General features: G+C 38.6%; 7 protein-coding genes and 1 non-coding gene across 11 annotated transcripts; 4 read left to right on the forward strand and 4 right to left on the reverse strand.

The window, feature by feature from the left end:
• Window positions 1-9,864: 9,864 nt before the first annotated feature.
• LOC129777780 (protein hairless) lies at window positions 9,865-53,306 on the reverse strand. Of its 2 annotated transcripts, none has more exons than XM_055784274.1 (5): window positions 52,974-53,306; window positions 50,659-52,259; window positions 18,120-18,266; window positions 15,558-18,059; window positions 9,865-15,021 (listed from the first exon to the last, which is right to left on the reverse strand). In XM_055784274.1, exons 2-5 carry the CDS (start codon window positions 51,251-51,253, stop codon window positions 14,993-14,995), a joined length of 3,273 nt encoding a protein of 1,090 aa, XP_055640249.1. In that variant the 5' UTR covers window positions 51,254-52,259; window positions 52,974-53,306; the 3' UTR covers window positions 9,865-14,992. The 2 variants fall into 2 exon arrangements, with proteins under 2 accessions (XP_055640249.1, XP_055640242.1); XM_055784267.1 differs by having other exon boundaries at window positions 50,659-52,591.
• A 7,118-nt stretch (window positions 53,307-60,424) lies between these two features.
• Window positions 60,425-60,560, reverse strand: LOC129763747 (U4 spliceosomal RNA). The gene has a single exon (XR_008741025.1). It is a non-coding gene; the product is annotated as a U4 spliceosomal RNA (small nuclear RNA).
• Window positions 60,561-64,825: 4,265 nt separating this feature from the next.
• LOC129777772 (titin-like) lies at window positions 64,826-79,489 on the reverse strand. The gene is made up of 5 exons (XM_055784256.1): window positions 79,066-79,489; window positions 76,458-78,948; window positions 66,093-67,726; window positions 65,821-66,036; window positions 64,826-65,737 (listed from the first exon to the last, which is right to left on the reverse strand). The coding sequence occupies exons 1-5, from the start codon at window positions 79,076-79,078 to the stop codon at window positions 65,376-65,378; spliced, it is 4,716 nt and encodes a 1,571-aa protein (XP_055640231.1). The 5' UTR covers window positions 79,079-79,489; the 3' UTR covers window positions 64,826-65,375.
• A 13,284-nt stretch (window positions 79,490-92,773) lies between these two features.
• Window positions 92,774-95,271, forward strand: LOC129777833 (succinate--CoA ligase [GDP-forming] subunit beta, mitochondrial). Its single transcript, XM_055784361.1, has 4 exons — window positions 92,774-93,022; window positions 93,087-93,222; window positions 93,302-93,401; window positions 93,473-95,271. Exons 1-4 carry the CDS (start codon window positions 92,960-92,962, stop codon window positions 94,437-94,439), a joined length of 1,266 nt encoding a protein of 421 aa, XP_055640336.1. The 5' UTR covers window positions 92,774-92,959; the 3' UTR covers window positions 94,440-95,271.
• On the reverse strand, window positions 94,631-96,802 carry LOC129777845 (rRNA 2'-O-methyltransferase fibrillarin-like). The gene is made up of 3 exons (XM_055784392.1): window positions 96,620-96,802; window positions 96,028-96,422; window positions 94,631-95,565 (listed from the first exon to the last, which is right to left on the reverse strand). The coding sequence occupies exons 2-3, from the start codon at window positions 96,413-96,415 to the stop codon at window positions 95,432-95,434; spliced, it is 522 nt and encodes a 173-aa protein (XP_055640367.1). The 5' UTR covers window positions 96,416-96,422; window positions 96,620-96,802; the 3' UTR covers window positions 94,631-95,431.
• A 12,371-nt stretch (window positions 96,803-109,173) lies between these two features.
• Window positions 109,174-111,452, forward strand: LOC129777817 (synaptic vesicle glycoprotein 2B-like). Of its 2 annotated transcripts, XM_055784337.1 has the most exons (7): window positions 109,174-109,307; window positions 109,374-109,433; window positions 109,495-109,656; window positions 109,791-109,953; window positions 110,006-110,114; window positions 110,205-110,992; window positions 111,058-111,452. In XM_055784337.1, exons 1-7 carry the CDS (start codon window positions 109,280-109,282, stop codon window positions 111,266-111,268), a joined length of 1,521 nt encoding a protein of 506 aa, XP_055640312.1. In that variant the 5' UTR covers window positions 109,174-109,279; the 3' UTR covers window positions 111,269-111,452. The 2 variants fall into 2 exon arrangements, with proteins under 2 accessions (XP_055640312.1, XP_055640303.1); XM_055784328.1 differs by having other exon boundaries at window positions 109,181-109,307; window positions 110,006-110,992.
• Window positions 111,453-120,642: 9,190 nt separating this feature from the next.
• On the forward strand, window positions 120,643-123,860 carry LOC129777810 (probable ATP-dependent RNA helicase DDX43). The gene is made up of 3 exons (XM_055784315.1): window positions 120,643-120,801; window positions 120,864-121,100; window positions 121,364-123,860. The coding sequence occupies exons 2-3, from the start codon at window positions 120,872-120,874 to the stop codon at window positions 123,376-123,378; spliced, it is 2,244 nt and encodes a 747-aa protein (XP_055640290.1). The 5' UTR covers window positions 120,643-120,801; window positions 120,864-120,871; the 3' UTR covers window positions 123,379-123,860.
• Window positions 123,861-124,060: 200 nt separating this feature from the next.
• LOC129777834 (probable RNA 2'-phosphotransferase) lies at window positions 124,061-125,038 on the forward strand. 2 transcript variants are annotated; one of them, XM_055784377.1, is made up of 2 exons: window positions 124,061-124,146; window positions 124,347-125,038. In XM_055784377.1, exon 2 carries the CDS (start codon window positions 124,371-124,373, stop codon window positions 124,941-124,943), a length of 573 nt encoding a protein of 190 aa, XP_055640352.1. In that variant the 5' UTR covers window positions 124,061-124,146; window positions 124,347-124,370; the 3' UTR covers window positions 124,944-125,038. The 2 variants fall into 2 exon arrangements, with proteins under 2 accessions (XP_055640352.1, XP_055640357.1); XM_055784382.1 differs by having other exon boundaries at window positions 124,083-124,146; window positions 124,344-125,038.
• Window positions 125,039-144,179: the final 19,141 nt, after the last annotated feature.

Consider the following 144,179-nt stretch of genomic DNA (forward strand, 5'->3'; position numbering starts at 1 on the left):
CTGTCTCTTTCACACTTCAAGGAAAAAATTCCCCTTCTGCTTTCTTCCGTACTGTTTTCATATACCGCTCCCCTAACCAACTTAGTGACGAAACGGCCTCACCTAGTACCATAGACCCGTCTTGCTGTGAATGAGTGTTGTTGAACGAATTTCGATGCGATCTTGCCCATACCTGCATAATACTAGTTTCCCTGGTTTTGTAGCGGGATTGTTCTCAAGAATGTCGACATACGCAAAATAAAAATACACATTAGCTTCATTGCTCACCTGTTTATGCCAGGTACTAAATACTAAATACAGCAAACATTCACTAACTGGGCGAAAAGGGAAGACCAGTTAGGCTGAGGACATAGTAAACGCGGTGCGGTGCGATGCGATGCGATGCGGAGCTCACCGCGTGCTATGACATAATGACCGCTTTAGATCGCGCGTTTTTGATGTTTCATTCCACTCCATTCTACATGTAAACAATCCAACACAAGGATGTCAGATATGATAACATGTCTTCATTTTGAATTGTGAGATCGTTGTTATCTGTGAACATGATAAATGGAAAGCCCTTAACGTAACGTTTTCATTATATGCATTATGTATATTACAATAAAGTTATACAACTCATCGAACAAACGAAAATAATAATTTAACAACTCAATCTTTATTTTTGTTCGATAAGTTCGATTGTGAAGATATTTATGAAAATCGTCTGGCAACCACCACTTGCGTTCACTCGCGGCAAAACAATCCACACACAGTTTCGCCATATTGAAATCGCGTTTACTATGTCAGGTCCGGGCGGTTTGCATTTGATTTCCACAGTCGTAAACAAAAGAGTTGTCCCGCAAACGATTCCGCGCCCGCGCCCGCATCGCATCGCATTCACTATGTCCTCAGCCTTATCGACATTCGCGTTTTAACCTAAGACAAGACGGGCCTGATCACGAACGTCACTTCATGGTGAAAACGAAGTGAATTGTATGCAACGTTATTACGGCTGCCACCGTGTGTGTAGAATTCGGAAGAGTTTATCCGTCGTGACAACTTTGATGAACTCGGTGTTATTATGAATATCACGATACTGTCACGTCACGGGGAAAAACAAGTATATTTGTCACTTGTGTTTTAGATGGTGAAAGCTAGTCACGCGGAATGGAGTAAGTTTAATTTCGGATTTATTTAACTTTTTTGCTAACCTTTTGAATCTTGTCTTGCTTTTTAATAAAGAAAAGAGGCCACCCCAGTAAACATTAAATCGCATAACAAGCGTATATATAACATCATATGCCCTAAATTTTGGTTGGCATATAATGCACCTAACTGGCATATGCATGCAAAAGTGGAGGCCATATACATACATGGCAAATGTTTACCGAATTAGTTTGGATGAATATGCAACTTTGACTGGCTATAATAGCGATTATGTTGAAATTGAATTGCGATCTAATATGAATATATTCATGAATTGTCAACGCACCTAATATGACTTTTGCCATACTCATATACGATTTATTACAGACATAGAAAAAAGACAAATGGAGCAAAATATTTTCGTAAAATTTGTATTATAGCCTCACGAATCGCCAATTTTAAAAATGAGTATTTATATTAGTAGAAATAAAAATTATTAAATTTACTTGTGTTGGGAGTGGATAATAAATGTTCAAAATGGCACAGATTGATGTTTGGAGAAAACTGATCCGATGTGGGTTCGAACTCCTGTCGTCTGGATTATCATCATCCAGCTATCTCGCGCGGCTATCTAAAATTTAATTCAACAGCGGTTAAAACTCATATATATGATTCGATATGATATAACCTAATACATTCTATGCAGTAGGATCAGTCATTCCTGGTTTCCGAGCCATATAAGAGCCACTTTTTTTAAATTTAATTATTTTATTCTTTCGTATGTGTTCAGAAATTGCTGTTATGAAATGATACTTGTCAATGTTAGAGCATTTCATTGACATTTCAATATGATGTAATATGTTCTTTATTAGGAGCTAATATGATTTACTGTTTCATGATTTTCTTCAGCATGCAACACGATTCACTGCAGTACTGAATCGATTTAAATTATACGCTTATATGACACACAAACTGCATCAGCGTAATATACGCATATGATGCGGATTAAATATATTTTATGACAATGTACATCATAAAACTGATGTTTATTATACCGAATTGCGACTTAATTTGATAATGATATATAAAATCGAGTTTTTACATTTTATGCGATTTCAAATATGAACGATACATACTTTGATTGATATTATATGCGATTATGATTTATTCTGATTTCTTATAAGACTTAGCACGTGCAAAATCGCGTTGATCATGAAATTGGATAAACAAAAGGATTCCAATGGAAGTTTCGCATTGAGTGCAACAACAGGTATGAAATATAATTTAAAGAAATTATTTTTCTGTAATTTAATCAATGTTTTTGTCATGCGAAAATAATGTCAATTTTCATAACATTTCAAATTACATTCGAATGCCCCTCACAGCAAATCTTCCGTTTGAATATGGCGTCGATTGTTCACGAAATTCTGCTTATTAACTGGTCCAAGGACCAGTTAACGTTCGCCCAGTTAAAAAGCAGACCAGTTAGCGAACGATTACTGTACTGAGAAAGGGCCCAACAAACATTAAATCGCATAACAAGCGTATATATAACATCATATGCCCTAAAATTTGGTTGGCATATAATGCGCCTAACTGGCATATGCATGCAAAAGTGGAGGCCATATACATACATGGCAAATGCTTACCGAATTTGTTTGGATGAATATGCAACTTTGACCGGCTATAATAGCGATTATGTTGAAATTGAATTGCGATCTAATATGAATATATTCATGAATTGTCAAAGTACCAAATACGACTCTTGCCATACTTATATACAATTTATTACAGACATAGAAAAAAAACAAATGGCGCAAAATATTTTCGTGAAATGTTTATTACAACCTCACGAATCGACATTTTTATATACGAGTATTTATGTTCGTAGAAATAATAATTGTTTGATTGACTTGTGTTGGGAGTGGAATATGAATGTTTGAAATGCCACAGATTGATGTTTGGTGAAAACTGCTCCGATGTGGGTTCGAACTCCGGTCGTCTGGATTATCATCCACCAGCTATCTCGCGCGGCTATCTGAAATTTAATTCAACAGCGGTTAAAACTTTCGAGTACATCAGCATTTCATTGACATTTCAATATGATGTAATATGTTCTTTATTAGGATCTAATATGATTTATTGTTTCATGATTTTCTTCAGCATGCAACACGATTTACTACAGTACTGAATCGATTTAAATTATACGCTTATATGACACACAAACTGCATCAGCGTAATATACGCATATGATGCGGATTAAATATATTTTACGACAATGTACATCATAAAACTGATGTTTATTATACCGAATTGCGACTTAATTTGATAATGGTATATAAAATCGAGTTTTTACATTTCATGCTATTTCAAATATACATGATACATACTTTGATTGATATTATATGCGATTAAGATTTATTCGGATTTCTTGTAAGACTTGGCACGTGCAAAATTATACGATTTAATGTTTGCTGGGGGAGGTGGAAGTAATTCGGACATAGCATAAAAAACTTTAATTGTATCTTTGGAAACGTATATTTGCCAAAACTTAAATACAGTTTCTCACAATTCAATATACGTGTTTTCAAAGTAATCGGCCAAATGTTTTACAATAAAAGTGTTTCACAATGTTTCTACTGAAATTTAACTGTAAAACGGAAACTCCCAGCCCCGACTTTTTGAAGTCGGACTACGTCTAACCGGAAGATACCCCCTAAATGAAAATGTAGGAAAAAATGAAAGATTTCGATTGCTTATAACTCAAACATTTTCTCCGAGCGGCGGACTTCTGGACAGTCCATTCAATATGCTGGAATTTTCTATGGCTCTTCTTTCATCGATCAACTCTTCACCCGGAAGCGATATGATCAAATCCGTTCTTCTAAAAAATCTTCCCTATGTCGCGAAAAGACGCTTGTTAGACTTTCAATTCCTTACTACAAAACAGCATTTTTCCAACCGAATGGAGGGTTCCCGGAATAAATCTCTGCAGAAAACGACTGCAACAGAAACAAAACGTTAGAAAAGGTGTAGTAGGCTAGATATATTGTGGCGGAGTATTGTTTTTCGAAACAAAAATGAACCGGGCAAGCGTAACGCCCCAGACAAACGTATGCTAAAGGATCGAATCCTGTCCTGAAATTCCGTCAGATAATCTGCACAGATGTGGACTTCCTGGAATTTAGATTAATTTCTTGTACAATTTGATGTCAGAAAAGCGAAAAGCCTTTTGGGCGGAAACCTTATCCAATCATTGACCTTCAAATACCTTGGGGTCTGGTTTGACCCCAAGTTTGGTTTGGCGTCAATAGTCTATATAGGGTAGATAGGGGCAATATGGTCCCCCTAAGAACGAAACGTCCTAAATCATGTAGGGACATCTATAAATTATGCTACATATTAGAATCTCACGATTTGAAACCTTATTGATCGATGTAGATTGTATGAATACGTTTCAAAACATATTTATTTGGAAAATTTACACTTTTAAAAATGTGTTCCATTTCCTTCGATCGAAAACACTACGGGGCAAAATGGGCCACCATGCGGGGCAATATGACCATGTTTATTGGTTGAACAATTTAAGCATGTTTTCGTAGTGGAATAACGTAACAAGTTCATAAAACGAAAGCTTATTCTATTTTGCAACTTTCACGTGTATTTAATTGGATTTCATTCAGTTTGCATGTACAAAAAATAACAATGTGATCAAAGTGATGGGACTTCAATTTTACGTCACTCATATCAGGAACAGGGAATATCTGTACATCGATAGCATTGGTTCCGTTTATCGCCACCCGTAGAGGAACTGAATTATGTCCCACAGTAGCAACATAAGGTGTATTGTGAAATATTCCATAATGGATATTCCTTGCTCAGCACCCAGCGCTCATCTGGCTTTTTCTCCGCTTTGCTAGGATTTTGGAATTATTGGTCTGCACCTGTTGAATAATGATAATAATTTTTAGTTTACTCCTATGGAAAAAAGATAGTTACTGGAATCACTAATGTTTTATCGACGTTGAATTTTCCGGTGGAGTGTTGTGTTTCTGCTGTTCGTCCTCCAGTAAATCGTAGAATTTCCCGACTGCAAAGCGATTGAATCATTTAGTCCTAGCGATGGAGGTTGCTTTTTATGTCCGAAGTGAGATTTGTGGGTGACACTTTCGAAAACCAGACACAATGCACAAAGGATGCTTGTCACACTATCGTACTTCTTTTCCCTGCTTCGGTGGCTGCGTTCAAGCTGGTCTGTGACCACTTTTTACAAACGGATGTTCTGATATAATTCTGCACCATGATTCCATATCTTACTATTTCCAACTATGTTTACAAATTTTGACAGCAGTTTTTACAGGTTATGTTGAAAAAATACCTGGTTATAATGCCCCAAGCAGGTATGCCCATTCCGCCCCGTACATTTACACTCAATAAAAATGAACCGATCTTTTACACGGAACGGCAAAGCAGCGCAATAAATCAGTGAACATGTTCAGATATAATACCAGTACGAATTGATATAAAGAGCAGAGTCATAAATTTCAGCATAGAGCGTACAGAGCTTATTTTGTTAACTGCTTTTTGACGTAGAACTACGTCTTTCATTAAGGGTGGCAAATCAGAAAACAGGTCACGTTTTTATGAAATAAAGTTAACGCTAATAACTATTCTTGCCGTGAACGGATTTTAGCGATTTACATAGCAAACGAATCGAAAGTTACCTAAGATTTGTTTAATATGCAATATATTAGAATCTCCTGGTTTGTAAATGGTTAAAATACATGAACACTTTAAGCGTTTCCATTTTCCCATACATTTGTTCTGTCCATTTGTGTGCTTTCCCGAACAGAGCTATCAATAACGAGCAACTTATCGACGAGCAGCGAAGGGGAAATCGTAGGATTTAGAGTCTCCATGAACAAAGGAGAAGAAGAACAATGGAGGGGAATACTTGCCTAGAGTATAAACAGTGGATCTCGCTGAGGCAAACTTTCATTCGGCATTGGACTGTTGAGCAATCCAGTTCACTTTGCTTTCGCTGCGCTTCGATCTAAGATTGGACCCCACCAGTAGTAATCCAACTTGGATATCGTCGTGTGGTTTTTTCAGTTCGTTTTTGGCGTTATTCGTATCGTGTGTTTTTCTTTCCGCGTCATAAATTGGACGCTTCGCGTAGTGTGTGATGATCAAGAAGAAGAGGAAGGCAGGCTCGAGTACTGCAAAAAGCGAACGCATTACCAGGGGCAATCAAATTTCGAGGCAAGCGTCATCTAATGATGCACGCGATGTTGGTGCAGTGAAAAGCGCTCGCTCTGAACCGATCCTTCGCGAGTGTGACACCGCATCGAACAACAGCGAAGTAGGCGACCAAAATCAAGCTCCCCCCGCTGGTGGTGAAGGCAGTCGCTCTTGACAAACTCATCAGCGAATTCGCATCGATGGGTGTTACAGCAGAGTACAAACTGTGTGGCATAATTCAGTCTTTTTCAAAGCAGTTAACATTGTTTGTTTTTCGTCATCATAAGGGCTTCGTTGGTGCCTTTGACATTGCATGAATGCATTGAACTGACGTTATGGCGAAGGTTGAGCGCCAAAAAATCATTTAGGGAATACCAAGCATCTTGAATTGTCGTACTGGAATATTATAAGTTATTTGGGCTCGCGTGCCACTCGCAAAACTGCCTTCAACTAGGATTGCGCTAATCTTGATCATAATAAAGCAATGCTACTGTTGATATCAACAAAAAGAGTTTCTTCCGCTTGTTTAGACACCAAGAAAGTAAATGTCGTTCTGGAATATTGTATGTGATTAGGTTTCGCTTGCCAGTAGAAAAACTTCCTCCACTAAGGGTGGCAGCTGCGCTTAACTCGAGCATGAGAAAATAATGCAACTTTTTTCGAGACCAGTAATATAAACAGAATCGTTTCTTTTGAGAATAACGCAAAATGATGAGAAGTGTTTACATTCCTAGTAGTTTTAAGCCATCAATGTATGACTCTGTATGCATGCCATGGCGAACGCTTGTTTGGCGCTTGGTTTACGTTGGTCCCAGGCCACCGGAATAGTGTACGGCGTAAATTATCAATGCATTGACATGAAATTAATTGCGACATATGATCAGGTAGTGTATTGTTCTGCGAGGGCAAGAATGAATCATCAATCAATTATCGTCAATTCTACAATGAAAAAACATTCCAGAGATTATTCTACTAAGCAGTTGTTTCTAAAATTTCACAGCAGTATTGAATAATATCCGTAGGTATAAACAAGCGACTTATATAAAATAACAGCGTAGTTCTACGTCAACAATGCGGTCGTATCTTGGACACAACCTCCTATAATTTTTATTTATTAGAATTAGTTCGATTTTTATTATTTAGAATTAGTTCGATCTTCCAAACTAGGAATGAGTGCATTAGCCCTGCGTGACATAAAATTCTTGTACTTGAACCGATTAATTTATTATGGATCTACAAAAAATACATGGTGAGACAGCTATGCCTAGAATATCAACATGAGACAATTGAGCTTGATGTGGTTTTTCCAAAATGTGGGAACAAACAGTAAGTTTTTTTTTGGTGTTTTCTGGAAGATTATGCATATAAAAATCATTTTATGAAAAAAAGTGAAAATTGTCAAAAAAATAACATGGGACAACTATGCATAGAACGGCAGTCTATTTCGTCAGATATTTATTTTCCATCGTTTACTCCAGACCGTGCTCACTTCACCATCAGCAGTTCCTCAATTGAATACGACTTGACGATGGAACAAGCAACTCTTGACATTCCAGATCAGCTTCGTCCAATTTTCATTCCCCAAATTATTAATCGAAAGTAAGGTAAATGATTTTGGTTTGTCCAGTCGAAAATATGATCATGGTTTGTCCACGTTTTGAAATGCTCTAGTTCAACGCAAGTGTATCAAATTAGGTATTGGAATATTTCAAAACATATAAATATTATTGTCTTCGTCATGATTTACAGTAGTTTTATGGTATATTTTTACGGATTCACATGTTTTAAAGGATTATAAAATCCACTTTCTTTTGGTGTCAATGCGTCCCTCACTTGAGCTAACTTTTATTCAATCACCAGATGATCATTTGGCACGTATTCAAACATTTTCTGGGTTATAACACTTGCAAATATTGTAAACATCATGGTTGCGCATCATTTGTATTAGATTTAGTTGGCTAAACCATGTAATTAATGCATTTCGATAACCTCAATTCTGATCATGAGTTGTCCGATTCACTAATGTTGTTTTGTCCACATGATTTCTATGGCAACCGCTTGGTGTGATGCAGTTTATTTATGGTGTCCTTCGCGCATAGCAGAAATAAAGTTTCTCTGTGTTAAGTGTATTGAGGTGAACACTTTTAAAATGCCCAAGAAAATGTAATATTTCGAAGAAAGCCTAAATTATGATTGGATCGATATGATGACAGTGAACTCAAGCAATGAAAAATGCAACATTCACTTTACATTCCATTCAAATAGTGATTTCTAAAACTGAACAAACCATGATCATTTTTCGGACAAACCATGATCAGAACTGGACAAACCATGATCATAATTTCTCTTTGAGGAAAATCAATGAAAATTTTTGCGCCTTCCATAAACTGCTGGAACCATGTTCCGTTTATGTTGCTGAGCTGGCAGCAATCGACTTCGCATTGGATATGATCTCCAACAAGCCTGTAGACCATTACCTTATGTTCTCGGATAGTCTCAGTTCGCTCTCGAGTCGATGGGAATCAGTAGGCACCCATCTCATATCCTCACGAAAGTAAGCAGATGAGTTCATTGATCGAAGGATCTTATAAGATAACCTTTGTATGGGTCCCATCTCATTGCTCAATTCCTGGCAATGAGAAGGCGAACACTTGCAAAGGTGGGTGCCCAGGAAAGCGAATTGTTTGATAGACAGATTTGTACGGATAATTACGCAGCCAGAGAGTATCTTTTGGATACCCTTGCTATATGCAGTCGATCTATGTGTTTGTAAAACAGTCTAACATGAAAATGTTATGCTTTTGTGTTCTTTTCCGTTATTGGTTTGTTTGTCTTGTCCCCTCATCTCACCGTCACCCACCTTCGACAGCCGGTCGAACACCAGATGTTATCCCTGGTCATTATGCAAAATGCTACAGTGCGTGCGGCAACCCTCGGTTGAGCCAACGATACCCCTTAACCTTATCCCCAACAGGACAGAAGTCTTACAAAACTTGTTGTTTCTAGCCTTTCCGCTCATCCTGAGTAGTCTCAAGTCTCAAAAATGCAGAATAGATTTCATTTATTTTTGAATATACATATGAATGTAATTTCCAATAAATGTCCATTTAACGTATCTGTTCTTGAATGGCATTAACGTTCCCAGTGGAAATTTTGCCGTCTCAACGTAGGTATTAACTTGCGTCATTTATTGATACCTAGTTGAGATTTCGTAAGCCAAATAACACGCCTTCAATATATTCTGAGTGGCAACCCCAGAATACGCGTGATCACAGTGCAAACGGAAGAAAAATCCCCCGGCCAGAACGGAAATCGAACCCGAACACCCGGCTAGATAATGTGTGACGCTAACCACTCGACAACGGGTGCACATAACGTATCTACGTGGATCTTATTTGAACCCCCTTCCCCCCAAATCTGATGTGGTATATGGACCCCTTATGGGTAATCCTATGAAGGAAATTTCTTTTTATCGCTCCTTGTACACCCGCCAAATAATAATTTGAATCGGTTTTATTCTTCCATCATATTTGTGTTGTTATAATAATAGTAATTAGTCGATACGAATAATAAAATATATTTATATGAAAAGAAATACTGTACAGCTACTATTTTATAGAGAACTAATCATTTTCCCACTTCGTTAGATTTTCTGAATTTCGTTATTCTCATGTTGTTTACACGTTTTTTTTTCATTGTTTAAAAAATATTTATGCGAAGATCGAAGATTCGCTGCAAGAATCAAATTATTCTTTCTTAAAAAAAAGAGCAAACGCGTTTTTACACCACATTTTGCTTACATCTTTAGTATATTTCGTATAAAATATGCTTCGTTCCGGCGCCCGCGTTAAGCAAGGTGGAAAGTTATATAAAATAACTAATGATACAATAACTTAAAATGCATACAGACAAAAAACCTAATGAAATCCTACAGTTTGCTTTTGTTGCCATTGTTCGATTCTTCAGTTTCAATTTTTCACATTAAACAACTATAAAAATATTGTTTTTCTTTATCCCGATTCCCTCTAATATGTTTTGTCCCATATATTGTTCGATTCATGTCTTTTACGTTTGTGTGTGGATGTATATATGTGGATCTCCCAAAATGCATAAGTTTCCGAACGGCTTGTTGTATTCTATTGTGTGCCGCGTACTGTTACGGAAAATACGATAGAGTAGCAGTAGGAACACTAGGATTGTGGATATAAAGGGATATGTTCACGCTTGCAGGCCTGTAAATAGTATAGTATGTAGGAAGTAATGTGTATTTGCGTTGTGTAGGTGCTACAATTTATTGTTTACGAATGAGGAGCATTTACAGATTATAGAACAGATGTGTTGGTTTATCTTTAGCCAGATAGATTCGGAACGACTTTTGCATTTTGTTTTTTTTTCTTCCATGAAAGAAGACTAACAAAATTGTAATACACTAAATCTACAAACGGGGTCGATCGTTTCTTTCGTTCACTAGGGATAGAGAACGATACCGTTAAACCGTTTCTTACTTAAATCAACTCTAGGCGTGATTACACATGCGCGAGTCCATCATTGAAACATATAAAGACATTCGCGCGAAGCTTTCCGTTCCAATAATATTGATTTATATTACCATACTTTATACAAAGAAATCTTTCCGTTTTGTAGTTCAGTTTACACTTAAGATTTAACAACAGTTTATCCGTCGCCACGCGCATCTCAACCGATATTTAGATTTGGTTTGCCCCTAAAATAAAACCATCCTCGGGTAATATTTATACGTATTTAAATAGTTATCTACCAGCAAAAAGCAAGCAAAAATACGTGTTGAAAAACGGTACGAAATAATATACAAGAACCTGTGGCACCCAAGGTTCGCGCACACACCTTGGGGAGGCGAGAACGAGGAAAATTGTAGTAGTAGTAGTTAACATAATATTTGCAACTTCCGAATTTTAGGTTTCATATAGTTTTTTTGTGTTTTCGTTTTGTTTAATTTTTTTTGATTCGATAGCGAAAATAAATTAAATAAATTAGCTCAGAAACAAACAATTTTATACAGATTTTGATCTCGACGAGAAAAAATATAGTCCTTTGTTTTCGCAATTGTAAAATCTATCTACAAATTTCTTGTTTTGTTTCTTCTGTTCAGTAGATGTTTACAGTTAACAAATATACCTGATGGTGTGTTTTTTGTCGTTTTTGAATTTACTTCCGCTTGTGGAAACTAGTAGTATCTACAGGCTAATGGATTTACGTGTTCTAAGGGGGGAATTGTATATCATAAATGCTTGTTTTCAGCCATCTTTCTGTTTCTGGTATGTGAAGAAATTTACAACAAAGAATTGGAATGTTTTCGTGTGCGCAGTATTGTGTTGTCGAGAAACGAAATCATGGACTAGTTCTTCTTGTGAAGCCCTTGTGTTGTTTGTTATTATATCTTTCGAATTTGTCTGTTTTAAATTTGATAGAAAAAGAGTGTATGTTTTGTGTTGACTGTTGCCACCTTTTTGTTGAACTATATAGCCACCGAGCTTAATAAAAGACAGCAGCGATAAACCATTCAATCCCGGTGTTGTCTCACACAAAAAAAAACGACAATGGGCTTTAGAGGCGAATGAACTGCAAAGTTTAAAGCCTCTTAATAACAAAGAAAGAAAGAAAGAACGACAATGGTTTTGATTTTTTTAGGATAAAAATTTGCCATAGATTTTGGTTCAGTGAAAGACCGACACAATTTTGTTTATTCGTCGGTCGCTCCAGTGCCAATTGAGAATGATGACTTCCGGCTTCTCTGAATATTTTTCTCATCTTTCTCTCAAGATCTTCACGTTCAGTGTTGATCTATTCGACTACATCAAAACTGTGGTTCGGCAGAAAACCACGTGTTGGTCACACTTACGCGTTTGCGTTCAGAAGTCCGCAGCACACAAAATAATACTGAGCATTTACTTCTTCTTCTTTCTTTGTTTTTAAGAGGCTTTAAACTTTGCAGTTCATTCGCCTCTATTGAGCATTTACTGATTCAAGCAAAAAAACTGTGCGTAAATGTAAGCAAAAGTAGTGTCGCGTATGAGACCCCAGCAGGATTTACACACTTTAATTGGCGCTGAAAAGTTATTCACAATTTTGCAGAATTTATAAGCATTGGGAATGTTAACCAAAAATGTGCACAAGTTTTCAACCGATTTGGATGTGAACAAAATAAATAATCGATTATGATGAGCCATTCTACAGATAATCTAACCGAAACAGTTACGATTGGCCTTCGATTTACTGATGTTGGATATCATACGATTATGGATATAGTCATGGAAAAATCGATAGCGACACCGCTGTTATTGGCACTGTAAATATCTGAAATGAGAATAAAAAAACTTAACAGCAGTGTTGCAAGCGATTTTTTGCATCAAATAAGTTTCTTGGAAATCAAACAATTAATCAATGAATCAATACGGATTAAATATTACAATGCCAGGTTAAACAACGTCTGTATATTATCAAAATGGGTATTTCCATTCATGTTGTTTTGGTTCTTATTCCGTAAATGATTCATTATAGACTTATTAACAACAAAAAGATCAAATCTTTCAATCATAAATGTTGAACACTGTCTTCTAATTTCTCGCTTCAAACTGTCAACATAAAAGGTGCGCAACATTTCACCAGATATCATTTAGCGGTTCTATATATCTACTATTATGGATCGAAACTCCTTGTGGTCTCAAAATGAGTTTGCAGTTTTCGCTAGTCGAAAATTCTCATAAGACATTTTTATTCTCTATGAACACACGCACAATAAGGTTTGCCGTAAAATATCCTACAAAAGTTTTGTAGTCGAAATTCTTTGTTGGCTATTGTTTTGGATTGTTTTTTTTAAAGGGTCAAATATTTGTGTTTTTTCATGCTTTGTGTTTTTTGTTTTGCATTGAATCTTCAAATATCAATATTTTATCTGGGTGTGTGTAATTGTAATACTTTTAGTCAGTTCGAATCTTGTTACTTTTGGTTTGTTTGTTGTTTCTTTGCAAGGCACTCACGTTTTTTGTTGTTCATTTTTTGTATTGTTTGATTGGATCGTTTACTGCGAATTAAAAGTCTACATTACATTTTGACGATACTCTAATTGAATATTGTTCTGCCAAATTTTGGTTTCTTCTTATGCTTTGTATCCGTCCTTGCTGGCCTACAGATGTATAAAAATAGCACAAATATCTCTTCCCTTTTTCTCTTTCTCGCGTTTTCAATTTGTTTCTTGTTGTTTTTCATCGTTTGATTGGTTCGTTTCTGGTTTTTGATAAGCTGAGTTGTTTTGTTTGTAAATGTTTTTGCATCGATATAAATATTGAATCTCTCTAATTTCTTTGCTCTCCCTCTTTTAGTATCTTAACGTTGTTGACGTTTTGTGTGTGTGTTTGTGTATATATAATTATATTTATTTGGTTGTCCCGAACAAGTTTCTACTCACACAAAATATGCACGCCTTCAGGCGCTTGCTCTCTCGCTTATTAGTTTACACGACTTTCTAAAAGTAATAGTTTCAGTCTATAATAGGTTATACACATTTTATGTCCATTGAACGACAATCGTCTAACACAAATTCTACAATTTGTGAGAATGAGATTCAGATTAGGGTTTCTCTGTTTCCTGGACACGGAGTTTCAGCAACACTGGGTTTTTGGGCTTGGAAGAAATGGGGATTTCCAGGCGGGGTTGTGGTAAGGGATGAAACATTTTACACATTGATAGATGCAATTAGCGTTTAGTATTCTGTAGGTTGTTTTCATAAGGAACATCCAGTAGCATCCATCCCGAGGTTAGTCTAGGATGAAAAGGAGGTAAAGCTACCACATTTTTTGTCTGTTTCATGACTCATCCGTGTTTTGTGTTGTCTCTTAGAACTGCAGGGGCACGAATCTTGTAATTGACTCGTTTTTTTCCTGTTCATTTTTTTACAATACTTGTACTACCAAACTCTTTCAAAAAGTGGAAATTGTCGGTACTAAAATGTACCGAGCGAATCCTTGCAAAAAACGTTCGTAAATGTTGTCGTTTCAGTTGCTTTCTTCCGTTTTCCTTGTATATATAATAATTCTGTACGTGTATATTTAGATGCGTGTATATTTGTTACACATATATATATAGTATTTCCTCTTCTATAATTCTTACAACTCTTAGCAAAAATAGGTTTCCTCTTTTATTTTGTTTGTTCTCTCGGAAAATAGTAAAAACCTTAGGTTTTATCAATTATAAGTTTTGTTGTTTTGTAGTCTGGACCCTCTTCCACTCTGTTGATACTGTTTCTTGTTGTTTTTTTTTCTTTCCCTTTTCTCATATATATTATAGTTTACGCTTAAAACGATATATTTATGCGGAATCACACCAACACTAAAAAGCATACGGCTAGTTTTCGTTTTCTCCTTGGTAATATACACATAATAACACGACTTCAATAAAAATCCCTTCAATCTTACGTTTTCAAGGTGAATCAGCCGGGAATCATCACACTTACACCTACACTTACATAGACACGATGACATTGTTTGTTTGTACGCTAGGCGTGGTAGTTATTCATGCCATAATCTTCCTTTCTCCATCCCTTGCACTCAGTTCCCAGTCTTTCGCGCTGAAGGATCATCCGCCTTCTCGTTCAATGCTTCGACAGATTCAGGGGGACATCTGAAATTAGAACATTCTTTTCTTTGAACAGTTCTTATCAGCAATTACGACCGTGAGGGGATAGACTTTTGTCACTTATGTTTTTCAATATTTTGAAACAGATCTGGTTTATGGAATTATATAATGTCTTCTCGTTTTCATGAACAATATATTGGCAGAATAACGCTTGAATCTTCTTCTTGTTCATCTTAGTTGACACTTACGTTTCTAGCGGAACATCACCGTCTCAACATAGTAATGTTTGCGATGTTTGCAATCTGTATTTGATGAGATATTAGGCGCAGAAATCACGCCTTGATCATATGGTAAATTCCAGTGCAAGTCGGAAGAACTTTTGATAACCAAAAAAGCCGACAAAAAACGGGTATTAAATGTTGTAACTCAGTTGTTGTTAGTTCATTGTAAACGCCCAGATTCACTCAAGTGATTCAGAACATCAAAGAAACAATCAAGGATTTAGATCGGCCTAATTTATCCGATTTTCAAAAGTGTCAAAGCATCCTCGCACGACGGCACCACAGAAAGCGGAAACCTACCTGTCCCTAAATCATCCTTGGTCGGTGGCCCGGTGGACGGTCCGGAGGACGAAGTCACTGGCGGTGTTCTCGTGGCCGGATCGTGATTAGACGGGATGCTCCACGGGGCCGATAGACCAGAATGATGCAAATGTTGATGATGGGGATTTTGCTGGTGGTGGTGATGGGCGTGATAGGGAGAAGCGAGCGCCGACGCACTGTAGTTCAGTGCAGCAACGGCTGTCGTCGGTACGGAGGAAGAACTACTACTGCTGGTGGTGATTGTGGCGGAATGTGATCGATTGGAATCTCGTTGTTGTGCGTCACGGATACTGTTGTTGCTGCTGTGAGTGCTGGACGCGGCAGAGCTAACGGTTACTGATTGGGCTGGTGGAGGAGCACCAAGCGGTGGAGAAACAGTGGAGGCAGCAGCTGCAGCGGCTGCTGCTGCTGCTGCATGTGGCGTCATGCCTTGATAGTGCATCCACAGAGGATTCCGGTAGGCTGCCGCAACCGCTGCCTGGTTATACATGTGCTGGTAGTACGATGTGAGCGGCGAGGCCGGCAGGAATGGTACAGCACTTGCTGATTGCTGAGCTGCGATCAGCGAGGCGGCGATTTGCGGTGGGTACATGTAGAACGGGTTGGGAACGGGATGATGGGGAGTCGGTGAGGCGATAACCGTACTGGGACGAATCACTGGACTAGCTTGGGACAACGAAGACGAAGAGAGATGCGGATGACCATCAACCACATCCGAGGCGGACGCACGTTCGGCGTAATCTAATTCCTTTTTGAGGTGCGCTGCGCGATTCACATCGGAAGATGTCGAAGACGCATTCGAATTGGAACGTTCTCGCTTCGATGCGGTATCGATGGTGGAAGGTGAAGAAGATGGTGAACCAAATTGTTGTCGCAGAGCAGCCGTCTTCTTTGGAACTGTCCGAATACTCGGGGTAGTTGAGTTATTGGATGAGGTGGTGGAGGGAGTTGTTGCCGGCACACGAACTGGTTCCACGCTTGGAGACGCACGAGGCGACGATGAAGAATCTTTTCCATTACTCCGTATGCTACCAATTGGTGGATAACTCGGTTGTTGCAATGGTGGCGGAGAGCGAGCAAAGTTCAGTGGCGACTGCCTCGAGTAGTGCTGCGGAGAGTTCGCTGTGACAGGGTTGGTTGATGATGGCGGAGAACCGCTGGACGCTAGATAGGCAGCGCGATACTTTGCGTTTCCACTGTATGGCGAGCTTGCTGAATCATTGGTACTGGGAGATGGCGAACATCGTGATACAGTGGAATAGCTACTAGGCGATGAAACAGTCGGGTTGACGCTATAAGGATGCTGCCGATAGCGTGTAAAACTATGAGTTTGATGTTCTGGGCTAGGACTGAGATCAGGAGATCGTATCATGCCGTAACTCGTCCCAAAATCGGTGGCAGATCCAGGGGAAGCTACCGCTGCGGCACTCTGTGAACCGTAGCTTGGCGATTTTTTCTTCCCGTAGTATCTCTGACTTAGATGCGCATCGGAGGGAGACTTCGGTGAGGTTATCATATCCTTTCCGAGATACTGATAATGAGAAGGCTGATGGTGTTGTTGCTGTGGTTGCTGTTGGTAGGGATGATGACTAGTTGTGGAGTTAGTTTCCTGCTTGAATCTACTGTTGTTTTCGCTGGACGAATTGTGTCCAAGTAGCGAGGTTATACTGTAGCTACTGAGAGGCCGTGAAACGGGTGTCGTAGGGATCGATGGAGTGCGGGACTCTGCGATTGACGATACCACCGGCGATCCGTTGGTCAACTTGCCGTTGCTATTATTACTATTATTACTACTACCGACGCTGTTGCAGCTTCCAACTCCGTTGCTAGTGGCGGGTGCAAGTGGCGTTGCGGTCGTTGCCGTGATCACAGTACTATTACTAGCATGTTTTGGACGAGATCTTTTCATAGTACTGCTATCCTCGAGCGATACCTTCTCCAGTTCTCTGAGTATTCTTTTTCGAGGCGAAACGTGTTGCTGGTGGGACGATCCAAACACGTTCCTTATCCCTGGCGTCGACAAGCGAGGAGTACAATTGACACTATTCGCTACACGTACGGTCAACTGTTGCAATATTGCAGTCAGCTCTTTCCTGCGCTTCTGTCCCCCTTCACTTCGTTTCCGTTTCTTACGCTCTTTCGATCCATTCTCCATGCTTTTGCCCTCATCGTCATCACTGCCAGACTCAGGAGATCTACCGTTCACTTTCAGATCCATCGAATCGCTGTCCGCATCCGTCGGCAGCTCACTCCTATCGTTAATAATCTCATACTCGAGTGCCATCGAGGACGCATCGTAAGGCCGCCTTCGTTTCAAACGTAATCGTTTCAGCGACTGCGGTGGAAGCTTCAGCCGAACACAGATCGGCCGGTGGAAGTACAGGGACATTTCCTTCGAAATATTTGACCTGGGATTGGATTGCTTCCAGCAGTGATCCCTTTGCCATGGCGACGACTGGATCGAGCTGTTATCGTCGGAAACTAAAAGTGTAGAAAATAGATTAACATTGGTTGGGCGCTTGCGTTTAGGTCTAGACTTACAGCTGAGTGAAGTTGAACTCTCATGTTTGTGGAAATTGGCACTGGTCGAGCTCACTGTTGGGGGCCAGTAGGTTTTGCGAGGCACCGAAATCCAGCTAGTTTTTTCGCCTTCTCGCGCGCGGGCTAACTCAAGGATGAATTTTCCATCTGGAAGAAAACAGAAAAAAAAGAAACAGGAGAGAGATTAGCTTCAGCTACAATTGGTGATATTCTATCTGTTTCGTCTATTCATGTCAGTCGTCGCTAGTAACTGATCGCGCTTCACCGCAGGTGCCTCGTACACTTCGAATTACATCAGCAGTGAATTTGGTTTGTTTTTGCACCTGCGTGCAGTATGATATAAGCAATGATACATCTAAATCGTCATTTTATAACCAAACAATTGTCTCCTTGATTATTTATAATTTATTCAACTAATGTTTTCTGAGTTCTATGTCAAAAAATCTGGTTAACGCGTAATTCGTGTCATCGGTTCGGAATCTGCAACCTGCCACCGCCAACAATAATCATATGCATCGGAAACTGAGTAAACATTCTCACAGCGAGCAAACTTTTCCCAGCATTCACCAGAAGCGAAGTCGTAAAAAGTAAGCGGCAGTGGAGTGCTGGCGGCACGTGTCACCGTTTTAATATGTTAATTCCGCCGTAGTGTCGGTGCACTCTCTCTGTTTGCCTCACTATCTCTCTCTCTCCATACGAATCCCCCTTTTGTTTCCTAACTATATGCGCTTTCCATACAGTCTCGGGTTCGGTGTTTTACCCGATCCTATGGGTGTATGTGGCAATGAGTGCAACCTTTCCGCCCAATGTTTCCACACAATACCACTTTGGTTCAGTGATTTTCAGGGCGAGGGCACCCTTCCTAGAGGTGGACACTGCTCAAGTTAGCCAGGAAAAAATGCCTCAGCATTTTTCTGTTCGGTAATGAATGGAATTATTATACAGCGTGTGCACATATTATGTTGGGAAGCGGTGTTCCGGTGGAACGCTTTATGTTTTCTGTACAGCGCGCGCGATGGAAATTGGATAGCATGACAATGAGGCAGACAACGGAGATACTCATTGCTACAACAGTCGTATGTTGAATTCGCTTCCTCTCGTAAATCGTCAGAAACAATAGCCAGAGCATGAGGAGTAAGTGTTTGGTAACATAAAATAAACCAAGTGGGGAAGATGATAGTCTCTCGGAAACAAATAATCCCCAGTGTGGGTTAGAAAAACGGTATAATTTGCCTCTAAATTTCGGTTTGATTTCCGATGTGGCACGATCTGTGTACTAAAACATCCTCATTCAGCTCTTTCCTTCGTTCTCTGGACTTAGTACAGTGACGTCTCGATTATATCACTGTGCGTTTATATCACATCTCGTTTATATTACTCTCAAATTTATCACTGAAAATGTTTCGCTTATTAATTTTTTGCCACACAAGAAATAAAGTGAAAAGTTCAATTCTTCGTTAACCTATTGAACAAAATATAAGAATTAAGCAGAAAAAAATATTTCAAAGCATTCCAGCTAAGTGTAGTGATGAGCCGTATTGACGGTGCTTAGGAAAATTTTCCTTACTGCGTAAATTGTAGCGTGTACCAAATCGTCTTACTTTCATAAGTGAAGAATCCACAAACATCGGTTATCCTGAGCGACTTTTCTGCCGTTTCCTAAGTTCGACTCATGTACGAGAAAGTAGTGAAGTGTTTTATTTTGTCAATCGTTTAAGGTTTTACTGATCGGATAGCTTCTATTGAGCTGAGGCTATCTGAATGGATAAAACAGTGAATAATCGACAAGGATTCAATTTTCTCCAAAGCGTGATAGATTGCAGCCATTTCCGCAACGTACACCGAGTTGAGATTTCTCAATCTATAAAAGACACTGAAGTTTTCATTAAATATGCCAAAATCAGTGGAGCCATTAATGTAGGATCCATCAGTAAAAAACATTCTATCAGAACTTACTTTGCGAAATTTCGACGAAAACATTCGTGGGGCAGGCACAAAACGTGTATGTTCGGGAAGATCACGTATTTCTTGATGCATGGTTGGATCGAAATTTGCAGCGGAATCACAGAAGTATGATAGAAAGTCTTGGTTTATGCTGCATGCTAAGGTTGCAATCGTTGTGAAAGGAACCCAACATATAAGGTGGTGAGCCTTGACTCTGGATTCAATTGAAAAAGTTCTTCGAAATTATCAATTACCAATGGATTCATAATCTTACAGTGAATGAGATATCTGTATGAAAGTTCTATAAATCGAAGAGGCAGAGGAAGTCTTCTTCTTCTTCTTCAATGGCACTAACGTTCCTAGAGGAACTTCGCCGTCTCAACGTAGTATTACTTGCGTCATTTTTATTTGTACTTAGTTGAGATTTCTATGCCAAATAACACGCCTTGAATGCATTCTGAGTGGCAAGCTCTAGAATACGCGTGATCACAGTGCAAGTCGGAGGAAATTTCTTTGACGAAAAATTCCCCCGACCAGAACGGGAATCGAACCCGAACACCCGGCATGTTAGTTATGACGCTAACCACTCGGCCAAGGGAGCACTAAGGAAGTACTCCAGCCAGTACTTCAAGACTCATCGTTTGGGTCGATTGCATGCAACCCAAAGCAATACGCAAGCAACGATATTGTATCCGCTCCATTTTTGGGCACCCTACCATGTTCCCGTTATTGTCTTGGGGAAATTGATTCTCTGTAGACATTTCTGTCTCAGATACGCAATATGTCTCCCCCAGGTACATTTAGAACCGAAGAGGATACCAAGATATTTGAAATGCATAGAATAGGTTATTGTTTTGCCGAACAAATGAAGCGAAAATTTTGCGAGGTTTGCGCTTTTTAAAAAAAACTACAATCTCTGTTTTCTCCGTAGAGAATTCGATACCCAGCTTGCTAGCTCATGTGGACAAAAGGTATCCTGCAATAGTATTTGCAGATCAGCGGAGGGGGATTCCCTAATGGAAACCACTTCACCATCTGCAAGTTGTCGTAGCGTACAATGTCCCAAAAGACAATTGTCGCTAGACAATCATTCGTTCCTTTACCTCTTCTGAGCCCAAACTACGTATCTGAAAACAAATTGTTCGTTTCAACGCATTTGTCCAGCAATTTACGAATACAGGATAGCATTGCGATTGGCCTATATGAATTATGGTCGCAGGCTAGCTTGTTAGGTTTTCGTATGGCTATATAAAAAAAAACTTCAACTTGTCTCCAGTCGCGCGGAACAATGTTTAGCTCTAGAAATTTGTTGAGCAAGTTCAACATTTATCTTCTGAGAATTGGGAATTTTAAAGTCTGCATTCTAAAGCAATGTAAATTCGGAAATAGTCCACCGTCCCGTGTTTTCTGAACAGTCGATTTTTCATGATAAACTTTGGAGTACTCTTTATCGCACCACGACGTCGAAATTGAGTGGTAGTAACCAGGGTTATCATAATAAAATCTTTTTTTCTTCAAATGGTCGCTATTTTGCCAAAAAAAATGTTTGACTTGTCCGAAGTTCATGCGTTAGCGGCATCTTTACTGGTCCAGAATCTGTTCGATCAGGCTGAAATCGTGTACGCCATGGCACAACTTTTCCCCCTCACTTCATCAGCTTGTAACTAATCTATCTTATTATGAATATTTGTTTCCGTTCAATTTGTTTTATTGTTAAAAGATAGTTGAACAAATAATGATATAATATATAGTAAAAATATTCTTTGTTTTATTTTTCCGGAGCTCAAAAAAGCGTTCGAAATTCATCTCTCTACACTAGAATACCCCCTTAAGGAAAGGATTAATGGAAAACTCCATTTATTGCGGCACTGTGTAGTTGTGAAAAGCATCATTCTGCATGTTTAAACAGAAAGATAAAAGGCGGAAGACGCCAAACTCATTGTTTTTGTGATACATGCGAAAGCCGAGACTGTATTTTGGGGACTATTTCGATAGATGTCACACGAAGAAGAATTGTAGTAAATATTTTCTTAACATAAACATTGATACATTGTTTAGTAAATGCTTATCAGATGATAACGAAAAATAAAGGAATTTCGTTCATCTTTCATAATCTCACAAATTATGCATATACTGCATATAATCACACAAATTTATATATCTGCTTTTTCAAGAAAAAATAATTGCGACCAGTACGACGCACACGTCGAAGTTTAATACGACCGCAAAGGGCTTAATTTATAAGTTCATTTTTGAAGCGTAATCTTAGCTTTAGTATCATTGATTGGCATAGTTATTATGAATTTGTTGATGTTGATAGTATCCACGTAAAAATCGCATTCACTGTGCTTTAGTAGGAAAAAGATAAACAGAGTTATTTATTTATTGTAAAGCTAACCGACGACGCAGACTTTTGCATGTTTTCGCCTTAGATTGAACACGAGAAAGCAATACTACACGCTACATACGAGTGCCAAAATGACTCTCATTCGGATTGATTCGAATGCTATATGAATAAAATTGGTGAGTTGGGAAAAATGTTATAAAGATTAAGCCATAACTGATATTGGATCGTTATTTTGAAAAATCTGTAAATCTGTATGAAAACCAAAAAAATCTGTAATCTGTATCCACATATTCTTGGTTCCAAAAAGTCTGAAAAAATGTATAAATGAAAGTTACTCCCAGCTCAGAATCTGAATTCTAATCATGCATTGTTTTACAGAGTCGGTGGTGATGAGTATTAGTGCTGAATAATTTTATTTGCTCTATCCTGATATTGAATCCGATATATTTCGTTTCGGGGTTTCTTGCAAACCGTAACAGCTTTGGAATGGCGATTGTCAATCCGGCAAACCAAAATATCCAGCGGCGATAATAACCAGACCACTCTGTTTGGGATTACATTAGCATACAATGGGAAATATGAGACTTGAATCGCGACGGACGCAAATAAGTACATATGCCTCCGGAGTATAGTGGTTTACCCCCACGTTTGGCGTCGTTGTTTGTGTGTGTGTGTGTGTGTGTATGTGTGTGTGTGTGTAACATAACGAGATGGCCTGACAGACACTAAAAACAACAACAATAAGAGCAACACCACAAAAACAAGCGGCAACAGTGCCGCCCTCTCAAAAAGGGATTGATAGGGCACGCGGTGTAGATTATGGGGTTGTTATTGCCTATTTGGTGGAATATTTTACCGCCGCTACTTCCTTCACGTAGGATTGCTCGGAGGATTTGAGAGACGCAAGGAACGAAGGAGGGTTGGTTTGGCGCGGGCTACGACTATTACCCATTGCGCGCTAACACTCTCTTTTTATTGACCGCGCGCACGTTCCAACATTATATCGTGTGCTGTTGTTGATGGTGTTTGGCTGCTGCTCCGTTTTTCGGTTCGGTTGGCTGATTTGTGAGGTGTGGAAGAGAGCACTGCCGGATGACGGCGCGCGATGATGGTTTGGTGCGGTTTTCTTCGCGCGATCAAAAAGTACACAACTGCTGCTGTGGTTGTGAGTATTAGTGTGAATGAGCCTTTCTGCCCTTCCGTGGACCCACTGGTACATGATTGAGGTAGGTGCACCACCGACCAGAGTCGTACGTTGGTGATAAAAAAAAGCGAAACAAAAGAAGCACGAGGCAACAGAGTGTATACACTCTGCGACCAAATATGGTGATTGGGGAGATGGTGATAAAAACATGGTGGAATAGAGAAAATAAAAACACACAGAAAGATAATAAAAAATGTCAGCAAATGTTTGGAGAAGAAAATGTAGATTAGACAGCGATACGCGGATTGCAAGATTTCGCGTGGTGCTCTCGGAGTGGGTAACGCTGTCGTGTCAGAATCAGAGCGAATGTAAATGATTAGTTTACCTGTCATGAGTCGCAAGGTGACAATAATGATAGAATATCATGAATAACGAAACAGACCTGCTTTAATAGATGCAAAACAATCGACATGTTTGGTGTGCTCTAGACGATTGTCTAGACCCGAAGACAAAGAATTTACTTAGTTAAAGGAATGCAACAGCACCGTTACGGCGGAATCGAAGATTTGCATTCAATAGCGTGCGATCTCTATTCCAGATCGGTATGAGAAAAATTCCGTGAATATTCCCACATCGTCAATTACAAAACTCCCACCAGCTCCAGCAGACACACACGCACCAGAGTTGGTCTTCTTTTCCCTCAGCCCCCTATAACACAATTGGTCAGCAAAGATGCCAGTTTTTTTGTCTGAATTCAATAAACCTTTTGCAACTCTACGAACATGTACGGGTTCTAAATTTTGTTTTGCAATACATCAAATAAAAAGTCACATTTCGCGTAAATAATCAAACGAACTAAGTACTTTCATGTGGATTATTATACTGGCAATTTTAAGTCCATTGTTGTGTTCAGGCGTCAAAATTTCAAAAAACAAAACAAAATTCCAGTGTTTCATAACTATAGAACCAGATGGAAAAACTCTCACTCCTGTACAAAATTAACGTCAATTTCACATGGATTACAATAAGTTTTTAATTTGTAAGTCATCTTTAGTTCCCAATCAGTTCAAATAACCCTTTCGGGGTGGTTTCGACCAAACTACAACATGTTGTGGTATCTCGTTCTAGGTAGAGGATACTGCTCGTTTGAGCTCTTCAAATCACTCATACTGCTTGTATGCTGCATCTATTATTCGTGCGATCACTCCTCATAAGTTCTTGATAGTGTTTTGATTTAGTAAGCCGATCAGCCCATAATGTGAAGCCCCTAACTTTAAATTTCGCAACGTGACATGTGTTCAACCGACTCCATACATACTGAGCCACGCATCGAACGCATACTTTTCAAAAAAAGGTTGGAATTGGCGCCTACAATAGTTGTGTATTTCAATGAAGTAAGATTAGCATTCCTGAAAGCAGTTCAAATGAAAATCATTGAATTGTGTTTTTTGTATGATTTGCAAGTGTAACTTGAACGCCTATCAGAAAATTGGATTCTATACGCACATACTTACAAAATGAAAAGGGTACAGAGTTTTTCTTTGAATGTACACTGAACATAAATTAGTCAAATTAAAATTGACCAAAATTTGATTGTTCTACCCTTTGGAGCTTGGGTACACAACGATGATCCTTTGCTAAACGGTCTAGAAATTTTCGAATCATTCTGAAGTTTAGATCAAACGACTTCTTCAATCAACTACGATCGACTCTCTGGGGACATGTTCCATTATGGAGGACAACCCAACATTCCCCCAGAAAATTCAGAGACATCATGTACAATCCTTTGTCATGTATGTAAAATATTTCAGTTTTCCAAAATCGTTCTGAGGTTCAGAACAAATGGTCAATTGGATCAATATCGGATCAACAACGGGTTCATAGACTTTAGGAACGACCAGGTGCTTCAAATTATTAAAAAATGTGTATTTGGATCAGATGATCTTTTGAACGAAGAACGTTTGAATTAACAACATGATATGTCCAAATATATTCATACAGTTCAGTGACATTATGTATAATACGAGAAAAGATCTGGCATCTCTGCTGGCCAGTTTGACATGATCCTAATCCCTTCTTCAGAAATATGCCTTCCGCAGCGCTCTATAGTTCTTTCTCTTCAAAACCACAAAGTTAAGTTCAGTTTCCCGTTCGTCGCAGCACTATTACGACCCAACAGCTCCTTTGTCCCTGGGGGGTTTCACGTCTGTGCCTGTGCTTGTGCCAATCGCTCAAGAGTGTCACTTCCGTTCGCTCCCTCCTCTGGCAGAGAAAATCACCTGGTTGTCAATCCCTTAAGCGGTGCGCTCGCGCCGTACCGTGGTACTACACATATCACCACACAGCGCGCTCATTGTGTAGTCAGTCTCTGTTCCTCGCTGCTGTCTTCTGCTTCTTTCCCCAGCTGTAAAACTGTTCACCAAAAGCCACAAGCAAATCGGCTCCGTTGTTGCTGCTATATGAAAGCCAGCCTCAACGAGCAAATAGCACGCGCCAAGGGTAATGAAAACATCAACATTTTTACTTTTAACTTGCCACTTCCCCCAACCACCTAACCTTACCCCGAAACAACACAACCTCTACCCAACCAGTCGTCGTCACCACATACACATGAACCCCCGCGAGAACCCGCCTGTCAAACGTTACTTTTCAGTCTCTTTCTCTATGTTATGTGTGGCATACGCTGCCACTTCCTACGCTCCGTTTCGGTGACAGTGGAAGCTCTTGTCCGTATTTCGTTTTCCTCGCCATCACATTAATGGCGAATCTTCCCTAGATGACGTTTCCTTTCGCAGTTCTATTCTTCCCCTACGTTGCAACGTTTCGTCATTTTCGACCAGAACTCATTTGTCACGCTGTTATGCCGCTCATTACTCCCTCCTATGATATTCTCGTACATAATGTCTCTGAACTCCACTCTGCTCATATTTGTTCATTCCACCTCCTCTTCTTCGGCCTTTTCCTATGTAAATCATCCCCTCGTCAACACACCGCTGAGCCGATAAAATAGTTAGCGCGAGTGTGATCTAAAAAACAGCATAGATATGCACTCGCGTGCTTCCCCTCTACCTACCCACCCCATAACCACACACCCGTCATCGCACTTTACATAACATTTCCTACTGCAACTCTACACTGCTGTTGCTGTTTCTCCACCTCTACACCGCACATATAATCACATTTAGTGTGTACTTGATAATTTTCAATTTATTTTTTTTCTCCATTTTCCTGCAAAGCTTATTATTTTTCATCTTCATTTTTCCAAGTTGCTGTAATTATTGTTGGTGTTTTTAACTGCGCTCTCGCTTCGGAAACCCTACCCTATTGACATACACACTCACGCATTGGTGATTACCCTGGGGGCGCGCAAATGTGTTGGTGGTGAAAAGAGAAAAAAAATAATGAACGAACCAGTCGAAAAGACTCCCCAAATCCACTTTAAATCTGGTGCAGTTTGAGTACCTTGTTTCATTTTAGCTGGTTTCCTCCAGCTGTGTGCGCCAGGTTTACCATATCTACATTTCTTCAGATTTTAAGACTTCTTGGGACCAAGAATCTGTAGTTACAGATTACAGATTTCTTAGGTTTCATACAGAATGTTTTTTTTAATAACCTTTGAATAATAGTTATGACTTGATGTCAATAATTCGTTTAATTTATGTAGCGTGATGTTGTGCTTTCTCATGTTAGATATCTATAAAATGCAAAAGCAAGTCGTATGTGAGTTTCAAAAGTACGCTCAGACCGTCGTGAAAATCCTCTTGGCTTTGGAAGTTCTTGTTTCAAATATTGAAATTACCTAATCAAAAAAATCCAAAACCCCATTTCCATGTAATTTCATATGGTTCAACATTTTTATAAATCAAGTTATCTTAATGACTCAACGAAAAAAAAAGTATGGGTGGATTATACCAAAGATATAACCGCAAGATTGACGTAGGTCTACTTAATCATTTGAGTGCATTTATTAAATTATTAAATTATTGATTAAACCAGTAATCGAGTGAAACAATTTCCGAATTCAATTGCAAACAAAACCAATTAAGGACAATTCATGCATTGTGATAAATTACGTTCTTCGTTGCAAGTCTGACGTATGGCATGATGCCTTGTTCATTTCTTTCATTTATTGTGGACTTCCAAAATATGTGAACGTAAGAATGGCTAAACGATCAATGTATTTTACAGTTCCCTCTGAAGTTATTGCATCTCCCAAGTGTACGCACTTCTCGAACTGCAAATTTGCTTAACTTGATGAACTTCAGCCACTCAGTTTTGGTTTTGACATGTAAGTTGAACGCATCTTGTTCAATCGACAGTATCGACATTATCGCAGCAAATAGTTATCAACATTTTGCCGAACGGTATACATAGAAGTTTAGTGAGCTGAAGACATGAAGGGATATCTTCCAATGCAGTCTTGAATAACCGAACCAAAGCACTGTGTTTATACCGCTTTTGAAGTTCGCGCACATTCCGGAGTGCACGAAATCCGCACTTTGCATCTATTTCGCAATGCCGTTTTCTCCAGGCTTATTGGTTTTGAGATCTATGTCGGGGAAACTCATTCCTGTCTGCAAAAATGCATGCGGGCACAAAAGCACACTCAATTTGCATCTATTTTGCAATGCCGATTTCCCCAGGCTAATTGGTTTTAAAATCTGTGTCAGGGAAATACGGAGATTCCAGTGATCGTACATCAACCGCTGCGCAATCATAACTGAGTGGATTTCCGAGCTATTGAAACAAGTTTTCGGGTCAAAAAATTAACAATCATATAACTATTGGACCTTTTATCGTTCGAATGAAGTGATTATCATACCACTCCGTTCAGCCGGCAAAGATGTATTAACGTTCAATATCTTGCACTCCAAGCGTCACCTTCTCGTTTTCGAAACTGTGAACCCCGGTACAGAAATGAAAGATGTAGTCCAAAGTCAAAGATCAAAATATATTAGTAAGACAGTAGTGAGTAGACAGAGAAATAGCACTTTTAATTTAATATTTTAATTTGTATTTAAAAATCTTTAAATTCTGTATCTTTGCTGACACCTGTAATTCTGTACCTGAAATTTGGCGAAAAATCTGTAAAATACAGAATATTCAGTATATGTGGCAATCCTGCACCCTAGTGTATATACTTGCAGGCTCTACGTGGATACCATCAACATCTCGTCGAATCAATAATCACTATGCTAAATGATGATACTAGAGTTAAGATTATCCTTCATAATTCGACTAATACATTGAATACACATATCAATACAGACTTTTCAAGAAAAAAAAACTTAGATGAAAAGATTTTTTCAAACAAAAAAAACAGATTGTGTTATGGCAACCCTAGTGTGCGCCGTGTTCGCCAGTCTTTGGAAGTTAGCTATAATGAGAGCCTAGTTAATTGAAATTGATAAAAAAAGAAAAATAAGCGTGCCGAGCCGAGGGAAGGTTTATTAAGTTAAGAAAGATGTGATAACAATCTGAAAACTATAATGGAGCCTCTCTGTAGTATTATGAAATCAGACTGGACAACCAGACCCAAACAGGATATCGTCAATATGAAGACAGTTGTTTTTCGTAACTATCAATGCTGTGGTGAAAATTGAATTCACGATCAATGAATCCATCTGGTTCTCAAATTGTAACCTTCAAACGATATGTTTTAATATTAAAGGCCGAAGATAAAAATTGAATACGAAAAAATCCGAACAGATTAAAAACGCTGCCACGATATTTTTTTAGTATTTTTTTCCAAATCTTTACTGAAACATGCAGAATGTATAGAATTACTGTAGACATTGGTTGTCAGGATAACTTCAATTGTTTACATAACGTTTTCACCGGAGCAAGCCAGCCCTGTATCCTTGAAACTTAAATAAATACCTCTACACTCTAAAACTAGCAAAACTTATGAAATTTAAGAAATTCAGGGTGTGTGATGTTCTGCAACGGTTCGGGGAAACTCTGATCATGGCCCGGAAACTCGACAGTGGCAGATCGGCAGAGCCAGCGGATCCAAGAACACACGCGAAGACAGTGGGTCTTTTCAAGCGGAGCCCGAAGCTGTCATCAAGGGAAGCAGCAAAAAATGCGAATGTTTTGCAGTCCTACGTCTAAAAAGCGAAGTAATCGCTTTCCGAACAGGAATGGGAAGCAGAAATTGGAAGCATAAAACGCATTCCAGGAAACCGTAAAATTTTTTAACAGAATATGATTGCGTGGAGAACGAAACTAGCTGCCTGACAGTTTTCGATAAAATGCCAGGTCAGTAATGCCCCGGCAGAATGTAAAATCAAGAAGAAGTCAAGACTTCCAAAAAAAAGTCCCTTGACTGGCAAGCAACCTGCCGTTGTAAACTGAAAAGCGAAACTTTCGTTACTTCTGGAACCATGAATCGGCAAATTATTATTTGATTATTTGGTCAATAGGTAGCATTGTACCCCAATTACAAGATACTCCGGTAGAGACTACTGCCTTTCCTGTAGCAGCATGAGGTGCATGGCAATTGACTTTGCAAACTGCTACTACTCAAAATCCAAACAGTGATACATGGAAAATGGCGTTCCAGTTGTTCTTGCGAATAAATCCGGTCCTACTTGAATCTGCACATTTCGTCCACCTATCAGACTTAAATTGAAGAGTCCTTTCCAATAAAACTTTTTTTTTTGTTTCAACGAAAACCATTCATCGACCCATTTTTCGACATCTTCATATTCGCCAAAGTGCTGCTCTGAAAGTGCATGTCCTTCTGAAGCAAAAAGGTGATAATCTGACGGGATTATGTTTGGGGAATACGGAGGGTGCGAAAACGATTCCCAGTCAAGGGTACTACTGCGTCTTTCACGAATTTAGCGGTGTTCACTGATGCGTTGTCATGCTGTAGTATCACTTTATCGTGTCTTCGGACCCATTCCGGTTTTTTTTTTCAACAATTCATCACGGTCTTTCACATCTGTTAAACGAAACAAAAGAGACGAAACTGAATCACGACACCTTTTGCGACTGTTTCAAAGAAGTGGCAAATGAAAATGATAGTCAGCGTGGCGGTCAAAAAAGAAATCCTGTTGCTAATAGAATCGACTATTATGTCAAAACGTTTCCTATCAAACGCAATCGCTATCATTATATTATTGCAAAGGTTGGTTGATCAATTTTGAGTACTGCTAATAAATTAATAACAAAAGTAATTCTGTCAATAAATTAATGTAATGAGTTAACACTTTGACGGTCATGGTGTTTTGGCCAAAAAGTTCGTAAAAACCTGGAGGGCCCAAATGGTTGATTCTTATACTAGATGGTGCCAGGAACCCATCTAGCATAAAATTTCATCTCCATCTTCCATCTAATCTTTATAAAACAGTTTATTTTTTCGAAAATACATTTTTTATAACATTATTTCAAACTCGTAAAATGTCTTCTATTAAAACAATCCAGATATAAAAACTTTTCGGAGCATTTCGGGCAGTGATAAATTGTAATTGGTAGAATAATACAAGTAGTGATGCAAAACTATGATATCGAAGTGTCCTACTATGTATTGAGGCCAGTAGAAAACGTAAATCACATTAGTTTTAACTTAAAACTTATAATGTAGCGCACACGTTTGAAACTTTGGAAGATTTCGCGTGTGCAGTGCTGCACTCATGGCCCCAGCGGAATAATTTTTGAGTGCAGTACGGCACTCATGGCCGTCTAAGTGTTAATACAAATTTAATTTACAACAAAAATTGTTGCATTCCAAAAATCAAACGACTTCAAGGTATTTTATGTTATGTAACATCCAAAATTAATTTTGACTGTAAACTATTGTTTTTTTTTAAATATCCGGTATCCGGTCGGAAAGTAGATTACTATGCAGTATACGGCTAGATAGTAAATATTGGCCGGACATACCAGATACCTAATAGTTACCGGATTCCGTTTCATCCCTTATTGAAATCCACGAAAACTATTGTTTCTACCATCAATACAGTATTAAGAATTTTCATACTATTTTAATAATCAAAAAAGTTTAATATTACTTCTACAAAATGTGTACATAATATAACCATTTGAACGATTGATTGACTTCTCATCGGAACATTTATGAATGACCACCACCACCACCAAATCATCTTCCGATGATTTACCATAAATCCTTGGATTTACCAATCTTAGCTTAACCGGAGTCGACATATACCGCTGCTTCTGCTGATAGTAGAGCAACACAATTTCCACTGCACACTTTGCACCACTTGCCTTGGGACACCTCCCGCTCCTCCGCGTCTCCCCGCCCCTTCCCCAATCTATACGCATTCCTCCACTAGCGCGTGCTCATGTGGCAGCAGCAAATGCGAACCAAACCCAATACGGTAGATTGGATGATGGAGAACCGGCGACACCGGAGAAAATCGTCTGACGTGTGCGCAGCAGCAGCAGCCCCAACCAGCAGCAAAACCAGTGGAAACCACCACCAACCAGGCGATAACAACGAGTGATGTGGTTTCAGAGAGAGAGGCGAGAGGCTGTGCGGCAGAGGCAATCGTGCAGAGGCCCCCGGGAAGTGTTGGAACAAAAAGTGTATGGATATACGAGTTGGAAAAAAAAAGCAGAGCAGAAGGAAATCGTGGTCGAGAGGTTGGTCGGTTGGTTGGTGGATGGAGGCAAACGAAGAAAAAAACGAATGCGCGAGGGCAAAACAAGTGTAGCAATAATGGAAGAAAATAATTATTTAGAGCATGACTGAATAAAAAGACAACGGACTTTCGCTGGTGTTGCGGCTGCTGCTGTAGTTTGAACTCGACTCCGGCAACCAAGCTGGGGATTTAGTTGTGTAGAGAAGCGTGGTGATGTAGAGGAGGCTGTACCGTGTGTTCTGTGAACCAAAACATTTAGCTCTCGTGCCCGGCGTGGCGCGTATATCCACGTATATCTATCTATTATGTAGGCTCATTTCGCTACCAACGTTTTTTTCTGCTGTTTCGGCGCGATCTCTTGGTTGGTCGAGTTTTCCTTATTATTTTGTTACCGACTACCACACCGCGGTATCCACACAAATGATTCAGTCTTGTTGTTTCATCGGGTCACGTTTAGATCAGGTACGGCATAATGGGATGAATTAGTCTGTGCCGTCAGAAGTGTATTAGCAGCAATATTCCGAGGAAAAATATAAGCATAGAGCGTTTCTATAAGTCAAGTCAAGTCAAGTCAATTGACCATTACCAGTCAAAATTAATTTTGGATGTTATGTAACATAAACTATCTCGAAGTTAAGTCGTTCACTCATCTGGCAGAGAATATTGATCTATATAACCGAAATTCATATTATTTCTCGGCTCACTTGTAGTGAACGTGTTCTCAGTAATATATTTATTATTTCTTCCATTATTTACATGGTTGGTTGACTGCCTTGCTAGCTCTCAGCCTGGACCACTGTGCCCGATATCTATGACCGCGAAACTCTTTTCTGCTCTTGTGCTCTTTTCTATAGTTTCGCCACGGTGGTACGCCTGTAGCATGAAAAGTGTAGTGTAGTTATGCCCCTTTTTCTATACTATCCCATAATGACTAATAATAACAATAATCATACACACTACAGCAAACATAATAATATGATCTTCTTCCACCCCGCGTTTCAGTCGAAGCGTATATGCGTACATGCCAAGCGGTAGTGGCCACGGATTTCTTCTCCGCGGATCACACCACCTTGTGCCAAGTTGTTCTCCACGCTCGTGCTCCCATATTTTTATTTTATTGCGCTCGACAGCAACAAGAAAAAAAGCCCCATCGTGTGTGCCTTGTGCCTCCGTCAGTAAATTTCCCCGCGTGTGCATCGACTCAACGATGCATGATGTTCAAAATTAGACTACCTCAAAATGAGGCTCTCCCGCACGATGGAACCAACAGATTCTCTACCTATTTTCGTGGCCACTCTCTATTGTTTACGCCATCCGCCGCATGATCTTGATGTGTGCCCATTGCATGCATATATGTGGAGGGCATATTGTTCCTCCCGGACTCGACCCCACCCATCCGTAACATAATCAAAGAAAGTCATCCAGCTGGAAAAGTGTGTATTGTTCTTAGGCTTCTCTGCATGCCACTCGCGCGCCGGTTCTCACATATTAATGATGCCTCGCACCTCTGGCTTTGAACAATACTGTTTCCAGAGCTGGTGTTTACCTGTCACCCGCTGCCACCAGCCTCACTCCTCCGGTGGGAGCAACGATTGGAAACGATTACCATCTGTGGCGTAATGATTCCATTGTTGCGTTGGTTCCGACTCTCCAAACTGAACTTTATGGTGCTTCGGTTCAAGGGATTCTAATCCTACCTAGTCGTTAGAAGCTGATATCAATTCTCTCCCGCACACTAAGAGACGACAGTAATGTTAGCAGCTATAGTCCAATTCTACCATTTTTCATCCGCCAACTGTGAGAGTCCCGAAACAAAATAATAAGCACCAATTGGAAGTACATTGCTTATCTCTTAAGTTAATACTGATTTCATTTCTCATCGGCGATCATCAGCTGTATATTTGATAGTCTCTGCTCTCTGAATTTGCTGTACCGCTCGAAGCATCACACAAAGCTTATCAGTGCCAGCCTTATTTTATCGCCGATGTGAATCTTTTTCGGTAATGTCGCTGCTCCACCAACACGATCCCTACAAATTTACATTATACATATTCATGCTATACACCATAATGGTTCATATGTGTGTTTGTCGGTACGTCGTCTGCGAGAACTTTCCGAGTTTCGAAAAAAAACCAAACGGCCAGATTCCGCGCGTGTTCGTTGTATGCTTCGCTGCTCGCGCTTAATAAGACGTGGGAGGATCAACAATTTTCACTCATTTAGAGCAATCTCGGGAGCGATTTGGTGGCTGGAGAATGGTTATAATGCCTGATGCTGCCGCTGCTGCCGCTGCTGCCGCTGCTGCCGTTTTATTTATTTTGTTGCTTCGTCGGGCGGCAGATACCGCTATCATATTATAACTAATACACTTTCCCTCCTACTCTCGTAATCGTCACCATCGTTGGTCGTGTGGTTGCACGCGGTCGTACGGTATGAGGACGACGGGATGCAGCACTAGGTGCGGTGTGGAGTGGTGATAATGGTGTGAAATTGAAGCAGAGTTGGCCCGGCGTGGTTTTTACTAAGTCCGGTTGAAGATAATCGTTCAGTGGCTCGCGTGCGTGTGCATTTTGAGTCGCGAGCGCTGCGTCGTTGCGCTTTATGACGGATCTCCAGTTGTCGCAAGCAGCGAATCGGTGCGACGGGTTTGCTTGCACCTTCGGGATGTGAAAATGATAAATATTAATAGGTTGAACAGTTCCAGAGATGTACAACCCCGGGAATTATGCGATAAATTATACCACGGTAAAATAAGAAATAGTGCTTTTGTTGTTTTTTTTTCATTTATTCAAAATGATACTCTACATCCTATTATCAGGGGTGACATTGCGCATTTCGAAACGAGTAACTCGTTTCGAGATAATTCAAACTCGAATCAAATTGATCTTAGTCAAGGCGTTGTACTATAGGAGGACCGCAATGTCAAAATTGCTGTTCGGCCATTGCTCGTGAAAAAACAAATTTGTTTACAAAACAAGTCGTATCTTTTGGTGACAAATGTATTCGTTGCCAAATAGCTGCTCGCGCTTTATTGTCGAATCATAACAGTGCAGAAGGATGTTTTAGTATATCGTTTCGCCTTTCTTTCCAAGCAAAATGTATTTCTGTTTGGCTCCCATCGGCGGGGAAAAGAGTACTATCAGCTTACGGCGTTGGTGACAAAAAATAACGCTGATTGTGGCTCCACTGATTTCGCTCAGGGAGGAGGAGAATGCTGTGCATATATCGGGAAGGAGATCCGGAAAGGGCCGTTACAAGTAATTGGCTAGAGCAAAAGGAGGTTGTGCACTATATTCCACGAATATATATTTTTTTTCCTTCAATTATTTTCCTTAGCTGACATTGAAATCATAACCACACACCCAAACAAAAAGTAAATAATTCTGAAAGTTACGTCTCGCTACTCGTCTCACGTCATGTCCTGAAAGTGTCAAGAACGAAACACCTATAGTCCAGCATCTTGATCTTAGTATTACAGGGAAACTTCGATATAACGTACCCTCGATATAACGTCACTCGATATAACGTACATTTTACCTCGATATAACGTACACATTTCCAAAGTGTAAAGGATTTTTTTTCAGTATTTTTTTCTGATAGAACAATGAATTACCTGTATTGTGATGCTAAAACAAGCTTCAATAAATCCCGAAATACAGCTGGTTTTGTGATTCCGGATTCTAAATGAATCAAGCTTTAATTAACAGTACGAAGGAAAACATCATGAGAAAGGCTGGCTGCGTCTTCTGATTAAAGTTATTCATTAAGTTTACTAAAACAGCAACACAATAATGTATTATAGACTACGTTTGTGAGCACTTTATTATGCTTCGATATAACGTACAATTTTGAAAGTGAAATGTACGTTATATCGAAGTTTACCTGTATGCATCTTTTTCGAGTTATTATTTTCAGTGTACTAGATTTCGAGCAAAATTTGTCTGGAAGAGAAATGTCAAATTTTAGGGTTTGTAAACAAAGAAAACTTCAAGGCTATTGCAAATATCAATGCCGAAAAACAAATTTAATTTGATATTATATTAGAATTGTGATTAAAGAAAAAGATCGCGAAATGTTTTTTGACGATAGCGATAGTGAAGAAGAGAGTACGCTTATTTCAAAGAGACGGGCGTTGTGGGATAAAAGTGACTCTCTTTCGCTAAGTGAAAATGAGTGAGTTTGTCTTATATACGTTTCCGATATAAATGATAATAATTATTCATTTGTTTTAAGGTTTCGGCAGTATATCAGACTTAGTCGAGAAGCATTTATATGTGGGATACAACCGTGTTCCAAACAACAGCGGTCGTTTTGAATCTTCTGGTATCTGTTCGTACCAAATTGATGTAATGAAGGGAAAAATGTTTTACTTGGTATGACTCAACCAACAGTTTCATCAGTGTTCAATGAAATGATGATACCTCTGGGAAGAAGCTTATGCGAAAAATGGATCAAATTGAACACAACACCGTTTAATGAAACAAAGCAATATTTCTTCGACAAACTTAAGATACACGGTGTGCTGATGGTACTCATATACCCGTTCTAAGACCTACGGAAAATGAACAAATGTATTGCAAATGTGAAGCTTATTGTATTTTTTGTGATTCCATAGTGCTTAAATAGAAGTATTGTATTTATACTCACATACTTGTACAAATAGAAGTCAAAACCAAAGGAAATGCAATTGAAAGTTTCTTTGATGTGAGGTTTAGTATTAAAATCAACGTTTCACTAGCATTTTCCCATACAACGATCAACCATTTTTTGTCGAAACATTTGTTCTCGTTTCGAGTTAAAAAAAGCTCGAACACAATGTCAATGTCAATAATGTCAAACTTTGTTCGAAACTCTACTACTACCTTATTCGTTTCGCTCGTTTAAAGCTCGCTTCGAGATTCATAATAGCAAAAGTGGGCGAAACGAACAAAAATAACTCGTTTCGAAATGCGAAAGATCGATCATGCTTAGTGCCCGTGATAACAACACCGACTAATTTCGTCGATCGATTGCATGTGTGTGGCTTTGAAATCGACGAACGACAAAATCGAGAACGATGTGACGCGTAGAAACTCGGTCTTCGCAGCACTTTTCTACCGCGATCTACCGCAGAGTAAAAATCTGGCGTCTTTTGTTTACGTGCCGTTCAGATGTTCATCGTAGCACTGCCCCAACTTCTGCCTTGCCCCTACATATTTGGCCCGCGACGGCTATAAGTCTTGGTACAAGATATTAAGCTTCCTGAAGAATGTCCGCGATTTTTGAGAATGATACTGCTGTTTTATCTCTTCATAGTCCTCTTTTAATTTTTCTTAAATAAAATGGGTGTGCTGCCTTTTGCTTCGTTCGGTATTGTTTTGTCCAGCTTCATCAATATGACGACTGTCGCACAAAAAATGGCCTGATCCTGTCCGACCTGAACGTTTAGATTAGTGATGATAATTTTGGTGAGAATTAAAAAAAAAGTTCATTCATGGGGACCACTGCTGTGGAACACTACTATCGATAACTGAAAACTAAGGAAATGGATATGTTTATGAGAAGTAAATGTATGTAATATTTGTCCGAAAATAGCATATATAACTAATAAGAGAACATATTTCTGAGTGTTTTGCTGGTGCTTCTATTAATAAATTATTGTCATACAAATTTATATAAGAGTACAAACACATACAGATTGACACGGGGGCGCGCAGCCTGTAATTTGTAGTCTTTTGACCGCACACGGGATAGGAATAGATATACGAAATACCGGGAGGTTCAGTGTACTACTGTTCTCGACGCCAGTATACTGCCGAGCCGATCGTTATCTCCTTCAACACAGGTAACACACGGGCGGCGGCTCTGCTAACTTTTCCCAATGAATCATCGGACATTGAAGATTTGAATTCAAGCCGCTTCGCCTTCGGGTACTGCATGTTGACCCAGCGAACCAATTCTCCTGCGGTTATGTGGTTCGCCTCAATTGCGATTATACCGTTGTTCGGTAGTTTGTGTCGCATTCCTTGTTTAGTCTAATCAATCGCAGAAAATTACCAGGGACTATGCGGAGAAGTTTGCAGAGGGCCTGATTCTCGAATACACTTCCCGGTGGAAACCAAATAAACGGCACGCCACTGAACTACTTTCAATTTTTTCAAAACACTTTTCAAATAAAAAATCATTAATGAAAGTTAACTTTTTCGTATCAAACTGGTATTCAATGTGAGTAGAAAACTTTGTTTTCTTCATGTGATATAATAATCTCATATAAAAATTTCATCTGAAGATAATTTGGTATTATAATGATAAGTTTAGTGGGAAACAAATCTCGTATCCAGATGTCGACACCGTACCGTTGTCATCGCGGATACGTTTCATTCCGTTTCCACCGTGAAGTGTATTCGAAGTGTATTTGAGAATCAGACCCAGAATAGATCGTGCTGACTGAGCACAGCCTCGGTACGTGGATTACCGAGAACATACGGTTTAGAAACTCGCTATCACATCGCGGGGAAAGTATACACGGAATAATACAAAATCTGTATGATCATGCTACCTGACTTTCTAGTCGTTACCTTTCAAGGTAACGGCTTTGGGATTAGGGTAGATATATTTATTTCCAGTTAGATAAGTAGTTTAAGTTGGGACAATGTAAATAATTTGGGGATGGTATCTTATAAGTTAGATTTAGGTATAAAAAAAAGGTAACAAAAAACTAGAAAAGTTTAGGCATGATTATACAATAGGAATATGAAACAAACGGATAATGTGTATGATGAAAATCTTTACAGAACTTGACATTGCAATTTAAAGATATAGAACCCTAGGTTGATCACTTGAAATGTAGTATTATATTATAATGTAAACCAAATTAAGAAATAAAAAGAATTTAAGTGAAAAAAAGCGCGGGGAAAGTAAAATTCTTAGATGTTGCAGGCAGGGCAGAGAGACTTGTTTCGCGTTGTTTAATTCCAGTATACTGTGAATGTATAGATCCTCCAAGAATAGTTCTTTCAGCAGTGGAAAATTCAGCAAGGCGGCCAGTGGTTGGTGCACTGCTATATGTTTAATTACCAGTGTCCTCAGTTGTCTACAGTGGATCTGCAGTGAGTTCAGTAGTCTGCCGTGTGCATTGTGCAGCGTAACTTTCTTTAGGTGAGTCAAATTCTAAAATGCTTCTGGCCATCCAGGTTCAGTGAATGATTCATCTTCCATATTGATCTCCAGCTCCTGCAAGCTATTCAACACACCACCAAAACTGATGAAGAATGACGGGCTTGTAGTAATCCAGTGGCGAGTCCCATCGATTTTGGCCCATATGATAGAGCACACTAGGTTTAGCTCCATCAGTGTTGTGAAGAGATCTTTCCAATAATAATTTCCATATAAAGCAGATGACACTATCACACCGTTGTACAGCCGCTGCATCGTTAGATCTCTACCAACGTTGATCAGATCTGATCGTCCCGATTCATTTGCTTGGAAAAGATTGACGGCGCATCTGGTGATCACAAGCTCAGATAACGATTGGAACCACGACTTGCAGACCTCCGAGGCGGAGAGTATGTCTCGTTTGTTTTTAAGACGGTCGAAAACACTCTCGGCAATATGAGGGATATTTTCAAAAAGTTTACCCCAAACCATTGTTACACGCTACGACTAAAATTTCACTATATTTTTGGTCGACGTCCGACAGAGTACTGTGTATAGAGACTTGAACCTGCTCGTTACCTACTCGAGATATGAAAATAAGAAAATAGTAAAAATAGAAAACATATGCCTTGTTTATAAACCTTCTCAGGTCGGAAGACCCGCCTGAACAGATAGTAGTTGTAAATGAATACACCCCATGAGCCCAACATAAAGAACATTCTTTCTATAGCAAGCTTTTACAGCAGACGGTATTAAAAATGTGAGTGTCTTCATAACGCGAACAAAAGTGAATCTATCGAGGCAGTTGAATAGCACGCTAAATAAACTTGGTTCAAGTTTAAGAAAATTGCTCCCAGCTCATTAGTATATATGATTGATCACTTTTGCAGACTGCTATGGGCCTCTATGTATAAGTTTGTGATTGGTGTCAGCAGTTACGATACAGTACAGTTTTCACGTTTTTTCTTTCTGATAGAACATCATCCAGACAGAAATCAACAGAGATTCGCGAAATTTGACTACAATCAACGATCCCTATCTTACTTCCGTCATAAAATAATATTTACACTCTAATCTCTATATAAGTGAAACCATCTTCTTGCTTTATGGTCAATTTTTCATATTCTGTAATTGCCGTTTCATCATGCACATGAGGTTCAATGGGTTGCTCGTCAGAGATAACTTTGGATTATTTTTCTCCGCTGCGTGGAACCACATGAACTTGCCCACCTTTCCCAACGAATGTTGCGCCCTATTCCAGAAGACTAGACGAGAGGACGAGCGCTTGTCTCGTTTTTTCTCATATTCCAAAAGCCGAGCTCCACTGAATACAGACGAGTAGCTCGTCTAACTCGACCGTTCGCCGAGCTCACTGATGAATCAGTCGAGTCGTCGTCTAGTTTGTGTTGATTTTTTTTTTCATTTTGTTGATCTGAAGCATCGGTATGCCTTCGTTCCACTCTCATCTTCAGAAATCACGTCCACACTAGTATTGCGAAAGCAATGTACGATTTCAACTGCAACCTGCAAATGGGCATTTTCCAAACATTGGGCAAATGTAAACATTGAACTTCATAACCAGGGATGCAATGTGGTTGTTTCAAATATGTTAACAAGACACGAAAAGTGTCTGCACCATATTTGACCAAAAGGAATAATTCATAACTTGTTTCTGAACAATTGTTGATAAAACAGTGTTTTTCCTCTGATGATATTTTTATATAATGTATTTCAATCATCATATCTATTTGTTCCGAAGTTTTTTGCTACGGATGTGAAAAAAAACTATTCCTTTATCGTATAGCTATTAAAACCCGTTTCATGCCAAGCGTTCGAAAAATCAAACAGCAGCTTCGATAATATTTCATGGCTTTGGAAAGCAGCCATATGGTAGGGTAGCGGACCCAAATATGGAACGCGTCTATATCTCGAAAAGTAAGCACCGCATTCTACCGGCGATGGTTGGAAGTTGTTCCTCTAGTGAAATAACCACGCCTGACGGGGTCTGGTGGTGGTCCGATAATTTTTGTGGTTGTTATCAACGAAAACGTGATTTGTGATGATTTTTCGTTATAAAAATTTCGGGTCGAAAAAGTTTCGAAAGTTCATGTTGTTCGGAATCGTTGGAAAGATCAAAGTGAGTACTTTTAGAACATATTCTTGGATTTAATGTCAACTCATTTTAAAATGATGTTAAAGTCATTTCAACAAAAAAAAAGTCCAAGTTGCCTAATATAGAACTGTTTTGTTTACAGCAGAAAACGAGATGGCTGGTAATTCTAACGCAAAGAAACGAAAAACTTATGCTGAAAGTGACATGGAAAATGCACTAAAAATGTGTGAGAAGAATAATGGTGGTTTAACAATAGCGACTAGAACTTTCAACGTGCCTAAAACCACTCTGTATAGATTACATGTGCAGGGTGTGTACGGGCGTCGACCAGAAGCAAGATGGCTTTCTTTGTGAATTTTGTTGATTGTAATCACTTGTTATTTCCTTAATAAACCTTTTCCTGAGTATTTCAATGATTTTTAATGTAAACAAAACGTTCCATATTTGGCGACCTTTTTTGTAATTTTGAAAGTGAGGTATTTACAATAAAAAAAATGTTGGGAAAACTATTAAAGATAGGATAGATAGGACTTTTATCTACAGATCAAGGGTTTGGACGGGACTTAATTACGAGCTGAGTAATACACAGAATAAAGATCGAGTGTTCCCTATTTGGGTTCGCTACCCTAAAGTTTTGACATCAAATTATAGCTTAGTCTATTAGCTACCACCCACTGTCAATTTCATTAAAATTTGTATCACTTTACTGGTCATAAAAATCAGTTTAAAGCAACTATGTGCGGAAAGTACATAACCTGACAAAAAACAAAGCCTTACAAAATTTAAAAATATTTAATCTTTTCTACGACATTACTTTGATAAAAGTTCATACATTGTGATGTAGCAAAAAAATCATTGGATTGAACCTCCTACAGGAACAAGAATTTACACCCAAACTAGCGTTGGCAGAAAACATGCCATCTTTGGCAGAAAAGATGGCATTTCCTGGTCATGAGAGTCAAATGCGCAAATAATGAGCTATTTTGAAGCTTAAAAATTGGTTTGTATGTATGCGAGCAGACATCTCTTTCTGTTTTCTTTTCTCTTTTCATTTGGGATTGTGCAAAAAAAAAGTCCATACGACGTCAATGGGGATCGAACCAAGGCCGGCTGGAATGCGAAGTTACTTTACACGACCACGCTATCCATATAGCTGCCAGCGCTATTATAAGGAGCGTGATAATATTACACCTCATCATAAAATGAAGTTGGAAGGTGTTTTCTAAGCCGATAAAGAAGAACATGAACGAGATTATATCTTTCTCTGTCTGGGTCGTGTATTTGGCAAACTATACGAAAAGCTTTCATTTAAATGTGTCTCCTGTTTCGCTCTCTCATATTGGCTCTAGCATATATATTATACAAAAGATATACATTTATTGGGAAGTAGAACATTTTATGTTATCTTTCAGCTCATTTAATGTAATAAATCAGGATGCCAGAAAATGTGATAAAAATTAACTTTGGGTGTAGGTTTTAGCCAATGTTTTTGTTTGGCGCTTTTTTGATTTTTTGTCATTTTCCGGAAAGCGGAAAAATAGAAAAAAAAATTCTTGAAGATTGGGGTTCCTGTAACCCAAATAATCAGAATTACAACAATGGCTTTTGTTAATAAAATAATGTTTACAGCTTGATCGTTAATGGGTTAAGGAAAATACATGCATATAGATTTAAAACTTTTCTTTATAAATTTATAAATAAGGTGAATATACATGGGCACCAATAATTCCACAATAACGAAACGTCGAGGTGATGCATCCATTTGCTGGAAGAAAAAAATATCAATGAAACAAGAAGATATATGAAACTTTTTCCTCTCTCTCATGATTTTAGGATTTTGGCACTGTAAAAAAGGTCTTGATTGATCAACTTTAAAAATGTTTGTTCTATGTTTGCTGTTTTTCTCAAAATCTAAACATGTTCTCACATTTGACATTACTGATCGTATCGAGAAAAAGTGTCAGAAGTCTTTCAAAACTCGACAGTGACTGGAGCTAGGACAAGACGAGACGAATTGTTCGTCTCGTCATATAGAACAGGGCCTATTGATTGCAGTTTCAATGTCATATTAATTTGAAGTAGCAATCAGTTAGATATGTACATTGATGATATGTCTGGAGATATGAAAATAGAAAAAGAAAAAAAATTAAGTGAAAGCCAGCAGAACAATTGATCCTGATTGCACCCAAAATGTTATTTCACATTTTCATATGGTCAATTTTAGTTTCATATATGATGATCACATGCGATCTTTACTTCGAAGAATATTATTGAATATTGGCTTGAATTAAGTTGGATGAAACTAACCTCACATGAATGTTTGAAAATAAGGATATATCTCAAACTTACAAATTCATCCTACTTCTCAACTGGCGTTCTTTTTACCAAGGTAACCAATGAAAAAAAATAATTTTGATTTCTATCTGGATGATGTTCTATCAGAAATTATGAACAGGAAAACTGTACTGTACCCTAACTGCTGACACCCAATCACAAACGTAGACGTTTGCTAGAGGCCCATAATAGTTTGTAAAGGTGATAAGTCCTATAAACTAATGAGCTGGGAACAATTTTCTTAAACTGGAGCCAAATTATTCAGCATGCTATTCAACTCGATAGATTCACTTTTGTTCGCGTTATGAAGATACTTACATTTTCAATGCCGTGGTTATTCATCCGCGCGAATCGAGACGAATGATTCGAACAAGAGTTTTTACCAAATCGATTATTTCTGAAACTAAATATGACTTTATTTTATATGCTCGCGCAATTCAAGTGAATCGATACCACTCGATATTGTATAATTTATGAAAAACGAGTACAGTTCAATTCGTATATGAACAAACACAGGTATGAAAACTAGCCGGCAAAACATATACTAGTCAGATCCGATCGGAAAACGAGTACTGAAACAGATTACGAAAAGTAATGCGCGGGCGAGACAACGCTATTTGTAAAATGCGATCCACATTTACGGTTCTGAAATTTACTACCATGGCCGCTCTTTCTACTGGGTGAACTCGGCATTTTTTTGCAGTTTGAATAAATAATAATTCAAAGGGATGAATCCGACAAATAATATTAATGGCAAAAAATTCAAACTTTAGCTCAGGAGAGCGATAGCGAATCCTCAAATCGTTATTTTTATAGATTTCAAACAAACCCCGCACCTCTATCGGATGGCAGCTATGCCAGATTTGAAGACATGGAGCAATTCCATGACAAATCAGCCGAAAAACAGCAAATTTTGACGCAACCCTCTTTGATTTTATTGAAACTAGGTACATATGATGGACACTACCCAAAATCACAATTTTCATCATCATATAACCAATTTAAATTAGGAGTGATTTTCTAACCCTTTAAAGGGCCGTAAGAACTAGGCATGTAATCAACGCGAACTACAATACAACGACATGTTTACATGCTAAAATACACAAAACATTTTTTTAATGCGCAAAACAGTTGAAAACTTTGAAATAAAATGGTGGCAAAATAGTTGCCACTGCCCGTCTAGTGTAATATGTTGGAGGCAATCTACCTGCTACTGCTCGCCTAGCCGTAAAAACTTGATGGTAAACATGACTTTTTTATATTTGAATTGTTGAAGTTAGTTTCAACAAAAACAACTAATAAAACTCATGATCACACTCGGCAGATCCTAAACAGTTCATATGTATTGAAAGCATCAACAAATTTACTGTTTTTTAATGACTTTTCGGGGAATATGCTCTTGCTGCTCTAAATTGGGAGCTGTTAACACGAAAATGGATCTAAAATTAATAGTTTTCGACTTCTAACACAGAAAGTTAGAAATGATTATTTATTGTTGAAGAAGAGAAAAAAAATAAAATAATTGGTGGCAATATAGTTGCCACTGCCCCTAAAAGGGTTAAAAGGGCGTTCTAGAAATCATTTACATTTTTTTAAAAAATCGTAACTCAAAATTTAGATGTCTGATAAAATACAATGTTTGACGAAGTTCTCGGAAAATTAACGAACTATCTAGGGAAAATTACATTTGAAACACCTTTAAAAAATCTCACTCGAAATTTTTTATTTTTATTAAAGCTTTAGGCTATGACTTTAGCCTGACGGGACCGAGAGTTCAATATTTCGCCAATTTTTGTCTTATGACTATGTTAGTAATATGTAACCGATTACTCGCGGTTAGCTCGTGGTTAGAATTACATTATATTTTCTCATCTTGGGATGTTGCAGCCTCCAATGTCCTGTACGTGTGGCCGACACGGGATACTTCCTATTGGGGTGCCACTGACTATTAATCAGCGACACCCCCTAAGCTGTACCTCATATCAATCGTGTTGCATCTCTATTGACTCGAGGAACATTAATTTATTAACAGTATTACTCTCATTATTAATTTATTAACAGTACTCAAGCCAACCAATCTTTGCTTCGTACAGACCAGCTTCAAATAACAGTCTTTCGCTGTAAACAATACTGCAAGGAAATGAAAGATAAACTCTAGCAAACCTTGCCAGCTGAGGGTACTGCTTAGAGTTCAACACGTTGAGCCCCGAATTATTCTTGCTATGCTTTCCATTCAGCCCCATTTGGAGCGTTTTCACGATATCAGTGTCGGTCCCCGCTCCCAAAGATAGTTATTCTATGAAAAGAAAATGGTCCGAAATTCGACTAGAAAGTAGTCACATATCGTGAAACATCCGTAAACAAACTATGTTTTTTTTATTTCCCCATTTCGTAACTGTCAGTCCCAGCGATCAACGTTTTTCTAGGAAAAAGCTCAACGTTCCCGACACGGGGCTCAACGTGTAAATGACTACCAAATATAATGATAGTGATTGCGACGGATTCGGAAAGTTTTGACGTCAATTTCGCTAGCAACGGGATTTTTTTTAAACGACGCTGATTATTATTTTCATTTGCCATTTCTTTGAAACAAACCCAAAAGGTTCCGTGAGTTTTGCGTGTAAGATTTGATTCAGTTTCGTCTCTTTTGCTTCGTTTAACATATTTTAAAGACCGCGATAAGCTGTTAGTCTCAGAAAATTCGTCAAAAGATATTTTATACACCTACTTCAATAAGATTTCTACTGGGCTGTTTCCATTTTAGGAGTTCCTAAGTAGTCTGACATGAACCTCGGGTCCAAAAAGGTTGCAATTGGGTCATTTATTCCTAAGAATTCGAAATGATGTAGCGTTTCAAAAAAGCTCTCCATCAGTTCGATGTTCTATGTGCAGTCTCGTTCTTTCAAATGCTTTTTATGCAGCAATATGCGAAATTACCTCCAACATACAGAAAAGGTCGGAACTTGTAATTTGTGTTACAGCAAACCTGTTTTTGTACGGTTACTTTTTCTGCGATTTCTCAATTGTGTGACTGTTTAGGTGCGATTTTGTTATTTGTGCAATTAGTTTGCGTGATATAAGACCCGATGTCCTAATAAAATCACACAAAAAAAGTCGCACAAACGAGGAATCATGCCAAAAGGAGCCGCACAAAAACAGGTTTGCCAGTATTTTTTTTCGATTTGTAGTGAAGTAAGCGTACCCTCTCTCAGATTATCATTCCTGAAGACAGTTCTTAGTTTTTTAATATTGAATGCGAATAATTGATTGATGTTCTTTGCATGTTTACTAGTACAGTAGGATGGGAAACCGATTGCTCACGGACGACTCGAAGTTGGTAGGGTGACAATTTTTTATCGTGGAGAGGAAGGGACATAAGGAGGATGTGAACAATACACGGAGATCGACAGTTTCGAGGAAAAGATAGATTTGGGACATGTAATCAAGGTCTAACCGAGCCAACACAAGATACATCTCGCACGACCAAACAACATGCTCGATGTCGTGATAACCTTCACCACAAACGCAGAGATTGTTGCGAGTGAAACCACAGGCCCAATTCAGCATCGTTCCACTTGCGTTGCCAGTTAGCGATGGTATTTTTACGGACTAAAGAATAAAATTCATTGAAGCTGATTCAACGCTGATAAATGTCGCCTTCAATCTACTCTTACTCTTTCAGTATTAAAATTATTTCAATATATCCACAAAAATCTCATCATTGTAGTAGAAAATCCTTATTAGAAAACAATATATTCAAGATTCTTTCGGCCTTTATTAGGACATTGATTCTAAACGGAAAATTTAATCATCGTTCATGATTTGAATTGAAAGATATGTTTATTCCCCCTAAAACGTAGTCCTTCATTTGCTTCATGCACACATGCAGTTTTCACCGGTTTCATATTCGCAAATAAAGAGCTGAAAATCCGGCTGCCGCTTATTCGGCCGGTCAAACCATTATTCGTTTCATCACTATTAATATTAAAAACTTGTATATCTCAAAACAAATCAGGGGCAGTTTTGTTCTACATTTGTGTACCATTTGCAAGAGAACTGTTACTTTATTGCAGAGAATTACATACTAGATAAGTTAAATTTTCATTTTCATTAATCCACAATTTTTGTTTTGAAATTTCACTCATTGGAACACGAAGCTCAATGCCGTCAATATAAATTAAGCTTGAGCTTGCGCTTGGGTAGACTGTACACTTCGTAGTTTCTCTCTGCGATTGCCAAGAACTAGCAACATTGTACAGAGAACACACTGAATGACGCTTGAGAGCAGCTTGCATTCATCAAGGCCTAATATTCGCGATAAAAATGACCGCTTCCATAAAATCAATCCCATCAACACTAATTGACCAAGGGGATCTACGTAGCCTCATTGGGTGCGTGTCAGCTACTAAGCGAACAATCATGAGCTCATAACTCAGGGCCCAGCCTCTCACTCCACATACGATGTGTTGCATCGGTAATTGGTGCTATTTATTACACAACAATGAAAGCCTCATATCAACAGTCTCGCTGTGTATATAATCCAACTGTGAACATACGAACAATAGGAATATTCTTACGCCGAAAAAAGCGACATGAATTGTGTATCGATAGAATAGGAATACTCTTACGCCTGAATGGCTACTGTGTAATATACAATCTAGAACTCTTATACAATGGGAGCGACCGTTCTCCAGAAAACAATGTCCTAAAATCGAAAGTTACTACAGTTGAACCCCAATTATCCGCGAGCGGATGATCCACGCTGCGGATCATTCGCGATAGTGAGTTCCAAAGTAAATCTTTAGGCCTTCCCTTTGTCAGCGAGGGATGAGCTCATGCACTTCTGATTTGATCATGGCTTTCACATTATCTGACCACTGGTGTATACGACATTGTTGATGGATAGTTTAATGATTTCTGTATCGATAAAACAAAATTTTCATCTGAAATATCTTTTTTTTGTGTTTGAAACTCATTTTCAGTCGTTTATTGCGTTATCCGCGATTTTCGTTATTTGCGGTGAGCTAGCCAGACTACTTCGCGGATAATCATGGTTTTACTGTAATGATATTCGTTACCCCTAGTCAGTGGCGTCGAGTGAAGCTTTCGCACCAGGGGCGGAAGAGTTGATTTGCCGAAATCAATAATTTTTATTCAATTTCATCATATGAATTCGGTCCATTCTGATTAATCCAACTATTCTACATTCTTGAAGTGTCTAAAAGTGTCGTCTTCTACTCGATTCGTCAACTGTGGGCTTGCTGGCTTACAGCTCAGTGGCGCCTCAATGGAATCTCGGCTTAACGGGAGTGACGCGTGAAGTTTTGGTCAGATTTGGCAAGCTATCACTGCAGTCCACAGGTGCTTCAGAGGTACCGTGACAATTAGGTCGATCACATTGGATAAGATCTCAATCTTTCCCGTTGGTCCTCAATACCGCCCAATATATTGGAAAATTGTCAAGCAGAAATTGAAGAAGGGTGCCGAAGTAACTCAGGATGATGCAGAAATTAAAAAATCGTGGAATAAAAAGGTCGCTGAGGATGACCAACAAAGAGTCCAAACTTTGACATGGGATATCCGAAGAAAAGTGAAAGAAAATTCGTCAAAGCTGCAACAGAATATTCCTTTCAGTACTTTTTTTTTGTAAAGAACGATACATTATATCCATTTTGATGTATAAACATGTTTGTACCTTTACCCATTCCGAAGGTACAACTGAATTTGTGATTCCGGATTCAAGCCTTAATAGTTTTCTTTTTTTTTGTAAATGAATTTTAATGTCTAGTGAATTTGCGTGTGAATTAATACGGAACCTCTATGAGTAATAGATAACGGTACCCGGTATAAACAAAATATTATTAGCGTGGGAAGATAAGATTATCTATTTCAAGGGAAGTTAATTCCGACCAGTACGGCACCTATATCAACAGTTAATACTGGGCAAAGGGTTAATGGAAGTTTTTCATATCAGCAACCATTGAGAGGGACCGTGTGCTCCAAACTCAAACTATCGATCTAGTCTGCCAAAACCACAGATCTGCTTTCAGATCGAGAATCCTAAAATTGAGATTCCCAGTTTATCACAATTTTGTCATTATCTTCGAACTACTGTTCAACTACTATGGCTGCGCCCTTGGAGTCGTTATCATGTTTGAAAATCCAGCCTATCGGCATATTATCTTCAATATTAGACAACATACTTTTAGGATGCTACCGCATATAATGTGCCAATAATCCCAACGATTCAACGAAACGGACCACGCTGCTCTTGCTGCTCTAAAACGAATCCCAGGATCATCACGTTAACTTCACCGTGTAGAAGTTTTTTGGTCACAACCAGAATTCAAGCGTTTTCCTATTGGTCGACGTGAACGCCTAATTCAAGGATTCAAGCGACTGAGTGAACAGAATTTGTTTCCCCAGTGAATTCATGGGTTTCTCCCCAAAGGCGCCGGTCAGACTGCATGCATCAACCACTTTCTGACCACAACGATACAACGAAATAAATGCTTCAATGAATGATCGGAAAGCGAAGCTGCGGAATATTTCCAAGATCTGGTACCAACTATCGAGACTTCTACCGTGTACCACTTGTTCCGGTCAATAACTCATGGTAGTCCATCTCAGTAACATTTCACTTTTTTCGGGAAATCTTGGATCTCATCAGAAGACGAGTATTTTTGCAATCCGGAATGCGTATGTCAGAACATGGAAGAAAAAAGTGGTAGCTAACGATGTACAATCTGAAAAAAAACATATCAAATCTCCACGTTGAGGCTTTCGATCAATGTTGAATTTAAATCAATAAGGGTGGATTCTGATTCAAAACATTCCTCAGAATATTTTGTTGAAACAATCGTTATCAGTCGTAGTCTGGGGTCCATATAAACGAAAAATGATGAACTTACCTTTGAAAAACTGCAACCTGCCGCCGGAAACGTTGCCACCCACAACACCGGTCGGCGCGGGAAGCGTTCCATTGCCGTTGATTTTACTGCAGCTGGTACTGCTGGCATGTTTTCCCTCGATACTTCCGACAGTTGTTAGCCCTATCGGACCAGTGGTACCATTCGTTCCAGCACCGGAGTTGGTCGTAGCTCTCGCGGAGGTAGCAGCTTTCTCCCGTACCGTACCAAAGCTGTTGTGCAATTGTTGTTGCTGCTGCTGCAGTTGCTGCGGGCCATCAGCGGTTGGCGATGAGGCGGCGGACGATGACGAAGCTGGCGAGGATTGGGGTGATACCCCCACCGGGTGCTGGTGATGGTGATGGGAATGATGATGCGGAGGAGAGAGCAGTATGGTTGCTGTACCATTGACGGTGGTGGCTGCGGTAGAACCACTGGTGGCCACTTCATCGGTCATTGTGGCACATTTTGTTAGGATTTTGCTGATAATCTCCTGCTGGTGTGAGCTGCTGCCGTTGCTGGAGCTGCTAGCGCTGCTGGAGCTCGTGGGATAGCTGTTCGGGATCTCCTTACCACTGGTAGGATTGATAATATACATGATCCCGGGACCTGACCGGATTTGAGATTCGATCGAGGCTTGCTACTCCGCAAAACACGATTTCTGCTGGCGGGGTCGTTTTGATCGTTCCAAGCAGCCAAGATATGTGTGGTGGAGCGCAAAAGCTGAGAATGTGTGGGATTCCAGTCTCTCGTTTTCTTCTCTCCTCGCTCTTCAATACCTTTGATTTGTTGTGCTCCAACGGAAGACCATAGCCGTGTGTGTTTTCTGGCCGTGAGCGAGTGTTGGTGTCGCTCGCCTTTTTTCCTCTTTTCCACCGTGGAATGTCCGATTCAAGTGTTGTTCGTTGCTTTTCTTGTTATTGTTGTTCGTTTTGCTTCTTTGCATTCATCGTGGCCCGCCTTCACTGCGGCACTACTTCTCGCTGCAAGAGGACATTATCAATTAATTGATTATTTTGGCTGCTACTTGATTTCCCCCTTTTCGGTACCGCCCAGTAAAGTTTGACAACGATCCTGCTGGGGAATCGAAATGATCAATTTTTGCATCGGCACCTATTCGCCGGGAACACTACGTTGTACAAAAGTGCGAATGCGTGAGTTGTTCCCCATGGTTCTACATGGTGTTAATGGTGAGGATAGTTTCACATTTGCGTGTTTTTGGTATGTGTACTCTGTTCGATTGACGAATGACGTTTTCCACGGGTTTTTCTTCCCACCGAGTAGAGTGGTATCCGCTTCACACTTCCAGCCACTTTCCTCCACACAGCACACAGTTCTCACAGCCGAGGACTTCCCCCATCTATCAATGCTCGAAGGGGATAGAAACATAGGCCTACTCCAACGTTGTTGTCGCCGTCGTAGCGCCGCCAAAGGAAAAATCGATTCTTCCCAACAAGTAAACCCTATGTCACAGCACACATACACCAATGCATACACACAAGCAATCTGTCAACTTTTCTTCGCTGGCTGCCAGTGACTACTCTTTGACTGATTTTCACACTCAGTTTTTCAGCGATTCATCACCATTCCATTCAGCTCACTATCTATCAAAATAAACTTAGTACTCCGTTTTGATCGCCATTTAAACACTACTGGAACAATTTCATTCAGAATATGCCCTAAGGTTTCCTTCTGCCGTTTCACAGCCACGGTTATTCAAGATGAACAATTTCGTATCCCTTACGTATTGAAACACAATATTTGGGTGCACTAATATTTCCAAAATTTGTCACTTGGTCGGATCGGGGCATGGAACGATACACCCTAATGGATGAATCACGGCAGCAATGGTCTGATGTTTCTCACTTCTTAGTTGCAGCAAAATATATTATTTTGAATTATTTTCCGTATATGGCCCCAATTGACTATATTTATTCTGTAGTCAAAAAATCATTAATCACTCGAATAGGACACATTTGTGGAAGATTTGCACTCGCAGTCAATTGGCACATACGTCGGAAACGGGAGGTTCTGAATTTGCGCGAGCAGTCCGCTATAGAGAATCCACCTGCTGATGAAAGCTGATCCAATTTAACACCCACAATCTTCCGGTCATTGGTATCACATCCAGCAGTAACGAGCTGCCACCAGCAGAAAAACTGTGCTACTCCCGTATCCCATCCCGAGGCCCTTTCCGTGGCAAGCGAGTACTTATTCCCTAGGGGAAAAAATACTGCTCGGTTCTTAAATCGAGGCTCGAATCTCTCGAAATCCTCACTCACTCTTGTCGTTTTTCTTCTTCTCCGAACATACACTACCTTCTTATTTTCTTTTTTTTTCGCTCGGAGTCTTCTCCTTCTGTTGCTGCTCGGGATTTTTAGGATCAAATATACTGCTCGGAAACTGCTCACCACAATAAATTATCACAAAATTCCATCGAAACTACACATTATCCGCAATGATACGCCACCAAACATCCGAAAACTAGACCGATTTTGACGAAAAAATGTCTTTTTCTTATGCCACAGTATGTTGAGAGCTATGTGAGCTCGCCAGCTTTTCTTCTTCTCCGTCGTCGTCGCTGTCGAGTTTCATTCGCCTCCTGTGTGCGCCTTCTTCTTTGCTGTCGACACACAACACAGAAAAATGTACCCATCAAGAGAGGCAGCGACCAGACAGTTTCATATTCCAGCCGTTCCCGAACAGCATCGGCCACCAGCGCTTATAGGCGGCATTCGTGGGAAAAAGTGAGAGGCTCGATTGCGACACGAGCAGAACAGCAGTATTCACCCAGGCAAATCGATTCATCCGCAACCACTCGGTTGTCGCTGTGGAAAACGATCCCACTGAAAACGGAGTGAAGGCGAAATCGCTGCCATTTTATGTTTGCTCCTTTGTTATGACTTTTCGCGGTCATTCGGGGCGAGAGTGAGAGCCGGTGCGTGACTTATTATTTATGGTAATAAGATCACTGTAGTTTAAAACCTATTAATGGTCCACATTCCCTGATATGCTGTGTTATTTTATTTGATTATTCGTGAATTTCGGGCTATCAAAAATGTTGATAGGAATATTCTACTCTGATGGACGATTGTTTGGCAGAAAATTGATAAAATTGAATGTACCATATTTGGCCATAGTTGCTATTTCACAAGGTCGGGGTTCTGCCAAATGAACAAAACGCCATTTTTTTCGTGATTGAGTTTCTTGTACCACTGGATGCGGAAAATAACAATCTATCAACTGTAACATGACCAGGTCATTCGGACAATTGACAGCAGCTCCAATACAAAAATTCTGTGTAGCAGACTGTAAAAAAAACTAAATTGCATTCAACCAAAGCGAACCATGAACCTATAATATGGCATCGGGCGATAGTGATCGTTTTCTCCAAGAAGGCAGATTCGAATCTTTAACGGATTTTTCAGTTTCGGACAGCTCCTGGAATCAGATGTCGTCAGGATCTGGCAAGTAATAGCGAATTCGTTTTTAAAACTTAGTCAGTACCCAACTGACTTAATAAAAAAACGTTTTCAGTTTTACGAATGCGGTGGTTTGTTGGTGTGCGTTATATAGTCAGAATCCGAAATACAAAAGCAAAAGCAGCAGGTATTCCCTTCTCATAGTCTTTATTTTTAGATTTTACAAAACAATACTCGGAACTTGACAGTTCAGTATAGTTGTATTGGTGAACCCGAGTGCCAACCCGTAAAACATCTCAGTGCGAAACTAACTGCTTTCGGTGCGAACCTAGTGCGACACTAGGTTGAAACTGAGTGAATAAAAAAACGTTTTGACAGTAGTTAGTGCGGCACTGGGGTTGAAACTGAACAAAAACGAATTCGCTATAAAACGGTCAAAGGGCTGACTGTGTAAGTGTAAAAGCGTTTTAAGAGGCTGGACTGATTTTTTCAAAATTGCGTTCAACCACAACGAACCAAGTGTAATGCATTCTTAAATCAATTTATTTTCTGTTGTGATGTAGGCGAGGTGGCCCATCAGGGCAATCAAATCGCGGGTTAAGTTGTTAATAACTAAATTGTATATCGAACAATAAAAACGTGACTATCTATTTCTACATCACAAAACAATATCAATCGAACAATGACACATAATGTCTTTTTAACCTTGACGTCAACCGAACAGACAGTCGAGGCTGCCAGCGGAGAGCCCAGTAGTTGTTTGTGGTTATGGTTGCCATTTGGCCCCAACATCTTCATTTATTAAGATATTATTTTGGGGGGTCTTCGTAGCCACTTGGTTACGCGTTCGCTTACCAAGCGATCGATCGTGAATTCAAACTCCGGGCCCTCAATTGACCATCTTTGTGTTGTCATACAATAACTACGTCCACGCAACCATCATCAGCGATGGAAATCGATCCACGGTGGAACAAAGATCGATTCATCCATACAACTGCTCTGCTCTGCAAGAAACATCGGGCTGCTGTTCTATAAATAACCCAACAATGATCAGTATCAACTGTCTCCGCTGTCCGGTCTGCTGAACAATGGAAGAACAGAAAGAATACCCTTACGCCTAAATGGCTACTACTGTGTAATTTACCATAATGTAATGAAACAGAAAACTTAACGCCTAAATGACTTCTACTAACTACTGTGTAATTTACAATTTATAGAAACATAAACATATGTACATGTACACGATTAAAACCCGACTCTGTTACAGCTAAAATGCTAATGAGCCTAATAAATAAATAAATGGGAGAAAGAAAAAAAAAGATATTATTTTGTCAAAAACAGCAAAAGTGAGTCAATATACAGTAATTTAACCCTCTACCGCCCAAGTTTTTTTATTTATCTAAAAAAAACCTTCTTCACTTTTATTTCCGACTTTCAACATAAAATATTTCTAGCAGAAAGCTGCCAGCATAAAAACAATATGTATATGTGATAGATGAAAATATTCTAGGGACGTTCTAGTGGGGGTGAACATTGAAAATAATGTCTGAATAATTTGAAAAGAGAATCCGCGAAGCCCGGCTAAAGGCGGGCTTGGGCTGTAGGGGGTTAAATTTAATGCGACATTTTGCTAGTTGGACAGACCTATAATGCGACACGTTTAATTGGAAATTTTTATCTCTAATTGGACACTTTTGTAAACATCAAGTTCGGGGCCCAAATTATGGCCCCACATTGAAAGTCGCCACCAGACGTCGACACTGTACCACTCTCATCGAAAATGTCCAATTACAGTTCAAAATCGACTCTAATGCGACACTTAGTGGTACCTGGCCATGTTGCATTAAATGTAAATTACTGTATATACCATTCATGAAATTAGTCCAGAGCCGTTACAAAATATTAATGTGTTGTGTAATGTTATTATGTTAATAGTTACCATGCACTAGGTTCGCTTTGGCTGCAAAAAGAACGAAGATTTAAGTGTCTAACAGCCACGAAATTTAGTTTTTGTCATTTTAATAAAAGTTCTGAATCAGAAATTGACGAAGATGTGTGCTTACAGCATGAAAGGTAGTATTATGGTTGACATCCTGTTTGTAACACGTGAGCGATAAAATGATAGATTTGATCAGCCAAAGTCAATTAGTGGGAGACCGAACTTCAAATTGAAATATCTCAAAATAATGTTTTTGGCGCTTAGTTCGTTTTGGCAGAACCTCGACCATACCTAAGAATTGAGAAAATCCCCTCGCACTCCCCAGCAAACATTAAATCGCATAACAAGCGTATATATATAACATCATATGCCCTAAAATTTGGTTGGCATATAATGCGTCATTTCATTGACATTTCAATATGATGTAATATGTTCTTTATTAGGATCTAATATGATTTACTGTTTCATGATTTTCTCCAGCATGCAACACGATTTACTACAGTATTGAATCGATTTAAATTATACACTTGTACGACACACAAACTGCATCAGCGTAATATACGCATATGATGCGCCAAATTTTATCTGTCAAAAAGAGTCAAATATTTGGCTTCGGTCAAACAGTGTATGAGCACCCTTAGAATCAGGAGTACGTGTTTCATGTATTTAAATAACCAAGCAAAAGCTTTCATTCCAATTTTAGCAATTTAGAACTGTCTAAGGGCCTTCTAATCTGATGGAGAATAGTTTTAGTCCCAAACTCGAATGCCGCCACCGGTTGCCAACATTGTTTCCATCACTTACCGAGGTAAATAGAATACTAGGAATATTACTCCCCCCCCAGCAAACATTAAATCGTATAATTTTGCACGTGCCAAGTCTTACAAGAAATTCGAATAAATCATAATCGCATATAATATCAATCAAAGTATGTATCGTGTATATTTGAAATCGCATAAAATGTAAACACTCGATTTTATATACCATTATCAAATTAAGTCGCATATTGGTATAATAAACATCACTTTTATGATGTACATTGTCGTAAAATATATTTAATCCGCATCATATGCGTATATTACGCTGATGCAGTTTGTGTGTCGTATATGCGTATAATTTAAATCGGTTCAGTACTGTAGTAAATCGTGTTGCATGCTGAAGAAAATCATAAAACAGTAAATCATATTAGATCCTAATAAAGAACATATTACATCATATTGAAATGTCAATGAAATGCTCATGCACTCGAAAGTTTTAACCGCTGTTGAATTAAATTTCAGATAGCCGCGCGAGATAGCTGGTGGATGATAATCCAGACGACCGGAGTTCGAACCCACATCGGAGCAGTTTTCACCAAACATCAATCTGTGCCATTTTAGTATTCATATTCCACTCCCAACACAAGTCAATCAAACAATTATTATTTCTACAAACATAAATACTCATATATAAAAATGGTGACTCGTGAGGCTATAATAAACATTTCACGAAAATATTTTGCGTCATTTGTTTTTTTTTCATGTCTGTAATAAATCGTATATGAGTATGACAAAAGTCGTATTTGGTGCTTTGACAATTCATGAATATATTCATATTAGATCGCAATTCAATTTCAACATAATCGCTATTATAGCCGGTCAAAGTTGCATATTCATCCAAACTAATTCGGTAAGCATTTGCCATGTATGTATATGGCCTCCACTTTTGCATACATATGCCAGTTAGACGCATTATATGCCAACCAAATTTTAGGGCATATGATGTTATATATACGCTTGTTATGCGATTTAATATACGATACACTATTGTATTCGTCGTCAGATCGGCTTCAAGTTTGTAACTTTTCCTTATTTTTTAAACAAGTAATAAAGCACAATATCTGAAAAACTTTACAACGTCGAACAAATTGAAAATTTTTGAAATTAGCTTCTTTTTCTTCTTTCACACAGGCGGTGTAACATACCTGATATTCTATTTACTTTGATCACTCACAGTCCTATATTGACAGCTATCATTCTTTCGTTCGCCCGTTCCTCTCACTAATTTCGGCGAATTTGAGCGAACTGCTTAGCGAACGGTGTTCATCTGTTCCGCTTTCCACAACTTCTGTGCTCAGAGCTCGGGTGAATTTCCCTTTCTGGTAGCAATGCTGTCCTTGCCTGATGCTGGGAAAATTCCCTTTGGCGTGGGAAACTAATTGCTAACGATCGTTGTTGAGCGTGGGAAAAAAGAAATTCTTATGAGAATTTTTCAACCGTCTCTTTCTCGTTTCGATTTGAGTTTGTGGAAAGGCCCAGCCGCTTGCTCTGCCACATTTCTTGAATGTCCTTTCTAATTTGTAATTTGGCATTTGGACATTTAATCGTGTGTCTCTGAAGTAAATATGCGGTTTCATTCTACCCTGATAAAATGAAACGGATGAAGTTCTCATGGCCATTTTAATTTTCATTCGAAATCATTTCTCCCAAACAATTGTTCGAATATATGTAAACCTCATTCCTCATCCGTATATGTTGTTTTTGCAATTCTCTTTCCCGTTGGCATGAGAAAAAGGATATTTCCTTTTGTTGTTATCTGTGTAAGGAGATTATGCGTTGCTGCTGTTATTATTGAAAATATGCTACCCTCTCTTTCGCTCGCGCGGACCGCTGGTATGGATGATCCCATTTCTCCCACGGTCTTCTTTTCTTTTCCCAACGCAATAAAGCGAACGCTTTTCGATCACAGTTTCCTGGCACTGAAGCAGCGGTTACAGGATTGATGCGGCGCGGGGTGGAAGCGCGGTGGGAAAAAAGACCGTTGACGAGATCACGCGTGGTGACTGCGTTTAGTTGGTGTGTCTGTGTAAGCATCGACCGCGCGAACGTTGGTGTGTATTCGGCGTTCGGTGGGCCTTGCTGACGCTATTATTGTTGCTGCTTTGTACCTTCTTGCATTGTATGCAACTGGAAATGCGTGTAGTTTTAAACCGAGTGGTTCTCGTATTTTTTTCCTTCCTTCTTTTATGACGTTGCATTTCCTGTCTCTTTTTTTTTTTGCTCCCATCGATTTTGGTATTTTGAATAAATGATACATGCATGGGAAAAAATGAGGAAGTGCACCAGAGAGGATATTAACTCGGGCTGAGAATCTTTCTTCCTTTCCTCTACCGTGTTTTCTTTGCACATAATAATTCCGAAATTATTGGGAGACAATGCAAACACATTGACTTGTGCGCCAGCGAAACGATGCGGGGCAACGGCGGCAGGTTCGTTCGATACCTGTTTGGTGAGCGTGAGAAGAAAGTGTTTCGGGGTTTGACTGGATCGTGGGATATCCCCGCCGGTTATTTATCTACACAGCGCGGACTCGATTATATACTGTCTCCGATTTCTTTTCACTGTATATAATCGAACCCTGTATATAATCGAGTCAAAAAAATTTTTTTTAATAATATTTTTCGTTTATTGAAAATAAAAGAAGAATTTTAATTTTTGATTCACTCAGAAAATAGCTTTCTTACATGAAAAAAATATTTTTTCCCAGAATCTCTCAGGAAGTGAAAGATGATCATATTTGATGTAAAATATTAGAGATGGAACAGATATCCGATAACTAACCAGTATCTGGGCTATCCGGTCAATATTCGCTATCCGGCAGGATACCGGATAGTTGGAAAAAAAATTATTTTTTATTAACATAAAATAAATTATAACAAAACAGCATATAAACATCATTAACACGAGATCAAAAATAAGGTGTGATTACTGACATGTCAAAATATTATCGAAATTGAATTATTATCAACTCATGTCAACAAATATATTAATATTATTATATTCAGCTCCATCGCTTCCATTTCGTTCCGTTGAAGACGGCAATGAGCTGTTATTCTCAGATTATTTGTCTCAAGATATTTTTGCTAGATGATTTTGATTTCAATGATTTTTTGTCTGTCTGTTTACGTTTTGAGAACACCTAAATGGTCTCACCTGAACCCCGGGTCTAAAAAGGATGCAATCAGATGATTTTGATCTTCTTCTAATTAGTTAAAACGACCTCTTCAGCGTTTAAAGATGTTCTCATACGAAGTAAGCTAGGTGTTCTTTGTGAAGTCTCGTTCTTATCCAAATACTTTTTTGATGCAGGAACATGTGGAATTACCTTGAATATATAAAGGCCCAACGCAACTCTCCACCAAGCCTAACAGTTGTTGAGTCTTCAAATTTGTGAATTTGTCGCCGATCATAATAATTTCGATTTGTAGTGAAGTAAATGTACCCCCTCTCAGGCTACCATCCCTGAAGACAGTTCTAAGCTTGTTCTCAATCTCAATGAAAATATTTGATTGCTGATTGCATTTAACTCTTACTTTTAATCGGCCAGTATCAGAATTATCTCAATACACACACAAAAGTCAATTTATAATAAGATAAAACCATTATCAGAATAAAATTGTTCCTTGTGGAAAACATGATACACTATTAAATAGAATTTTTTGCAATTGTCAATAATCGCACCTCGGTATAACCTCATCGGTTACGATATCGCCACTGCGCGGAGCTAAATTGGATACTTAATCTAAATGAAAAAATTAACCCCTTGTGGTCGTATGTCTGCTATCAGCTACCACAGCAAGGAATCATACTAAATACTTTATCCAACTATATGTAATAGTTTACACTTTTTCTAAACGAATTTAGATGTTTAGTGAACTTGTTCACAAATGAATACGCAGTTTCTATGGATAATAAATAACGGTACTTGGTTTAAACAAAATATTATGGGCGTGGAAAGATAAGATCTCTTTGAAGCGAAATAAATTCCGACCGCAAAGGGTTAATATTCGTTCAAAATTTATATCGAAGCTGGCCGGATATCCGGTATCCGGCCTAACCACTATCCGTTTCATCACTAAAAAAATCCTTCTACGCATATGTTCGATTGTCAACAATGACAGAGTTATAGAACTTTTGTTTTGCTTCGGACTCTGTTGCCTCAAACTGCCTCTACAATAAAAAGTACGTTGCGTAAGCCAATTCTGTTGCTTTCATTTGAAAGATGAGGAAATTTAGTCGTGCTATAGTAGTGGAACATCTAAATTAGTGGATTTAATCAGCTTTTTGGAAGTGAAAATTTCAAAGTTAGTAATTTTTAATGTGTAATAATTAATTTTATCCCAAAAATTTATATCAAACTTGATTGTTTTTATCAATCAAAATTAAAGCTCTAAAACCATTCTACATTTTGTTCTTTGACACCCACTTTCTATCTTTCTTAATTTCGCTGCAATATCGATATAAACAATTCCTGGTGAAAATTCAAGCAAAATCTTCAAAAATCACGATTTTTACCCAATGTACATATAATAGTCACTGTCACTGTATATAATCGAGTCATAAAATATTTTTTGCTTGTTTTTTTGCATGTATTTTTCGTTTTTTGATAATAGAAGAGGAAATTGATTTTTGATTCATCCCCTTAAAGTCAGAAAACATCTTTTTCACAAGAAAAAAAAACATTCAGATTCTCTCAGAAGGTGATAGACGATCATATTTGATGAGAAAAATCCTCTTACACATATGTTCGAGTTTCAACAATGACAGAGCTATAAAACTTTTTTTTTGTTTCGGGTTCTGTTGCCTAAAACTGGCTCTACATTAAAAAGTACGCTACGGAAGGCGATTCTAATGCTTTCATTTGAAAGATGAGAAATTTGAGTACAAGATATAGCAGTGGAACAACTCAATTAGTGGATTTTAATAACATTTTGAAAGTGAAAAACTTAAAAGTTAATCATTTTTAATCATTTTAATTATAAATTTTATACTAAAAATTCATATTAAACTAGATTGTTTCTATCAATTAAATTGAAGTTCTTTGATCGCTCTACAATTTGGTCTTTGACGCCCAACTTCCATCTTTCTTAATTTGGCTGCAATATCGATATAAACAATTCCTGGTGAAAATTCAAGCAAAATGTACAAAAATCACGACTTTTACCCCAATGTACATGTAATAGCCACTAAACTTCACTTAAACGTTGAAAGGTTACATTTCTTCTTGAAATAAGCCATATTTGAAATATAAAAAAATAATAGTTTTCCAAACTGTATATGATCGAGTCCGACCTGTAATCGAATCACATATAATCGAGTCCACCCTGTATATACAGCCATTCTATTCCAAACCAATATAGTGTTTCTAGGATTTCCGCGAAAATTAGAAGTTTTGTTCCTTTTTGCAAATTATTAGACCAGTATTTTTATTTTCTAGGATGTCCATTTCCATTTTAGAGTGGTACAAAAAAATCTTTTTTTTCCTTTTTTCAAAAATTCATAACTTTTGAATTACTGAACTGATTCAGATGATCCACATATCAAATTTGATTTTTTTGGATTTTGTTTCCACAATTATTGATTGCATTTATTTTTTGTTGTTTTCATGGCTTTGGACTAGAGGGCGCTATATTTTTTTATATTTTTTCTGAGGTTTTTTTACATAACATATCCAAAAATCAGCCAAAGCCATGTAAACAATAAAAAACAAATGCAATCGAAAATTATAAAAACAAAATCATATTTTTTTACAATTGTAATATTTTTCCAAAAAACTAGTTAATTGACTTTAATTTGATATGTCGATCATCTGAATCAGTAGTACAAAAGCTATGATATAGAAAGGTGGAAAAAATGGACTTTCGATGTGACCACTCTTTTTTTCGATAACGCGTTTTAAGCGGTGAACAAAATTCTTCATGCACAAAAGGAGAAGCAGATATCATGGTTGTAGCATGCAAAAAAAATCAGTTATTCAATTGTTAGAATATGGGTTGCATTTTACACTAATAATTCATTGTTTATTAGATTTTTACACGGATTTTGAAATTTACACAGTTTATTTTTACGCGAACTTTGTAATTTACGCGGATTTTGGGATTAACGCGGTTTTTTAACGTGCCACGTATCCCCGCGTAAAAAGCAACTCCAGTGTATAATGATTAAACATTATTGATTGAAAGGGAATAAGTGTTTCTCAGTGTACAATGTGACTTTTTTTATCTAGACCGTATTGGTTTGGAAATATTAGGCGATTTGCTTAGGGTCCAAATTGCCCCCACTTACCCTACGTTTAACTTTTTTAACTAAGTTTACGTTGAACGTGTTCTAAGGAAAAAGAAGTCTTCCCAATCAAGCAAACAAAATACTTAGTTTCGTTAATGTTTTTCTAACGAAAAGCTCAACGTCAGTTCCTAGTTCCTTATCAGCGAAGTAAATGAACTGACTGAACTTGTTAAAAATCGTGCTTCGCATGCTGAATCCCACTCTCAGCCAACACCTTTCAGCGTCATATTGTAGAACAGACAGTAGAGTCCATCGCCTTGGCGAAGTTTCCTGTAAGTCTCAAACGGTTTCGAAGGTCGCCTGAGACACTGCACCGCTCGCCGTTCATCTCCGTTGCTTGAATCGGTTTTGTCATCCTTCGAGGTAAGCTGTGTCGATGGAATCATATGCGGCTTTGAAGTCGACAAGGACGTGGTAATTGACACTCGCGGCACTTTTGGAGGATACCCTAAAAACGGCAGTAGGATAAAATCAGGTCCATCGTCGAGAAACCGTACATGATCACGGCCTGATAACTTCCCACAAATCTACTAACTATTGGCGATAGGCGGCGAAATAGGATCTGGGATAGAATTTCGTTGACACCATGCAGGATCGTGATTGCACAGTACTTCCACAATTCAACTTGTCAACTTTTTTTTTATAGATGGAGCAGACTACCGCGTCTTTCCATTTCTCCGGTAGCTGTTTCATATCCCAGATCCTGGTGCATACACTGTATAAATTTTGTCGGATCTTCTTTGAAGAGCTCCGCTGCCATCTTTACCAGCTGCTTCGTGGTTCTTTGCTGAATAGTGACCTCCTATACATCACTCATCGTAAGAGGTAGTACGTTATCGTAGTTCACTGCACCGGTAGTTCTCTCCAAGGCCGTCTTGGTCAGAACAGACAGAACCACTGTTCCGTCTTAGTGCTGTTTCCATCTTTCGATTGCTTCGCGTTCGTTCATCATGTCCGTCTGCCGCATGTAATCTTTGTGCGAGTTTTTTCAAGAACTTCCGCGATTCTCAGCAGCTCCATGGCTACGCGTGCTGCATTATTCTAGCCCAAAAGCGCTCGTCACTCGTCGTCAAACCATTTTCGTTGTCGACGATGTTCAGTTACAGTTGTCATACACTACCTTGAAGAAAAAAAGTTCCTGGAATCACCACCGTGTGGCGCTCTCAATCACCCGTTTTGATTTCTGTTTTTTTAGGTTGGTACATCTGTCATTGACATTCTATAAAAATTGTAGTGTGATAGTTTTACATTTCTAAAAGTGACGCTCTGTTGAGTACATCTGCTGGCGTGTGCGTGTCTCGATTTTGTACAATTTGCAAAATGGAATTGAATTTGCAACAACATCGTTACTCGTGAACATTTTCCTAGAAACGAAACGAATACCATTCAGCAACCACTGAGTTCCTGATTTGGCTCCCTGCGACTTTTTCCTATTCGAACGACACGTTTCAGCACCCGAGATGAGATATTGGATGAATCGGAGATGACGCTGATGACCATAAATGTTTCGAGGATTGAATCAAGCGCTGGAATAAGTGCGTTGCAGTGGATGGGGAGTACTTTGAAGGGGACAACATCGATATTGATGTATAATTTTTTACTTTTCATTTCCTGAATAAATTCCGGGAACTTTTTGATCAAGGAAGTAAACAGAATGGGGTCACTTTTCGAAAACAAAAACAACTCAAACCTTCTGCCAATTTGTGATTCATGTATTCCTTTATTAATAATATATTGTTATGCATTGTTAATTTTTTTACAATGGCGCGGCCAGGGCGATGTGCGGGTCGCTCAAAAATTTCTTAGCAACTAACAGACAACAATCAATATGCTCATATATGATGTAATCAATTCGCTTGTTACCTGCAGAACAATAAAATCTAATAGCTTACCTTACCTCTCATTCTACGCACGTTAATTTACTGCTTTAATTATTCATGTTTTTGTATGGTTGCGCTCAGTCCCGTGAAAACGAAAAATAATTCAATAAAATGTGTTTTCAAGCAATTAATAAGTTTGATGTGATGAAAAGGAGATAGAAAATGAGAACAATGTAAGCACTGTCTAGCAGCACTTATCAGATGAATCAACAGTCACTGAATAAATCAACGGGTGAATGCGGTTTTTCGACCACCCTGCCCAAATTAATAATAATGTTCATCATTTCCTCTGTCCGTCATCAGACCCAATCAATGAGTCGCATTCGGTGGAGTATGAATTTGAAGATAAAATATGCGAACCACCCAATAGCTCTATCTAATCCTGTGAATCCCTAAACTTCATCAACAACTCGAACCGCTTGTTTGTCCGAACGCCTCGCAGGATCTGTCCCTGTTTGTGTCGACTCTGCTCTATGACGCGTCTCGCTCCGTCCGCATTGTCCCGAACACTTGTGCTTCCGCCAGCGACAGTCGCTGTTTTTGTCTTGAAGGCCGTCTGGAATTGCTTCTGCCGCTTCTCCATTCTCTCGACATCGGAGAGCAGCGGTTTGTGTGGGTTTGTGGATTTGGTGGTAACTGGCCTCGCTATGATGGCCTTTGAGGCGGATGGTGGGATGCTGGCTGCGGTGGAGGATGTTGCTTCTTTTTCGGATTTATGGAGTGATTTGGGCAGTAATGCTAAAAAGTTCAAGGATGGGAATTCAAAAATTAGAAAAAATTACACTCATTCACAAAGGACTAGGGAAACAGATCTGTCCTACCACTTCTTGACATTGCGGCTGCAGGACTCTTAGCAGCACTATTGGTAAGAATATCTTTGGCTCGCTGAACCTTCCTTTTGTGAAACTCCTCGATGGATTCCATTCGCTTGAACTGCTGCTGATGGATGTTTTTGAAGTTGGGCATTTTGTTGATCTTGGTCGGCTTCATTTCTCTTTGCTCCGACTGCGAACGTTGACGGTGACTTATGTCTGTTACTGAAGGGAGAAGAATGAAAATTTCACACTAGAACAACATTCTCCAAAATACTCACTGTTCACATCTTCATTTTTGAAGCTCTTTTTCAACCGCTCATCAATGGTGTCGACCAGAATGGTGCTATTCGCAGGGCTATGGAATGTTACGTTTTTCTTGACAATTTCCACCTCGCCAGCTGAAAGCGAACGTTTCCGGCTGTGCTGTATGAGGCGCTCCTTAATTGTCAATAGATCTTGCGACTTGAAAGGGGTGCTTGTAGCGCTTCCCGGTTTGTCTTCGACGTCTCCGGGCAGCAGCATGGTAACGATCGGACTATCAGGAATTTCTATGATTTCCTGGGGAACGCTTGCGTGCTGCTTCTCGCCATCGTCGGGTTTGTTTGGCGAGAATGTCTCATCGGGTTTGGTAATCTTTGATTCTGGGGTTCTAGGTGCAGCCGGATCCCGATCAGTGGGAATTTCAAAGGTCTCATCTGCGGTCGCTGGAATCTTCTGTGTGTCCGGAAAGACAGTGACGATTTCGTCGTCGCGGTCCGCAAATGAGACATCACCTGTACCTTGCGGAACGTCTTGCAATAGGTCATCCTGTTTGTCATCGTCCATGTCATCCATCACCGGAGGCTCCGTCTTGTCTAGGTCGTCTTGCTCTTCTTCGGGAGCTGTTGTTATATCCTGTATTGGACCGTGTGTTTGATCATCGAAAATCTTCGATTCCTCTAGAAATTCAATTGACTCAAAATGATCATCCTTCTTCGCTTCTCCTAAAGCACTCTCTATCAATAGATCATCATCCACTAGCAGGGCCTCGGAGAATGTGCTACACGTAGACTGTTCCTTAGATTCGTTCTGCACCTTCGTTGATGCTTGGAGAACCTCTGAAATTTCTTGTTCGACGGTGACAGAGGAAAATGTTTCTGGAACATTCAGAACATTTTCTGCGTCATCTTCATCAATAAACGCATCGCTCTTGGGTTCGGGTTCAAGTCCTGTTTCAAGTTCTTCTGTGTTTTTCTCCTGTGCATGTATCACGTTAGACGACTCATCAGTTGGCTTTTCTTCGAAAGTCTCTGCATCTCGTAGCAGCTGTTCTTCCTGTTCTGAGCTAATAGACAACCCCTCCCGTTCGTCCTCGTTGCCATCAATTATCTCGGATTCCCCTTCAAGAATGACATCCTTCATCTCCTCTCGGTGTACTTCTTCGCAACGTGATGCTTCGCCCGCCGGTTCCGATTTGGAATCATCATCATTCCCTCCTACTTCTTTGATGTCCACACCATGTAGATCCACCGCTGACTTCCCACCGTCTTCTTCCATCGGTTCGATCTGCTCAGCTAACGGAGCAGGATCGTTTGGAACTTTCTCCGCCGGATGAGGCGGTGGTGCAGTCTGTTCGATACGGGTCTCTGGAAAATTTCCTTCCGATGCAGATTCTGCGTTCTCCTCCCCGATCTGTCCTTCCTCGATTCGTTGGGTGTATTCTCCTCCATACTGCTCGGGTTGGCCAAGTTCGACGGGCTCCTGCGACGGGCTCTCCTCATGGTCTGGCTCTTCGGTAAAACGAGAACCACTGTCATCATCGCCATCGTCGTCGTCGTTCCCTCCATTGCTATTACCTTGGGCTGACAAGGACTCGCCATCGCTTTCGGTGACCGTTGGGGCTACCTCTTCGTATGCCTCACTGCGACTGTTTCTGAAATGAGAGTTTATTTTTTTTACCGAAAGTCATAATATAAGGACACTTCATAGGATAGTTTTGCTGTGACAAAATTTCTCCTACTACTGTAAGAGCTTAGAATGAACGATTTATTTTCAAAATAATATAAGTTTTCCCCCGAAACATGGAACCAACAGTAGTATATATATATGAATAAAAGCGCAAAATCCGAGGAAGGAATCGTCCGAGTTGAGCCTCTTTTTCTCTCTCTCTCTGTCTATCTCTTTCTCTCTCTTTTTCTTTTCTCTCTCTCTTTCTCTAGATTGTTTCCTGGAATGTGCGTCTCCGAAAGAGTCCAAAACAAAACTTTTTCCACAATATGTTTTTATCAACCAGCGGCATTGGGATTTCAGCGTCGAAATCTGTTTCTCAGTGTATTCCGCGGCTCTTGTGTTTTTTACTGACTCTTTTCAATGTTTTGTAGATGTACTGGTGATGACAGTTGAACTTTTTCGTGGCATCCCGTTGGCTGGATCCTTGCAGTCGAAGCCACGAAAAAGAAAACGAAATTATTTTGCGCCCGCAACTTTGGCTAATCTTCCACTACCTTGCTTACGAGTAGCTGTTGAGGATCTTAGGATATTGAAAATAGTAAACATAAACCGCAAAATTTTTAGAGAGAGAGAAAGAGAAAGAGAGAGAGAAAATCTGCATCTCCGAACATTAAATATAAGCTTGAACAGAGAGTGTTGCTGCGCATTGCCATTTCCGAGAGATATTTACAAGCCGTGGTTCAAGCCCCCGTGTTTGCCTATAAATCAAGATGTGTTTTGATCCCGTTTCAATTCTGTTTCAACATTATGCAGATAGACAATACGTATTTTCGTCGGATAAAGCGTCATCGCATGAGGCCAAAAAACGCAATCCGTCCTGAATACCCATACGATCCCATTTGTACTCAAAAACCGCAACCCGATAAATCTGTCTCAGCCCTCTGCCTGGAGAGAAAGGAGTTGGAAAAAATAGATTGGTGGAATGAGAAGATGCTTTCGTAAAAATGACATGGAGGCCATACAACACTCCTGTTTCGGAAGCTTGACCGAACAGCTGATTATGGACCGTTTTCGGATGCTCACTAATTTTTTTTCAACAATGGACGTGTATCTTCAACTTCAATAAATCAAATCTGCAAGTATGTTTGTCTTTTTTTGACAGCCTCTAGTCTTGAAAAAAGACCTATAAAACATTCAATCAATGGAGGGTTCTGGGATTGAACCCACTGTCGTTCGCTCAGTAAACAGACGCACAACCTTATGACTACGGAGACTCTCTGATCATGAATGTGATTTCAGCATCCTTTCCCGACCAAACTGATAACTATGAGATGATTACCCACGTGTTAATTTACTATTAGATAAATTAAATTAAAATATATACGCACAATAAGAAGTTATTGCAGCGGGGAGTTACTATTTTGTGTGTTCTTTGTGCAATTTCGTCAGTTTAAGGCAATCATCAAGAGTAAAAAATGAAATGTGCTTAATAGGTATAATGTTGTTTCAATAAAAGTTCAACGAGATTTCTAAGATTTTCAATTTTCTCCAAGATAATGATAATGGTTTGTTTGAAATTTTATTTTCATTTAAGGGCGAAAACGCGGTGTTCTGGCCGGATCTGGCGTGGGACCACTACTCGAAGCGATCGTTGGATGAGATGGAGCGGCTGAATATCGATGTGGTACCCAAGCCGGCGAATCCGCTCAACGCCCCCCATCGAGAATTTCTGGGCAAACCCGAAGCGTAAGTCCTACTCCAACAGTTTTGTCGCGAAAACTGAGAAGAAAGAACTCAAACACATGCCTTCACACATGTTTTCGTCCGCCATGGCGAATGTTCCGATTAACTGCCGGAAGTCCGCTCGCAAGGGCGTAAAATGATTTTTTGCAAGTAAGCTAATAAATTGTCTTTCATGGGGAATTTATCAAACTCAGTTATCTGTCTTATTTTTTTTATCACCATCCGAAAAAAGTCCATTTTCTTAATGCAAACGTTAGATGAACGGAATTTTGGTTCATCGCGGAGTTTCAGCTTCAGAAAGTTCATACCGCTCATTTAGAGTAATTTTGACCCACTCGATATTTTGACCGTTGAAAATGTTGAATTTTGTGCCGGAGAAACACCATTTGCGGGAAGTTTTATTGCATTATTTTTTCTAAAAAAAAATGTACAGTCGATAGCCACCATTTGCTTACAAAGCTCCAGCGGTAACCACGTGTGAAAAGTATCCCACCCGCCATATCCCCCAGAGGTTTGTTCAATGTGACACCTAGGAAGTTAGTCTTGAAACCGCTAGAAGAAGCAATCGGAGCAAATGGTGTCGTCAAAAAATTGTAGATGTGTGATTTTTCAGAAGGTTCATTATTCATGCTTCTTCTTCTTCTTCTTCTTCAATGGCACTAACGTTCCTAGAGGAACTCCGCCGTCTCAACGTAGTATTACTTGCGTCATTTTTATTAGTACTTAGTTGAGTTTTCTATGCCAAATAACACGCCTTGAATGCATTCTGAGTGGCAAGCTCTAGAATACGCGTGACCACAGTGCAAGTCATTATTCATGCTTACAACACCATTTTTTTTTCGATATTAGCTGAGTTGGCTCATATCGGTACGTTTTTGAATCGAAATTACGGTAATAATGACCAGTCATTTCTGCAAAAACTTCTGTGTTAGCTGTACAGCTCCGCATCGTATCATTTTTTTTCGTGAATTTTGTTTTTTTTCTGAAACTGCTCATACATTTGTGTATTATCTAACACGAGTCACCTTTTTTACACAACCAAAACCATTTTTTTGTCACTAACTGACCCGGCAAACTTCATCCCGCCCAAAATTAGTTTTTTGTTATCAATACCTTCGAACATTCACATTTTCTTACTGAGCGCACTTTCACGGGTCTAATCGCAGAACTGTTCATTGATTGATCTTCTCATCGACTCTTCAAAATTACCTTTTACTATAAAATTTTTAGTACTTCTACTAGAACTCGTCAGTATAATATCAGATTATTTTCAGACACAACTCTCGTTCAAGATTTTTCAACCACTTGCAAATAACATATTTCTCCGTTACATGGAATAAATGTTTGATACATAAAATAAAGGGTGTGTCACATCAAATTGCATCACGGAAAAAACGCTGTAGAAATTCGCCCAGTAGACCGATCCTTTTGAAAATTTTAGACAGTAAAATAAAAACTATTAAACAACTTTTGGCATTTTCTTTTTATTCATACTTCGAGCCCAAGCCCGTATGCTCACACCTTCTTCTTTACCCCGTCCATAAGGTTCTGTACAACGTCAGGTTGTAGTTTTTTTGAACAGAAATCCATTTTCTCTTGAAGTCCGCCTCCGATTTGACAACTTTTGGGTTCTTCCGGAGGGCCTGCTTCATAATCGCCCAATATTTCTCTATTGGGCGAAGCTCCGGCGCGTTGGGCGGGTTCATTTCCTTTGGTACGAAGGTGACCCCGTTGGCGTCGTACCACTCCAACACGTCCTTTGACTAGTGGCACGAAGCGAGATCCGGCCAGAAGATGGTCGGGCCCTCGGGCTGCTTCAATAGTGGTAGTAAGCGCTTCTGTAGGCACTCCTTAAGGTAAACCTGCCCGTTTACCGTGCCGGTCATCACGAAGGGGGCGCTCCGCTTTCCGCAAGAGCAGATCGCTTGCCACATCATGTACTTTTTGGCAAACTTGGATAGTTTCTGCTTGCGAATCTCCTCCGGAACGCTGAATTTGTCCTCTGCGGAGAAGAACAACAGGCCCGGCAGCTGACGAAAGTCCGCTTTGACGTAGGTTTCGTCGTCCATTACCAGGCAATGCGGCTTCGTCAGCATTTCGGTGTACAGCTTCCGGGCTCGCGTCTTCCCCACCATGTTTTGCCTTTCGTCGCGGTTAGGAGCCTTCTGAACCTTGTATGTACGCAGGCCCTCCCGCTGCTTGGTCCGCTGGACGAATGAACTTGACAAATTCAGCTTATTGGCGACATCCCGGACCGAACTTCTCGGATCACGTCTAAACTGCTTAACTACGCGCTTGTGATCTTTTTCACTGACGGAGCATCCATTTTTGCCGTTCTTCACCTTCCGGTCGATGGTTAGGTTCTCGAAGTATCGTTTTAGTACTCTGCTGACCGTGGATTGGACGATTCCCAGCATCTTACCGATGTCCCGATGTGACAACTCCGGATTCTCGAAATGAGTGCACAGGATTAATTCACGACGCTCTTTTTCGTTCGACATTTTTCCAAATTTACGAAAAATTTACAGTGAAGCATGGCCAACGTGAGCTATACATCTGATTATAAGCGAAAGCTGAAGATATAATTCCTAAAAATTAAATTTCTACAGCGTTTTTTCCGTGATGCAATTTGATGTGACACACCCTTTATAGAATAAATACAGCCCTAAATCGGACAATTCCTTCCTCGAGTTTTGCTCCTATCAACACATTCGGCGATCCATTTTTATTTATAAGGATGGAAGAATATATAGGAGTGCGTTTTATCACATTTAAATCCATTTCCACTTTCGAGCAAAGATCGAATTCGTTAGCACAACAATCAAATTATGGGCTAACAACGCCGATTTTTCTTATTTTTTATTTTACTTCAGAGTTTTCCGAAAATTTTCAATTATCATGTTGGAGTATGTGTAAAATTTTCATAGGACCACCTTTCCATTCCAGGGAAGGGAGGGGTGTCATATCATCATGGAAACATTTCTCGTACCCAAAAACACTCACATCTCTCGAGATATGCAGAAGTTTTTGTTTCATTTGTATGGTAGCCCCTTCCCCTTAGAGAGGGGGTAGGTGTGTCGAACCAACATAGAAACATTTATTGCTCCCTAAAACCTTCATATGCCAAAGGGCCTGGCCGGGTAAGGGAGTAAAAAGTGTCCCCAAACCAAATCACTAGCTGTATGGCAAATATTGTAAAGGATATTAAATAAGAAATTTTTGGTGGTTTATTTGAACCCCTATGCGTTTTTTGTTTATTTTTGTTTATTTTGAACCCCTAGCCGTAAGAGCACATTTAAATATGAATTAGAGTAGTACTGAATCTCTAAATCCCAAAAAAAAAAAATTCAAAATTTAAATATTTTTTTAGTACTAAATTTTTTGATGAAATTTTTCTTGATACACCGTGGTAAGATGTACATTCAGTTTTTTTTTCAATTTTTTATCTCGGATCTATTGAGGATGGCGTGAAATAAACGAAAAAGTACGTTTTCCACTACAGATCCTACGTCAAACCACATAGGGGTTCAAATAAATCACCAAAATTTCTTATTTAATATCCTTTACAATATTTGCCATACAGCTAGTGATTTGGTTTGGGGGCACTTTTTACTCCCTTACCTAACCACTCTTTGGAAATATAAAAAAAAAACTTTTTTGATACCGTGCAACCGTGTAAACCGCCTTACCCGGCTAGGCCCTTTGGTTCAACTTTCTTGATTAGTTCTCGTATATATATATATACGATATATATATATATATATATATATATATATATATATATATATATATTTATATACATAAGAATGAATTATTGTCCGTTCCTCACGATTTAATTCGAGGTTTATCAGGTTTGATGCGTCTTAGTCGTCATCAGGTTTATATGCCTAAAAAGAAATTACAGTCAACCCTCCTATAACGCGGGCCTCTTAGAGCGCGTTTTCCGTTTAACAACGTACCATCAAACAACTTTGTTCGATAGAAGCTGGCGAATTCGAACGAAGTAAGGGAGGAGCAATGTAACCACACCAATACAATTCAATGTGATTGCTTACTTTCACTATTACATACAATTCGTACGGCCACATTTCCGCATCCAATATCAATACTACCCTTGTCTTTAGTATTTATTGGTCTCCATATAACGCAGTACGAATGATGTAATTTCTACTAGTTCTGAGTTTCTTATAACGCGGAACGCACTCACCGCGCTATAGGAGGGTTGACTGATTATACCACGAATATAAATCATGTACAAAAAAATAATTTCTGTGGGGACTTGAATGTTCGAAATTATTTAAATGAAAATATCAATTATTATAGGTGGGACGAAGATCCCCGGGTCAGCTAGTTGAAGATAAAATCAAAAGTGTTGCTTGTTCCGTTGATAGAAAAAAAATATGGTCAACGAGAGAAATGTCTGGAAGGACTTCGCGTCTCAACGTTTCCATATAAGATTTTCGCAACTAGAAATTCCGTATTGGCGTTTTGTGGTGTATTGTGCGGACGAGGTGGCTGTGCAGAATCTGATGGCCGGAGTTAAACGTAAAGCCAACTGTAAGCAATCGAAAGAATTTGTTATTCCAAAAAGAATAATAGACAAATGAAGGTCAAGATCAGAATCACGTGATTTTCCCTAGTTCTATTCTTAGCTTCTAGAACAGTTGGTGCGTAGATTTTAATCGCTTGAAGCGAGCGTATGTTTGATTCAGCTGGGAATATGGTTTAGAATTTAGTGTGATGCAAGGCTTAAAACAAACCATAAAATAAGCGAGCGCGCGAGCGATCGTAAAACCAACGGTCGGTTGTGGCTGGAACAGAATCAAAAGGATCATTCATATCTATATTCGCTCTGATACTTGACCGAGTGACAAATAGAATTTTTGACTATATGGAGAAGCATTACTCACTTTCTCCTTCACTCCCAGTGTTTGACCTAGGATTAGGATATATCATGTAAGCAAAAATTCTGTTTAAAAACCCGCTCTCAGGCTGCCTTCTGCAGCCAGAAGTTCTCTTAAGTAGAATTTGAGACCCGTGTTTGAATATATCACAGTCTTGAGTCCGCTAACGAGAGATCAGCAGCATCCAGACTGCCAACGTTCGAAGCAATAATTGTATAACTTGCGCTCGGAGTTCGTGAAGATCTTGTTCTCGTTGATCCTCCCGCTTAGTAGATTTCGACAAATTGTTCAAATTCCCGTATTTTTCTGTATTTTGGGTGTTTTCACGCAACTAGTAAATGCATATCGATTTTTCGTTATGAAAATCACATGTAATCAATACGGGTTTGGGTTTGTTGGAAAGCCCCAAGTCACTAGTTATAGTTACAGTACCATATGACGTTTCTGTTTTTTTTAACGGTTTTCTTCAAAGAGAAAATATGATCATGGTTTGTGTCCGGTATTAGAAACCACCATTTTTGAATGAAAAGATTCGAATTTTCAAGTCGATGTTGCATTTCTTATTGCTTGAGTTTACTGGCATCATATTGATTCATTAAGAAGCTTTCTCCAGAATATTGCCTTTTCTAGGGCATTTTAAAGGTGAATAACACTCAACACAGAGAAACTTTATTTCTGCTTCGCGCGAAGGAGAACAGGACAAAACAAACTACAGCGCTCCAAGTGGTTGCCATAGTCATCATGTGGACAGACAAACCAACATCAGTAAATCGAACAAACCATGATCAGAATTGAGGTCATCGAAATGCATTATTTACGTGATTTAGATATATAAGTCTGATAAAAGTGATGTGCAAGCATGTTTGAGTACAATATATGTAAGAGTTATAATCCAGAAAAGGTCTGAATACGTATCATTAAAAGTGGTACTGGTGATTGATTAAAAGTTAGCTCAAATGAGGGGCGCATTGACACCGACAGAAGATGGATTTTATAAACCTTTGAAACATGTGAATATCCTATAGAACTACTGTAAATAATAAAAAAGGGAATTTTATTTATATGTTTTGAAACATTTGAATACTTGATTTGACTCAGGTGCGCTAAACAAGAGCATTCAAAAAGTGGACAACCAAGATCATGTTTCCGACTGGACCAACCAACATTTTTTACCTTAGTTGATTTAATGGCAATAAGTTTATATTGTAATACAAATTTCATCAATTTACACGCATTCTTGTTTGACCTTATATTGATCATTGCATTGGGTCTTTCGTTTTATTAGGAGGCTGTTTAGAATTTGGCCTCATTCGATTCAAAAGACAAGAATGTTGGAAGTATTATTCTGAAATTTCACAGATATTGAAATAAATTGGTGTAATCAACAGAAAAGTAATTCAAAATAAACAATTCGATAGTGTTTTCTCTGAAATCTCAAATTCTGCCTTCAAAGGCAATTTCTTTCCGAAATACTGGTGCGATGAATTAGCTAAAATTTATTCTAGTCAACGCTACGTCTCGAATTCTGGTAGACAATAGGAGAAATCCAGTAGAAGATCAGGAAACAGGGCTGAACGTTTGGTTAGTTAACTCCGGAGGTTGATTGTATCGTAAAGTATCGCAGTTATAGGCCCAACAATAAGTGGTGCCTCACCTCATCTCAGTGACTTATGTACAGGGATGAAGCGAAACAAAAAGGGATATGCCGAACTAAAATAAAAACGCCAGATGTTTTCATTTCTTTTTTTTCTATAAAAATGAATTTAATTCAGGGTTTGTCAAATACATAGGATATCGATACTTCATGAGAGAGGTAACCGAACAATACCGGGGAAAAATTAGTAAAAAACTCAGGAGAAAAATAACCAACCTAATTCAGCAAACTTGTTTCATCCTTCAATGGTGTAGTCCTACTGTCATACTATTAGAATCTATAATCTATTTTGGTCACATATTGCAGCGAAATTACGATGCGCACCTGTCTTCCCATACCGTTTGACGGTGTGAGACATCAATTGGTGCGCAGCTGGAAGAACAAAGTGCACGTTACCGGCCATCAACACTTACCCATCAATGGGTTCCGCCTGTGCTTCCTTATCATCTTCATCCGTGACTTGAGGCTCTTCATGCTCCTTTTCGTCCTCTTTGTCCTCGGCAACAGGATCAACCGCACCGACGACGGCGAGAATTTCGTCCCGAGAAGGTTCTTCCTGATCACCTTGAATATCACCTTCAGCCTGAACTTCTGGCTGCCGCTTACCGTCATCGTCATGCTCCGCATTGTCATCATAGTCCAGCACTACCGCTACAGTCTTTCTTTTTCCCCGTCCACCACCGCCAGCAGTGGCAGCAGCTGTTGTAACAACGGGTTGGACCTTGGAATCTCCATCGTCATCGAAGAACTTTTTCGGTTTAATCTTCCTTCCGGAGCGACTGCTTCCGGTGTCCTCCTGAGGCACTACAGGAGTCGCTGGTTTTGCAACAGCCAATGTTCGCCGGAAAGATGGTGTTTTTGGAACTTTAGTATTTCCCTCATCCATCATAGCGGGAGCCGGAAGTGTTTTACGACCTCGTTTCGGTTTCTCCTGTATAACGACCTCAGGCACGGAAATGGGTGGCTCTTCTTCCTCACGACCTGCGTCATCTGTTGGAATTACAACGTCTACCTCTTCCTCTTTCGACTCAGAAGATTCGCCAGCCTTCGAGGCGAGGGGATCTTTCTCCAGCACTACCACTATCTCCTTTTCCAGATGCATATGACGGTGATGATCATTGAAACCCCGTTTAGTAATCTGGCGTTCCTCAGTATTCGGTGATATTTTGGACACCTTTGGGGATAGTTTGGCTGCTTTCGGCTCAAGTTTAGTTTTCTTTGGTGGAGATACTCCAGATTTCACAGCCACCCCTTGGGGAGAACTATTTTGCCTCTTAACCGGTGAGATCTTCTTCTGAGGAGTCTCAACTGGCTTCATCGGAGAAACCGTCTTAAGAGCTACCGTTACTGTTTCATCTTGTTCAAACTCACCGAAGAATTTCTTAGGTTTGATCTTTCGTCCGGAGCGAGAAGTTGGCTCGCACGATTCGTCAATAATCCGAGCAGTTTTTGGTGTGTTTGGGGCAACATCAGGTGAGTGGTCGCGAGTTTGGGGAAGCATGGATTTTCCACGTTTTGTCGGCGTCTTGGTTGGAAGCTTAGCTTGCACCTGTGGTGAGACCGTTGCCGTTTCTGGTGCTAAAGATTTTGCACGTCTGGCTCTAGCTGGATGATTGTCCTCTTTCGTTGGTGAACTCATACCTGACTCAGAGGACTTCTCTGTAAACGCATTTTGTCCTCGATTGGATGTTTTCTCTTTCGTAGTCTCCAACTCAGGAGACTTATCTAGGGGTGTACCTTTTCCCCGTTTTGGCGTTTTTGTTGGAGGCTTCTCCTCATTGTTCCCTTCCGATGAATTAGCAGCAAGCTTGTCATTCTTCACAATTTCCGGAGACTCATGCATATCGGCATTAACCGGCAATTTACCTCTCCTGAAAGATTTGGACGGCAACTTGGCCTTTACAAGCTCCGTCACAGGATCAACCGTTCCAACAATAGATTTTCGCCTCATAGGGGTTTTCACAGCAATCGGTTCTTCCGTGGAGTTAAGTGTTTCGGCAGCGCTTGCCGAATCGATCAGATCATCCGTTTTGGGCTTTGTACGACGCGATGGTGTTTTCGAATGTTTTTCCTTCTCCAAATCAGCTTCGGAACCCTTACGAATGGCTGCCATTGACCTTCCTCTGGGAGTTTTTGGAGCAATATTTTCTTCGCCTTCCGGTTCCATCGATTTACCCGGTGCCATAGATTTCCGTGTAGCAGATTTCTGTGGTATTTCTTTCTTCGGACTTGCGACCACAACTTCCTCGAATTCTTTCAAATGAGCCGGAACCTTAATTTTCCGACCAGTGCGAGAAATTCCCGATTCAGATGAATCAATTTCCTCGGGCTCAACCTTTTTGGCAGATTTCTTAACAGATGGAGAACCAGTTGCCACTTTGTTTTTCTTTGGCGTGATTTGTTCATGTTCTTGAACGAAAGCATTCTTCACAGCGGACTTAAGAAGTGTTTTACGAGCAGATTTTTTCACATACTCTGGCTCCGTAGGGGCTTCTTTTGTAGGCGTCGTTGCATCATTTTGACTTTTCGAAATAGTTCGCCGCGAAGATTTCTGTTGTTGTTCCGAATCTTCCTTCAAAAGTGTCTTCCTAGCTGATTTTGCCTGAACAGCTTCCGGCTCCTGAACACCATTCTTACTCGGTGTCTCTTGATCGAAACTCTTGAGAATTGTCTTCCTGGCTGACTTTTTTGCTGACTCCGAAACATCTTTATGCTTTGGTGTTCCAATGTCCGCCGAATCTGCCACCTTTACGCCAGAGTCCGGCCCTGTCGTTTTTGAGTTTGGAGAATCGTCGAAATGGGCAGGACGCTTCACCTTCCGACCGGATTTCGTCGCACGGCTTTGCTCGGTTACGAGTCCGCCATCTTTCAGCGCAGACTTATTTGGCGTTCTTTCAACCAGACCTAGTAGTGTCAATGAGGGAATTCAGAAAAAAAAATATCACCAAAAATATTTGAACAGACAGTAGCGTTCTCATCACACTCATCGCATTGTAAGAAATAAAGACAACCGCATCCTACCTCCACGATTCATCCTGGCGGGAGAAGCACTATATCAAACGCAAAATCAACCTTGAAATATCACGAAAAATAAACAAGTTTTTTTCGGGCTACAATTGCCACTGTGCACTATTTACTTTCCCCGTGAATAGTTCACTATATTTCACTGCAAATGCAACTAAAATCAACTTTGAAAATCCTTCAAACAAAACGCAGCGATATTTTCGCTTTCTGTTGCGGAGAACAATGTTCGGACGTTTGTTTTTCGGCTGCTTCTTCGCTGCTGTCGCAATTTTTGAACGTTATTTTCTCGGCCGGTTTTCCATGGCTGGTTCTCGGAAATAGTAACGAGGGCGAATGGGGGCGCTCGTTTTACATTGCGTAAATGAAACTCTACAAAGGTATTTTGGAAAATTTAAAATTTTGCGATTTGGATGCAAACTGTTGCATGTTCCGGTATCTTCATATCCATGAAATGAAAAAGAAATTCAAATATATTTACTATGCATCAAATGTTTAAGGTGTCTAAAGTTGTCAAATATTCAGAATTAAGTATCAATAATTTATACATAGCAAAATTATGGAACGTTTAAAGTCAAATCATTTCACACGAGGTTTTATTATACATAAAAATTCTATAGAAATTAAGGCAGACGATTGAGAAAATAATTGGTATGAATGCGTTTATGTAAAACGAGTTTTTCCAACTAGTAGTAGAGATGTGCCATCCGTTCATGAGCTGTTCCGAAGAATCGACTCTTTGAAGTGAGTTGACGCGGAACAGCTCGCAAAAAAAATCAAACAGCTCTTCAGCTCACTTTGATGATGATGAAGGAGAGAAAAGAGCTGTAGAATTGAAGAGAGTGTGTGAGCTGTAAGATTCAAATGAACTGACCGTCTCTCGCTCTTCGTGTTAAGACATCAGTTTAATTTCATTTTTTTTTTTTTTTTCCAATTCGTTTATTTGTAAGGCTCAATCGCATAAGCTTTGCGGAGCCGCTAACTCAAGTTTTGTTTATACAAAAATTTCATCTTAAATCTATGTTTAGTAGGTTTCGACCGATTACTCGCGGTTTACTCGAGGTTAGAGGGGCAACAATTTTTGTGGGACGGGTCAGGTTAGGGATATGGATATGAGGTATCATTGTCTCAACCGAGGGTTGCCGCACGCACTGTAGCATTGTGCATAATGACCAGGGATAGCATCTGGTGTTCGACTAGCTGTCGAGGGTGGGCGACGGTGAGATGAGGGGACAATACAAACAAACTAATAATGAAAAAGAAAAAAAACACAAAAGCATTAAATTCTTATACTAGACCGTTTCACAAACATATAGATCAACTGCATATAGCAGATGTCGCGAGTTCCCAACACGTCTCTAACAGGAACATAGGGTTGTCTTCCTTGGACCTCAAGGGCATTCAAAAGGTACTCTCTGGCTGCGTAATTATCCGTACATTGCCAAACTGCGTGATCGATGTCATCGTAACCGTTTCCACACCGACAGACATTGTTTTGAACAAGATTTATTCTGTGGAGGTGCACATCTAGCGAGTAGTGGTTGGACATAAGTCTACTCATTACACGAATGAAGTCACGACTTACGTCCAAGCCTTTGAACCACGCTCTCGAAGAAACCTTTGGAATAATTGAATATAATCACCGCCCAAGACTTCCAGTGTCCCAATCGGTTTGCCAACTCAAGAGGGAACTCTGACGCAGTAATTGGAAAAATTCATCGTATGAAATCTGTCTATCAAACAATTCGCCTTCCTGGGCACCCACCTTTGCTAGAGTGTCCGCCTTCTCATTGCCAGGAATTGAGCAATGAGAGGGGACCCATACAAAGGTTATCTTATAAGATCTTTCGATCAGTGCACTCATCTGCAGCCTCACTTTTGTGAGGAAATAAGATGGGTGCCTACTAGTTCTCATCGACTGGAGAGCCTCAAGCGAACTGAGACTATCCGAGAAAATGAAGTAATGGTCTGCAGGCTTGTTGGAGATCATCCCCAATGCGAAGTCGATTGCTGCCAGCTCAGCAACATAAACGGAACAAGGTTCCTGCAGTTTACGGAAGGCGCTCGAATTTTCATTGAAAACACCGAAGCCAGTGGATCCATTGAGGCGAGACCCATCAGTGAAGTATCTTTTCATGCAATTGACTTTTGAGTACTTTCGGTTAAAAATACGGGGAATGTAAGTTGATCGAAGCTGATCTGAGATTCCAAGTATTGCTTGTTTCATCGACAGATCGTATTCAATTGAGGAACTGCTGATGGTGAAGTGAGCACGGTCTGGAGTAAACGATGGAAGACAAATATCTGACGAAATATAGTGGTGGTAAATTCTCATAAACCGAGATTGTATATTTAGATGAAGAATTTTTTCAAAGTTTTCAATCAAAAGTGTGTTCGTGACTCCGCATTTCACCAGTATTCTGAGAGAGAGTTCCCAGAATCGGTTCTGTAGAGGAGTTACTCCTGCCAGAACCTCGAGACTCATGTTATGCGTTGAGTGCATACAGCCAAGAGCTATACGCAGACAATGATATTGAATTCGTTCCAGTTTTAGAAGGTGACTTTTAGCTGCTGAGAGAAAGCAAAAAGAGCCATACTCCAGAATGGATAGAATAGTTGTTTTATAAAGTGTTATGAGATCTCCCTGATTAGCTCCCCACCACGTGCCGCAAATCGAGCGGAGGAAGTCCCTCGTCTTTTCAACTGTTATATTCGCGTTGACGGCATTGAGCTTTGTTTACCAGTTTAGGGGGCGCCAAAAATAATAATTGGCTCTCAGGCAGAATGAACACGTTTTTAAAATTCAAATTATTAATGAAAATTAACTTCTGTGTATCAAATGAGTATTCTATTTCAATGAAAAACACTTTGTTTGCAGGCGGTGCAAAAATCTCATAAGATTTTTTTTTTTTGAAGAAAACTTTCTATTGTAATGTAAAGCCTCAGTAAAAATGTCGGAAATGTTGTACTCGCCGAGTCTGTTGTAAATAATAGTCTGGAATACGTGTTTCAAGTAATTAATAATATGGTGTGAAAAATTTCATTTGAATTTTAACATTTTCAAACTGGCTTCGTGGCTATCGAGTTTGGGACCCAAATTGAAAGTCGGCTCTGACAACTGAGCTGAAGAGCTGTTCATAAAGAACAGCTCATTTAGATGAGCTGATATGATCAGAGCTGTTCATCATGATGAGCTGATTTGCACACCTCTAACTAGTAGTGCTGTATCAGTTCAAAGTACGTGGAATAAGAAGGTAGTCTACTCCCTGCTTTGTTCAAGTGTGGTAGGCAAAGGAAAAAAGCAAGAAATAGTAACAAACCATCGATCGAATCCAAATAAATTTGAACATTTTTTAATTTTTCAAATTATAATACAAGAACTGTCTCCAAAAATGTTTCGAAATGATGAAATAGCAGTTTACTTAATTATTTTAAAATTTAAAACTGTAAAATTATCGCACCTGTACTATAAAAATAATGCAATCCGATAAACAAATGTGTTGAGAGGTTATATCGAAGCAGTGTCGTTCCCGTTCCCGATCCATGGAGCGAATGCATGGGATAGCTGAAAATATTTCCGATTAGTTTATCTCATTCGAAATTATTCTGTTCCGGCATCGCGGGACGTGGTACTTCAACATTTCGCTGAAGTAAACAAAACCTGTTCAGTATGAAATCGATAAAAAACCACATGAAAACTTACTTGCAATGAAAAAGCGGTATATTATCGTGTTTACCGTCGGCACGACTTGCGATTTTGTCTCTTTCCAGGATTTTTGGAACTTTTAAAATCGAGAAATATTGAAAAAACTTTAGTACTTCGAACTAATTGAGGATTTGTTATTACTAACTTCGTTGGTGTGTAACACATGCGCTCTCCGTGTGTATACACAGGAGATATCCCTTACCTTCTATTCTACGTACTTTGGTATCAGTTAGCGGTTAGTATCACACATTTTCATGCCAGGTACCGAAACTTGCACAATGAGAATGATTTGCTACTCCCAAGCGTCATTCGGTTCGTTCTTTGTGCCATTTCACTGGTTCAGGTCACCCAGCAAACATTAAATCGCATAACAAGCGTATATATAACATCATATGCCCTAAAATTTGGTTGGCATATAATGCGCCTAACTGGCATATGCATGCAAAAGTGGAGGCCATATACATACATGGCAAATGCTTACCGAATTTGTTTGGATGAATATGCAACTTTGACCGGCTATAATAGCGATTATGTTGGAATTGAATTGCGATCTAATATGAATATATTCATGAATTGTCAAAGCACCAAATACACTTTTGCCATACTCATATACGATTTATTACAGACATAGAAAAAAAACAAATGGCGCAAAATATTTTCGTTAAATGTTTTTTATAATCTCACGAATCGCCATTTTTATATATGAGTATTTATGTTCGTAGAAATAATAATTGATTGATTGACTTATGTTGGGAGTGGAATATGAATGTTTCAAATGACACAGATTGATAATTGGTGAAAACTGCTCCGATGTGGGTTCGAACTCCGGTCGTCTGGATTATCATCCACCAGCTATCTCGCGCGGCTATCAGAAATTTAATTCAACAGCGGTTCAAACATTCGCGTGTATCAGCATTTCATTGACATTTCTAAGCATTTCATTAGGATCTAATATGATTTAGTGTTTCATGATTTTCTTCAGCATGCAACACGATTTACTACAGTACTGAATCGATTTAAATTATACGCTTATACGACACACAAACTGCATCAGCGTAATATACGCATATGATGCGGATTAAATATACTTTACGACAATGTACATCATAAAATTGATGTTTATTATACCGAATTGCGACTTAATTTGATAATGATATATAAAATCATGTTTTTACATTTTATGCGATTTCAAATATACACGATACATACTTTGATTGATATTATATGCGATTATGATTTATTCTGATTTCTTGTAAGACTTAGTACGTGCAAAATTATACGATTTAATGTTTGCTGGGCAATCACGGAGAGCAACTACGAATTGTACAGTCTACCCAAGCTCAAGCTCAACACATTTTCATGCCAAAGGTTCGGGTTCGATTCTCATTCTGGTCCGGGGATTTTTTTTTCAAAGAAATTCCTTCCAACTTGCGTTGTGGTCACGCGAATACATTCGAGATGTGTTATTTGGCATCGAAATTTCAATTGAGTGAAAATTTGAAATGACGCAAGTACTGAAAATTTACCGTTGAGAAGGCGAAATTTTTCTAGAAATGTTAGTATGTGCCGTCTAATGCTTGTTTTTGAATTAAGCTTGTTTTCCAACCCTTTACAATGAAGATAAATTTACGCGAATTTTTACGAACATTTTTCGCCAACCAATCAGAACGAAGCGCGGGATCACTTGTGAAAGAGCGAAAAAAGATAGAACCTCCCAAAAAATAAAAAAATACGAAAAAATTCGAATCGCGTTGTTTTGACAGTAGCCTCTGCCCACGTCAGAAAGTCGGAATCAAGGCGCCTCTTTATATACCAGGTGAAACAATCATATGAAATGCAATTTCAGCCATATTGGAATTGCGGTCGGTATTGTTTACAAACAGCTCTGATGAAAATCTCTACCCGGTCGAAGGAACAGGAAAATCATCAGAAGGCTGCCGGCGACCTTCTACAAACTGCTACGACGCTTATTCGAACGATGCCTACTATGTTCGGCTTTCGCGAATTTATGTGAAAAAGAAGGGATGATTTTGTAGAATTTCATTCTTATCCAGTTCATCCACTACTCTCGCATGTGAAAATGGTATACATTGATATAAACACCTTGATTCCGACCAAGGCGCTTGTATAAATGTATAACAGGTGAAGCAACATCATCACTACAATAAGAAGGGGATTACGGTTTGTGGAGCGGGGGTTGTTTGTTTTGTTATTGCTAGGATACGCCATTTTTGCATTTCCACATGCGAGAGTAGTGGAAATGAGAATGAAATTCTACAAAATCATCCCTTCTTTTTCACATAAATTCTCGAAATCCGAACATAGTAGGCATCGTTCGAATAAGCATCGTAGCAGTTTGTAGAGAGCCGCCGGCAGCGTTCGGATGCTGCTTGTAGACAATACCGACAGCAATTCTAATATGGCTGAAAGTGCATTCCATATGATTGTTTCACCTGGTATATATAGAGCCGCCTTGGTCGGAATAAGGCAATCAAGATAGGTGCAACCAAGATGGTGGAGTTAACAGGTGGCTCGTAATTTACACTATTTAGAGAAGACGTATGAGGAATGGCAAGACGAAAAGTTTGGATTTGTTTATGTTATTACTTACGTTGGTATGGTTACATTTGATTTCGTCGAAGGTATTTGAAGCAGTATAAAAAATAAACAGTTGTCGTTGAAAATAGTAACCTAGTAACCTTTATGCATATGCTTCCGCCAGCTGGATCGGCTAATGTGATTCAGGGAATGTTTTGATCGTGGTACCGCCACTGGCGCATAATTTGCAGCTTTGTTTTTTGTGCTGGTTCATAACGGCAATCAACCGTGCCGGCGACACTGTAGTCAATGTTTAGCGTTGTTTGGATACCATCTATGTAAATAAGTTCAAACTTACGGGATACATCCGAACGGCAATTCTGACATTACGTTTTACCTTCCACTTCACTTTCCTTGGGTGCAACGAGATTTAAAAAAAATCGCTCAGCTTCACATCGATGGAGCGATATAAGCAACATTCAAGCTTGCTGCAGGATAATAAATAATTTTCCGAATTTATATTTATACTGTACTGAAATTTCTAATATTGAATTGTATCGAGTTCGAGATATAATTGAACTCACATTTGTGAGTGACATGAATTTGTTTCACCAATCTCGTACAACCTGTTTTGGTTGTAAGGACGATAGTTTGACAAATTCGCATGATTTCGTAGTTCAATGTGAATGACTTAGGCGAAAACATTTTGCAAGGACGAATTTCGCAAGTGAAAAATTCACTCATTCTTAAGCAAGCTTTAGCTAATTTTTCTGGTGCGAAATTAGTTTTTGCGGAATATTTTTGCTAAAGTCATTCACATTGAATTACGAAATCATGCTAATCTGTCAAACTATCGTCCTTACAATGAAAACAAGTTGTACGAGATTGGTGAAACAAATTCATATCACTCACAAATGTGAGTTCAATTATATCTCGAACTCGATACAATTCAATATTAGAAATTTCAGTACAGTATAAATATAAATTCGGAAAATTATTTATTATCCTGCAGCAAGCTTGAATGTTGCTTATATCGTTCCATCGATGTGAAGCTGAGCGATTTTTTTTAAATCTTTTTTTTTAAACCGTGTCGCCGGCACGGTTGATTGCCGTTATGAACCAACACAAAAAACAAAGCTGCAAATTATGCGTCAGTGGCGGTACCACGATCAAAGCATTCCCTGAATCACATTAGCCGAGCAAGCTGGCGGTCCGGCGTAACCACAGTGGTTACGTTCGCAAAATAGGTCGCACCGCAGTGATGTCGTGAGCATAGTATCGCTTAGTGGCCGACGACAGTACTTCAGTATCTTTTGCATTCTGTTGGTGCTTTGTTTGGTAACAATAACTTGTACACGTCTACGTTTTTTATGATTTCATAAGTACTTTTGCCCTTCATTGCAGGCGAAAGAGACGATACGATTCTTCACGATGAATGAAAAATTGCATTCATTTACTATACATGCTATACATTTACTATACTACACTTCGAAATTTCATTACTGTGAGGGAACAGAGTCGAGAACCTATGAGAACTATCGATGAGATGTATAAAACTTAACAAATTGTAATTGCCCGATAATGTCAAAAACGACTGGCGACAAACTAATCCGAATAAGCACTACCGGCGCCAAGCGAATCATATTTTAGCAAACGTGTGGACGGCAACATGTGCGTCGCTAATTTCCTTAAAAATGGCTCTCCTAGAGGGGTCTCTTTTGAGCAAACAACAATGAGTGGATTCTCAAAGCCCTGACTGAACATCTTTGAGTAATATTAAGATTGACTACATCCAAGCAATAACGGAGATCGTTTCATCCCAGTTCATGAGCATCCCTTCAACCTCGCATTGTAAGCCTATATCTATCTATATAAATAAAAATGGAAAGCCAAATCTGTTCGTAAACGGAGAACCCGAAGAAGGGATGACCCGATTTTAGCATTCTTTATTTTGTTGTATTTGTCTCTTCCCGTAGATCAATATAGTGGAGAGCAAAACCGAAAAAAAATCGAAAAACTCTGAAAGAATGTCGGAAAATTGAATTCCCATATCACCTAAAATTACAACATGATGAGCGTTGTTAGGCCATTCGATATTTGCACTAGCGAAGTTGATCTTTGTTCGAAAGTGGAAATGGATTTTCATGCAAAACAACGCATTCCATCCATCTATCTATATAAATAAACATTGTCAAAATGGAAGGCCAAATGTGTTGCTAATCGCAAAATCCGATGAAGGAAAGGTCTCTTTTGAGCCATCTTCATTTTGCTGTATTTGTTGTATTCTACCCATAGAGCAATGTTATGATGAGGAAAAGTTTAGAAATTCGTTCTAAAGAAATCATATCAAAACAATAATTTTGGGCTGGACGAAGTTCGCCGGGTCAGCTAGTATATATATACATACAGCCATTCCATGCGTTCTCAAGGGGAAAAATTAGTTTTCGGACCACATGCTTACTTTGAAACATCATATCTCAAAAACGAAAAAAAAGCATCTCTTAAATCGAGATATGTTATGTAAAACAGCCTCATCTTTCAAGAAAAATATAAAAAAATGTAACGCCCTAATCTAAACCGGCTCAGTGGCTCTGAAGTTATGAATTTAAAAAAAAATCAGTTTTGGGAAAAAATGAGAAAAAAATTATTTTTCGGACCACCCTAAAATGGAAATGGTCACCTTAACGAAAAAATAAAAAAAATACGGGTCTAATGATTTGCAATAAAGAACAAAACTACCACTTTTCATCGAAACCTGAGAACCACTATATCGGTTTGGCATGGTATGGCTGTATATATACTAAATATACATATACAAAATATACAATAATATACAAAATACAATCTTAAGTGCATCGCGATGTACAAAATATGAATGAATCTATGAAAATTAACGTTCAAAGACATTTCTACAGATCCGCACACTTTTACAGACATTACCACATTTTAACAGACTTTCACATATTTTTACAGACTTCTTTTAAAAATCTCTTCGTTTCACTTTTCATCGAATGTTTTCAAATCGCAGAAGTAAACATTTACGTGACTGTGACTTTGTTTGTTTTTATTTCGTTCGGAGAAATGTTATATCAGGAAAAGTGGACATTTCAACCGGAAAAGAAACCTCGTGAGAAACCGTAATGCCTTCTCCACAATTAGGCCGGTAGTTGACTCAGAAGATAACGTCCATCATCAACACGAAGCGCTGAATGCTTTAGCGGTGTATTCATCACCAGGACTAGCGGATCATAATTAAGCGGATTTCATTCGGTTAACTTCATTAGCCAAACTGTTTTCACCGACGTTAGAAAATAACGCCTCCAAAACATTTCACTTTTGCTATGTATGTATGTATCGAAATTCGCTGATGTTGAATATTGCTCACACATTAAAATCTTGGAGTGAACTAAGCGTTATTCGTAGGTTGTTTATATTCATAATTAAGCGGATTTCATTCGGTTAACTTCATTAGCAAAGCTGTTTTCACCGACGTTAGAAAATAACGCCTCCAAAACATTTCACTTTTGCTATGTATGTATCGAAATTCGCCGATGTTGAATTTTGCTCGCACATTAAAATCTTGGAGAGGACTAAGCGTTATTCGTAGGTTGTTTATATTCTGTCAGGTTCTGATACCTTGCAATATAAGATGTTCTTTCAGAGATGCAATGGTTAATTAAAAAATTGACGGAAAAATGTAGTTCGTTCATTTTATAAGTTTAACTATTTTTGCCTCTGATAACAATACCTTTTTCATAGTGTTGATTGTCATAAGAAAAATAACACTCCTGATCATTGGATCTTTTGTGACATTTCAATTGGATCTTTTTTGACAGCCGTTTTGATTCAGTCCGCACTACCTAGGAATGTTCTATCTTTTTTCGCTATTTCGCAAGAGATCTCGCGCTTCGTTCTGATTGGTTGGCGAAAAAAGTTCGCAAAAAATTGCGTGAATTTGTCTTCATTGTGAAGGGTTGAAAAACAAGTTAAACAAGAATAGGTTAAATAAAGCAACTGTTCATTCACCAGGAGCTGAGGATTGTACCGCTCATGGCAACTCTAGACGAGCTGATGATTGTACTTGTTAGTGACCATTCAACACTGGATTTTTCGAGTCGAGAGAGACGCACCACGCTAGATATGGGATACTAGGGGGGCGCTGCTGATTAATGGTCAGCTGCATCCCAATAGGAAGTATCGGGCACATGTACAACACATTGGAGACTACAACATCCCCATTATGACAACAAATTGTAGCAATAACCTCGAGCTAACCGCGCGTAATCGGTTACATATTACTAACATAGCTTATAAGAAATGTTGTCAAAATATTGTACCCTCGGCCCCAAAAGGGTAACGCCATATGAGCCTTAACAAAAAAAATGTAAATTTGGAAAAAAAGAATAAGAAGCTTTGAAAATATTGTTAACAAACACTGAATTAAATAAACAAAATAACAAAATTCGTTCATAATCATGGTGGGTGAAGATGAGGCTGATCCATTTAGACTATTTGAAGACATCTTATAAAAATGATCATTTATCAAACTAGAAGGACTGTCCTCATTAACTCTTAATTTGCATTACATTTATTGGATTAAAATATTAATTTGTGAGATGTTTTATTTATTTCTCGAACAGAGCCGAAATCTAATAGTTAAACATTGTAAGTTTGTTAGCTTAAAAAACAAAATGGAACGACACAGATTACACTTCACCTCAGCTAATTACGATTTTTTTTCCTTTGAGGATTTGTCGACAGCAATTTCATTAAGAAAATTTCCAACAAATCTTATTTTGCATAAGAGGATTACCCGAACTTGTCATAGGACCGGGTGATCCTTACATTCGCGTTTTCGGCATTGTGCTTTGTATTACGAATTAGGGGAGTGAGCATGACAATATGGGTTTGCAGAAAAAATGAACATACTTTTAAAATAAAAATAATGAATGAACATTATTTTTCCCACATCAAATTAGTACTCTATGTAAATAAAAATCATTTTTGTCTACAAGTGGTGAAAAAAGGTCATACAAAAATTGTGTCTAAGGGTAATTTTATGCTGATGGTACGTTTCGGGAAAATATCTGTAAATTTATAGAAAATAGTTTAAATTAGAGTCAGGACAACGTACATCAAGCAATTAAATAACGCCAAGAAAAATTTCATACAAATTTCAGCAATTTAAAACTGCCTCCGGCCAATCTGATAGAGAATAGTTTACCTCGTAAAAACTAATGTCGTATCCAGATGTCGACACTGTACCGCCGTAATCGCGAATTCACGGTGAAAACCAAATGAAATGTATACAGTAATTTGCATTTAATGCGACATGCCGAGATACCACTCAGTGTCGCATTGGAGGCGCTATTGACCTGTAATTGGACATTGGCGTTGAGAGTGGGACAGTGTCGACGTCTGGTGGCGACTTTCAATATGGGGCCAAAATTTGGGCCCCGAACTCAATGTTAAATAAAAATCCAACTAGAGGTAAAAATGTCCAAATCAATCAAATCAAAAACAATCAGCAATATTTTGCAATATTTTTTTTGTGCTTTTTGTGTGTGGAATTGTTTTGGTGGCAATAAGAGCATTGAAAAGTTGAAAGGTTAATCTTTCACTGTTAATGCTAAGTTTGTAATATACTCTATCTTATTTTATGTTTCAGCTCAAGAGATCAAATCGACTCTAGGTGTCGGTTGGTGATGGAAATATTTTTCCCGCGTTTTGCAGTTAGAGACGTCGCTCAATCATTCGATTAATTCAAATAATCGAATAGCTGCAATTTTAATAGAGTAATTTTGTATCGAATAATGAAAAATAAAAATATGAATACATCGAATAATTACCAAATTAATCGCTATTAATGAAAAAGGGAACCATTTTTCCAAAGTGCAAAATTTGTTCAACCGTCATGGTGTTTCTTTGAACTTCATCGAATATGCTAAACCATTTACGGTTGACGCATAAAAATGATTCCCTGGTGGTGGAGGAGACTGGGAAGAAGAATTCGGGGTCTGCAGGAGTAAGATGTGGACTTGAAGAAGGTGGTCTCAGCTTCCGTTCTAAAATAGTAGTATTCAAATTCAGAGTGCCAAGGAAAATATATCATACTAGTGGTCAATGATTCTATAAATATACCTTTTTTAAACTAGTAGCTATAGGGACCCAGCAGAAATAGTCAAACAAATCAGCTATTTCAACAACATTTGAAGAACACGTAGTTTTGAACAGAAAAAAAAATTATGTTGGTGCAATAAAAATATTGTGTATCATTTTCATGGTGTACTCTTTTTTCAATCGTCCTCAAAAATCATGAAATGGTAAATTTATCAATATACTGAAATACCATTTCATTCAAAAACCATTATTCTGCACCATGTTTTTTTTCAAAATTATATTTAGTGTTTAGTGATTTTACATCATATTTTTTTTATTATAAATGTATGTTTTGATTACAAGAAATAAATATTCGCCCGATTGATCGAATACTGAAAAATAATTATTCGAATGAATCGAATAATAAAAAATGACCCTACGATTGATCGACAATCGAATAAACGAAAAATTTAGACATCTCTATGTGCTGTGCTGTGCAAATCAATGCACAAAGCAACATGTTGGAACGTGTATCGTCAAGCGTCAGGCTCATAAAGTGAATGACTTCAAGGGACACGCTCAACATTTGCTTTCTCTCTCATTCCCATATTCACAGGCTAATATATCCTGGAAGACACAGCGCACAGCATAACTACTCCTATCTGTTTCACGCTCTTGCTGTACATAACGATAGAATAAAAATCGATCACTAGGTTAAGCATTTCATTCATTCCTGTATAAATTTTCCTCGAATAAAGACGTTATTAAAACGAGCTCTTGTAGTGATGATTTATTTTAAAAAGGAACCTGCGAATTGACCACGATACTACCTCGTCTATTTGCAGTCAAATCTCTTTCTACAGTCCTCTGCATATTTCTACCGTTTCCCCTCGCGCACTTATTGGCGACACGGTCATACCTTTAGTATATATCTACACACTTTGGGTCAGAGTGCCCTTTGAAACGTTTACGAACGGTAGGCATATGCAATTGGTCACCCTAAAGAAATATTTCTGAAGGCGTTTTAACATTATGATGCTGTATCTCAAAATCGATGCGGAATCAAACAAAAATATGTATCTACATACAATGATCGTATGAATTCGTTAGAGGCGAATGAACTGGGAAGCTCAAACCCGCATGAATACTAGAAATAAAGTAAAGTATGAATTCTTGTATGTTTCACGGATTAAAACTCAAAAGCAAATTCATTAATGCGAATATAGCAAGCAAAATTGATGTTTGATGTCTATGATGGAAAAGTACTCATTCATACTATTTTGAATCTAAATAGACTTCAAATAAAAAAAAAAAATTCAGAGATTGCTTAGCTTGCCCCCATTAATTCTTTGGTATTTTTGTTCAAAACCTATTTATTATGGTTATACATCTGGAAAAACGCACAAACACTGCCTCGTAGTACAATAATCGTTGCATATTATCAACCATCATCGAGCGTCCTAAATGTAGATAGTGATAAAGGAATTTCTGCTCAGTCTGCTGTAGGAACTCGACTGCTTTGCATCATCGGGTTCAATTTGAGTGATTATAATGACTTCCTTGGCACTGTCTCGTGTTAATTTCAACCTTCTATCGAGAAAATCTTTTCAGAATGTAGGTCTACCGGTGTGAAACGCAAGACTCATGAAATCTCAATATCGTTTTAATTGTTTCTCAGGCACTCAAAACATCCTCTCGTGGTTTAAATTTACTCGAGTATCAAAGTAAAAAGCTTCTGGAGGAAAGTGGCGTTGCTATACAGGCCTTCCGGGTGTTGGAGGGTCGTAAAGATGAAGACATTTTAAAGGATTTCAGTGAGTTCATATCACCTTTATGTGTTTGCGAGCGCAGCACATGTAATGCTGTTACGTCATCGATAATTGAATCTTTCAGACGTACGTGAATATGTTGTGAAGGCACAGATTCTCGCCGGCGGCCGAGGCAAAGGTCACTTTGATAATGGTTTCAAGGGAGGGGTCCATATCACCAAGCAGTGAGTATCGATTGTATCGGTCGAAAAAATGATTATTGTTGTTTAATGCTTTTTTTTATATATTATTCCAGACGCGGGGATGTGATTCCTCTGGTGGAAAAAATGGTAGGCGCTAAGTTGATAACCAAGCAAACTCCGAAAGATGGGATTCTTGTGAAGAAGGTGATGGTCGCCGATAGTATCAACATAGTTCGTGAGACATATCTGTCGATAGTGATGGATCGCGAACATAATGGACCAGTGCTGATTGCTTCGCCTGCCGGAGGAATGGACATAGAAGCTGTGGCAGAGGAGACACCGGAGAAAATCAAAACCATGCCGATTCCCGTGATAGAGGGTATTACTCGCGTGCAAGCACTTGATGTTGCCCGTTTCTTGGAGTTCGAAGGAGCACTGGCGGAGAAGGCCGCCGGTGAGATTGAGAAATTGTACAAACTGTTCCTGAAAGTAGATGCGACACAAATTGAGATTAACCCCCTGGCGGAAACCGATGATGGCCGAGTAATTTCCGTTGATGCCAAGTTGAATTTTGATGACAACGCCGAGTTTCGACAGAAGGACATTTTCGCGATGGACGTTCACGAGGATGCCGACCCGAAGGAGGTGGAAGCAAGCAAATACAATCTCAACTACATCGCAATGGAGGGTAACATTGGTTGTTTGGTGAATGGAGCCGGCTTGGCAATGGCAACAATGGACATTATCAAATTGAACGGAGGCAGCCCGGCAAACTTCCTAGATGTGGGTGGTAATGTAAAGGAAGAGCAAGTATTGAAGGCGTTCCAAATTTTAACCTCAGACCAAAACGTAAAAGTGATTCTGGTGAATGTTTTCGGCGGGATTGTTAACTGTGCCACCATTGCTAACGGAATTGTTAATGCTTCCAAAACGATCGGACTCAAAGTACCGCTGGTTGTACGACTGGAAGGTACAAACGTGGATGCAGCTAAGAAGTTATTGAAGGAATCAGGACTGAAAATCGACTCCGCTCAGGACCTTGACGAGGCAGCCAAGAAGGCTGTCAAAGCGCTATGCTAAATTAGTACTTCATAAAAAAAATCGCTTCAGTTAAGTGCATTTATTGTTAAGATTTTACAGGTAAATATGTAAAGAACGAATTTTCAAATACAGTTTAATTTTTTTAGTACCAACCTTTTTGATTTGAAGGTAAAGAATGAAAATTTGAGCTTCCCCATTTCGCTGTTAAATATAGAAAAAGAAAACAACGCTTGTAGTAGTTCCGACCAGATTCAGCTTTAATGATATCCATCTTGAAAGTAAAAAATGAACATTTGTATTCCTTGACAACTTTCTGTTGTTCCTGCGTGTGTGTGTTTTTCTTAACGATTATTCCCTTCTGCTCAGTACATTTGCGGTTTGACTATGCGCTGCTGTGCAATACATTTCTGTATTTCTTCGATTCATTCCGTTCGTCTCACGATTCAGCTTTATTGAGTTACTTTCGATCAACAAGATCTATCTGGACTTTGATGTAGTCTTAGAAACATAAATTTCTAAAAATCTATTTACATTTCGTCACCTTAACTCGGTCTAACATGAAAAGTACGTCTAATGTTTAGATTTCGCTTTCGCTCATTGCTTTTTTTTTCTCGAGCTATCAATCAATACACGTTCAGTCGATACTAATCAGAGCGCGGTGAAAAATACAAATAATATTTCAGGCAATTTATATCGACGGATCTCACATCTTTCATTCAGTGTCCTTTGTGTGGAAGTCATCCTTGGAAGCGAAGGTGTTTGTCTGTACTCCCTTTTTTAGTGTACACCGTAAGGTAAGGTTCTCCTGTCCTAAATTTACTAAACACTATCAGGAAAATAAAAAAAAATCAAATGCAAATCTTCTTTTTCTCCACTATGGCTGCAGTCGCCGCTATTTTCTCGTTTCCTGCTGCACACTTAAAACTGCCCTTATCTAAACTTTTCAGTATGAGTTATGTTGTAGTTGCTTTTCGCTTAGTTTCGCCCGGAATCCTAACACTAAAAAAACGCAGCCGTTGTTAACGGTTGTCCTAATCGCGTCGGTGCTCTTCCCGGTCACGATCATCGCTGATGATCCTATCGATCATGTCTCTCGCCCGATCAATGTTGGACTGGTCACCCATCACCGACACGTTGTTGGCGCCATTTTCGTTGCGTTGCTTGTCTAAAGAAAAATGGAGTGAAAAACTTATGTTAGTATAGCCGGCGTGGCGTGGCGAACTTCGCCAGCGAATAGTGAAAGTTTGTAAATTGCTTGAAATTCAAACAATATTTCAATGAGAATTTTGAATACCTTCAGCAAGTTACACACTATACAATTTCTGTCTGACAATATACGCTAGGTAAAATCATGGAGCAAATAAGCAAAGGAGGCAGATTTTCTTCTAGTTGTTCGGACACATTCTCACGGTTTGCAAACCAACAGATATGTTTCCTCCGCGTATGCGTATGCTTATCTCTCCAGTGACTCTCTTCGCCAGTCATCGTTTTCCCCCGGAGTGATTCTTTCCAGGGGTGCGCGACCTAGGATCCTGATGCATTGGAAAACCACTGCACTCAACTCAACTGGTTCGAACAATTTCCGACATGGCGGCCAAACTTCCCAAAAACGTCCCAAAAATGTTACCTATTTGCACCGACACCCGGCAGCGATCCTGAATCTCACGGATTTTATTTCCACCACGACCGATGATAAATTTGACCTTATCGGCTTCAACCTCGAAAGTTTCGGTCTTGGCCGTAGCTGGGTCAATCCTGGGGGGTCCTCGTGGAGCACCACCTCCATTGCGGAAACCGCCACCACCAGCACCACCGCTGCCTCCAGAGCGATATCCGCCATCACGGCTTCCACCATATCCTCCACCACCACCTCCAGAGCCACCAGAGCGGTAGCCACCGCCGCCTCCATAACCACCACCGCCACTGCGGTAATCACGACGCTCGCGGTCATAACCGGAGCTTCCGCCACCATATCCACCGCGTTCCGAATCATCACGTTCTCTCCAGTCCGGCATTTTCAAGCTGTAAGAGAGAGGAAAAAAAAACTGCAATCAATTTTCGTTTCACCAAAAGCACATTTTTTCGACTAAAATGGAAGCGTATTAAAAATCAAAGATGGTGGACGCCGATGCAGAGTAGCAAAAATTTTTCACTATCATACCAAGCCGAAAACGGCTTTTATTGTTTGTGTATTTAAACCACATATATACTTCACTTACCTTTTAATTTGTTAATTAGAGACTGACCGAAAGAGCTATATACTTTGTAACGGTTTTCACCGCTTCTGATAGTATAAAACTGTTTGTAAATTGAAGCGCACACAAAATTTACAAACTATTCCGGCGAAAGCCTAGGATGAAAGTGCGTTTTGGCTGTGAGTAACGAGGCTTCGGATGCCGATGACGAGCGAAACCAAGTAGAGACAGAGTTCGATATCCAGTCCTGTAGATGTATGCGTGACAATTGTCTCGTACGTCATGGGAAGGTCGATCCAAGAAGCTGGGAAACGGCGCGTTGGTTCGAATCAAGATGCTGGAATTGATAGGTGATTCGCAATTCGCGTTGGCGAAATTTAGCCTCGTATTGCCGGATTTACAATCATCCACAATGAGCGCGATTTTTTTCCTTCAATCGCGATTTTTACTCGTCAACCAATCAGAGCAAAGCGCGAAATCACCCATGACAGTGCGAAAAAAGATAGAGCTCTCCAAGCTTCGGCTGCGAAAATCGCGTTGCTTTGATAGGAGACACTATATACATCAGACAGGTGGAACAAAATATGCTTGATGGGTGGAACGATATATCGAAAGAAATGTTCAGCTCTGTACATATGAAACGCTTCATAAAGTGAGAGCTGAATCGATCACTTATTGCAAGCGTATTGCTGCATAATCATAATTATTTTTACACATTTTTGTTAATATTTGATTGAATTCGTTAGTTTCGGTAGTTCCACCAATCTAGTACGATCTTGTCCATAACAAACAATGACAGTATGATTAGAGGGATGCAGGTTTGACAGACAGATTATGACAGATTATCGCGCGATATCGCAAAGCATTGTAAAGAGCTGCATTGAAAAATATCGCGAGTGAGTATTTCGCATGCGATTAAAAGCCTGCATTGTAAAGGAAGCATATGTCCGATTTATGAAGTGAAGTTATAATATTTTTTTCGTTGGAATAAACATTTTTAAATGAAAAATATTAACGAAATTAGCTTTTTCATATCAAATATGAATTCTTTGTAATAAAGTAACATTTTTTTAAAGTAGTGAAAAATCCTGAACATAAATTGTGTCTTAAACTTTTTTGATAATTATGTCTTTTAGTGAAAATGTTTGGAAATTTCTATAAGACGATTAATAAGACTCAATACCACATGTTTTAAGTAATCAAATGACATGAAGCAAGAATTTTCATTCAAACTTTCATAATTCAAAACTGCCTTTGAGGATGTTAATCTAATGGAGATAATTTGCCCCCCTAAATGGATATCGCCACAAGACGTAGACACTATATAAGCGTAAGAGCACACTGGACGGCTCTCCCGCGCTGATTTTGCAATGACGCTTAATGTGTTTTACATCAAGCTCCTGCTGCGGCTGGTCAATGCGAAAATCGCGCGGGAGAGCCGTCTAGTGTGTTCCCACGTTAAGTGCGATTCACATACTACATCCACGTTACGTTCACGTCACGTCGCGTTACGTCAATTATTCTCCCATGCAATTCTTATGGAAACTTCCACATACACCGGCAACGTAACGACCCGTCAGCATACGTTCAACGCAAACGACCGGCAGGATTTGTAGAAAAGAATAATTGACGAAGACGGACGGCTCATTGGGTTTTTGTCAGGGCTCTGTGGTTCGGCTTTTGTTTTGATTTTGGTTGCATTTTTCATGCCAACATATCTTCCAGTTTAAAATTTTTCAGAGATAATCATTCGCTGAGAAAAACAGTATATATATATATATATATATATATATATATATATATATATATAATGGACGTAACGTGGATGTTGAATAAGGCCAAGGACATAGTGAACGCGATGCGATGTTGGCGCGGCCTTCTTTGCGGGAAAGCTCTTTCGTTCACGAATGTGGAAATCAAATGCAAACCGCCCTCACCTGACCTAGTAAGCGTACGAACCCACTGGACGGTTCTCCCGCGCGGATTTTGCTATGACAGGCCGCCGTGGGGCTATCCAAATTGTTGAAAAATGCAAAATTTCAGACGTATGTTATCAACTTCTTTCTCCCTATCGCTCAGGTAAACATCCTTCTTCCGTTTTCCACCATTCTGTATTTGTATACCGCCCCTCTAATCCGGTTACTGTCCAAACAGTTGTACCTTGTACCATAGATCCGTCTTGCATCCGTTTATAAAATTATAAAAATGGCAGCTAGTGAAGCCGTCGGAAGCCGCTGAATGTGTTTTACATCAAGCTTCTGTTGCGACTTGTCATTGCGAAAATCGCGCGGGAGAGCCGTCTAGTGTGTTTTCACGTTTTCACGTGTGGAGTGTTTTGCAGCGAGGGAACGCAAGTGACCAAACCGACCGAACTCATCGAACTGAAATAAAAATTGAGTTGTTGAGAGAAAAAGTAGCCAAATGCCACTGAGGAAAAAGTTTCATTTGCTGTAATCTGGCATCCTTGTGTTGGGTTGTTGACATGTGGAATGGAGTGGAATGGAACAGCAAAAACGCGCGATCTAAGCGATCAGTATGTCATAGCACGCGATGAGCTCCAATTAATCGCTCCGCATCGCATCGTACCGCACCGCGTTTACTGTGTCCTCGGCCTAAGGGTTGGGACTACAGGTTTTAAGGATTGAAATAATATAATTCAATGATTCTAATTGATTTCTCTCAAATTTAGAACTTATTCTAGGCATGCTATTCGGGAGAGGGCATTTCAATTTGAAACAGTTGTAGGTTGTGGCCGACAGTATGAATAACATTAAAAAAATAATTCGTTCGCGACGGTACGCGACGGTGCTGCTGCTAGCTGGACTGCATGTGTGAATTGATAGAGACGTTGATGGAACGTGGACGTTCTTTTCCGTAACGTTCTATGTGTATCGCACAATATTCAACATCGCGGATCGATACCAGTATGGCAGATTTGTTTATACAAAATTTCAACTTAAATCTATGTTTTGTAGGATTCGACCGACTACTCGCGGTTTACTAGAGGTTAGAGGGGCAACAATTTTTGTGGAACGAGGAGGCGATCTGGCGTAGTGGTAACATCCATGCCTCTCACGCTAAAGGTCACGAGTTCAATTCTCACTCCCGACATTCTTCCAAAAATGGAAGTAAAAGTGACGAACCAGCCAAATGAGTTGAAAATCACTATAATACAGATATAAAAAAAAAAAAAAAAAAAAAATTTTGTGGAACTGGTCAGGTTAGGGATGTGGATATGGGGAATCGTTGTCTCGACCGAGGGTTGCCGAACGCACTGTAGCATTGTGCATAATGACCAGGGATAGCATCTGGTGTTTGACTAGCTGTCGAGGGTGGGCGACGGTGAGATGATGAGACAAGACAAACAAACTAATAACGAAAAATAAAAACACAAAAGCATTATATTCTTATACTAGACCGTTTCACAAACATACTCGTAGATCAACTGTAACTCCTTGGGGGTCAAGTGCATTCAAAAGGTACTCTCTGGCTGCGTAATTATCCGTACATTGCCAAACTGTGTGATCGATGCGTAACCGTTTCCACACCGACAGACATTGCTTTGAACAAGTTTTATTCTGTGGAGATGCATATCTAGCGAGTAGTGGTTGATCTACTCATTACACGAATGAAGTCACGACTTACGTCCAAACCTTTGAACCACGCTCTCGAAGAAACATTTCGAATAATTGAATATAACCACCGCTCAAGACATCCAGTGTCCCAATCGGTTTGCAAACTCAAGAGGGACAGTAATTGGAAAAAAACATCGTATGAAATCTGTCTATAAAACAATTCGCAGTCCTGGGCACCCACCTTTGCGTGAGTTTCCGCCTTTGTTCGATAGAAGCTGACGAATTCGAATTGTTTGTTTCTCTTCGTACAATCAAATTTTCGTGCGTTCTCCGATCCAAAGTAACCTTAGGGTAAGGTGACACTGGCTCGGAGTACGCACGAAAATTTGATTGTACTAATAGAAACAAACAATTTTGTTCGATAGAAGCTGACGAATTCGAACGAAGCAAGGGGGAAGCAATGTAAACACACCAATACAACTCAATGTCGTTGTTTACTTTCACTATTGCATACAATTCGTACGACCACTTTTCTGCATTCAGTGTCACCGCCGCTCAACTATTGATACGCATCCCCCTATGAGTACATATGAGGTGGAGCAGTAGGCAGAGTATATTTGTATTGATAAACAAAATATGGTCTCGTCATTATTTGCATTAAATATGGAATGTAGAAACGAAACAATATTCAAATAATTCACAGTTTGATGATGTCATTGCCAAAATGATCATGAAATCTTGTAACTGATTGTTTTTTAATTGATGATAATTGTATTGTGACTTACTTCCATCATTTAAGGAGCAAAAACGTCCAGATAACAGTCGTATTCTTAGTCCTCGGAAAAAGCAGAATTTTCAATGAAATGTTGTGCCGGTGTATGCGATTTTTAACCTATTTTTCTCAAATCACATACATCGGTACTGGGAGTCTTCAAAATATCATCATATCATCGCGAAAATAACGAAATTTTTTTTGTTTCTATGAAGGTGAGAGAGCGAAAATGACACACAAAAATATCACTTTTATTCACCGTTTCCGACATCATTTCACAAACATGCACTGCACACTGTCACATTATACGCATAATCAGTGGGAATTCCACGAAAAGATCTGTTTTTAATTGATGAAAAACATGCCGAAAAAATGCGTTTTGGAAGTGGGAGGCAATTGAAAAGTAAAAATGGCAGCGTAGCTATAAAGCAATGGCAGCGCATGCTATCACGCACACTACGCTAGGAAATTCTGCCATCTGCTCAATCTAATAATCCTGCTTATGGCACATCCCCTCACAATGTGTGCTAACGCCCGTATGCAGGCAAAACATTGCTCGTTGTGTTGTGGGGGAAAACGAGTGGCTAGTAAATACGAAATAACATACTCATTTTGATCGTCAAATTGTTTACTTTTTTTTACTATATTCACTGTTCATGCTTACTTACTGTTCAAAAATTGCTGGATAAAATTCCTGTTTAATGATATATAACATAACGTATATCACATTAACGATTTTGCGTAATATGCGTTTGGAAACTCTTAGTGAACCGTTTTCGTAGAGTGACCCCCTATATAGAAATCAAAGGCATAGTCGTATGTCAACAAATTTGCTTCGGACTCTGTTTATCTTTTCTATATAGCCATACCATGTGAAACCATGTAGATTTGTTTTTTATCGCAAAATATTAGACCCGTGCTATTTTTCATTTTAAGGGTGGTCCGAAAAAAATATTTTTTTCGCCTTTTTCCAAAAATGACATTTTTCGAAAATTCATAACTTTTGAACTACTGGGCCGATTTGAATTGTTGACGTATCAAATTAAAGTTAATATTTTTAAAAATATAACACTTGCAAGTTGAATTTTATTTTCGCAATTATTGATTGTATTTGATTTTTGACGTTTTCATGGCTTTGGCGCTATATTTTTTATATTTTTTCATGAAAGCTGCGGTTTTTTTACATAACATATCCAAAAATCAGAGATGTATTTTTGCCTTTTTTAGCTATAATTTTTCAAATTCAATCGATGGTCCAAAAAATCATTCTTTGCCTTTTCTTCCAAAAATGACTTTTTTTTTAAATTCATTACTCTTGAACTACTGGGCTGATTCAGATAATCGACATTTAAAATTGAAGCCAATCAGCTAGTCTTTTTTGGAAAAAATATTACACTCGCGAAGAAATTGGATTCTAGTCGCATAGATCTAGTATAGTTCCATAGAAATATTGAACGAATATTGAAAACAAGTGAAAATTGAAAAATCATAACTCAAAAACTAAAACAGACACATCTTTGGGTTTGAGATATATTATGTAAAAAAACCTCACCTTTCAAGAAAAAATATAAAAAAATAGTGCTCTCTATCTTTAACCGAGAAAACTATGAAAAACTAACACAATAAATAATAAATGTTTTGTCTCAACACTTTGCTGACGATCGTACAAACAAATCCTAACAAATCCTAACAAATCCTGCTCTGATTTTGTCGAAGGATCACGGCGGACATTCGCCGTAAAACAACTCGAAATAATTTTCACTCTAGCGGCACACAGAATTTTTAGCGGCTAAACACACAACACTTAACCGCAAGAAAATAACACGAGGCTGGAAAACAGGATCAAACATGTTCGTTGCTTGTTTGCTGCTCACAACACAACGAAGGAAGGAAATTACGTTGGTCGCTTTGTTGACCAGATTGTATTCCACTGCTGCTGCTTTACTGGGACACTTCTTCAAAAAAAGGCTTTTGAATATTCACTACACTTATTTATTCGATGTTACTCTTTTAATTGACACAAATAGTGATCCCCGATAATCGTTCGATTAATCGATTAATCGAATTCTTCCTACAGAAATCGATTATTAATCGAACGAATACTGCGCAACCAATAATCGAAACAAACGGATAATTTACGTCGATCAGTCGATCCAAACCCAGAGAAAAAAAATCGTACGGCCGCTGCCGCTTTAAGTGCGGCAGCGGCCGTTATTCAACATCCACGTTACGTTCACGTTCCGTCCAGTCACGTTGCGTCAATTATTCTTCCAAGCAGTTGTTATGCAAACATTCACATTCACCGGCAACGGCAACTTCGACTTGCCGTTGCTGGTGTATGTGAATGCTTCAATAGGAATTGCATGGAAGAATAATTGACGCAACGTGACGTGACGGAACGTGAACGTGACGTGGATGTTGTATGTGAATCGCACTTTATTCTGAAATTCAATCATTATCATTGACGCTCCAATAAAGCTAATATTATATTATCAGGCACGTAGCGTAACCGGCACGGCACGTTTCATGCAAGACAAATATTATTGCGTGTGTTTCAAATGTGTATGCGTATATATAGCGGAACGGCTCCGGTCACACACAACACGTTTCAGACAAATGCATGAAGGAATTCTCGGAAAAGAATATTTTGATGGTGCCGGGCACGAACTAAGGTAATATTATATTATCAGGCACGTAGCGTAACCGGCACGGCACGTTTCATGTAAGACAAATATTATTGCGTGTGTTTCAAATGTGTATGCGTATATATAGCGGAATGGCTCCGGGCATACACATCACGTTTCAGACAAAGGCATGAAGGAATTCTCAAAAAAAATATTTTACCGGTGCCGGGCACGAATTCAATTACCAGTAGCATTTCTCCGCTCCGTCTGCGCTGCCCGTCCGAACAGAGAAGTTGCTATGCCTGATGATATGAATACATCATGTATTTGTCTGCCGGTGTCGGTACGTGCCGTTTACGCTACGTGCTGGATAATATAAAACGGCCTTAATATGAATACATCATGTATTTGTCTGCCCGTGTCGGTACGTGCCATTTACGCCACGTGCTGGATAATATAAAACGGCCTCTACACGAGCGGGTAGCACCATACATACAAATCAAACGTCGAAGTTCGTGGTATTAGTGCGTTCGTCGCTCTTCGGTACGACATCGGTTCAATTACCAGTAGCTACGCTTGGCTCAATTTCGTCAACGCGAATTCACTCTTCCGCTCCGAAAACAAATTTCTCCGCTCCGTCTGCGCTGCCGGTCCACACAGAGAAGTTGTTATGCCTGATAAGGGGCTGTCCACATACCACGTGGACAACTTTAGGGGGGGTAGGGGTTTCGAAAATGTCCACGCTTGTCCACGGTAAGGGAGGAGGGGGTTTTGATATTGTCCACGTGGAAACGTTAAGTATTTTTTAAAGTAGAACATTCAAGTTAGAAGTCAAAATTGAATGAGATCTGTTTTGTATTTACACAATTTTTTGAACTTCACGCCCGCCCTGAGTGCTCAGTATTCATCAATAAAAATACTGAACTGCCTGAGAGTGCTGCTCGGTCAAACATCCATATTTTTTCATATGACTGAACCTCTTTCCTGAAATGAATATTCTGAAGGTAACGCACATGAACTAGGATCCAATTTATTCCAACCGGTAATAGAGGGCATGGGGCAATGCATGGACTACATATTAACCCATATTACGGAACCCGATTGGATTTGACAAATCGCAATCCGAACGAAATAAACTTTTGCATTCTGCATTTCAAGGTTACAATATTTGTACAATCCGATAGGATTTGATTCGATCAGATTAAGGGGGATAGAGACACGAATTTCGGACGTTTGTTCGAGGTCCGAAAAAGTAAAACAAAGAATATTTTTACCATCCATTATATCACTATTTGTTATATCAATAAAACAAAAATTGAACGGAAAAATATATATCCATAATTAGAAGCTGATCGAGTGAGGGGGTTCAAAAAAAAGTTGTGCCATGGCGTACAAGATTCCAGCACTTCTGGATCTCTGAAACAAACAAATCGAACAGATTCTGAATCAGTAAAGATGCCACTATCGTATGAACCTCGGACAAGTCAAAAACGTGTTTTTTGATAAAATGGCGGAAATTTGAACTGATTCTGAATCAGTAAAGATGCCACTATCGTATGAACCTCGGACAAGTCAAAAATGTGTTTTTTGATAAAATGGCGGAAATTTGAAGGAAAAATGCTGTTAAAAACTTTTTTTTTCAAGTTTCTTGTTTTTTTTAAATAGTAAAGTTACGAAATTATGATTTTTTATAGGTTCATGCGATAGAAAGATACATTCTTCTTCTTCTTCTTCAATGGCACGAACTTCGCCGTCTCAACGTAGTATTACTTGCGTCATTTTTATTAGTACTTAGTTGAGATTTCTATGCCAAATAACACGCCTTGAATGCATTCTGAGTGGTAAGCTCTAGAATACGCGTGATCACAGTGCAAGTTGCAAGAAAGATACATACAAATTGTATTCATATAAACATAGATCGGATAAGTAGAACTTGAGATATCGTGTAAACCAGTTTGAAAAACATATTTCGAAAAAAACGCGTTTGTAGTTTTTTTTTTTTTTTTTTCTTTCTTTATTATAGAGATTTTCAGCCAAAGGCTGGTTCTTCTCTAAACGTTTGTAGTTAATTGTTATGGCCGTACTAGATAAGATATCGCATCACTAAAATGGCTATAGCTTGGTAAATAATGAGATTTTCAAAAAAGTCTCTTCTATGGTATATTCTTAAGGTGGCCGTACACTGTTTGCTCGGAGGTCAAATATTTGATATTTTTTGACAGATAAGGTTTGATTTGATATTTGTACAAACACTATTTTGTTTGCCACTCTTCAATTTTAAACAGTAGTAAACAATATCAAACACCGAACATGGAAAAAAATCAACTGAAATATCCAAGGTAACCTAACCATGTACCGACAGGTTCGAAGAACAGACTGAAAAAATATTTTAGGCATCCAATAATTGAATATTTGCTTGTCGTGTTTTGTGTAGAATATATTTGATCAGTACACGTTGACCAAATTTTATCTGTCAAAAAGAGTCAAATATTTGGCTTCGGTCAAACAGTGTATGAGCACCCTTAAATGTCTGAATTAGAGAAATATGAAGAAAAAAAAAGGTTTTTTTTTTCAAATTTTTAGACTAGAATACCCTCTTAAAGAACGCAACATTGTGCTAATTTCAAATTCGACCGGATTCAGGAATAAAGGTTTATTTTACCGAAAAACACTTGAAGGGACTTATCTCAATCTGCGATTCGTTTCATAAACGCGACGAAAATACATATTTGTAGCGAATTGTAAAGGGCAAATCATTTACAAGGATGTTGAGTTAAAAAAAATCTTGGCAAGTGAATGGAACTCCGAAGCAGGTTTTCGCTTGAAGAAAGTTATGGCTGGGTCTGGTAGGACTGGAATTCCAACTCAACTACTTCAACTAGTTTCGATGAATTCCAACAAGTACTGCTAGCAGCTGAATGTATGAAAATCAACGATCCAGAACGCTTCTAGGGCACTTCTAAAACTCCACCCGCCTTACACACCAGACATTGCATCTTCATATTATTAACTGTTAAGATTCTTGTAAGAACTTCAACATACTGTATAGCATAAGTTCTGAGAGGATGGAATTCTCAAGTTGCATGAAGGATGCTGAAATATTCAGGAAAAAACGGTGCATCTATGATCGAAAAGATGTATGCCTACAAAAATATGCTTTGGGTTTTTTCCTTAGATTCGGCATGAATTTTTATGGACAATATTCAGCATGATTTAACAATTAATGGTTGTAGGTCAACGGAATCATCGATCACGATGATATTGCAGATGTTTTGTTTTACTAGGTTCATTATAGCCATCAGGCACTACCGAACCTGTAAAAGCGAAAGTTATTGATGTTTAGACGAGAAAATTCTGTTTTCAAACAAAGTGGTTGATTTCATTGTCTGATTTTTTGAAAACTCAAACAGCCAGCCAGCTTTAATAAAAATACTCGAGAATAAGCTCACAAAGGGTATTTTAAAATGGATATGAAGATAACGTCAAATGTCAATGTTGAAAAACATCGAAGATTTCAAGACAAATCGTTACCATTGGTAAGGCTATAATTTTTATCATTAAACATATGGAATAGAAAATAGAAACAAACTTGAAATGAAATTTAAGCGAAAAAATAGAATTTCTTGATTTTTTGCTCAAAACCGGAGGAATGTCCACGTGGACAACAGGGGGAGGGGTATTAGAAATGTCCACGCTTGTCCACGGAGGGGGAGGGGGGTGTCTAAAATCATGCTTTTTCTGTCCACGTGGTATGTGGACAACCCCTATGTTGAGGAAACCGTAAATCGGACCAAACAAAACTTGGTAGTTAAGGCGCTTAGATAACGCTTGACATTTTACAGTTACTCAATTGTTTATCTCATGAGAGATAACATTTTAATAATTGTGACAGACGCGTAGGAACATTTAATATCAATTGATGCAAACATCTCTCCGATCTATTAAGAATTGTTGGAGTTATAAGCGTTCGAAATCTTTCATTTTTTCTTGCATGTTCTGTATTTAGGTATTTATTTTACCCTGGTTAGACGTAGTCCCACGTCAAAAATACGAGTCTGATATTTTGCTATAAAGAACAAACTACCACTTCTCAAAAAATCTGAGAACCAATATATCGGGTTTGCATGGAATGGTTGTATATTCAAGGTGGATGTCAGCTATCGCTTGAATCAGCACCGACTGGCACTAATTGTCCTGCCGAATACGAGTTGCCCGTTTTAACACCTTCGCTGCTTTCTCCTCCGCCGTATCCGTCATTGGAACGATCCAAAAATCATCCTGCTCTGCTGTCACCTTGACGCACCGCAAAACTTCTATCTGCTGCATGTATGCTCTCATATGGAAGCACCAGTTGTTAAAACCGGTCCCGTCGAACGCTAGATGTCGAATTAGAGGTAGCCTATTGTATAGTATAACGCTGTACGAGGTCCGTTCAAAAAGTATCGCGACTTTCGAATTTACGCGGGTTACGTACATTCAATTTTAGATTTTTTGTGGCATTATGTCTGTACTCATGTCTCTTACTTATGCTGACAAGTACGGATATTTTGAATGTTCAGTTAATTTTTGACAACTGCTTTTCTTACACGTGTTTTGTTTCATCTTTGATTTTTGCCTATTGCCTATCTCTAGATAAATCCCTTCGTAGTGCTGAAGCAAAATCGGCTATGGCTATGGAAATGCTTAATAGAATGGGATAGAGTGGACCACTCTGTCTGCAAGAGCTGTTCACGGAAACTGTTTACCATTAATTGAAGAGACTCGTCGGCTATCACTGCTACCTTCGACAATATCCAAATCAACAGTACATAACATATTTTGACGCTATTGTCTAATGAACAGATCAATGCAATCGCAATCGATCGGCCTCTCTACTAGTTTCTCTATTTGTCTTCCTACTTTCGCCTAGTACACGTTGCGCACCAAAGGTTCTTTTTATAATAACCAAAATTTTATATAACATGTGGTTTAACTTTTTTTTTATCAAGCAGCTCAAACAAAAAAAAAACAAATATAAAACGCATGACTTTTGTGATTGTTTCAAGAATAAATAACCATATTTGCGTCACTACCCAAGCACACTACGCAAGCGGACTCCCCCATCGTGTGGGGTAAGTTAAACTTATCCAACTGCTGCGGAGCAACAGCGAAAGCACTACTGCCGTGCTCTGGTTGCTGGCCAAGAGGGGTTTGTTGATAAGCGAAAATCACTTTCCCGTCGGTTCTAGCTGATAGCAGATGTTGATAACCTGTCGTCGTCTCCTGATTTATGATCTCATTGCATGCCTTTAAGGATTTCGTTGCAATGGCATTAAGGGTTTCGATCGACCGAATGAGTCAACTATGAGTATATATCGTGATATTGATCGTATTATTAATATTTATCAATTGTTCAAATTTATCTAATAAGTGTAGATGAATAGCGAAAGCAATATTCTCTAGATATACGAATGGAAGCCAAAAGAGGCTTGTTGATAAGTAAATTTCACTGTTCCGTTGGTTCTAGCTGATGGCAGTTGTTGATAAGCTAGCTGTGAGATGTCGGATTTTATTGTTGTGCAGATTTCCATGTCGTTGATTTATGGTCTGATTCCACGCATTCACAGATTTCGTTGCATTAATATAAAGGGATGCGATCATACCATCAGACGATCATTTTAGTACATCTCGTGAACACGGTCGTATCATTAAAACTTATCCATCGAGACTTGAAATGGATGATTCCATCGAACGAATACCTGGTTAGTTGTAAAGTGTGTGAAGATGGGTTAAATCGTTCAAGGCATACGTTTGTACTATATTTCCAGAACCAAAACCAATAACCTATCAGCGTAGCGTATCGTTTGATGAAGCTCTCTCAATGACAAGTTGTTAACAATACTAAACTATACAAAATATAATGTTTGGAATGAATGTATTTTATTGTAGAATTCGGAAAAATCAACTATATTCTCATCATCATCTCTGGGACAATACTCACATCGGTGTTGCTGGAAACTCTAGGGATAAGTTACGTGATACCAGTAGCGGAGTGTGATTTATTGTTGACAACAAAAGAGAAAGGTGTTCTGAGTGCAGTAGCTTTCGCAGGTATCGTCATCATATTTTCTATATTTGTACAAGCATTAACTCTAATAGCAATAGGATTACGGAGCGACGCGATGTCCTCATTTCGTAATCGCTTTATATTTGATTATAAATTAACTCTTGTACTTTTCCAAAAGGCATCATCGCTAGCTCTCACCTCTGGGGATTTCTTGCTGACACCCTGGGGAGGAAGAAAGTCATAGTACCGACGCTCATTCTAACATTCACTGCAACCGTTATCTCAAGCTTCACGACATCTTTCTGGATCATAACGATTCTACGATTTTTTGCTGGGTTTTTGTAAAAAGATTATCTTTTCATGTTGGACCAAGCTCATTCCATAAATTTTCAGTATTTCTGGCTCATCCGCAACCATCTACGCGTATCTCGGCGAATTTCACAATAAACGCGATGGATCCAGAGCGATCATGGGAGCCTCCTTTGTATTCGGGATGGGTTGTCTATTACTACCAGGTATAGCTTTCTCGGTCATAAATCAGGAATGGGAGTATGCGATTCCATTCATGAACATAATTTATCGTCCTTGGAGGCTATTCCTGGTTGTATGCGGTTTGCCAAGTTTAGTTTGTGCTTTCGTTTTGCTGAAATTCCCCGAAAGTCCAAGATTTGTCCTGAACCAAGGTGATGTCGATAAAACAATCGAAACAATCCAATGGATGCATACACTGAACACGAATGGAAGGGAAGCAAAACTACGAATTTCATCGATACGAGATGAGGTAGAAGCACAACAGACCAAGTTTCGACGGAGCGAGTCGAGTGACACCAAAGGAATAACCGCGTTGATGAAACTCATGTGGAATCAAACTGCTCCATTGTTTATGACACCGTATTTGAACAATACCGTTATTGTTTGTATTTTGCAATTTGGGATATATCTTACATCGAATGGCATGTACATGTTTTTCCCCGATATTCTGAACCGCGTTGCGGAGATTCAAGAGAGCGGTTTAAATAGGACTACAATTTGCAACGCTGTTTATACCACACAAGTAAATATTCGCATGCTTGAAACCAACCTATCCCAAACGATTCCCGAATGTAACCAGAAGCTCGACATTATGGCTTACGAACATTCGTTTATCCTGGAACTCCTGTACGCCCTCGGCTTCGCCGTTATTGGGCTCATCATTAACGCTGTCGGTAAATTGCCTATTCTGGTGTATGTTTTTGTGAGCTGTGGTCTGTCAGCAATACTGATTATTTTCATCGATATTCCACTGCTGTCCGTATGGTTATACCTGATCCTACTAACATGTGGCTTCTGCATTAGTGTTGTGAATGCAGTTACGGTTGATCTGTTTCCTACTACTTTGAGGTGATACAAATTGCGGTTGTTCTTGCTTTGTGGATCTTGAGAATATAGCGTTTTTTTTATTACAGAGCGATGGCCATTTGTATTTCGTTGATGTTTGGAAGGCTGGGTAGCGTGGTGGGAGCGAATATGGTCGGATTGCTGCTGGACACTCAGTGTGAGCTTACGTTTTGGATATCAGGTGTTTCGTTAATTTTATGTGGGATGCTTTCATTTTTCATTCCCAATATCTACAAACGGAGCACATCCGAGCCAAGAGCAAGCGTCTCATCGCGATGAGGCGATGTAGTGGAGACACCTTATATTTTAAGAGTTTCGTTTAAATAGACTGAAATATTAATATGACTAGTGGTGGATTGCAGACGGAGGAGACTTATGTATTATTACAGTATAAGAAGCATACAATAAGGATAAAAATAAGCTTTCTATTTTATATAATTCCAATAAAATATGAAACTTCTAAGTTTTTGTTATTACTGAAATGTTACTGAGTTCCACTAACTTAGATGTTTAACAACCGTATCCAGTACATTTTTGACTTAGAACTACGTCTTTCATTAAGGGTGCCAAATCAGAATCCAGGTCACGTTTTTATGAAATAAAGTTAACGTTAATAACTATTTTTGCCGCGAACGGATTTTGGTGATTTACATACCAAACGAATGAGAAATTCCCTAAGATTTGTTTGATAATTGTGTAACAGTAAACGAAAATGAAATAAAGCGTTCAAAAAGTTTCATGTTGTCTTAAAATTCCATCCAACCAACAAAAAAGCGGTTTACGCAATAGAGCAAAAAACTACTTTATCATCACAAAACCACTGTTAAATTCTGAATGAGAACGAGAGCCAATATCCCAAGTCCATTTATATAACGTTAACAGAAAAAAAAGAAGTTTGAAATTGGTAGAATTACATCACTGAAGGCGAAATTAAGTTGGAAAATTTGAATTCGATCCTTTGGGCCGCTCTATGGAGCGAAATAAAATCCCCCGTCTCCGAACCCCCTTTGGCAAGCCCGGTAAGATAAAGGTGATGAATTCTCAAGTGGAATAAAGCACTTTGAAAATAGAAAACTGTGAATTAATATTATGCTTTTGTATTCATTGTAATGGAGTAACATATTTTTCGCAATATTTGATTAAAGAATCTTAAACGAAAATTGTGTCTAATAATCATGTGTTATTATAATGTCGAGTTTTGGTAGAAGCCGTAGGATTTTTTTAAAAAATGACAGAGTAAGGGTCACGATTGTGTGTTCTAAGCATTCAAATATCATCAAGTAGAATTGTCATTACAGGTCCGACTCGATTGTATATAGTAGACCATTTTTTTCAACAATTATTTTCAAATCCTATACATAATCGAATCTCAAGAAAACAATTTTTTCATTAATGTATGAATGTCAAACATTAATAGAAAAATAGCTTTTTTGTAATTCGATTATGTATTGGATTCGAAAATTTATTTTTAATCGAAAATTTATATATAATCGAGTCCGACCTGTATATGTTTAACAAAGTGAAACTACTTTCGGGCTTGCTAATCTGATAGCGCTAATTGCTTCACATCGGGTTGAAAGTCACCATTTTCCATTCGTCATCGTCATTAATTGATAGATTATTTTTTTCAGTTATATGAGCTTCAGACTACAAGGGTCACTCACCTCTTGCCTTGAACAAGGCCAATTGAAAGCTCAATCAATGAATATTTCGAGCTTTGAACCCACGATCGTTCACTTAGTAATGTAATCGCGCGCAAAATCATAACTTGTATACCTACCGTGCGCAGACTGTGCATGTCCCTGTAATATTGATATTGTGTATTTTTAGGCGTTATTTGTGTCCATTTAAAGAAAAATATATGAATGAATGAAAAAAATCATGAAAATAATTTTCTCCAACCTCATTCAGTCGGGGGTCTTCGTAGCATAATTGGTTGCATGTCCGCTACTAAGCGAACGATCATGAGCTCATAACTCAGGGCCCCTCAACTGACCATCTTTGTAATCTTTGTGTGTTATTCTAGCTACTATGTCCACGCAACAATCATCATGTGAGGGTAATCCCAGTCCCTTACCGCTCACATTTTCGGTCTGCTGCAACGGTAATTGGCACTATTAATAACGCAACAAAGGAAGCCTCATTTCAACAGTCTCTCTGTGAACAGCCCATCTGTGAACATTCGAACAATAGCAATATTCTTACGCCGAAAAAAAAGGCGACATGTGTTGTGCATCGATAGAATTAGGAATTCTCTTACGCCTAAACGGCTACTGTGCTATAGATAAAAAAACAAATGTTTATCGATAGATAGCGATACTCTTACGCCCCAAAATGGTAACAGTGTAATAGACAACAAAAGTTATCTCAAGATAAAAAATGTACATGAATGAATTCGGCTCTGTTGCAGCTGAATTGCTAAATGAGCCTAATAAAAAAAACTGTTGGGATAAAATAAAACCTCATTCAGTCTTCTCAAAACAAAGTTATTGATTCTCGGTCTGTGAGTATGCGCGAGCATAGGAGGGTAATCAAATAATTTTGGGCGGACAAAAGTTCGCCGGGTCAGCTAGTAATATAGTAATATAAACAAATTGAACTTTGAAGTTTCGTATAAGCGAAAGCAAAAAAAAAACATTCTAAAAAGAATTTTGGAAATCGTAAGGCGATATAACGAACGGACATGTTCAATTACCGAGACTTTAAACTTTCCAGCTGTATGAGTGAAAGCGATATAATCCTTTCAAGGTTTGTTATAGAGAAATTTCACGCCAAATCAGCCACTAACCCGACCTTTTCCGATTTTTTTGGAACTGGATACTTATGGCGGAGACAACCTAAAATCACAACATTCATCATCATATGACCAATTTGAATTACGACTGATTTTTTTAAAGAGCGTTTCCAAAATAATTGATCATTCTTTCAAAAAATCGTAACTTAAAATTGAAATGTCTCAAATATGATGTTTCACAAAGTTGGAAAACTAAGGAATTATTTAGTAAAAATAACGTTTTAAGTGTACTGTTAAAAAATCTTACGCAAAAATTCAATTTAATATTAAAAACTTTTATATCTGAAAAACCCTCAATCTCAATATAAAAGGCGAAGTGAAGGGAATGCAATGAATATTAGAATAGTAGCAGGTAGAGTTGTTCAAATAATTTGGTGAATTTATTAAAAAAATAATAAAAATAATGTAGTAATTATAATTAAAATTCAGAATTTTGAATTACGATTTTTCGAAGGAAAAAGCAATAATATTGAATACGCTCTTTTAAAAATCAGTCATAATTTAAATTGATCATGTGATAAAGAAAATTGTGACTTTGGGTATTTTCCATCATATGTAGCAAGTTTCAATAAAATCGAAGAGGATTGCGTCAAAATTTGCTATTTCTCGGTTGATTTGGCATGGAATTGCTCGATATTTACACAAAATGCATGAACCACAATTCATGTTCGCACTAACGCAATTATTGGCTGGTTTTGCGACTAAATACTAGCTCACGATTATTCCAAATGTCCTTAATTTGTATATAGTAGACCATTTTTTTCAACAATTATTTTCAAATCCTATACATAATCGAATCTCAAGAAAACAATTTTTTCATTAATGTATGAATGTCAAACATTAATAGAAAAATAGCTTTTTTGTAATTCGATTATGTATTGGATTCGAAAATTTATTTTTAATCGAAAATTTATATATAATCGAGTCCGACCTGTATATGTTTAACAAAGTGAAACTACTTTCGGGCTTGCTAATCTGATAGCGCTAATTGCTTCACATCGGGTTGAAAGTCACCATTTTCCATTCGTCATCGTCATTAATTGATAGATTATTTTTTTCAGTTATATGAGCTTCAGACTACAAGGGTCACTCACCTCTTGCCTTGAACAAGGCCAATTGAAAGCTCAATCAATGAATATTTCGAGCTTTGAACCCACGATCGTTCACTTAGTAATGTAATCGCGCGCAAAATCATAACTTGTATACCTACCGTGCGCAGACTGTGCATGTCCCTGTAATATTGATATTGTGTATTTTTAGGCGTTATTTGTGTCCATTTAAAGAAAAATATATGAATGAATGAAAAAAATCATGAAAATAATTTTCTCCAACCTCATTCAGTCGGGGGTCTTCGTAGCATAATTGGTTGCATGTCCGCTACTAAGCGAACGATCATGAGCTCATAACTCAGGGCCCCTCAACTGACCATCTTTGTAATCTTTGTGTGTTATTCTAGCTACTATGTCCACGCAACAATCATCATGTGAGGGTAATCCCAGTCCCTTACCGCTCACATTTTCGGTCTGCTGCAACGGTAATTGGCACTATTAATAACGCAACAAAGGAAGCCTCATTTCAACAGTCTCTCTGTGAACAGCCCATCTGTGAACATTCGAACAATAGCAATATTCTTACGCCGAAAAAAAAGGCGACATGTGTTGTGCATCGATAGAATTAGGAATTCTCTTACGCCTAAACGGCTACTGTGCTATAGATAAAAAAACAAATGTTTATCGATAGATAGCGATACTCTTACGCCCCAAAATGGTAACAGTGTAATAGACAACAAAAGTTATCTCAAGATAAAAAATGTACATGAATGAATTCGGCTCTGTTGCAGCTGAATTGCTAAATGAGCCTAATAAAATAAACTGTTGGGATAAAATAAAACCTCATTCAGTCTTCTCAAAACAAAGTTATTGATTCTCGGTCTGTGAGTATGCGCGAGCATAGGAGGGTAATCAAATAATTTTGGGTGGACAAAAGTTCGCCGGGTCAGCTAGTAATATAGTAATATAAACAAATTGAACTTTGAAGTTTCGTATAAGCGAAAGCAAAAAAAAAACATTCTAAAAAGAATTTTGGAAATCGTAAGGCGATATAACGAACGGACATGTTCAATTACCGAGACTTTAAACTTTCCAGCTGTATGAGTGAAAGCGATATAATCCTTTCAAGGTTTGTTATAGAGAAATTTCACGCCAAATCAGCCACTAACCCGACCTTTTCCGATTTTTTTGGAACTGGATACTTATGGCGGAGACAACCTAAAATCACAACATTCATCATCATATGATCAATTTGAATTACGACTGATTTTTTTAAAGAGCGTTTCCAAAATAATTGATCATTCTTTCAAAAAATCGTAACTTAAAATTGAAATGTCTCAAATATGATGTTTCACAAAGTTGGAAAACTAAGGAATTATTTAGTAAAAATAACGTTTTAAGTGTACTGTTAAAAATCTTACGCAAAAATTCAATTTAATATTAAAAACTTTTATATCTGAAAAACCCTCAATCTCAATATAAAAGGCGAAGTGAAGGGAATGCAATGAATATTAGAATAGTAGCAGGTAGAGTTGTTCAAATAATTTGGTGAATTTATTAAAAAAATAATAAAAATAATGTAGTAATTATAATTAAAATTCAGAATTTTGAATTACGATTTTTCGAAGGAAAAAGCAATAATATTGAATACGCTCTTTTAAAAATCAGTCATAATTTAAATTGATCATGTGATAAAGAAAATTGTGACTTTGGGTATTTTCCATCATATGTAGCAAGTTTCAATAAAATCGAAGAGGATTGCGTCAAAATTTGCTATTTCTCGGTTGATTTGGCATGGAATTGCTCGATATTTACACAAAATGCATGAACCACAATTCATGTTCGCACTAACGCAATTATTGGCTGGTTTTGCGACTAAATACTAGCTCACGATTATTCCAAATGTCCTTAATTTGTAAAATGATTGCACTTCAATGTTTTGCTCGCACAATCGTATGTGATTAAAATTCAGAATTTTGTGTTTAGAAAAAAATGTATCAATTCCATTCTCGTGATTTTCAAACATAATTGAAATAAAAATACTTTTTATTTTCAATAGTTGATAAAAAACGCATGCCAGTTGGTTTGTACACCCAGAAAATGGCTTACTAAAAGAAGCTACCAAATCTTTGGTAATGCAAACATTAGTAGATGTACATATTTTCTGTAAACGTGAAACGTGTGACGTGTGTACGCAAGAAATTGCGCTCGAAACGATTGGCTCCAATATTCATTAGAACGAGAATCTTACTGGGATCTTTTAAGTGGTCTACACGTCTAGTGTTGTGTTGCAACAACCGGTCGCTGCTTGTCGCTGCTGGCATCCGTCTATGAACCCGAAGAAATTGGTTGAGGTAAATTCGGTGCTGCTGTGCTTTTTTGGCAGAAATTTTATTGATCAAACGGTAGCAGGTTAAATTTTCTCATCTCTCACTGTCGGACGATATGAGAACGCCCGGTTTCCGCAAAATTCGGGAAGCGGATTTGAAAGAGCCCTATCGATTGCTGAAGCATTATCTCGCTGGATTCAATCTAATGTCGGCGTTCGACGAGGATGAATTTCACCACTGGTTCTTGTCCCAGGATGGTATCGATTGCTTCGTGGTGGAGGACAGATTAATTCAATAAGCCGCGTCGAAATGGAAAGGATAGAACTTGGGGTACCTGATGTCGACTGTTTGCAGATGAATCTACTTTATCAACGTAATATATGAATATGTGTACAGTTCTGAATCATATTTCGGACGCTTAGGGCATATGATGCAGAAAACAGATCTAAACTTTATGCACAGGTATTATTTGGTTGATATTTTTAATAAATTAGTTCAATATGCTTTTAAGCTTTCTACTTTGGTACCTATTTGATTGAAAACATAAAAAAGTCATCGAATAAAATGCTTTTCAAATGAAGCGAGTAAGAATCAAGCTTCGGACACTAAATCAAATTTCGGACACTTTATTTTGTAATTTTTTGGACGAAAATTACGTTACACTTGATTATATTTTATAGTCGACTGCGAAACACTTACTAATCAATCACAGTAAACTGTTAACGATGATGGGAACTGATGAAACACGGGAGAAATTTAAATATTTATGAACGGGTAAATTCTACGTGCTCACGCTAAGGAAACGTGAAACAGAAACGATAATGAGTAGTGCTGTAATATTTCTGCCGATTATGTTATAATTCAAATGTAGTTCTCATGTGAAATTATAGTGAAACCAAGGGATTATTCTAAAAAAGCAATTGTGATATTATTTTGATAGTTATATCAGCAGTGCATTAAGCATTTCAAGATATTAGAACAAAGTGTCCGAAATATGATATTGTCCGAAATATGATTCAGAACAGTATTTATTTTCTACTAGCGAAAAGACGGTAATGTGCATATACACTGCATTTCACAACTATAGAACCACTCCATTTCTCTGAGTTTCTAGAGATATGTAAGAAGTAGGTTGAATTGAAGTATATACTGTAGAATACAAAATCTATCTTCATTTATAAGACGGTCCATTTGCACTGTATTGTTGTGTTCAGGCTCGGAACATTTAAAAAAAATGAAATTCTAGTGTCTCATAACTATAGAACCAGATGGAAAGACTCTCGCTCCTCTACAAAATTAACGTCAGTTTCATATGGATTACAATAAGTTTTTAATGAAATAAAATGAGAAAGGCCTTTCAACCATCAAGGATTTTTTCCGCAGTGACTGTAAACAATCAGCAATATTTTGCAATATTTTGTTTTTTTTGTGTGTGGAATTATTTTAGTGGCAATAAGAGCATTGAAAAGTTGAAAGGTAAAGCGCGATTCACATACAACATCCCTTTCACATACAACATCACTTTCACGTTCCGTCCCGTCACGTTGCATCAAGTATTCTTCCGAGCAGTTCTTATGCAAACATTCACATACACCGGCAACGGCAACTTGGAAGAATACTTGATATAACGTGACGTTAAGTGAATCGCACTTAAGTCTTCTACGGTTGAAGCAAGGTTTATAGTATACTCTATTTTATTTTATGTTTCAGCTTAAGAGAACAAATCGGCTCTCGGTGTCGGTTGGTGATATCGCTTTCACACTGTCCTCTGTATATTTATACCGTTTTTCCTCGCTCACTTATTGACGATACGATCACACTTTTAGTATATGTATATATACATACACCTTGGTGCACACCATAGTCTTTAAACTCAGCGTCTCTACACTCGCGACACATGAGACGCGCGCACAAATTTTTGCACTGCCAGAGATGCCAGAATTACAGAATGCTCCAAATTGCTGACATAACGTTCTGTTACAGACATTTTTGTAGCTACAGATTTTTGGCAGTTTCGAAAACATAAATAAAAGAAAACATAGATTCTTCTTCGGGTCTGATGAGAGGAGGTTCAAATAAAGTCCCGACTCAAGTCCAGACATTTAAACTACGGTTTAAGGCTGACCTTAGGGATATTTGATTACCACTACTACCTGCCTAAACGCTTTTGTCATGTCCGAAATGCAGAGCTGTAATCAGCTGTTATCGAGATGGATTTGATCTTGTCCAATATTGCCTTCGTGGCGTTATGGCGGGTTTACATTAGGGAGATCTATAGCTACAGATGGATTTATTCACGTGAAAATAGTTGTAAACGGGTGAGAATAAATATGATACACTTATTCGAGGTATATATAACTTAAATAAATTCAGCATATGTAAACGCTTGTGAATTTGTCACTGGTGAAAAATCACTAAAGTTGAATGCAGTTCTACTTCAGGTGAATAAATTCACCGAAAATATGAACATATTCATTAATGAAGTTCACGTTAGTGTAAACGGTTGATGCGATTTCTATAAATCTCATCATATTTCTTCAGATTAATATATATCACTAGTTTAAACCCACCCTTAGAGTGTTCTTTTTGTTCACTGTTCAGAGCAAGACTGTCAATATAAGGATAGTTCTCCATCACTAAATTATTGTTGTTCAGTCTTTATACTATAATAACATGCAAAGAAGGTCACTAGAAAACCCTGACTTTGAACTCGTAATGAAAAGAATGATAACATTGCCTTCCACCACAGTTGTTCAAACTAATGGTCGCAGGAATTCAAGCCTCCTACAGAAGAAGAACATTTCGTTCTGAAATTTCCAAATTATCTGTACTGCGTTGTACGTATATTTTCTTCGTACAATTTCAACGAAACTGTGTATGATTTGAGTTATTTTTACAGATGTGCTAAAGAATACGTAAAGGCATACAAAGCAGCTGTAGATGTAACTGAAGCTACCAAACATAGCTTCACGAAAGAAATGTACTTTTAAACTGAATAGAGTTTAATTAGTCTTCAAAAATGCGAGATGAATAATATAAGTCTGTAACTCTATTGTATAGAAAACATATGAGGGGCTTAGAATGCAAGGGGTGTAAGTGACTTGATCGATTTCTTTTCATCAACTTTTTCTTTAGTTAATAACTCAACTGCAAAATCGTTCCAATATGAGTTTGTTATACCATCCGATAGACGAGGTTCTGACCTTTCTTCAAGATGGTCAAATACAGCTGGGAATGAATTTGCAGCTAAGTTATGACCAAAAGAGAGAGTCGATGTAAAGAATTCAATCAAATCACTTACACCCCTTTCATTCTAAGCCCCTCATATCTGATACGAAAAAAGACCCATTCATTCATAACATTCACTTTAAAATGTTTTTATTCCACTTCATGAATTGTTTACTCGTTACGCTGCACCCCAATGCCGTCCACGCGAATCTTAATTTTTCCCGAAAAAAAGGCATTTACAGACATAAAAAAATCTTTGGCATCCCTGGCACTTGTTCTTTTGCTGCGATAGGTTTAGGAAGCTTTCGTGCCGTCGAAACAGTGAAAACCGAGAAATTTATCGGCATTTAACGATTGATATTTGTTTCGATTCTGGTATCAGATAGTTTGTCCCAAATATACCGGGAAGCGGTAATTATAATCGAGTAGTTTATAAAGGTTACCTTACTGAACATGAAATTGTTGTTTACTAGGAATAAAGATGGACGATGTTTGGGACAATGACAATGGGGGAAATGTTGCCGTGGATAACAGATCGTACAAACCCAATTACAGCAGCGGTGGCGGTGGCGATGGTGGTGGTGGTGGTGGTGGATATAAAGAGCGTACCTCAGTGGAAGTATCTTCCCGGTCGATCCCACGGATAATCGGCAGACAGGGAAGCAACATAAAAAGAATCCGCTATGAGTCTCAGGCGGAAGTCGAAATAGGTGAGTTTTGGTTTCGCTTTGAAAAAAGAAGCCCCGTATACGTGTTAATTTTAGCGTGATTATTGTGAGACTATTGCAAATATCTCGTTTTCGTAACACGAATAACAATTTCACCCTGAAGCATGTCGGAGAATTGAAGTCCTATTTATGTTTGTGTAATCGAGTCAAACTTTTGCAGAAAAAAGAAGTTTGATAACAATACAAACAACAAGAATTCTAATATTTGCCACTCTTGCTCTATATGCACTTCGTAATTTTTACAGACGATAAAATTCCTGGTAATGGTCGTTCCACAATACATCTTACCGGGACAATGGGCGAAATAAATCGTGCTAAGGATGCTATATACGAGATATTGAACAGTCGCGGCCCTGGGCCGGATGGCGAAGGACGAGGCAAAGCTCCACCCTTCAACAACTGTACTAACGGTAGCGGTGGCAGAGGAGGTGGAGGAGGATACGGACGTGATGATCGGCGAGGTCAAGAATATCGTCCTCGTGGTAACGACTACAATTTCTCCGATTCCAACAATCGTGGTGGCGACTACAATTCCTTCAATTCCAACACACGTGGTAGAGACTACAATTTCTCCAATTCCAACTCTCGCGGTAGTTATAATCAACCCTCTTCCGGCTCTGGTTCGAATTATGGCAATCAAAAATCGTATGGTACCGGCTCGGGCTCGAATTACGGCAATCAAAAATCATATGGTACGAAAGAGGACGAACGAAGCACCAGTCCGTCCGTAATCGACTGGGATAAGCTAAACGAACAGTGTGATCAGGCAATGGAGGAGCAGTGGGCTAAATGTCCCCCGCTACTGAAGAATTTCTATCACGAATTGCCTGAGGTAGCCGAAATGAGTCTGGAGGAGGTTAACGCCTTTCGACTAGCGAACAACAACATTGTTGTGGATAGAACCTTCAAGGATCCGGAAAACCCCTCGCTTCCCATTCCTAACCCCATTCAAACATTCGAACAGGCTTTTCACGAGTATCCCGAATTGCTAGAAGAGATCAAGAAACAGAAATTTGAGAAGCCATCACCCATACAGTCCCAAGCTTGGCCAGTGCTGTTGAAAGGAGAAGATCTAATCGGTATTGCTCAGACCGGAACGGGTAAGACATTGGCTTTTCTGTTCCCAGCTTTCATTCATATCGAGGGCCAAACCGTGCCCCGCGGACAACGTGGTGGACCAAATGTACTCGTAATGGCACCCACTCGAGAACTGGCGCTACAGATCGAGAAAGAAGTTTTCAAGTATCAGTTCCGTGATATTAAAGCGTTGTGTTTGTACGGTGGCGGAGACAGGCGAAAGCAGATAAACAAGGTAGAAGCGGGCGTGGAGATAATAATCGCTACACCGGGTAGGTTGAATGATCTGGTGAGCGCCAATGTACTTGATATAACCAGTATCACTTATCTGGTGTTGGATGAAGCGGATCGGATGCTTGATATGGGTTTCGAGCCGCAGATCCGCAAGTTGCTGTTAGATATTCGACCCGATCGACAAACCATTATGACCAGTGCGACTTGGCCACCGGGCGTGCGTCGATTGGCACAAAGTTATATGAACAATCCCGTGCAGGTATACGTGGGAACGCTGGATCTTGCCGCAACACATACCGTTACTCAACAGATTGAGGTTATTGATGAGGAGGACAAGTACATGCGGGTAATGAATTTTGTTCAGAATATGGGTCAGAAGGACAAGGCTATTATATTTTGCGGAAGGAAAACTCGCGCAGATGATTTATCGAGCGAGTTTGTGCTCGCAGGAATAAACTGCCAGAGTATCCATGGAGATCGAGACCAAGCGGATCGAGAGCAAGCCTTAGAGGATATAAAGCGCGGTGATGTGAACGTGCTGATCGCAACGGACGTTGCCTCGCGCGGACTCGATATTGAGGATATCACTCATGTGGTAAACTATGATTTTCCGAGGAATGTCGAGGAGTATGTTCATCGGGTAGGACGGACGGGTCGCGCCGGCAGGAGTGGCATTGCGTTGAGCTTTTTCACTCGATCGGATTGGGCTGTTGCAGGTGATTTGATTAAAATTTTAGAGGAAGCGGAGCAGGACATTCCGGAAGAGGTTAAGCTGATGGCGGAAAGGTTTGCCGCCAAAAAAGAGCGAGAAGCCCGTGAAGGAGGAGGTAGAGGTGGCTACGGTGGGCGTCGTGGAGGAGGTGGTGGTCGTGGTGGTGGCTATGGCGGTGGAAGTGGTGGCTACGGCGGTGGCGGAGGTGGTGGTTATGGAGGCGGAAATAGATGGTAATGTGGCAAGGTTCACATTCTTCGAATTATATTTGTTTTTCGTCAAATTTACGATTTTTTGTTTCGTCTCTATCGTTGATTATTGAATTGAATAGAACTAATCAACATTCGGAACATTCTCAGAGCCAAGTTCACAATTTTCATTTTATTTATTTGATTACCAAGAGCTTAAATTTGACGAACGATAAGGATTTTCAATTTATCGCAAACGATGTGCGTTCCTTTTTCTGTTGTACAGAGTGTTCAGCAAGATCGCGACATGAGCCGACAATATGAATAGGCACTAGCTGAATTTAGAGGATAGTCAGGAGACAAAGATAAAATATCCAATACATCAACAAGTCTAAAGGAACACAGCGATATTTGCAAAAACAAAATGGATTAGCTTTCAGTTCTGAAAGCAAATAACTAATTGTAATTGACATGAAGTCGAAATCTTTCCCTATTGTTTTATAATAATAAACATGTACTTTATGAAACGTTGCTGAAGGTGGATTTGCTCGATTTTGATGACAAGCCTGATGGTCAAAATGAACGACAATCTGGGACATTTCGTTTTATAATGTTTCATTTTCAGTAATATGCAACTGGTTCAGTCATTCGGATCACAAGGAAAGACACATCAGAATTCTATTAAAAAGTGTGGATAAGTTTATTAGTTTTATTACCGTGTCACCATCACCGGTCATACCATCTGGCAACACGGAATTCAGTCTCAGCTCACGCCTCAATGCCAAATCACAAGTGTAAATAGCATCACAGGATCACAGTGAGTAATTTATTTACATATCAACGAATATCTAGATGTTTTGAACCTAACAATTAGTGTAAAACATTTCAATTGATTTCAAGAAGTATATACATAATAAACAATCGTTTATTGAAGAATAAAATAAGCTATTGTTGCTTAACCTAAAGTTTGTTCCGAAAGTTGTACATTACAAATAAACCTATTTTTATCGTCAGCAGTTCAAAATTTAACATCAGTGCAAAATGAGTGATTCAAGAATACCGCTGATATCCAACGAAAAAATATTCTTCCAACAAGAGACAGATAATGCTGCCCGACACGACAGACAGGCGAACCTAACTCCTCAGAAGTTTTCCTGGTTACTACGACACTCGCCGGCTGTCGCAGAGCATATGGACACGGACGCGTTCGTGAGTTTCGATGCGCTGGAGCAAATAGCCGACGCCAGTAAGGCTCGCATGCTTGAGATTATAGCCGAAGACCGAAAGGGACGTTTTGAGATTCGCGGGGAGGAAGTGCGTGCTGTTAATGGTCATAGTGTGCACTTTTGTGAAAACTACGAAATAGTTCAACCGCCAGAGTTCCTATACCATGCCACGAACAACAAGGCACTACCGCTGATAATGAAGGGAGCATTGACACGAATGGGTCGACATTTTATACACATGTATGAGACACCACCCCCTAAAACCTCTGTTCGATATAGATTATTAAGAATCCGACCCCCAGAAAGTCACACTTTCTACAAGACGAAGAATGGATACATTCTATGCAGAGAGGACATACCAGCGGAATTCATTGAAATATTAAGTTGAATTTGTTTCAATTGAATGAATACTTTGTTTGATGACTGCAATGAAAATGATCAAAACAACGAAATAAAATCGCCTTTGGTTGCAGATAAAATTTGTATATGAGGAGATTTCATTAAGTTGTAGAAATTCACAATATCGTTATTTCGTCAGCCGCTAATTAGTTTTTTTTTTTTTTTTTTTTGTCTGTATTATAGTGATTTTCAACTCATTTGGCTGGTTCGTCACTTTTACTTCCATTTTTGGAAGAATGTCGGGAGTGAGAATTGAACTCGTGACCTTTAGCGTGAGAGGCATGGATAGATAATTAGTTACTATTTATAGATGGCTGTAGCAGGTGCTCATACACTGTTTGACCGAAGCCAAATATTTGACTCTTTTTACAGATAATATTTGACCAACGTGTACTGATCAAACATATTCGACACAAAACACGATAAGCAAATATTCAGTTATTGGATGCTTAAAATATTTTTTTGGTCTCGGTATATCTGTCAGTATATGGTTAGGTTACCTTAAATATGTCAGTCAAATTCTTTTATGTTCGATGTTTGACATTATTTGCCACTGTTCATAATTAAAGAGTGACAAACAAAAAAGTGTTTGTACAAAGGGCCTAGCCAGGTATGGGAGTAAAAAGTGCTTTCAAACCAAATCACTCGCTCTATGTAAAATGTTGTATAGGGTACTGAATAAGAAATTTTGCTTCGAGATAAAAATTTGAAAAAATACTGAAAGTGTATCTTAGAATGGTGTATTGAGAAATATTTAAAAAAACGTTCATCAAAAATTTAAGTAATAGAAGTACCGGTAAGTTTCTTCTTTTTTTTCAAAAATTAATGCTTTAGTCTGCAAAAATGGTTACAAAGTATTGCCTATCGCTAGTCACAACTGTTTTTCCCATCTTTGTGGTAATTTACTAATCCCTTTGCGGAAATAATCGGCCGGTTTTCTGCTAACCACGAATCGATCCAAATTTGACTTCATGCTGGTCAACCAGGCCATGTTTCATCGATCGAAAAAGGTAGTAAACGGACGGAGCAATGTCTGGAGAATATGGCGGGTGGGATAGGACCTCCCATTTCTGCGTTTCCAAGTATGTTTTGACCGGTTTCGTGACATGCGGCCGAGCATAGGCTTCAAAATCAAAGTTTTATGGCTTCAATTCATACGGCACCCAATGTCCATCTTTCGGATAGTTTTCTGGCTTGGTGTGATATTTTGACTTGATTTAGAAACTGCGGTTCGTGTCGTACTCATCGTTATTATATTTCTTATTCAGAAGGACACCTCTTAATTCTAGTACTACATTATGTTTCGTTACATTTTCTCTATCTATGGTGGGGGAAGCTTGGAACAACCTATTTCCAATTTACCAATCAGAAAAGTATAGCTCGTATAGACAATTACCAATACGTACACGCAGTCGCATCGAAGGCGTGTTCGTATAGGTCAGCTCTATGAAAGAAAGAACATAATTGCTCAGCGCGCTGCTCAAATTACAAGCACTTGTGTGGCATGGGAATCGATGGGTGTAAAATGACATGACCCAGATTGGTTCTAAGGGTGGGTTTAGACTAGGGATATATTCATGTGAAGAAATATGATGAGATTTATAGAAATCGCATCAACCGTTTACACTAGCGTGAACTTCTATAATGAATATATTCATATCTACGGTGAATTTATTCACCTGAAGTAGAACTGCATCCAACTTTAGTGATTTCTCACCAGTGAGAAATTCACAAGCGTTTACATATGCTGAATTTATTCAAGTTATATATACCTCGAATAAGTGTATCATATTTATTCTCACCCGTTTACACCTATTTTCACGTGAATAAATCCATCTATAGCTATAGATCTCCCTAATGTAAACCCGCCATAAGAAATGCTGTATGTCAGCTAAAGGAATTTATTAGCCTTAAGGCTGATTCAGACGGTGCCAGTCAGCGCTCTAGTTGAAGTATCCAGTGAATAGAGAACAGACACTCTGTTCAAGTTAGAGGCCAATTACTTGTTCGATACTGGTACAAGTTACTTGAACAGAGTGTCTATTCTCTGTTCACTGGATACTTCAACTAGAGCGCTGACTGGCATCGTCTAAATCAGCCTTTAGCTAACGTTATGTTGCAGATGAGTTCATGGAATTGTTACTTGACGCTTGAACGAATGTGATGCAAGCGTATCCAACATGCGCGTAAGAACATTCTGAAATTGAGCTGCATGTTTGCTCTTTCGGAAAACTTCAAGATTCTTTAATTTATGATCTTTGGAAATGATATAGAAATCTGGTATGCTACAGTTTCCATTGTTTTTATACGATTGGATATGATTTGCTGAGCTACTCCAAGTGTATCTGAAAGTTCTTGTTGCGTTTGTGACGGCTCTTTATCGAGTAAAGTGCGATTCACATACAACATCCACGTCACGTTCCTGTCCCGTTACGTCACGTTACTTCAGTTATTGTACCATGCAATTCTTATGAAAACATTCACATACACCGGCAACGTAAAGACCCGTTAGCATACGTACAACGAAAACGACCGGGAGGATTTGTAGAAAAGAATAATTGACGGAGAGGGACGGTTCGTTGGGTTTTTGTCTGGGCTTTGTGTCTCGGTTTTTGTTTTGTTTTGGGTTGTATTTTTTATGCCAACATAACACTTAGTTCCAAATCTCAGAGTCAAAATCATTCACGACTAGCGGAGATAAATAGTCTATATATTATTATTGTTGAATAAGGGTCGGTACTATGGGGTTTAAGCATTCAAATAATATAATTAATTGATTTTCATTAAATTTTTCTATATTCAGAACTGATTCTAGGCATGCTGATTAGAAAGAGACCATCGCAATTCAAAATTGTTGTAGGTGGCGAGATCATGAATAACATTGAATAAATCAATCGTTTGACATTTTACGTGATGGTGCTAGTGCAAGCATTGACTGCATGTGTGAATTAGTGGAGCCGTTGACGTAACGTGGACATTCTTTTCCGTAACGTGCTATGTGAATCGCACATAAATGCTCCAAACCTTCATCTTCAAGCTTTTTTGACGGTCTGAAACGTTCTTCGTCTTCCAAGTCAAAATTATTAAACCGTGCAAACCACGTCTGACACGTTCGCTCAGTTGGAGCATGGTCACCATAAACTTCCACCAAAATGCGATGACTTTCCGCAGCTTTTTTCTTCATATTGAAGTAATGAAGTAACACTCCACGCAAAAACAATCTCGATGGTACGAAATTCGACATATTCGAAGTAGCAAAAAACTATGTTGTTTACGCTTCAACTTTTTGACGTATACTGAAAAAGACGCGCAATGACAATAGCTTTCCAACGAATGTCTGGAAATTTGATTCACTGAAATAATAATCAAGTAACGCCAGCAGCTGTTGTAAAACCGAAGAAACTTACCGGTACACCTAATACTAAAAAAAAACTTGAACTATTAAAATTTTTTTTTGGAAGATTTAGAGATTCACTACTATTCTAATCAGTATTAAAATGTGTTTCTACGTCTTTTCTAAATATATGTGATTCTTCGTATATTTTTTTAGAATTTTGAGACTTGTACTGGTTTAACTCCGATTGAAATATGTTCATATGTGATTTTTGATATTTTTTAATTTTTTTTTTTCAGAAAATTTCGAGAACTGCGCGGCGCGAAAATACCAATAATTGAAAAAAACTATTTTGTTCATTTTCTAATACAGTAATCGTTCGTTAACTGGTCCTGGTATAACTGGTCTGCTTTTTAACTGGGCAAACGTTAACTGGTCCTTGAACCTAAATTCTAAAATTGCAATGGAATTCATGTGTTCGTGAAAAGTGCCTCCAAATCTTGTCACCAGGGCTATGGTAAATGTAGTATTGATACCTATAGAAAAATAAAGTATTTTTTCTGAATCTCTGTATGGTTCACTATAAGAGCTGTAGTCAAAAATGTAGTTTTTCTTTCTTAACGCTTTACTCAATAGGCTTGGTAATGAGAATTCGAGAAAATACTCAAAGTACGTCTATTATGGTATACCACGACAAATTATAAAAAAAATTAAAGAAAATATTTTTTTTTAAATTAAAAGAATTTTTTGGTATTTCGAAATTTTGGTTTTTTTTAATTTTTAGAACCATTAAAACATAATTTTCATTTAAATGTACCTGTTTCGGACATGTGTTTCATTTTTCAGAATTTGAGAGGGTTTTGCGCTACAATTTTTTAATAATTTGAAATTTTAGAATTATCAAATTAAATTTTGAGACACAGTACTGCTGTGTTCGTACTTGTTTTTTTATATTCATGATGCACATTTTGTAGAGTATTCTCTCGTTCTATTTCGAGGCAATTCTTGAACACAGCTATAAAATATGACTTTTGCGTTGGAAAAAGTATATTGATTTAGAAGGGACATATTTTGAAGGCGATAAAATAAAATTTAGATGATAACTAAAGTAGGGTAAATGATCTTGGTTTGTCCAGTCGAAAATATGATCATGGTTTGCCCACTTTTTTGAATGCTCTAATTCAGCGCTCCTGTGTCAAATAAGGCCTTCGAATGTTTCGAAACATATAAATGAAATTGCCTTTTACATGATTTATAGTAGTTTGATAGTATATTTTTACGAAATCACATGTTTTAAAGGATTATAAAATACACCTTCTATTTGTGTCAATGCACCCCTCATTCGAGCTAACTTTTAATCGATTACCAGATGATTATTTGGCACGTATTCAGACCTTTTCTGGATTACAACACTTATAAATATTGTAAACATCATGCTTGCTCACCATTTGTATCGGATTTACATAGCTAAACCATTAAAATAATGCATTTTGATGAACTCAATTCTGATCATGAGTTGTCCAATTCAATAATGTTGTTTTGTCCACATGATTTCTATGGCAACCGCTTTGTTTATGTTTGTTTATGGTGTGTTTCGCGCATAGCAGAAGTATGGTTTTTCTGTGTTGATTGTGTTGAGGTGAACACTTCTAAAATGCACAAGAAAAGGCAATATTCTGAAGAAAGCCTAAATTATGAATGAATCAATATGATGACAGTAAACTCAAGCAATGATAAATGCAACATCTAATTGTGAATTCGAATGTTTTCATTCAAAAATGGAGATTTCTAAAACCGGACAAACCATGATCATTTTTTTGGGCAAACCATGATCAGAGGTGGTCAAACCATGATCATAATTCTTCTTTAAGGAAAATCGTTAAAAAACATAACAATTTGAATAATTTCAACACATTATGGTAGTATTAGCAACTAGAGACTTGGGGCTTTTCAACAAACCCAAACTCGTATCGATTATGTGTGATTTTCATGAAGAAAAATCGATTTGCATTTACTAGTTGCGTAAAAACACCCCAAATTGGACAAACCAAGATCATTTACCCTATTTCCATTAAAAACACAAATTCCCGGTATAAATTTGACAGAATGTATTACATATTTAGTGAACATAGAGTTGTGAAAGCAAAACTCGAAACATAGAATATTGCCAATTGTGGTAGTAGAACGGTGATAATGATGTGACAATAAACATTTAAAATACCAAATGTCATATAACACCTAAACACGGACGAGTGTTTAAAAAATTGAAAAAATAATAATACTTCCACAATTTGACCAAAAGTCACTGATAGGGGGTATCCACTTGAAGTTAGGCCCGGACTGCATGAGAATCTCCCAACAGAGCTTTCACATTTTTGCTAAAAGACTGGGGAGAAGTAACAGCAGTTTGCAGTAAATCAATTATTTTAAAATGTTTTCCTTATTTTCACCGTCTGCATTTTATTTTTATTTTTATGAAATCGATGATTAATAAAATCGTAAATTTTAATTCATAAGACGAAACATATCAACATCTGTTCTATTTATAGAATTTTCCAATTACGAAATGCCAAAAAAACTTATTTTCTATGCTAATTTTATCATAGTCAGATACTATTAGTATACTATGATATGCTATGTGTATTTTTTCTATATTTTCTTTTCAAAGCTATTGAGAGTGTCGTGAAAAAAAAACCTTTTTTGCCATAGCTCTTATAGTGAACTATATAGGGATTCAGAAAAAATATCTAATTTCTCTAATTTGCAACAATACTTTTCATAGCGCTGGTGATATGTTTTGGGACTCTTTTTACGAATACACGAATACAATACAATAATAGATTTTAGAAAACTTTAAAAAATGCTAGAAAATCACAAAAAAAATGAAAATAAAAAAAAATAAAAATGTATTAGATATTTTCGTAACGCGCAGTTCTCGAAATATTCTGAAAAAACATCACTAATATCAACGCATATTTGAAATACACAAGCAAATAAATATACATATTTAAATATAAACTAAACTTGTAAAGGGTCTAAAAATTCTAAAAAAATCAAAATTTAGAAATATATTTTTTGTACCGCGCAACACTGTTAAAATTCTCAAAACAATCACGCATATCTAGAAAAGGTGCAGAACCAGATTTCAATTCGAATTAGAGTAGTAATGAATCTGTAAATTCAATATTTCAAGAATTTTTTTTAATACTTAAATTTTCGATGAGATTTTGTTTTGATAATATTTCTCGACACACCATTATAAGATGCACTTTCAGTATTTTTTTCAAATTTTTATCTCGAAGCTTTCGAGAATGGCGTGCAAAAAAATTGAATGGTAGTTTTTTTACCATATATTTTTTGTTGAACCTTATAGGGGTTCAAAAAAAAATAGTCAAAATTTCTTATTAATACTCTATACAATATTTCCCATAGAGCGGGTGATTTGGTTGGGGGCACTCTTTACTTCCATACCCGGCCAGGCCCTTTATAAACAAAACTTTATCGGTCAAAAAGTGTAAGATATTTGACCTCTGGACAAACAGTGTACGGCCAACTTAACAAACATCTTCAAAATTAACAGTCAACGTGTGATAATACACAAATTTTCACGTCGATTCACGGTTTCAAAGATGCTTTACTAGTTTGGAGCCCCATGCCAAATAAATAAACGAGAAACTTGGCTATCTCACGTCGTCCGCCGCATGCAATAAAGGGGAATTTATACACCACGCCTTGCTTGTTGCATTCCAGTTCGGCTCGGTTTGCATCCCTGTTATTTTGCTTTGCGAAATTCAAAAACGCTTCAAAATATGCAATTTTCAACACATGAAGTACGAGCAAGAACTTGACTTGATAAGATTCTCTCGATTTAAAAAAAACGAGATATTGCTTAGTGTGGTAGTGATTGGGATCGTATCGGCCGCTTGATTCGATTTACATAATAGGGTCCTATGTGAAGTGAACAGAATGTTGATACACGCTCTGGCTGAATGCCGTAGACGAATGAGGAGGAATCTCACTTTTCAAAGAAAATGGCGTTCAACGCTGTGGCTGACGCCTTCCAAAGGCCCTAAAGGGATATCTACATACCATGTAGGCAGATTTTCCTCTCCGTGGACAAGCGTGGACATTGATTATACCCATGCAGTGCACGTAGGCACTTCCCATAGTGTTATTTTTTCTTGAAAAATTGAGGAAATAATTGAATTTCGTCTATATTCAAATATTACTTTAGGGTTTTTTGCTTTTTTATCAATAAAAACACAAAAAACAAATTTGAGGAAATAATTGAATTTCGTCTATATTCAAATATTACTTTAGGTTTTTTGCTTTTTTATCAATAAAAACACAAAAAACAAATTCAAAATCGTAAATTACAGTATGGCCAAAAAATGTCTGCTCCAAGCGAGCTGATATCTAGTAATCTAGTTTTTCTATTCATGGTATAGAATTGTTCACAGCGAAGTATGGTTATTTGAAACCTATTGATTTGGTCAGGTGTGAAACATTGAAATAGTAGCAACACCATTGATTCATAACTAAGGAACCTGGATGAACCTCGATTGGGGTTTGATCTGGGAAATAAGCTGACCTGTCCACTATCAATGAACCACGTCATGACCATCCGACTTTGACGAAGGGTCACGTCGAACAGGAATGAAAATGGGTAAAATGAAAATCTAAACATTTAGAAACAAAATTTTCGAGTGCTCATAACTCGAAATTTTTTTAATAGATCGCAAAGATGTTTGCACCAATTGATCGGGAATATTTCTCCGCATCTATCACAATCAATGAAATTTAATTTTTTTGAGATAAACAATTGAATGATTGTGAAATGTCAAGCCTTATCAAAACGTGCTAAATCCCAAGTTTTGATTGACCCGATTTGTGCTTCTTGAATTGTACCGACCAAAAGTAGCAACCAGAGTAACATCAAAATACGGTTTCCCCAACACAAACTTGAGAACTAAGAAGCATGGGAACATCGGCATTTCAAATACATGCAAGCTGCGGGTACTTTTGTACTTGCTTGCTTTTGTGTGGACCGGAATGTGTTTCTCCAAAACGAAAAGCCGCGAGATGCATAAACTGAACAAACGTCTGACGAGAATAGCACTATGGTTCGCAGTGGCAATAACTGAGGTTTACTCAGTCTTTTTGACGTAGGACTACGTCTTTCATTTCTATACCGGGGTGTAAAACCAAAGTTTCGAGAACGAAAGCGTTACGCCGGAGACCGAGATTTTGAGCGTTAATAGCTCTTAAACAACTGAACGAAATGGTATGATAAACACTTCATTTGAAAGATAAAATGTCTACGCGTCATATACTCCAATCCAAAAACTTGTTTCAATAGTCTTAAAATTGCTTTCAAAACAGGCTATTGAAATCACCAATCGGTATATAAGCGAGCGCCGCTCGTAAACCCACTCAGTTATGATTGAACAGCGATTGGAGCATGTTGTCGCTGTTGTTGTGAAGCTAATTTCGATTTTCGCTAAATGCTCCAGGATAGGTGGAGAAGCCACATCGCTATCGACCGGGAACTTAGCATGAAATTCGTCGCTATCAGAAGTCGACCGAATTGCTGATCCGCAAGCTACCTTTGCAGCATTTGGTTCGTGAAATTGCTCAGGACTTCAAAACCGACTTGCGCTTCCAAAGTTCCGCGGTTATGACGCTGCAGGAGGCTTATTCGAAGATACCAATTTGTGTGCTATCCATGCAAAACGCGTCACATCATGCCCAAGGACATCCAGCTGGCCCATCGTATCCGAGGAGAGCGTGCTATATTAGCTTAGCATATAATCAACAGCCCTTTTCAGGGCTCCAAATTTGATGGATTAGAGTTCAGAAAAGTTTTTTACAGGTCGAACTGAAAGGAGCATTTAGCGAAAATCGTGGTGTCGATGATAATTCGATACCGATAGGTGCCATGGATATGGATTTCATAATGAAAAATATGAAATATATGACATGATGTAGTGAATATATCCCCATATCGAAGAAATCACTTTGATGAAACTGTTTACCGTTTGTCGTTTTTAATTGTTGGGAAAGGGTATTATTTCTGCTGACTAAATTCCAATAAAAAATCCATTCCTTCTTTAAGCGTGATTCATTCTGCTTCGGATCAACGGAACAGTATGATAATCATTTCATACAAAAGATAAAATGTCCAAGAGTTATATGATTGCTATTTATTGAGTCGAAAAATTGTTTCAATAGCTTAATGATAGCTTCGAAAACAGGTTATTGAAATCATTCGTATCCGTATGTAGCGCGCCCACTTGGAAACCCATTAATCTTATTGGAATGTGAGATGGGGAAGCTCATACTTACGTCTATGCATTATGCTGTACACTACAGACTTTTTTTCTCCGTACTGTTTAAGAAGCCGACCGAACTATCGGTCGACAAGTCAGTCTGCAGTCGGCGAGGGCTCTTAATTTCGTTTTTGCAGGCCGAACCGAAAAAAATTCAGTCGAGTTAACTCTTTTTTACAGTAATGCTTTTGAATCCGGACACTTTGCATTACATTCAATATCATACCACAGCCATAACATTTTTTTCATGTTGAATTTATGCGATTAATAGTTGCTAATATAGTTACTGATAGTTTCTTGATAGTTACTAATCAATCGCATTAATTCAACATGCAGAAAATGTTGTGGCTGCGGTATGGTATTAAATGTAACGCAAAGTGTCCGGATTCAAATACATTACTGTATACTTACTTCGATGTTATTCGTTTCTCTCTCAGGGTAAGCAACGAAGGGTGGGGTTTAGATTCTATACTTTTATGGTTTATAAAATGACGCTTCCTTTGCTTTCGTTCATTTCTTACTCTACTCTCGCACCGTGACGACTCGTTTGTTTGGGACCAAGCAGATAGCTAGTTAGTCTTTCAGTGGTAAGGCACACGAAAGCAGCTCGGATAAGCGCACCAGCCGCAGGATAGGTGAAGAAGCCACATCGCTATCGACCGGGAACTTTGCGTGAAATTCATCGCTATCGGAAGTCGACCGAATTGCTGATCCGCAAGCTACCTTTGCAGCTTTTGGATCGTGGAATTGCTCAGGACTTCAAAACAGACTTGCGCTTCCAAAGTTCCGCGGTTATGACGCTGCAGGAGGCTTATTCGAAGATACAAATTTGTGTGCTATCCACGCAAAACGCGTCACATCATGCCCAAGGACATTCAGCTGGCCCATCGAATCCAAGGAAAGGGTGATATATTAGCTTAGCATATAATCAACGGCCCTTTTCAGGGCTCCAAATTTGATGGATTAGAGTTTAGAAAAGTTTTTTACAGGCCAAACTAAAACGAGAATTTTCGTTTGGATGCCATACAGCATCGAGAAAATTCCGGAAAGATCTAATCGTTGCTGAAAAATAATCTGCCAGTTCCCTGGGAATTGAAGAATACATCCATGCGAAAGAGTTTATTTTAATGTTTTCAAATTATATGGCGAACACAGCGACCAAATACATTTGATTTCGTAATTTTTCAATCAAGTGTAATTAGCTGGAAAGCTTCTGAAGATTATTCTTTCCCATCAGTAGGTTATTTTCGTATCCAATATTGGATACATAACATGAAAAACGGAAAATGTTTCGTATCGCGAAAATTATATAATTTTCAATCTCAGAGAGTTCATTCTCCTCTCCATTCTTCTTTCATACTCAGAGAGTTCATTCTCCTCTAGTTTGCCTTCCAAATTGCCATGGTAAACCACACCTTCTCTCGATTCAATCACGCACGAAAAGCATACTGAAATGATATTCAACATCGTTACTGAACGAGCTGAACGGCGAGGGATCGAGGGATTCATTACCTGGCCTGACCTGACCTGAAATGCAATCAGTTTGTTTTAACTGTGAGGGAGCGCAGAAAAGCCGATGCTGATACTCTCGTGACCAAGAGAGTATCAGCATCGAAATACGGTTCCTCGGGAAGACATAGAAGCAGCCGCCACACCCACACACATACACGCGCGCAACTCTTTTCATTTGCTGGTTATCGAGAGGAAACCTGGAAAGAAATGATCGTTGCTGAAAAATAATCTGCCAGTTCCCCTTGGAATTGAAAATTACATTCAAGCGAGTTTATTTTAATGTTTTCTATCCATATAATACTGCGACCACATACATTTGGTTTTGTGATTTGTCAATCAAGTGCAGTTAGCAGGAAAGCTTCTGAAGATTATTCTTCAGAACAAGGTTTTTTGTATCCAATATTGGATGCATAAAACCTTGAGTCTCCAACGTAACACTCTCGTTTTTTAAGTCACCCAAATATTTATTTATTCATTCATTCAGGATGGATTTAGATTCAACTTCAAACAAATGATCTCTAAATCAACGATAGTCCTACGTCACCCTTGCGGTTATACCATAGATATAACCCACTTCCTGTTTTTTCTCAGTCAAAATCATTCGCGACTTACTGAGAAAAACAGTATATGTATTATTATTGTTGACTAATGGTCGGGACTACAGGTTCTAAGCATTTAAATAATATAATTTTATGATTTTAATTGATTTTTTCAAAATTTAGAACTGATTCGGAAGAGAGCAATACAATTTAAAACTGGTGTAGGTGGCGACACTATGAATAACATTAAATAAAACATTCGACGACGGTCCTGCTGCAAGCATAGACTACATGTGTGAATTGATGGAGACGGTGACGGAACGTGGACGTTCTTTTCCGTAACGTTCTCTGTGAATCGCACATTAAGCGTATCATCGGTACTTCGTGTGCCTGCAGACAAAAAATGAACCCCATTCGTGATTCTTAGCTTTTTGTCAAGTACATCCCCCCGCTCGCGGTACCGACTGAGGTATGAATAATCATAGTGGAATAAAATGATGATCATAGTGAAACAAAACGCACAGAAAAATTCACATAGCAAATCGAGACTAGACCCACGCTAAAAAACACGAAATAGAGATTGGAAACTCGTGACATGGACATGCAACTCTCCTCTTTCTTGCGAGTATCCGAATTCTTTCGGAAATATTGAGAGCTCGCAATTTCTACATCGTATCGCCACAGGAGGTGTGCTACGAAGGTTCGATAAAGCGATTGCTCCGAAGTGATTATACCATTTACCAGAGCTGCGGCAACACACGAGCTGGGTACAGCTTTCATCGTGATGGGGAAGATGCAGAAACGGGTGATTGACTGGTGAGCAATTAACGGAAGAATGTACAGACTGAGGATGCGAGGCAACTTCTTCAACTTCAGCATTATTAACACACTGCCACAGTCTCCATCTAGCTGATTACGATAAAGTAGAATTCTACGTGCAGCTAGAGCGTGAATACGATTGCTTGTGCTCAGGTCGGTCAAGAGAAAGAGTGCAAACTGGTAAATGGTAGGTACAGTGTCCATCTGCGAACCAACGAAAACGGCCAAAGACTTATCGACTTTGCTGGCCATACGTAGCACCTTCTTCCAGCACAGTCTCAAATACTATTACACCTGGAGATCATCTCAGCAAACGGGTACACAAATTGACCACGTTTTGATCGATGGTCGGCACTTCTCAGATATCATCGACGTCATCGTGGCATCGATTCAGACCACTACCTGGTAATGATCAAGCTGCGTTCAATCGTCAATCATCAATCGTCAATAACATAAGACATCAGCGCTCACCACGGTACCACCCACGGCTTACAGAGACAAGGCTAGCTACTCCGGATCAGTAATTTTTTAGTGACGTCATCTGAGTCGTTGAAGTAAACAATGTGTTCTTATTTTTTATTTTTCGTGCTTTGTAAGTTTGTGCGTTGATAATATAGTTGATTATATTTAACACCATGAATAATTTGATAAAACATTTATCCACAAAGAACATAATTCTCGGTTCTTCGGAAAGCGAAAGAATCTCTTTTTGGGCCCGATAATGTTTTTTTTCATAATTTATACACCCGCTCACAGCGCATTGAACCATTTTCGATTTTTCATTTCAGGAACATTTACGCGTAAGTCGGAAAACAAAATACAACTAGCGACTGTTTACACTGACAATTCGGATGACGTCATCAAAAAAACAGGAGGTGGGTTATATCTATGGTATAACCGCAAGGGTGACGTAGGACTATCGTTGATTCAGAGATCATTTGTTTGAAGTTGAATCTGAATTCATTCTGAATGAATGAATATTTGGAGAACTTCGAAAACGAGAGCGTTACGTTGGAGGCACAAGGTTTTATGCATCCAATATTGGATACGGAAATATCCTACTGATGGGGAAGAATAATCTTCAGAAGCTATCCTGTTAATTGCGATTGATTGAAAAATCACAAAACCAAATGTATTTGGTCACGGTGTTACATGGATAGAAAACATTAAAATAAACTCTTTCACATGAATGTAATTTCAAATTCCCAGAGGAACTGGCAGATTATTTTCAGTAACGATTAGATATTTCCACATTTTCCTCGATACTGGAAGCCCACCAGTGGTTAATGCCAACTCGATAACCACCTGTTAATAGCCGCGCGTGTATGTGTGTGTAGCGATGTCTTCCCAGGGAACCGTTTGTGGCATCACTCTCCTCCTGATAGATTCCCTTCTGGCCTAGGGTGCACAAACAGGCTCTTGGTGACACCGTTCATCCGCGCTTTCATGATAAATAAAGAGCTTCACCGCAATAGCGACAACATGCTCCAATCGCTGTTCAATTAGAACTGAGTGGATTCCCGAGCGCCGCTCGCTTATATACCGATTGGTGATTTCAATAGCCTGTTTTGAAAGCAATTTTAAGACTATTGAAACAAGTTTTTGGATCAAAAAGTAACAAGTATATAACGCGTAGACATTTTATCTTTCGAATGAAGTGTTTATCATACCATTTCGTTCAGTTGTTTAGGAGCAATTAACGCCCAAAATCTCGGTCTCCGGCGTAACGCTTTCGTTTTCGAAACTTTGATTTTACACCCCGGTATAGAAATGAAAGACGTAGTCCTACGTCAAAAATGTTTACTCGCTAAAGAACTAGCCTTGTCTCTGTAAGCCGTGGGTACCACCTACGATGGCGGCAGGAGCCAATGGTTGCTGTAACATACTCGCAGCGTCTTAGGGTGCTCATACACTGTTTGACCGATGCCAAATATTTGACTCTTTTTGACAGATAAAATATTGTCAACGTGTACTGATCAAATATATTCTACACAAAACACGACAAGCAAATATTCAATTATTGGATGCCTAAAATATTTTTTCAGTCTGTTCTTCGAACCTGTCGGTACATGGTTAGGTTATCTTGGATATTTCAGTTGATTTTTTTCCATGTTCGGTGTTTGATATTGTTTACTACTGTTTAAAATTGAAGAGTGGCAAACAAAATAGTGTTTGTACAAATATCAAATCAAACCTTATCTGTCAAAAAATATCAAATATTTGACCTCCGGGCAAACAGTGTACGGCCACCTTTAGAGCTGCGTTATCGGGGGTAGACGAACTGGATGCTGCTCCCTTCGATGAATGCTAGTACACCCTGAAAGCAACAATTAGCAGCACAGCAGAAACCGTCATCGGGTATGAACAAGGTGGACAACGGAACGAATGGTTCGACAACGAGTGCCGAACGCTTCGGATGTAGTACGCGCAGCCATGCTGCAACGAACAACTCGACGAAACACATCTCTTTCGAGAAAAAAGCATCGTCTGAAAAAGAAAGAAGGCGAAGAGACAAAGCTGCTTTGTCGTTCTCGAGAATCAACATAGACAACGACAATGGATCTCCTTTTACCATGGGTGAAGTTAGGGAGGCCATTAACCAGCCAAAGCGTCTGATAAGATGGTCTCGCACTCTCAAGAGAGCTCTAGATAAACTTGCAGAGTGTATACATCGGTTGATAGCCAGAATCTATGATAAAGCACCGGAGGAGTGGAAAGATGGGGTAGTCGACCCCATTTATAAAAAGGTGACAAGTTTGATTGTGGGAACTACCGTGCAATTACGATCCTGAATGGTGTCTACCAAATTTAGTCTCAGTTTCTTTCGTCGTCTATCGCTAATAGTAAACAAATTTGTGGGAAGTTATCAGAATTCATGCCCGACGACGGACAAGATTTTTACACTGCGGCAGATCCTCCAAAAGTGCCTCTTCAATGTTGAAAGGTATTATACGGAGAGCGCCGACGACGTGGACAAATTCGAAAGAACACATGTGACGGCAGCGGTCTTGTATACACGACTGAAACACGAAGCAGGGCTGTTGGGCTTGGAATCAACACGTGGTAGGATAATTTGTCTACCTTGGCTCGTTGATAACAACTGACAACAACAACAGCCGTGCAATTTCCCTATTTTAGAATATTGTCCAATGAAATGTATAAATTAATGTTAGAGGCGTGGAATATTTATTAAATATAATGCATGAGATCATAACCGGACTATTCTTATTTGATTTTAGTCCTTTTTGTCACCGAATTGAACGGGTTCATATATTCTTCGTTGCTATATTCATACATGCAAAAGAAAAATACAAATGTTTTGCTTTCGTATAGTTATTCGCTAAACACAATATGTATGACATACACACTTGTGAAAGAAATGCACTTGTGGAAGAATTGTACACTGTAAACTATAAACTAATCGGTGGCTTATGGTTATTTTTTACAGTTACAGTTTCGGGATTTTTTTTTCATAATATATGGGCAGAAAACAAATCGCGGGAAGATCCTAGAAATCCTTTTATATCATCTTTTTGTGCCCCATACAAAAACAGGGATTAATTCTTAGTTTACCAAGCACATAGAGACAAAGAAAGTCAGAAATATGAAAACTTGAAATTCCAGAACCTTTATCATCTGGTAACTATCTAGAAGGTCGTTCTACATTCTTCTTTTCGAAAAAAAGACCCGACAAATACGCTACAACTGCATGAAATGTAAGAAATATGTTTGTCTCGAGCATTCAGTTATGGTATGTTCTGATTCTCACACCAATGAAATCACAATCGATTAATACGTTTTTATGTTATTTTCTAGCAATACTAGTTCCATTAATTATATTCAGGTGCTTACTTTTAATTAATAACAGGAAAAAGTCCAATTTCGTTATTTGTGTTGGAGTGTCAAAAATTGCTCTGTTTTGAGGAGACTGAATTTGATGACTATTTTTCTGGAGTTTTTTTTCATTCAATTATATCCTCTTCTCCAAATAAATGCCAATAAAACCTGAAAAATACACAATAGCAACATTACAGAGAAGTTCAACTTTCGGTCTATGACACCGTGCACGAGTGTTCGAGTTATGATTTTGCACGCGAGTACAGGAGGGTTAATAAAATGACAAATCATACATTTTCCTTTTCATAATTTATTGACGTAGAACTACGTCTTTCAGGAAGGGTGCCAAATCAGAAAACAGATCACGTTTTTATGAAATAAAGTAAACGTTAATAACTATTTTCACTGTGAACGAATTCTCATGATTTGCACATCAATCGGATCGGAAATTTTCTAAGATTAGTTTGATATGCTATACATTACAATTCGCTAATTTCTAAACGGTTTTAATTCATGAAAACTGGAAGAGCTTCCTTTTTTCCCATATATTTGTTCTGCCGATTTGTGTGCTAACCCTCCCCGTATTTCGAATGCTTATAACTCGAATATTTCTTAACAGATCGGAAAGATGTTTGCATCAATTGATAGGAAATATTTCTACGCGTCTATCACAATTAATAAAATGTTTGTCTCATGAGATGAATAATTGAATAACTGTAAAATGTCAAGCGTTATCTAAACGCTCTAACTGGCAAGTTTTGATAGGCCCGATTTACGGTTTCCCCAGCACAGACTTCAAAATCAATGTACCTTTGGAAATTCGCCTTGCAAATATACATGCAAGTCGGGGGTATTTTTGTTCCCACAGAGCTGTGTTTCCCTAACACGGGCTTCTAAATCAATGTGCCCGGGGGAATCCGCTTTGTCAAAACATGCAAGTCGGGGGTATTTTTTGGTGTTGAGTACTTTTGTACTCGGTTGTCGTTGTGCAGACTGGAATATGTTTCCCTAAAACGTACTTTTAAACTGAAAAGCCTGCAAAAATCGTCATATCAGATACTAGAGGTGAATGAATTTTCGCGGTTCGAGAACTACGTAAACATGATATAATTTCAGAGGGAAATGTAAAATACAACGATCGTTTGACAATTCTTCCGTTCACATATTTTGGTAGTCCTAGGCATCATATCAAACGTAAAACGACGTTCATCAAATTTATTTGTAACGAAGAACATAGTCTATTACAAAAATTTCGATGCATTCTAAAATAATATTCGAAGTGGTAAAAAAGTGGATTGCATAATATAATTGCGTAGTTCTACGTCGAAAATATGCGGTCGTGTCTTAGATGCAACCCCTTACAATTTTTTTTTCATTTCAACAATAAACCAATACAAATAAGAGGCTGTGCTGAAAGCAGCGCTGCAAGCAGGTCGACGCCTCGTACTAGTTGACAAGAAAGTGGCGTCAAGTTGTTCGATGAATGCATATAGAGTCCTATTCCAGAAAACAAGACGAGCAATTTGGCTCGTATCGTCTCAGTTTCAGTCACTGTCGGAACGAGCAAAATATCCTATTCCAGTAAACGAGTTTCACTGAAATGGTTTATTTGGTAGCCACTTTTTGTCGGTATGATCAGTGATGTCAGATGTGAAGACATGTTTTTATTTTGAGAAAAACATTTAATTGCATAGCAATAAACTTCGAAACATCTAAGTACGATGATTGAAACGCATTACATAAAAAAATCAGTAGAAAAACATTGTTTTATCAAAAATTTATCAGAAATTGATTCATAAATTATTCTTTTTTGCTCAATATAATTATGAAGATACTTTTCGTGCCGTGTTAATATATTTGAAACAAACACCTGGCATCCCTGGTTATGAAGTTCAATGTTTACATTTGGTTGTAGTGTTCATAAAATACCCATGCGCTCATCCTCTCGTCTCGTTTTCTGGAATAGGGCCCATAAAAGGTCGATAAATCGCTTGCAAGGTGGCAGTATTTGAAGTCGTTTGTTGACATTTTATCGACCCAACCTTGGTTGTCAAAACGGAATGTTGCTATCTGTTTTCAGAATAATGGTTTTTATTTCTCTAAGGGTGCTCATACACTGTTTGACCGAAGCCAAATATTTGACTCTTTTTGACAGATAAAATTTGGTCAACGTGTACTGATCAAATATATTCTACACAAAACACGACAAGCAAATATTCAATTATTGGATGCCTAAAATATTTTTTCAGTCCGTTCTTCGAACCTGTCGGTACATGGTTAGGTTACCTTGAATATTTCAGTTGATTTTTTCCATGTTCGGTGTTTGATATTGTTTACTACTGTTGAAAATTGAAGAGTGGCAAACAAAATAGTGTTTGTACAAATATCAAATCAAACCTTATCTGTCAAAAAATATCAAATATTTGACCTCCGGGCAAACAGTGTACGGTCGAACATTGCGAATGTATGTTCGAATGTATGAAAATTTACTCAAACTCATAATCGTACTCTGGCTGAAATTTCAACTCGCCTCATAAGACGTTGATCAATTCCAGAATTTCATTATCATTAGTATGGTATCCCTTGTTCATTGCAACTATCTTTAACTAACTTTAGCCGTTAGCTACGAGTTTTTTGGTGTATTCGGAAGGAATATTCATCCATTTTTTGATCAAGTGGTTTTCAAAATAGTTATTTTTAGAAATTTGATAGTCTCTGAATTTCCTACACATATAATTTCCGTATTTTTAAACTGGGATTGATGCTGGGAGATTGGGGAGAAGTATCAATAACTTTTGAGCAATTATAGGTCCCTATTCCAGAAAACGAGACGAGCAACTCTTTAGTCACTGTCG

The sequence above is a fragment of the Toxorhynchites rutilus genome, chromosome 1 (genome assembly GCF_029784135.1).
Source record: "Toxorhynchites rutilus septentrionalis strain SRP chromosome 1, ASM2978413v1, whole genome shotgun sequence".
NCBI classification, from domain to species: domain Eukaryota; kingdom Metazoa; phylum Arthropoda; class Insecta; order Diptera; family Culicidae; genus Toxorhynchites; species Toxorhynchites rutilus.

What these genes read in the sequence shown, in the direction of transcription:
- LOC129777780 (XM_055784274.1), bottom strand. Translation starts at nt 51,253, where the DNA reads ATGTATATTATCAATCCTACCAGTGGTAAGGAGATCCCGAACAGCTAT. An exon ending in CAGGTTGCAGTTTTTCAAAG is followed by an intron (nt 18,267 to 50,658) that starts GTAAGTTCATCA and finishes GTTTTCTTCCAG; the next exon opens with ATGGAAAATTCATCCTTGAG. An exon ending in GAGTTCAACTTCACTCAGCT is followed by an intron (nt 18,060 to 18,119) that starts GTAAGTCTAGAC and finishes CTACACTTTTAG; the next exon opens with TTTCCGACGATAACAGCTCG.
- LOC129777772 (XM_055784256.1), bottom strand. An exon ending in CAGGCGGAACCCATTGATGG is followed by an intron (nt 67,727 to 76,457) that starts GTAAGTGTTGAT and finishes CTCTCATTTCAG; the next exon opens with AAACAGTCGCAGTGAGGCAT. An exon ending in CAAAAATGAAGATGTGAACA is followed by an intron (nt 66,037 to 66,092) that starts GTGAGTATTTTG and finishes TTCTCCCTTCAG; the next exon opens with TAACAGACATAAGTCACCGT.
- LOC129777833 (XM_055784361.1), top strand. Translation starts at nt 92,960, where the DNA reads ATGACTTCCTTGGCACTGTCTCGTGTTAATTTCAACCTTCTATCGAGA. An exon ending in CGAGAAAATCTTTTCAGAAT is followed by an intron (nt 93,023 to 93,086) that starts GTAGGTCTACCG and finishes ATTGTTTCTCAG; the next exon opens with GCACTCAAAACATCCTCTCG. An exon ending in AGACATTTTAAAGGATTTCA is followed by an intron (nt 93,223 to 93,301) that starts GTGAGTTCATAT and finishes TGAATCTTTCAG; the next exon opens with ACGTACGTGAATATGTTGTG.
- LOC129777845 (XM_055784392.1), bottom strand. Translation starts at nt 96,415, where the DNA reads ATGCCGGACTGGAGAGAACGTGATGATTCGGAACGCGGTGGATATGGT. An exon ending in CCGGGTGTCGGTGCAAATAG is followed by an intron (nt 95,566 to 96,027) that starts GTAACATTTTTG and finishes ATTTTTCTTTAG; the next exon opens with ACAAGCAACGCAACGAAAAT.
- LOC129777817 (XM_055784328.1), top strand. Translation starts at nt 109,280, where the DNA reads ATGGATGATTCCATCGAACGAATACCTG. An exon ending in GAGTGCAGTAGCTTTCGCAG is followed by an intron (nt 109,657 to 109,790) that starts GTATCGTCATCA and finishes CTTTTCCAAAAG; the next exon opens with GCATCATCGCTAGCTCTCAC. An exon ending in CGATTTTTTGCTGGGTTTTT is followed by an intron (nt 109,954 to 110,005) that starts GTAAAAAGATTA and finishes ATAAATTTTCAG; the next exon opens with TATTTCTGGCTCATCCGCAA.
- LOC129777810 (XM_055784315.1), top strand. Translation starts at nt 120,872, where the DNA reads ATGGACGATGTTTGGGACAATGACAATGGGGGAAATGTTGCCGTGGAT. An exon ending in TCAGGCGGAAGTCGAAATAG is followed by an intron (nt 121,101 to 121,363) that starts GTGAGTTTTGGT and finishes TAATTTTTACAG; the next exon opens with ACGATAAAATTCCTGGTAAT.
- LOC129777834 (XM_055784377.1), top strand. Translation starts at nt 124,371, where the DNA reads ATGAGTGATTCAAGAATACCGCTGATATCCAACGAAAAAATATTCTTC.